Source organism: Coturnix japonica, chromosome 2 (assembly GCF_001577835.2).
Source record: "Coturnix japonica isolate 7356 chromosome 2, Coturnix japonica 2.1, whole genome shotgun sequence".
NCBI lineage: Eukaryota > Metazoa > Chordata > Aves > Galliformes > Phasianidae > Coturnix > Coturnix japonica.
Genome location: NC_029517.1, coordinates 1,532,846 through 1,677,024, shown reverse-complemented (window position 1 = coordinate 1,677,024; position 144,179 = coordinate 1,532,846). Strand labels below are relative to the sequence as shown.

At 42.8% G+C, this 144,179-nt stretch overlaps 2 protein-coding genes across 3 annotated transcripts in view; one reads left to right on the top strand and one right to left on the bottom strand.

The window, feature by feature from the left end:
* The window catches only part of SEC22C (SEC22 homolog C, vesicle trafficking protein), a 9,027-nt gene extending 8,242 nt beyond the window's left edge, over window positions 1–785 (top strand). The window contains exon 4 of the mRNA XM_015853027.2: window positions 1–785. This exon is cut by the window's left edge and continues 2,031 nt beyond it. The gene's annotated coding sequence lies outside the window, so the exon portion shown is untranslated.
* Window positions 786–41,304: 40,519 nt separating this feature from the next.
* On the bottom strand, window positions 41,305–139,857 carry VIPR1 (vasoactive intestinal peptide receptor 1). 2 transcript variants are annotated; one of them, XM_015853030.2, is made up of 13 exons: window positions 139,599–139,857; window positions 104,530–104,626; window positions 87,310–87,417; window positions 77,701–77,804; window positions 73,952–74,052; window positions 73,073–73,217; window positions 60,431–60,584; window positions 59,370–59,430; window positions 57,171–57,240; window positions 54,360–54,451; window positions 49,948–50,077; window positions 48,907–48,948; window positions 41,305–47,556 (listed from the first exon to the last, which is right to left on the bottom strand). In XM_015853030.2, the coding sequence occupies exons 1-13, from the start codon at window positions 139,653–139,655 to the stop codon at window positions 47,365–47,367; spliced, it is 1,353 nt and encodes a 450-aa protein (XP_015708516.1). In that variant the 5' UTR covers window positions 139,656–139,857; the 3' UTR covers window positions 41,305–47,364.
* Window positions 139,858–144,179: the final 4,322 nt, after the last annotated feature.

The window sequence follows — 144,179 nt, the reverse complement described above, 5'->3', positions numbered from 1 at the left end:
TGGAAATGCTTTTGAGGAATGGATAGAGGATGTGACTGGGTCTCCTCTGAACGGACAAAGCTCTGGTTTGCTGCAAGGCTTTAATCCCTTTCTGACCTTATTATTTTTCCTTATTAAGCCACGTTAAGGAATCTGCGTGCATTCAATTGAGCATCGTTTCTGTGCACTTCGTAGCTGTGGGTTTTGATTTGGATACAAGGAAGAGCAAACGTTTGACCCAGTTTTTGTTTCCTGTTGTTATTTGGAACAGCTTCTGTATCTGTGTGCCACTGACACAGTTAAACCTTTTCCTCCAGCGAAACAGCAGGAGGAATAGCAGAGCTTACATTGATTTCGGTGCTTTAAGATTTAATAAAAAAGAATGACTTGCAGTTTGAGTACATGAAATCTGACTCATAGCGTGGGATTATGGCTGTGTTGAATCAAATCCCCAAACCAGGAATCCATCCCTTTTAGTTCAAGCTGTTGAACGCGGGTTGACTCGTATCTCCTTAACTCTGTCAGTTTGTGAGTCCCTGGGAGGTTCTTCTCCTCGCCCAGCAGCACAGCGTGAGAAAATTGACACAGAGGAAACTTCATTAATTTAAAGATTAGCAGGGCGTGATTGCTTTATGAAACCCATTTTCTGTTCTTACCCATTAAGTTTATGGAAGGTGGGCTGGTACCTTTTTAAGACGTTTTTTTTTTGCACTGTATTAATAAATGAACCTGTGTACATGTGTATAAAATCACTCTGCGTGTGTATGTATATATGTACATATCTAATAAATGGCTTTTTTAATTTACTTCTTTGTAATGGCTGCCTCCTCTTTTAGTTCTGGCTGTTGAATGGCATGACTCAATGGGAATAACTTTTGGACCATCAGGAACCAAATAATCTCACTGAAATCACAGAGCTGGAAGAAGCCAGGCTTGCATCCTTGTGCTGATGTCTTCCTATTCCTTCACAGGCTCCATACCTAGATGGCAGACAAGGAGGCAGCTGTGAGAAAAGCAGGTTTCGGAGAGCTGCAGGTTCATTAGTGTTACTCATCTGCTACAAAGGTACATCTCCCTTCTTGCACTGACTTGAGCTTGCTTGGATGCTGATGTGTCAGCAGCACAATTGAGATGGTTGCACTGAGAAGAGACAGAGGAGCCCCTGTGTGTACCCCTGTAACAAGGGAAGAGGCAGCACAGTGCGCTGTGCAGATTGTAGGTGGTAAACAGCAAACGCTGAGGGTGCGGGAGGGAGGAAGGAGCCTTATTCTTCACAACTGCTCTGCCCTTTGAGAGCTGGGAGATGTTATTTTTGTTTTGTAAATAAGCAATTGCTCAAAGCGCCTTTTCTTCTCCGGATGCCAGGGGAGAACAGCAGCTTTACCCTTTTTTTTCCCCATCTTTTTCTTTCTAAGGTGAGGGGAGAAAGCAATTATAACTCCCTTTTTCTTTGAAGATGCTGATAAAAGGAGGCAGGCGGATCAGAGGGTCCCCGTGCCATAAAGAAACGGCTCCTGAGGTGATAGAGATGCCTGTTTTTGTTTTAAAACAAAGTAACTCAACTTCTGCTGTGTGCCGGCTTGCAAATGTGACCCAATTGCATCCCGAAACTTTGAGGAGAGAGGAAAGGAAAAAGTAGCTGCGAGAAAAAGATCAGCTCTGTCCTCACGTGTGCTGCCTCTGTGTGAAGGTGCACCACAGGGTCCTGCAATGGTTAGGTTGGAGGGGACATCACAGGTCATCCAGTCCCAACCAACTTGGGTTGGTTGCTCCCAGCAGGCTGGGCTGCCCAGAGCCCATCCAGCCTGTCCTGGGGCACCTCCTGGGGTGGGAATGGGTATCTCTGGGTTGTCTGCCAATACAAGTCTACTTGAGGTGTTAGGAGAATGGCTTGGAAGGAAGCAATACCACGTTGTTAGGAAGTGAAAGTGTGTTTGAGCTTTGCGGGGTTGTGAGTGCAAGTAATTAACCCACACGTTGTCTTTTCCAACTGGCTTAACAAAGAGATGACTGAAATCTGGTCAGTTCATTTGTTTGCAGTAGTGTTTCACTTCTTAAAGCATTGCTCTGGCAAAAAATAAAACACCGAGGACCTTGGAGTGAGAATGAATGATATCTACCTACGTTTGCCATGCTGTGAATGTAACATCATTCACTTGTATCCATCAGCCACTTTGGGGAGCGCTCTTTGAGCAGGGAGAAAAACAGGTCGTGTCCCTTCCCTTGGTCTGACCCAAACAGGTATGGCAGCAGCTCTTCTTTCAGTTCTTGGCAGCATGGCTTTGCATTGTGTGTCATTAACAATTAGCTTAAGCCAATCGATCAATCTAATAGGAGGGGTGATTCCCCATCCCCAAGGCTGCAGGTCTTACCCTTGAGTAATTTCTAGCTCCTTTTTCCAGCTAGAAATGCTAATTCGGGCTACTACAGAGCCATTTTTAAGGTTGTTAAACGGTAACAGGAAATGAGCTCTTTAAAGGCTTTTCTTTCTACTACCTAAGCTATAAGATTAGCAAAGCCCAGAAGCACGTTCAATTCCCTTTTGTGGAATAATTCTTGTTCATGTAAGAACGGTAAGGCCTGAAATAATGACCATTAAAAGGTAAAGCACCAGTTGGTGCAGGATGACGTACAGCCACGGAGGCCCGAGATTTATTCCTTCATTATGCAAGGAAAGGCATGAATTTAGAAAATCCCTCATTTCCTGGGCTCTTTAAGGGAAACACTGAAAAGCAATTATGTGGAAAGTTCAGCTCTGAAATAAGTTAGTGCTCATTGGTATGCACCATGCAAAACACAACAGAGGCCTTCCAGGAGGTGCTGCCTTCTGTGTGCTTTGGCTGAGGGCACAGTTCTGGTGTAATGAGCCTTAAACTATCTGTATTTGCCTTCTGGATGGCAACCTCAGCCTCGAGAGCGTGGTTCTGAGGGCAGGGGTTGCAGTGGCTCTGCCTCATGTTGGGTTTTGCTGTATCAGGTGTGATTCGAACTTAGGTACAACATCAGGCAGGTGTGGGTTGAAGAACATTGGGCTCTCCTTGCCATGAAGCTTCTTTCAGAGGCTGGTTTGCAGATGCTGAGCTCAGAGAGCTGAACTGAGAAAGAGAAGCTGTGCAGGCTCTGTTCCAGGACTCCCCATGCCCTGGCTGTGTTCCCCATGCTCACACAGGATCTCCTGGTCTCCCCATACATGCAGCAAGGAGGAATTGGATCAGAGAGGAAAAAAATAACACTAAATGGAACGACTTCATTGTGACTCCTTGAGCTCTCTGCTGCTCACTCTCGCAGGCACTGGGAGGCAGCAGAGCACAGGCTAAGACTGTATGCCCAAGCTGGGAGGGAGGCCGAGGAACCTGCCTGGTTTTCTACCTGCTCTTACGAACGCCATGGTTCTCCCGGTAGCTTTTGCAAAACAGAGATAAAACACCCTGGAGACAGTAAGGGATGCAAATCCACTTACCTAGCGAGGCTGGAACCAATTTGTCAAAAGCAAAGTCATCTTGTTTTCTTTTCTGCCTCGCTCGTTCTTAAGGAGCAAAGCGCGATGCTTTGTGCTAAGTATTGGCTCTGCTGTTCTGAGCTTCGGGGCTTTGTTCTCAGTCTGAAGGGTTTTGGAAGGAACCGGAGGCTTTAGGAGAGGAGAATCCAGTGGCTTAATTAGCAACAAGTCTGGAGGCATGCATGCATGCATACACTGCTAGTGCTTAATCCACCTGCAGTGGCTGCTCGGAAAGTTAAGTTGGGAAGAAAGGCATCTGAGGCCAAGCCTCGTTTCTGAAGCTTTGCTAATTAATGGAAAATTGTGATACTGCGCCCGCTTCTTCCTCTTGTCTTTTTGCTGGCAGCAGTGCTGATCGCACTGTTCCCACCACTGTGATTGCAGGGATGCTCGGAGGGCAGCATGGGGGCATAAAGGATAAATGGATGTCATTGCTCCTGCCTGGCTAAAGAGTGATGAAGGCATCTGAGTTTCCCATGGGAATGATCCCCTTTGGGAACGGCCCTCTGCGAGCCAAGGACTCCAGCTCACGACCCAGTGTCCACTGCAGTAGCTCAGATATGAGCCTGGAACTGAGCTCCTGGTCAGTGACCCAATGGGACCATTCCTTGCTGTGACAGCTCCCAACTGTCTGCTCACTGGGTTTAACCAGAGGCAATCCAACCTGGAAGTGCCAGCTGATGTGTGGGCAAGAGCTGAGCTCTGGAGGAAAGTTCTTTACAATCTGGAATGGAAGTTGTCCATGCTGCCTGCTCCTAAAGGCATTTCAGTGAGGGGTGCTTCTCAGGAGGAGTGAGTTGGCTGAGTTCATATGGGGCTCTCCAATCCAATATAGAAGTGGAGAAACTGGAGAGAATCCTCTGAAAGAACACGGAATCACAGAATATCCTGAGTTTGACAGTCCCTTCCAATGAGCGCCTCTGTGATGCTCTAGGGCAGACAGGTTTAGGATTCTGCTGCTTAGATACTTCACATTTAGCTTCTAAATTAATAGCAACCCCAATCAAATCGACCATCGTGAGGACTATCTCACTCTAAAGCAGCTTTTAATGTTATTTGGAAACAGCACGAAGGCTCCAGAGAGTGCTCTGAAGCCCCTTAGTGTTATCACACAATGTGCACATCGTATGGCTTTCCTGGCAGGGAGATGTTTGTCCTTACACGTGCAAACAACCATCCTGCAGCAAATTAACCTTGGCTGGGGACAGCACTGACGTTCAGCACAGCAGATTTATGGCTGATGATACAATCTGGGGGGATTGCTTTTGCTTGAGTGATCCCAATTCCTGCTTGGAAAGCTGACTGGAGGGCCTGGTGGTAATGAAGAAGCATCATTACACATAGTTGCTATTTAAAGTTGTCTTAGTTGTTTTCCAGAACACACCCTTTTTCATTTTCTTTGGGCCTTGTCCTTACATCATTTTTTCCAGTCATTAGGAGTATCATAGAATGGCTTGTGTTGGAAAAGGCCTTAAAGATCACAGAGCTCTATGTAGGCTGAGGGCCCCCACCAGGTCTGGTTGCCAGTGCCCCATGCATGGCAGTTCATGGTGAACTATGGGACCTGGGGCTGATTCAGACATCCCTGGGCATGTGGAATAAAAGCATTTTGAGAGTTTTTTAGATCCAGCTTCAAAAGCAGCACTTCCTCCTGGATCGTATCTATGTGCCCAGCTCTGCCTGGGGAAAAAAAAACATTCAGTACCAATGAGTGTATTCAGTAATGCAAATGATGACAGTATGCTTTAGTGTGGGCATGTGGGGTGGGCTGAGCTTGGACTTGGTGATCTTAGTGGTCTTTTCCAACCTTGGTGATTCTGTGATCCAAAGAGATAACCAAGGCCAAGGAGATGGGTGGCCATTGACACAGTTGGAAAGAAGCAGTCCACAGTTCTTCCTCCCTATGGATCCTGCATGACATGGGGCAGGTGACCCAGGGCTCAGGCTTGGTCAGGCGGGCATAGAAATCAGCCATCGTGGTTATCAGAGCAAAGAAAGTGATGAGAGCATCCGTTCTCCAAGCTCAGGTCCCCTTGAGATCAGAAGATCTGATGTCATTGCAAGAGTCTTTTGCACTGTGTACAGTATATAAGACCTCTTGCTGTCTCTGTTCTCGGTTTCCTCTTGCATAAAGCCGAAAAAGGAGTTCCTTCCGCAAACAAGAGGAACAAAATAACACCGTAGCTTTTTTGCTTCTGTTGCAGTGCCTTTTGGAGGCATGCTTAAAGAGGAGGAAATAACGGGGCTCCACGCAGCTATTCTTTTCTCTTACCCTTTGTTTCTCCTTTAGTTAAACACAGTATTTTCACGAGTGCCTTTGACCTGCACGAACGTAGGTCGGGAACGTTTTTATTGCATCCATCTTATTTGCTCTGAGGGAGGCCGCGTTTTATGGCCGCTGCCTGCGATCTGGGAGGCACCGCTTGGAGAAGAGCTGGGCATAGTTTCAGTGCCTGAATGCTTGAGGGCAAAATCCACAGCCGTTGTGCCAGCAGATGTGTGTACACAGCCGGACCCCTCTCCCAGCTGAGCTTGCAGCTGCCGCTGCATTAAATCACTGTTGTTTCCACCAGCGGGTTGTTCCCCTAAAAGCCAACAGAGTGGCTGTGGAGCGCAGAGATCCAATGGAAGACTTTTTACACATGGCTTAAAGTAATTTCCACCAGGTTAGAATCTGAACACCGATCTCCTTTGGCCCCTGAGAATGGAGTTAAGCCGGGGTTTCTTGAGATAAGCCTCCTTGTTTGATTTCTTCCCTCTCTTTTTATTGTTGAGTATAAAATGTTGCTGGGCTGCGTTCGCCACAAGCCTCCCCAGCAGAGGAGTAATCACATTTATTGGAAATGCTTTCTGATCACATATTCATTTAGCAGCTGCTAAAGTTAAATGAACTGGGCAAAGTGCCACCGGAGAGTTGGATGCATACGCTGGAGAAAGTAAATGAAAGAACTGCTCAGTGTGCAGTTGCTTTCCCTCTCCAGCATTCATTATCCTCCTGTTCAGCTGATTTAGGGACTTGAAAAGCAGTCAGGATGGCAGCGTGAGATGCTTCTAAGTGTCAGCATAGCCGTGGGTTTGCTAAATTTTCCTTACACTGCACTATAAGGGACACAAGAAATACCCGAATGTTATTTGTGTGTGTGTGAGATATAACAAATAATAACGGTAACAAAACCCCTTGTTCCTATTTCTTGGTTACTCTCTATCAACCTCATTAGTGCTGAGTTGTCGCTGACTGGTGGGTGGGCCCATCCAACCCAAACCAGTGTATTGTATGGGATTCATTGCACAGAGACCTCCGATGGGAACACTTCTCTAGTTGGCAAAGGAGCTCCACTCAACTGCTGTATTGGGAAAGAGCTCTGGCCTTCCAAATGGGCTGCCTGAATAGGCATATCCTAAACAAGGATTCAATTGAAAGATCTCCTGCAGGTCCCCAGGTGTTCCCCTCCATGCTGGCTCAGCTTACAGACTTCAGTGAAAGCTCTGGAGCCCAATGGAGATGAGGAACCAAAGGCAAAACTTACCCATACTTACCCATGAGCACTGTGAAAAATACACCAACAACTGCCCAAATCCACCAAACCCTTTAGCAGAATGGGATGTACTTCATCCAGAGCACCAACTACCCCCCGAGGCCCCATGTGTAGGAGTAAAAGCAGCAGGGCAAGTGAGTACAAGCAGGAGCACCGCAGTGCCTGCAGGAGAGTATTTTTAATCTCCAATCACTCAATCTCCATCCCCAAGGAAGACCCATAAAATCTGTTGAAACTTGGGCCCATCAAACCAAATATATAAATCTACTAGACATGAAAAATCAATAGAGACGTTGATTTTATGGTATGTTACATTTCCCCCCACTCTGTATCTCATTGCCCCAGCAGTGGCAGGCAATAAATAAGGAAATAAATAATTCTATCCCTGCTCTTTCCCTTGCCACCCCATCGTTCTGAGTCTCTTGTAGCCATAGCCAAGTGAGGCCTGCAGGTACTAACTATGCACTGCTTATGTAAATGTTAAATGTAATCATATTTGGAGCTTTCCCCCTTACCCAGTGTTTCATTTCTATACTTCTGGTTTGATTTCAGTCCAAGGAAGGGACTGTGCACTCAGACAATCCTATTTGTTTTTGGAGAGGACGGTTGGTCTAATGAAAGGTTTGAGCTCCTCCTCTTTGGCGCTGGTTAGCGCAAGAAGGGAAGGAACTGGATGGTGCATCTCTAAAACCTACGGGAGGCTTTTCTTCTTTCACACCGAAAAGCTGCTCGGTGTCTTCCCATCCCCTTTGCACCAAGGGTGCTTTTAGATAACGTGGGTGCATTGTGTTTTATCTCCAGATTTAGTCACTACCTGTCAGTATGGGGATTGCCCGTTAGGCTGATATGGCTCTGGTGGAGCACACGCCAGACAAGCAGGCACTGATGTTGGGCTGGCAGAGGCTGGAATTGCTTGCAGACAGCTTAGCATAATTGCTGGTTTTCTTCCTCAAGGTTTGTACAGCGCGTGTACAAGCAGCTCTTAAAAAGAAATGATTAGTGGTAAAAGTGGTGCCATAAACATCTGAATATTAATGCAGTTCTGATAATAAGACATGTAAATTCGTGTCTTTGAGTCTTTTTGTTCCCCAGACTCAGGCAGGCTGGGATTCAGTTGTCTGAATATCAGCATCTGATGCTTTTGGAGGAGCCCTTGTGTTTCCAAAGAGCAGGATGTTGTGTGGCACAAGGGCACACACATAGGCACATGTAGGTGTGCAAAGGTGCAGAGCTACGTGTCCATTTGTTTAGCTGTGTGGAAGATGAACTTGTGTGTATCCCTCTGTCACAAGCCCACCAGTGGGATTGAGAGCCAAGCTGAAGGAAGACTTGCAGGCCCTGTTCGCTTTGCTCTTGCCTACAGCTGCTGTTGTTTGGGTTGTGCATCTAAGTTCAAGATGAAAGGCTGTGTTCTCAGCTGGGGTAAAGGACCTTCAGGCAGGGACTCCCACCTGCGGCTCTGGTGAAACTCACCTCTCTGACACAAAACTTTGCTATTGACTCTACTGCCCACGTTTCCTCCTTCCTTGAGGACCACAGCCAAGCCCTGTGTGGATTTCCCAGAATAACTCCTGCTTTTAGTGCCATCATCTCCTGGAACATTTCCTCAAACCAAAGCCAAGCTCCCTGTCCCTGTGCCAAGCTGAGCTGCTGCAAGGCCAACTGTGAAAGGCTGCTGTGTATGAAGATGCTTTCTTTTCCCACAGCCAGTGCTCAGGTCAGGTGCTTATGGAAGGACAAACTGCTGTGCTGAGCCAGAAGTTTGCTGTATTGTCTCATTGTGATGATACTGATGTTACTAACCAGATAGGGCTGCTCTGTGCTGGTAGAAGTGCCCCCATTCTTCACAGGTAAATGATAGTGTCTTGCAGGGGTTTGGTTCCCTCCAGTTTCATAGAGTTATCTTAGAAGTGGTTCCCCACTCTGTTTGTTCAGGAGTGTGAGTGCCTTTGCTGCTCCTTGTATTCACTGTGGCTGTAATGCTGTGGAAAAACCACATAGTTCATGGCCTTTTGTTGGCTCATCCTCATATACTGTTTGTCTTCACGACTCTGGCACCGTGAGGTTTTTGCTGAGAAACTTAGAAAAGCAATTAGTTAATGCTGTGAGGACATGACTAATAAGAGAACTCATCAGTCAAAAGATAAAGGACCTCAAACAGCTATTATAAAAAGAAAATAAATTAAAATAAATCACTCTCTGTCTTGTGCAGATACATCAGCTATGGATGGTGTTGGGACTGGAAGTTTATGTGCCCTGTGGGATGATGAGGATGTTGGCATCAGGAGATCAGCCGGTGAATCACTCAATGCATCTCGCTCATGGCTTGTCCTCCATAAATGAAGCTGTTCTTCTGCTGTGTCCTATTGCTGCTGTTGGGCCTTGTTACTCTAATCATGGAATCATTAAGGCTGAAAAAATCTTCTAAGATCATCAAGTCCAAACATCGACCATCCTCATTGTGCCCACTGACCGTGTCACTCAGTGCCACATCTGCATTGTTCTTAAGCACCTCCAGGGACTGATATACAACCTGGACTTCCCCAGTGCAGCTTGAGGCCATCCCCTCTGATCCCAGGTACGGTTACCACTCCGTAAGACAAGTCACTTGAGGCAGTGGCAGCCTGTTAAGGATGGTAGAGCTGTGCAGCACTGGGACCCCTCCTGATGCCATCAGTTGTCCCAAACAGAAATCCCAGGATGGGGTGAAGCTTGGATGGCCACAGCCTGCTGGGTTGACTTACACTGACTTACATTCTCAACAAACTTTGAGTTCTGAAGCTTTAGAAAAAGTTATATTTATTATCATTTTCAGAGACAGTGAATTCGCTGTAGGAACCAAAGCAGGCAATTGTGTTGTAATGAAATATCTTATGCTGTGGAGAATTTGTGTTCAATCTGAGGTATTCTTCTTGTCTATGAAGTATTGATGTGAGAATATTTAATTGAATTGCCAAGTGGTTCCGATTCTCCCAGAGGAGGAGCCAGGAGTTGGACTCGATAATCCTTATGTGTCCCTTCCAATGTGGGATATCCTTTGATTCTATGACTGTGATTCTCACAGAATTAAGTAGATTCTGCTACTTAAAGGGTTAGAGCAGCCAAAGAGCAGATATTTAAGGGTTGGGGGAAACAAGGAAAGGTCCTGGGAAGGAGGCCAAACTGGGTGAAGGGCAGTTTTTGAGATCTAGTGGGAAAAAAAGTGTCATTAACAGCTTATTACCTATTGCCATGTGGGATAAATGCATTCAGTGTTGGGAAAGAGAGCAGAGGAGATGCTAATAGTCTTCAGAAGAGTAATACATAGCAACTGAAGGGAATAAACAGTTTTCTGTATCTGAAGGATAAGAACTGTAGGTTTATGTTACAATGGGGGAGTTTTAGTTAAACGTTATGAACAGGTTTTTAGTGGTAAGGGCAGTTCAAACCATGGAGGGATTTTGGGGAAGAGAGTGTGTTCCTGCAGAAAGCAGGCTGGAAGCACATCATCAAGGCAGATTAGGTAAAAACTAACAAAGCCTTGAAGCAGAAGGTAGACAAGTGTCTTCCTGATGTCCTTTCCCATCATGTTTCCCATCATTCCTGCAGTGCTCAGGGCAATGAGTACATCTGTGTCTGTGCACCACTGAGTCCTGCACCCGTCCTTCCCTCTAACATCAAAGACTGCTCCAAACAACTCAAGGGAAGGCGAGCCATTATGAAGGGGTAATTAAAGCAGTGACAGAGCCAGCACCACTGCCCTCGGGCTCCCTGAGTGGCCTTCTGATGGGGGTTCCCTGTTGGCTGGAGGCTCCATGTCTCTTCAAGGAGGAAGGTGTTCAAGTCAGACATCACCATCCACATCTCAGCCCTTTGCTCAGAGACGAAGAGCTCAGCAGACAGCAGGATGCTGCAGTTTGCTGATGCTTTCTGCCTGGGGTTAAGTTTTCCTCTTTGCTTTGTGCTAGAAATTTGGGACAGAGCTCTGATAGAACCTCCTATAATTAAAGTTATCCCATATATCTTCCAGTAGGGATGAAGTTAGGAGGGTGCCTTTGCCCCTCAGAACTGAATAAGAAGGAGCATCAAGGAGACTTGAGAGGAGCACCTTCTGCATGCCCACAGACGTTGTGTTTAGGAAAAGACAGCCTGAACAGGTTCAGGAGTTGCATGTGGAGTGCCTTGGGATAACCCTGCTGGTTACATCTATATGGCACGAGCATAAAAGGCAGCAGGGTGCTGGCACTTTCTCTTTGCTCTGTAGGGCCAGGCTGATTTTTATGTGACCAAGGTAAATGTGCTGCTTGTTTTCCTTCTGCGTTCTGACAAGCGAGGAGCAAACACCCATGTCAGACATGACCGAACAGGGAAAGTCTGCTCCTGCCCTGCCTGCAGAGTGCAACCACTTGTCATTCAAAGTCTGTGTGGAAAGGCAATAGAGCTGAGAATCATAGAATCATAGAAACTGGATGTTAGAAGAAAGCAAATTTATTTCACCAAGCATGATGCAAAGCAGCGTGCATGTCCATAATGAACGAACAAGAGAAGATTGCTGATGCTGAAGACAGACTTAAAAAGCATGTGCCTTTCCTTGGAGGAGCATTGAATGGTTCCAAATACCCCCAGACACTGCTGTTGTCTTCCCCCATTGTATCTTCATTCTCAGCCAAGAGACCCTGCCAAGAGCAGCATGGTGATGGAGGGGGTTGGCCCCCAGATGCTCAGGGGGTGCGTTGCCCTGTGTCACTTCCATCAGGAGCTTTCTGCAGCCATGACCAACACTGTGTTTCAAACAGGCAAAACTGAGGCACAGACAAGATGCACACTCAGAGGTTTGTGTGGTAGAGGAGAAGGAAAAAAGAGAGTCAGCACCTTCATTGGGCAGCCCTGTGAGCTACTTAGCAGCCTAAATGTCCCCAGGTTGCCTTTAGTCCCCTTGTACTGCTATGGCAGTGCCTGCGCAGAGCTCAGGCTCCTGCTGGTGCCATTGTCCTGGTGGTTCTGTGGAGCCGGGAAGGTGATGGAGCAGGGCTTTGGGCCCCCACTGCCCATGTGTAATGGAGCTGGGTTCTTGAGGATGGAAGATTTCTCTTTAGAGTCCTTGGATAAAGCTAAGCTGAAGCAAAGCAAGCTCTCCCTGTGCTTTGCCCTCCAAGAGACAAGACATCCTTGACACGCCACAGACACTGTCTTTTTCTCGGTACGTTGCCAGCAGCTTTCAGCTCTGGCAGACCTGTCAGAGTCTCTTTTTATTGTACCTGTCAGTGCCAAACGACACTTTTATTCCTAATCCAGAGGAATGCTTGAGCCTGGGTGATCTCCGGAGAGCAGATGCTCTAATTAACGGCTATTCCGGGTGGGGAGGAAGATGAGTGCTTTGTAATCTCTCAAAAGAGCAAAGCTGAGCTGCCCATCAGCCAGGCACAGCTCTCCTCGTGCTGCCAGAGGACAGCTTCTGCTTGGCAAGAAGGACAGGCCAGACTGATGGGGCCAATTGTCTGACGTTCAATGCCACCACGTGTCGGGCACAACAACCCCATTCATTTCTACAGGCTTGGGGCAGAGTGTCTGGAAAGATGCAAGGAGGGATCTGGGTCACACCTGCCTTTGGTTTAAGTTTCATTGTTAAAAGGATGATGAATTCTTTGGCTTTCTGGGGGAGCAGAAAGAGGCAAGGCTTTGTATTTCTCTGTGGCATCCATCCTCCCCGTTGGTAAAACCCCCAGCGTCACTTCTTGGTTAAGATTTCATTGCTAACCTAGGCACGTTCACATTCACTTATGTGTTCCATTAAAGAGCAGACTTAGAGCACTAAACACATCCTGGCACCAAAACTTCCTGCTGAAAATAGAATGTATTGATATGCTGCATGTTGATACAGCATCACACCTATCCACAGGAATGCATCAGGAGAGCTACAGTTTGAATGTTTCTTATGTGAAACATTTGGAGTGTGGCTGGAAGGAATACAAAAGGGAGGAATATCTGGGGACAAAAAAGGCCCAGCAGCTCAAGCTTCAATGACTTGCTATGAGGTCAATGAGGGGAGATCCTCGTCTGCCATGTGATCATCCCATCCTGTGTGATCCTCATCTACACGTGAGCATCCCCAGAGGTGTAAGTTGAAGACCTGCTTAAGAAGAGGTCTGTATGGCAGGTGGTTTGGTCGTGGTTGTAAGAGGAAGCCAGCAGGTCCCTGCCTGGTGCTATTAAACCTACACGTCCATCTGGAAGGGCATGACCATGGCCAGCAGCCCTGGGGCACTGTGTCCCATAGGAGCGTGCAACACCATTACACACAATTTATCCTTATTCAGCTGTTGTTTCCCTGCATGCCATTAGGTGGTGGTGGCGGAAACAGGACAGACACCGTATTTCCAGCAGGAAAAACATCAGAAAATTCCTTAAACTCGTGGAGGAAATATTCCTTACTCAGTTGTTCAAATAACTGAAAACTGATGGGGTGAGGGAGATGCCTGAGCACCCTTTTTGCCACTAATTGCAGCGCATCAATTAGTATTTGTCTTAGTTTTCATTATTGTTTTATATTTCTGTCTATCTGGATTACATTTCACTGTCTTGCTAAAAGGAATCAGTGAGAACCATGAAATGACTGTATTGTTTCCTTTAACTCTGTCTGCTCAGACAAATTGCAGCCCTCTTGTATCAAACCTGGATTTCCAGAGGCATATTTCCTCTTGGACCCTTGGGTCCTTCTTAGAGCTATAAAACACTGCCCTGGGCTGCTCTGTGGGGATGGGTGGCAGGAGGAAATGCAGGCACTGCAAGTTTAATGGTTGCCACTGGGTTACTTGGGATCAAGTCTAGGCTGCATTGGGGTTTGAGCAACCTGGTCTGGTGGGTGGTGTTCCTGCCTACAGCAGGGGGTGTGGAAATAGGTGATCTTAAAGGTGCCTTCCAACTCAAACCATTCTATGATTCTATGATGCTGTGATTTGTTTGCATTGGGAATGCCAGGACTGCTTTCTGTTGCTTCCCCCAAGGGAAAGTACACGAGGACATGGTGCACTCTGTGTAACCGCTGCCAGGTTTCTTCTTTTTTCTCTTGGTAGGCAATCTCTGCAGTGTGACATAAGACAAGATTGACCTGGTTTCTCTTGGAAGGAATGAAATAGGAATGCAGGCTACCTGGACATGTTAAAAAGATGGTTTGATGTTGTTATAGCATTGTTGATGCCACTCTGGCCCAATTGGCATCCTTCTGGAGGTGCTCTTCATGACCGGGAATGAAGCTGCTTCCCCTGAGTGTAGGCTGTTTAAAGAAGAATAAGTGCTCAGATACTCAAGTGATGACACCCAGATAAATATTTGGACACACAGAAGCCTCCTGTTGCAGGGGGACTATGCGAAGAATGCTGAAGACTCAGCAAAGGGTATAAATGGATGGCAGAGCAGCTCACCAGGTTATTCCTCATGTAAACACAGAAATGTGTTTGTAACACAGTGACTGTGAAAGGGTTTTCAGTGTTTCAGAGGGCTTTGATCTCAATGCATCCCAACCAAAACAGGTCCCAGTGTGACATCTGCACTCTATGGAGCAGTTGCATTTCACTTTGTTCCTGCTTTAGTTGTATTGAGCTCATCCCTGACCCAGCATGTTGTCTTAGAAGTCACTTCTCTGTACCTGCAGCCATCACTGATACTAATATTGCTCTGCCCAAACCTTGCAGTACGTTCCAATCAAATCTTTGCTTTTTTAGCTTTGTTTGAAAGAAAAGAGACTTTCACCTTTTCTTGTTAACAATTTCCACAAACCAAATGGAAGCAATTACTCCATTTGGTGCCTTCAGACCTCTTTCCCTCCTCTTCACATCCAGCAATGCAAAGAACTGCGAGAGGGGTGTAGTGGATAAGTGCTGAGAGTCCTGATTTTTGCCTTGTTTGAGTTGTTGATAACTGCTGGCTATGTTCCACTTACATAGTGTGCTTTATCCCAAGGTGCATTACAAATTCCGTCAGTAAATGCAATACTGTGCTAATGAGGTCTTAGATCTGTCAAGAATGCAGCCCGGGGCTGTGTAACTAACTGTAGGTATTTCTCATCAAAGCCACTTTGGGTCTTTCTCTGACCTTCATCCTGTAGCCACGTGCTCACAAGGCTGTGTGGGCTAAGATGGTCAACAGGAGGCATGGCCAAAGTGCCTTTGGGATGTGAACCTACTGACCCCCGAGATAGAGAACAGGACCTTTACATGAGCAACTGTAGACATACAATCATCTGGAATGTGGATATTTCTCTTTGTTACTGTGCTACCATAGGGATTAGTGCTCCGTGACCTCATCGCAATCCTCAGTGTTGAGACCACCTCTGTGTTGCCATAAAAAGATAATATGACAAAGGGAAAGAGAGAGGTTGTGGTCTATCTTTGAGAGTTTCTCATTTGAAATAATGGTGGATTTGAAACTGAAATATTATTACTGCCATAAAATCAAAGTCGATTATATGATTCCCTTGAGGTTTACTTTCTCCATTTAGAGATGCTTTCACTTGCATTCATAGAGGATGTAGCTGTATTAGCAGCTCCTTTCAGTTATTAGAAGATCTCAGAAGGATCCTTGTGTGCCAAGCAACCATGCTTCTTATTAACACTGATGGTGTCTGTCAGTGGTTGGCTTCTCTTTATGCTGGCATTAACAAGCACTGGGAGGAAGTTGCGTTGTCAAGAGCAAGTCAAGCAGGGATAATGTTACTTGAAACTGTTCTTTGCATCCATGAAGTGATGATGTCTCTGGTCTTTAGCATCTATTTTATCTATGTGTGACAGTGAAAATCTTTCCTTATGACTTTAATTTCATCTTCTGTAAAAATGTTTTGTTTCTGGGGTTAGGAGCTGGTTATGAGCAGACTTCACATTTTGGATGTGGTAATGTTTCCATTTGCCTTCCTGAAGGATTCATTGCACACAAGTGCTGGAAATTCACAGAGTCAGCTTCTTGCCTTAAGGAATAACCCAAGAAGCACATCATTTTAATTCTTTTAATTTATCTTGGTGCCTTAATTAACCTGAAAGACAAAGATGTATCTAAAGCTCTCTGTAGTTTGACCCTTTCCATTATTCTCTGCAGAGTGAATGCTGATATATTCCTCAGTTCAGTTCACTGAATCATAGAGTCAGGCTTATAGGAATGAGCTGTTTTGACATGCTCACACCTGCTCTGTGATGCCCATACTGGCCCTAAGGGTGTTAAATGCTGTTAATTGCAGTGATTTTGAAACACCACAACTGTTGTGCATGGACAAGTTACCCTAACACTAACGTTAACCCTAACCCTAAACCTAACCCTAACCCTAACCCTAAACCTAAACCTAACCCTAACCCATGGACAAGCTGAGAGCTATCACCTGAGAAAGGTCACAGGATGGTTTTCAGTGGGAAGCAAACATGGAGCAAGGAAAGGCAATAAGACAGTGTGCATTGGCAGAACCCAAGAATGCATTGATTAACTGGGGGGTTGAGAGATTGGTTCATTCTCTTATGGCACATCTGTGGCATTGGGTGGCATTCAGCTGTATGGTTTATGTCCTTCAGATAAAATGTAGAGGTCGGACTGTGCATGTCTCATAGGTCCCTGGCCAGGTTCTCTCCATGCCTTATCATTTAGATTGCTGCCTTCCAGACCAGCAATAACTGCCTGCCCCTCTTGTTCCTCACGTTGCTGGTTCGGTTCCTTCCTTCATCAGTCATGAGAATGTGTGTCACCCATACCCTGCTAGAATGCACTCTGATGTATGGCATGAGCTAATTCCTCTGACTTTGCCTCACAAACCCCTGTTTGTCTTGTTCATTAGCATAATTACTTCCCCGCATTAGCTGACGACTGTAATAAATGTCTCTGTTCCTCCTGTTGGAAGCAGGAGAGGTTGATAGCATGGTAATAAAAGCCAACGGCATGGGTGACTTAACAAATGACTTTCCCTTCAACTATTTGGCTGTTTGGCAGAGCTCCCTGCTCCCATGCCCTTGGAATAGGGGGACGCAGGAGTTCACATGATACCTGCTTTTCTCAGTGTAGGAGACGTGAGAAATTCCTATAGAAAGCTCACCTTGGCTGTTTACCCTGTGAGAGCTAAGAGCAGGTGTGGGGTGAGAGGAGACTACTTGCATTGTACAGAGCAGGATTCATTCCTGAGCGTGTGAATGGCATTCTGTGCTAGCAGTGCTGCTGTGAAGGAGCAGAAATTGGTTGTTAAAAAGTCTTTTTTGTACGTTTGCAATCCTGAGTCCCGTGAATGATGTGCATTGACTGGGAATTAATTCTTTTAAAGAGCCATTTTCCATTCAAAGACGATTTTTTGCCCTATGCCGCCTATTGCTGCTGCCCATGGAAATGATTTCAGAGCTGGGGAATAGATCTTACAGCAAGACCTCATAAACTCCATCTACCCCACTGCAGTCAATAGGGGGATTGATTGCGGTCTTTAGAAGTACATCACTGAGAGGAAAACGTTGGATGGTAATGGGCTCTTTAATCTCGACAAGTACACAACGCAGCAAAGAGAGATGTATTAATGGGGAGGGTGGTTCACTTACTGGAGCAGACTCCTAGGAGAGCACTGTTTTCTTCTTTTAAAGTTTGCAATCAGCTTTATTCAGTTGACGGAGTCTATGTGGTTAGTGCCTCTTTATGGGATCTGGGGTATCTGAGATGTCTGTGTGGGACTGGCAGCACCTACAAGGGATTCAGGTCTCTTGAAGTGGCAGCTAGATGTGAAGTGGGAGAGCCCCGTGGGTCCCAAATGACACTAGAAATCTGCATCTAGGCAGATAAATTATATCTATATAATTATAATATATATATAATCCTCTGATTAAGGACCTGATTAGGGGAGAAGCTGGTACTTTTAGAGAGTGAAGATGTTTGACATACTTATACATAGGGTGAAGTGAATTGCCCACTTGAGTGACTTCAGGTGGAATGAGGAACTCAGAGAGAGGCAGTTGTGCCTACTGAGATGAATGCTACTCAGAAAGTCTGGGGGAGGGAATGGAATTGAACCCTGATTTTCACCATAGAATCGTAGAATCACAGCATGGCCTGGGTTGCAAAGGCCCACAATGCTCATCCAGTTCCAACCCCTGCTGTGTGCAGGGTCACCAACCAGCAGCCCAGGCTGCCCAGAGCCACATCCAGCCTGGCCTTGAATGCCTGCAGGGATGGGGCATCCACAGCCTCCTTTCATGTCTCTTCCTCTCTGACACAACCAGCTTTTAAACTAAAAATGCACAGTTTCTGCCTTGGTTGGAATGCCATGGTGAGCCGTGTGCCTCAGCTATGGCACCTATGGGCTATGGTAAAAGGGCTGTTTGGTACCTTGTGCTCTGCGCAGGCAAATTGCCCTCCCCCTGTAATTAGAACAATTAGATTAAGCGATGTTTTGATCTACTGGCAACTAAGAATAAAACATTTCATTAGAATCAAAGTGCTCTGATCAAAGTTTGAGCTCTGAGATGACAATGGAGCAATTAAGGAAAATCTGAAAAATGAAAAGCTTGCGTGGGCGGAAATAGTTTCTTTCAAAAATGTCATCAAAACATCTGAACTTTTAAAGAATGCTCCTTTCCCTTTTGTTTTAGGATTGCTCATTTGGAAGAACAACATTGCAGCATGGATGTGTCAGAGGTTGGTGTCATCTGTTCTCCTATTTGTTGCCCCATTCCCCAGCATGGTTTGTGTGCTGATATGGACAGGTCTGTGTCCCATGTGTGGGTATGAAGCCAACAGCTGCTGAATTTTTCCACCAGCCTTCATAGATAAATAGTAGAAACCTTGGAGTTGGAAGGGATCTCTAAAGGCCATCAGGTTCCACTCCATGCTGTGCACAGGGATACCCACAGCTCCATCAGTGCTCACAGCCCATCCCCTGACCTCGGGTGTCTGCAGGGATGGGGCAGCACTGCCTCTCTGGGCAACCAGTGCCTCACTGCCCTGATCGTAAAGAACTTTATCCTTACACCACGTATAGGGGCAAGCTCGAACAAAAATTTGTCCAGCAAAGGTTATTCTGTTGGGTCCTTATTCCTTTCTAAAAAGAAAGGGCTGAAAATTACCTAATGGGCTCCAACAGTGTGTAAATTGTCCCAGTCTGCAGAGCTGGTTGTATGAAAGAAAACCTGAGGGTGGAAAACAAAGGAAATCACGCCTGGAAAAGAGCACAGATTGCACCTTGCTGCAGGCAGCGAGGTATTTACCCTGAGACATCCTGTCTGAGGCTGATCAAAAAGGCTCTGTCTTGCTGACAAGCAAAATGATTTCCTGGTACTGAGAAATGAGATGAACTTTTTGTGAATGCCTCTGAGCGTAAATGAATGCGGAGCGCAGGAGTTGCTTTGACTCCATAATGAGTCCAGCTCAGACTGAAAGCATTCCGGTGAGCTAAGAGGGATCCAGGCATGCTGAAACTGGAATCGTGCAATGCAGAACAGCACTCCCTCCATGGGGTGTGATTCAGCCAGGAGGATCTTCTTATGCAGTTGGGATATCTTATCAACCAAGGGATGGCGGAAAGAAAGACAGGCGACAAAACAAGCAACCTTTGTTAGGAAGAGCTGGATTTCATCGTATGTTCTTTGAGTTAGGGCTTGAGATGCAACTTAAACACATGTGGCCTGATCTGGTTCAGTCCCAGTTGCTTTACTTTACTGATCCAGTGGGATTACTGTGCTCAGATTTGCTGTTTTCTTCCCACTGACCTTTAGCTTGTGCTTCTCTTTCTGTGGCTGAACACTGACCCATCCTCAGCACCTTAATGTGGGTGATTTCCTCAACCCCAAATACAAAGAGTAGATAAGAGTCCTCATCTGAGGTTCTTGGACTCCTCCTAAGGTCCTCCTGTGACCAACAGCTGTATGTGAGGCCTCCAAATGGATCCTTTCCTGACTGACCTTGGGTGTTTCATTTAGGGTGAGCAAATTGCCCTCTGGATGTGCCCATTTCTTCCTAATGACTACAGAAGACTGGAGAATCAGATCTCTACAATTTAGGCTTGTCAGATGCAGAAGGAATCATGGAACCATTAAGGCTGGAAAAGACCTTTAAAAACAACTCACTCCCACCATACTCACTGACCATGTTCCTCAGTGCCACATCTCCATGGTGCTTGAACACCCCCAGGGATGGTGACCCCACCACCTCCCCATGCAGCCTGTGCCACTGCATCACCACTGATGGATATATCCTCACTCAAAATGCCCACTACTGAATAACAGAAACATAGAATGGCTTAGGTTGGAAGGGTCCTCAGAGATCATCCAGTTCCAACCCCTTGCCATGGGGTTATCCAACCTGACCTTGAACATGTCTAGGGATGGGGCACTCACACCTGTGTCAACTGAATCCCACTCACAACAGTCTGTGGACCCCTGTTTCTCCCAGCCAGGCTACACCTAGGAAATAAAGCAGATGGTCCCTGATGCTGATGTTGTGATGCTGTGCTTTGACATCAGAGGACAGGGATTGTCTGCTGTCCGCCTTCCTACCCTCATCTGTGAACTCTGGTTATTAATGATCAAATCTGTGATACACTGGGTTTTTTTCTCCTCCTTATTTCAAGCAAAGAATCTCTGTACCACCCTGCTAATATGGGCCATGGTTTTCTAGTAAAGAAAGGTACATTCTCTCTAGATCCAATTAGTAACTCTTCCAATAAACTTTATCTTTCACCTGTGTCATGACATAAATCAGTTCCTTTTGGGCCTTGCACTGGCTGTTGCAGAAGCTCAATACATTGAGCTTGCAAGACTGCAAAAATGTTATTGATATATATGAGGCATTCTGCAGCACAGTTTTGGACAAAGAAAGATGTTACTGTTATCGTGCCTACTCAAATGTGGCGCTGCTCAGGCTGGATGGTTATCAGGGCATGGGAGGAGGGCAGCATTTTGAACTTCCCTGTTCATCTTGATAAGAGCAAGATACAGCGTTCTGCGAATGTTGATAAGGGGTTCACATGAGCCTAGTCTTGCTCACACACTTTTTTCCACTCTGACTGTATATATACACATTTGACATCCACACAGCATAGAAATCAAGCAGTCAAATGCTAATGAATGCAACGAAGTGCATTGCCAGCACAACCTGTCCCTCTGGGGTGGAGGTTCTGGATTCATGCACCTTCTGCCCCTTCTTCCTTTTTCCCTTATCTTCACATTAATAAAACTGAAAAAGGAAAATGAGAACTCTGCAAGAGAGGAAACAAAACATCTGGAATGCTGAATAAACAGCAGCCAGTTCCCTCCTGAGACCTGCCATCAGAGCCAGGTTTAAATAGCCACCTCCCAGCCCTCTCCCAGCCAGCTGCTTGGCTCTGTTCAAATTGCATTCAGTTTCATGGTGGAAATTGTGACTTTATTGCTGGAGGCACATCCAGCAGTGATGTAGATCAATCCTAAACTGCCCTTCTCTGAAGCGAATGTGAAATGGGCTTATCCATCTTAATCAAAATAAATCTAGAGCCTCCATTTTCAGCTATAGGTCACCCAGTCGCCTTGAAGCTGCAATTTGGGAAGAAAAATGTGATTAAACTTCTGACAGTTTCATATGTGGGTGTATGTGAAGGAAGAGCGTGTATGCCCATGGAGTTATACATGGCGTCAATTGGCTACGAAGCCCCAGTGGAGGCACAGTAAAGCCAATTCTGTTTCCCCTCTGTTAATTGCACTAGAAGAATTCGGGCCTTGCTGAAACTGGTGTTATTAGCAGTGATCAGAGACTTTTTGACGCTGGCACCCAGGAGGCAGAAAAACATCCGGTGCTATTTCTTTGATTGCATCAAGTCACCATGGCAGGAAACTCAGGCGAATGCAGAGCAGAAGGGATGGCAGCCTGACACATGATTCAGACCTTAAGTTCTCAGAGCAATTCCAAGGCATCCTCTGGGAATGGCTTTCTGCCCTTTGCTCTCCTTTGTGGCTGGAGAGTGATGCTTAAAGCCTGATTTGAAACCAGATCTGATCAAATTCTAAGATTTTATGGCAATACTTTGACAGGTGGTGGCTGCCATCTTCCTTTCAGCTTATCCCTGGGCAACTGGACAAGGCTGAATTCTGCTTCTCAGTTTGTCTTCTCATAGTCTGACTTGGCTTGGTAAAGGCTGCCTTGAAGGTAGGTGCCATCCTTCACTCAAGCAAAGGAAGATTAATTGTTTCCTCATTAACAGCTGGAACTGACCAATATGCCCCATCTGCTAATGAAGAGGAGATGGAGTCCTGGATAGGGAAGACCCCATTCAGCCTATGCGAGGATACTGTAGGATCCTGTGGTTCTGGATTCACAAATTCATGTTACTGGGTTTCAAACTCATCCAGTTGCCCTGGTGTAGAATTGTTGTGGATTAGGAGAGCACCTGGTCATGAACACAAGGAGGGGTACATGCGGAATAATTTGGGATGGATGTGGATGGGAAGGGCAGAAAAGCCCCTGAAGAGCATCCTGTCATGGAGAAAGAAGCAATGACATCTATTAGCAGAACACCATTCTCCCCCCTGCTCATGTGTTTAGCACTCAGACTGATGGAGGCAGCTGATTTGCACCTTCTTGGATTAATACATTTGAATGCATTTCAATTTCAAGGCTGATTTTCTGTTTGAATAGTTGTCTTCTACCACCCTTGCTGTCTAGTGCTTTAGTTTCCCCTGAGCAGTGCTGGACTTGATGATGCCTGTGGGTCTCTTCCTCTTGGGTTATTGTGTGACTCCACAATCTGTTTCTCACAGAAAGGGCTGAGGGTGATACGTAGATAGCAGGCTGAGAAATGTACTGCAAACTCTATGGACAGTTACTATGATAAGTGCGTGGTTTCCTTGGATGAAAAGTGCAGCCTGCATAGATACTGTCATGATGATGGATGAGTACATTGGGCTTACTCTCTTTCTCACTGTTGTTAAGGGCAGGCCCAGAGAGGATTTCCCAGCACAGAGTATGCTTCTGATCTCATGTCTTTGGCTTTGCTTGTATTTCCCATATCAGCCACCACGAACTCTAGGTTAGTAACCAGGGGTTCCTTCCCTTTCCACCCAAACATCCAAGAGCCATTCAAATTAAAGAGCTCTGTCCCATTTCATCTGTGATTATAGCAGCCACTAAAAGTGGCTGAAAGATGCATTTATTAGGTGGCACCAAGAGGTGAATCTGGTGTTCAGTCCACCTCTTTGCTGCACCAGAGAGCAGTCACCAGTCAGCTGAGATGAAGGAGAACACCATTGGCAGCAGAGCTGAGGAATCACCTCCCTCTTCTGGGGCACTGTACATACACCCATTTTGCATGACATTGGTTTACTCTGCAGCACATTTTTTTCTTCATTCTACCTGTTTCCAGCATATTGGAGCTGCACGACTGCTCACAGCTATCACAGCTGACCACAATAATTACATTCCTCCGGAGTCCAAAACAAGATAGTCTAAGGTTGTGGCTTCTTGACTGCTCTCAATTGCTTCCATAAGCTGATTGCGGGCTGCACTATAACGTGTTTGAAGAGACAGTAATACTACAGCTCAAGTCCAACCGTTCTCAGCTCCATTGCTGCTGAGAGCACCAAGGAAGCAGTAGACACAGTGAATTTTTAAGGCTTCTGAATCATGACGTACCCACCTCCCAACACTGATACTTCAACACACAGAGTTCAAGGAACACCCCCAGGAAAACAATCTCTCAGATAAATAGGAAGGAAAGGAGCATTTGCTTAAGACGTTGAAAATAACCTAATTAGTAAATAAAGTGCAATTCAAATAAGGCATGGAGAATTCCTCCGTGGCAGTGCTCTGCCACTTGTGAATTTCTGTGTAGTAGAAGAGAAAAATAAAAATAAAACAGATGCCAAAGGAAATGAAGCTCTAAATTCAAATCAGAGCCATGGATTCACATTTTTTTCTTTGAAGATTACTTAAAATCAAAAGAGAAGAAATCTTCCTGAGCATACCCACATTCAAAGACTAAGTTTCCAAAGATCTGGGCCTTTGAAGGTAGGAACGTATGCACGGACACAATTGCTGTGCCACAGCAATGACAACTCAGAGTCCCTTTTTATTATCACAGAGATCAAATCTTCTCCATCTGCTAAAGACAATTGGATGTTATTGACCCTTATCAACCTTCACCTCTGCAAAGTACATTCATATAACTCTTTATAGCACCAAGCTATCTTACTTTGTGCAAGTCAAACTGTTAATCATTGAATTGAGTCTGACCTATGAGCAAGGAAAGTCCCTGGCGTGGCTTTTGTTCCTGAGCATTTTGTCCCTGGAAGATGATTTTCTACCACCACAATTAAGGACAAGGGGAAAGTTTATTATCTCCCGTGTTTATTCACGCCCTCTTAAGCCACTGTGTTTTTTTTTCTATCTGAATCCATGCTCTACTAGTAACTATACTAACAGTACTCATACTCTGCCTGCATGAGCTGGCAGTACACAGGAGTGAGGAGAGCAGCTACACCTGGGCTTGCACAAGGTGGTGCAGCTGGGCAAGGCCTGGAGGTGTGATTTAGGTCACACTCTCTTCCCAGCAGGTATCTGGTCATCCAGGTGATCTCAGCACTGTGCTTAATGCCTGTTGCAGGTAGTGGGTTGCAGTGCAGAGTAGAGAAGGGAAGCGTTGGATTCCACTTCTCTGGCTTAATTCAATATCAGTATCAGCTGAAGAGTGGCAGAATATGCTTTATTGATGTTCCTCTTTCAGATTAATCCCAGGCTAGTGGCACTTGAAACATTTTCATTATTTTCCCTTTTCACGCTTGGAAAAGCCCTCTTCATTGCAAAAACAAATGCTGTAAATTTCCAAAGGAGATCAGCCAAGAGATATAATTGTGATCATTGCATTATAAGAAAAAATAAATCCCTGGGAAATTAGCAGTCCCAGGAACTGCCTCTTGTATATCTCTTTGCAGACCAATGGCTGAATCATACACTCATACAGTAGCCTGGGTTGCAAAGGCCCACAGTGCCCATCCAGTTCTAACCCCCTGCTGTGTGCAGGGTCACCAACCAGCAGCCCAGGCTGCCCAGAGCCACATCCAGCCTGGCCTTGAATGCCTGCAGGGATGGGGCATCCACAGCCTCCTTGGGTGGAAGCATGGTGAGGAATCTGGAGGTCTTCCATGCTATTCACTACTGAGAAACTTGGCCTGTCCAATGTTTCTGATCATCTGACATGAAGGAAGGAAATAACCATCCCCTCCACTCTGTATTGTGTCCTGATGGTGAGCGCTGGATGTAGGTTGGGTGCTGCTATGTCCAAAGGGCATGGAGCTGTTATGGAGCATCCAAAGGAGGGCTGTGGAGATGGGGAAGGGTCTGCAGGGCAAGGGGTGTGAGGAGAGCTGAGGGCCCTGGGTTTGTTGGACCCAGAGCAGAGGAGGCTGAAGAAAAGGCTCGTGGCAGACTCAGCCTCTCATGGCCATACAGCTCCTCATGGGGAATAGAGGGAAAGGCTCTGCCCCAGAGGGTGGTGGGCATGGATTAGGGCTGAAATGTCTTTAGTGGGCATCTTCAAAAGCTGTGTTAGCTCTGATTGCAGTGCAGATAATGAGTTGCTCTTTGAAGCTGGGATCTGCATGCCTGGCATGTCAAGACTTAATAGCTCTGAGGATCCTTACTTTGGGATCAAGAGCTCTTCTGCATCTGTTAATTTGTATGCCAGGCAGGAAGCCGTATCCCTCTTAGACTGGAAATTAGGAAGACTACAACAAACCTGCTGAGGAACTTGGATGAGTCCAAGAATTTGAACAGGGACAGACTGTAGTCATACGTGTCTGGTCTTTGCAGACTTAAAAAGGGAACCTTGCAGGTATCTCTTTGCTCTCTCGTCACCCTAGGACCAGATGAATTTTCAGACATCCCTACTGAAACATATTAAGGCTCTGAAGAGCTACAACCAGGACTAGATTCCATCTGCTTCTCAGAATCTCCTTTGTAAAGGTTGTCCTGTCCTTTATAGCCCCTTTTAAACTCACTTTTTCTCCACAGATGGGACTGGAATGAGGCACTGGTGAGGCCACACTTTGAGGACTGTCTTCAGTTTTAGGTTCCTCCCTATAAGACATTGAAACCCTGAAATGTGTCCACGGAAGGTCAAACAAACTGATGAGGGGTCTGGAGCACATGAGGGGAGCAACTGAGGGAACTAAGGTTGTTTAGCCTGAAGAAGAAGAGGCTCAGGGAAGATGTTACAGCTCCCCACATCTCCCTTAAAGGAGGTCTGAGCAAGGTGAGAGTTGGCCTCTTCTTCTGCATAACTATCAATATGACCTGAGGGAATGGGCACAGGTTGCACCAGGGGGACTTCAGGTTGGATATGGTTAATAATATGTTTGTGATTCTTCATCCCGTTGTTTTTGGTTTTTTTTCCTGTAAAGGTGAAATGATTTTTCTCCAAGTCAAGATATTAGTAGCTTTTGAAAAAAAAAAAAATTCTCATAAATTTTTCATGCTAGTAAAGAGCTCAAGTCAAGCATCCTTAAAGAAGCTGAGCTGCAAGTAACAGTGTTGGGTTCTCCTTTAATGTGAAATTCTCCCTTCGTTCTCCAACTGAGCTGCAGGCAAAACCACAACGCTTTGGTTATTCTGAGCATCTGTGCATTTGACCCAATTACTGTACGGTATCTGTCAGTTGAGAGCAGCATATAATACAGAAATGTCTGATGCTGGAAGCTAATTGCTATTTCCTTTGTAACTGATTTTGGAGGGAGATGAAGAGGAGGTGGGAAGAGGGAGATGTGTTGAAAAAAGTAGTTCAGGAGCTTACAGTAGTTTCCATTCGAAGTGTGATTACGGTCATCTCTGCAGTTTAATGTTGAACTGAAAAAGAAGTGAATCTATTTATGTACCTCCTATACATTTATATAACCACGTACGGGCTTATAAAAAGAAAGAAATACATCTGGAGAATCTGTAAAGTTTGGATTGACAGCATATAATTAAAGAAACAATCAATCCATAGCATAATAAGCTAAGCTGCTCTTACTGCCAGTGAAGAGAGCTATTTCACTTATTCTAAACCAGAATAGCAGTGGTAGAAATCTGCACTATGCAGCTGATTTGTGCAGTAGTGCAGCAGGGAACTGCTTTTAAAGTTTGGCTTGAGAAAACAGTCCTGGGAAGAGCCAACATGCAGAAGTTCCTGTAATATCAGTGGCAGCGTCATGTAGAGCTGCTTTAGTATCCTAGAGGATAGGGGGCATGGTTCGTGTGCTATATATTTAAACCCATGCAAGCAAGGGCATGTGGTGATGAATCCAGGGGATTCATGAGCTATGTATTTAAACCCATGTGAGCAAGGGTGTGTGATGATGAATCCAGGGGATGCATTGTGAGGTGACATTTGCACACCTGCTGTGTGAGCGGCTCTGCAAATAAGAGGGGTAATGGATTGCATAGCAGCCCCCATGGCTCTATGCTGCAGGAATGATTTGCAGCATGCCCTGAAGGATCCAGATCTGATGGACCAAATGCTGCATGGTAATGAATCCAGCATGCCCAGGATCTGCTGGATTACCATTGCATACAATACAGACACAGCATATGTGTGTACTGTGTGACCTTTTATCCAAGGTTTCTGGAAGGCTCTCAGAAGGATGATGGCCATTTGGCTGAGTTCTGTCAGATAATCATCCTAAGCACCACTGGAGTCTTGGAGTGACTCTAGTGACGTGGATTCTTGGATGCTATTACATTTACTCTAGTTTTGAACTTCTCTATGCCAGGTAGAGGCTACATTGCAAACACAGTGTAAATGCCAAGATTTTACTGTTGTCACCACACATTGCTCTGAAGTATAGCCATGCTCCAGTTGCAGTTCTGGAGCAAACATCTTGTTCATTCAGGAAAGCTGTTCTGCAGTTCTTGATGCTGTATGGTTTGCAAATGGTGTCTTATCTGAAAACCCTGAGAGGATGTGGGTTGATGTTGACAGAGAGCTGCTACATGAGTAGAATTCTGTATTATTCTATACAGTTATGAAATCTGATTTCCCCTTTTTGATTTCTATTGGTATGGAGAGGTGAAACATTTTGCTCTAAGTGCTAGAAACTTTTGTTCTGTAGGTGTCAACATAAACCTACCTTTTCTCCACTGATGACATTAGGAGGAGAAACCTCTTTTTGAGGTTTTGAGCAACCTTTGTATTTCCTGTAGAATATCTGAAGGAACAGTAGACCTTAAGATGTAATTTTGCTGGCATTGTTGGCTGTGCTTATAGTAAAAACATCGAGGAATGTGTTTCTAGACATGAAAGCCGTGCTCATGCAGCTGAGCTTATTTATTCTCCCAATGGCTGCAGTGTGCGCATTAGCGAAACAGCCATTTGTGAACGGCCCCTCTGACCCATGGGGATCTTCTACATGTTTATCTTCTACAAGTCCTCTTAAACAGGCATCTGAAGGTGTCTGAAACAACCATGAGGGTGCAACAAGAGACTTGTGTGCTTCTGGGGCTATACCTGGAGCCTGATGAGACACCCTGAAACATCTCATTTGGTCATGGCCGTGACTATGTAGCCTGCAGGTGAGATTCATATACAAATTAAGATCTATCAAGGCTCTCCAGCTCCTGGTGGAAGGCTGGGCTGTCAAAACACCAAATGACTTTTAGAAAACACAACTGAATCCCTGAGTGCCTCTATACCCTTTTTTCTCTGACAAGAAAATCACTTTGCAGAATTCAGCTTAATTCCAGAGCATCCCAGGCTGTAAAATAGTCATAACAATGCATAATCATTGCTTTGAATGTATTTACGAATGCACAAAATATGAGAGTTTTTCTATGGAATAATAGAGGTCACAGTTATATTCAAAATGATTCTTCCACTTTTTGTTGAATGTGTACTTTTAAGAATCATTTTTATCCCAACTCCCTTAGGACTTTTTTTTTCTCCCCACAGGAGAATGAAGATTTTGCCCAGGTTGCTTCAATAAAGAGCTTTTTCTATCTCTCGCATATTGGTTCCTATAGCATTATAAATTTAATGTATGTACCTCGTTTATATGAATCATTCAAGAGTATAACTCTGTAGGGGAATATCTGAAGATTAGCCTCTATTTGGTCCAACTTCTAATGAGGCCAATGGAGAGACTTTTGTCAGGCATTCCTCCAAGACTATTTCTGCCTTACAGCTGGAGGGGAGATAAAGGTTATTGCCTCGTGACTGCTGTGTTTGAGCTAGGGTGCAGAAGGTACAGTAATGATTCCTATCTCTAACCAGTAGATAAGCTGAAAGCAGTTGGGTGGCTTCTTAATGACTCTGTGAAAAGGGCATCTTAGTGAACTCCTTGGAAAATGGTCTGGGGAGGATTCCCAACAGGTTGATTTACTTATCCTTAATTGAAGATCATCAAAGCTAATGGTCAGACAGTGCTTAACACCTGGCCGGTATGGTCAGATGTAGATATAACACAAAGTCAGTGTTAAAAATAGGTAGATTTTTGGTTGTTTTATTCTTGGTCTTTGTAAGCACTTTTAAGTGCCGCATCTTGCTGAGAACTCGCTAAGCCAGTAAAAACTGAGTGCCATTGCTTCAATGGATGGAACCATGAATAGAGAGGGAAATGTCAGTGCTAATTTTGGTACCTGCTTTGTCTTCTGAAATGTGGCTCTTTCTAATTGATCTTGCTATCTGAGGACACCTGCAGTGAATATTTGTTATCCGTTCAAGATGAGAAAGACTCAGAGCATGGCAAGACACAACACTACAAGAAGGAGTTAATGAAGAGATATTGGAACTAGTGGTGAGTTCAAGCCAGGAAGCTCACAGAGAACATGGAGGACTATGTAGGTTGGCTGAGTTATGTTGGCCAGAACAGTTCTCCATTAACACAGTGTGTTAGTAGAGAATGTTTCAAGAGGAGGAACTTGGACTGAGGTCTATGTCTCTTTAGGTGAGTTACACCAGATGCATCTATCTGCCTTGCGTGATCTATCTATTCAGCTAGATCTGTGGTTATTATTGCTCAATAAGGTTTCCTCTAGAGGCCATGAATGGATCAAAACAAAGCACGGGGTGTCTACTGAGAGCTGTTAAGCTTCCACTTGGCCAAAATACTCTTTTGAGGTGCCTGTGACATCACTGCAGAGTTCAGCCAGTGCTCCTATTAGTGCCATGCGTGCAGCCGACATCCATGAACTGTCTCTTTTGTTTAAAAATCATCAAAGAAAAGTTGTCTGGAAGGCATAAAATTGGGAAATTACCGGGAAAAAAAAGAGATTAAAAAAGGCACAGCATGTAACCATGTAGCTCTGTGATAAAGTATTGCCATTGCTACTAAAAGACCATGACCTTCCCAATGGTCTTTCAGAGGAAAGCTGTGCTTGTCTGAACTTATCTTGACCTGAATGCAGCTTTACTTGTTTGATCTGTGACAGCAATTGCTCTAGTTGCCTGTGCTGGTGTCTATGGCTAATTTGTTTTTCTTAACAATAGTTTTATATAGATAGCAGTAACAAGCAGAAAAAAGGGGAAAAAAATAAAAATTGATAGGTCAATTGAAGAGCCTTCTTGGGAATCTACACTTTGCTTTATGAAGTCTTGCTGCACAGCTCAGAAAACAGCTCAGCTCGAAAAACAACTCATAAATGAATCTTTGGTTTCCTGAACTGTGACCCATGAGGCTGAGTCCTCTGTCTGGGATGCAAATCAGAGAGTGCATTCCAGGGCTGGGTGGAGAAAGGTAAAAGATTGATTATTTTGGATAGGTTTCAGGTATATCTATGCTTATCAGATACCTTGCTGTCCAGACCAAAGTAAGTTTTTAGGGCTCTAAGCTCTTGCTAGAGTCAGTGGAGGGAGGCAGATGCCTCTAGTGAATCACTCAGCTGCTCCAGCTGAGGTCTGGTGGAGCTCATGGCAGGTTGGCAGCTCTGTCTGATCTAGAGGTGGCCTACAAAGTTTGTAGACTTCTACAGCACCACAGCTGGAGGAAATGAATACCACTTTTAAGCAATTCAGCCTCTGGAGCTGGACTTCTCGCTTGTTCTTTGCTTGTCTCTGAGGGTGTCGTGAGTTGAGAGTAAGCCAGCAAAATACAACAGGAAAGTGGGTCACTGCAGCAGCCTTTATAATGTGCCCAGCAGTGGTGGAGAAGAAATGAATGGCCCAATCTGAGCTTGTGGGGGTCCTTGTGCAAAGCAAGGTGTGTCAAAACTGGGATTGGAGCTGGGATTTCGGGATGCTGGTATTACTCTGTAATCCTCCCATGTGTGCAGCAGCATTGGAGAGATGTGCTCTACCCTAAAAGAAGTATCTGGCACTAAAGCAGATACATGCATCAGCTTCAGAGCATGCTGCAGTGACAAGGCTGAACTGAAGCATCTGTGCTCAGAAGGATTCACCAAGGTGTCTCCCAGCAGGTGCAGGGCAAGTCTCCCTTTGTGCATAGCAGAGATGAAAAGCACATTACTAGACACATCTCCTCACCACAGTCAACACCTCTGGAAGCTGTAAGGCATTAATATGCAGAGGATGCTGCTCTCTCCTTGCTGAAGAGATGCAGAGCCTTGGCTGAGAGCCCATACAAGGAGGAGGGATGGGCAGCTGTTAGAGGCACTTGAGAGCTGACAGTACTAGAAAAGAGATCAAAACGTATTTATCTCATTGTCCTTTTTCTTCATCCCTATTTCCACAGCGTCCCAGAATGAAGGAGAAATTCTTTCTTCCCCCGTGCTTTGTTAACTAGCAAGCATCTGTTCATTTTATGCTCAAGGAGGGAAGGTTTAGATTGGATATCAGGGGGAAGTTCTTTACTATGAGAGTGGTGAGGTGCTGGAACAGCTGCCCAGAGAGGCTGTGGATGCCCCGTCCATCCCTGGAAGTGTTGAAGGCCAGGTTGGATGGGGCCCTGGACAGCCTGGGCTGCTCTGAAATGGGGAGGTTGGTGGCCCTGCCTGTGGCAGGAGGATTAGAACTTGATGATCTTTGGGGTTCCTTTCAACTCAAGCCATTCTATGATTCTGGGATTCTATGATTACTGCAGGAGTTACTTCATGGTGAGAGCTTTCACCTGGTCCCTTGCTGAGCCACAATGCAGACACAGTGTGATGAATAGGTCAGATATGGGTTGGATGAGCTGTGGGGGCTCATACCTTACTTTTTCACTTATATGTTTATATGGTCCATGCCACGTCTCTGCACAAGCCTCAGTTTCCCTATATGTATATAAAGGAGTACACTTACTTTGAAACTGCTGGCTTGGAAGTGCTGCACTGCATCTCTATTCATACCAATGAGTCTGCTAGCATTGTAAAAGAAGCACAGAGTGAAATGGGATCTTGCACTTGGAGAGTTGGATGAGATGTCCTTAAAGGTCTCTTCCAAAACAAGCGATTCTATGATTCTACGACTCTAAGCCTTCTCCAAAGCATGTTCTGTTGCTGTAATCTTTTTATTTCCAGCCCCTTTTCTTTCTGGATGTCTGTCTCCATTTGTCAAGATAGATATACAGTGTGAAGATCACAATGGCACTGGTCCATTGTCATGCAACCCAGCTATAGGATGTAAGGAATAAGTCTTGGATGTAAGGAAAAGGTCTGTCACAATGACTTGCAAGGCCAGGATGGATCAGGTTCTGGTCAACTGGATCTAGCTGTAGATGTCTCTTCATTGCAGGGGAGTTGGACCAGATAGCCTTTAAAGGCCCCTTCCAACTCCATCTAGATGTTCACAGATGTAACTACAAAGCACTCAACTAGCATTAATCATAATGCTCACTACTAATGCTCACTAAAAAAATGATGGCTTTGCATGTCTGTATCGATGCAGGTGATTCCTGTGCCCAGGAATAAGAAGGTTTTATTACTAATGGTTGTAAAATGAATTAATAACGAGGCCTTCAAATGCACCTTTGCAAAAGCCCACAAGTATGAACTCTATATTTCTCAGAATTGCATGGGATTCAGGGAAATTAAAAACATACTGATAAACCAACCCATATAAAGCTATCTGATAATCCCTCATGTTTTCACATCAGGTCACAGTTGAACAAGCAGCCGTGACTTAGACAAATGCCTTTTCTTTTGTCCAGCTATTTGCACAGAAAGGAAGGCTGGTTTGGCCAGCCAACAGAGCTGCTCCTTTACATTTCTGACTGACGCAGGACAAATAAAAATAGACTTCAGCTGCAAACACTGACCCACCTTGCTTATCTCAGAGGTAAACAGTGCGATAGGCTGCTTACAGCTCCTGTTCTTCTGCCTTTTGGCTCAGCACGTGAACATCTCGTGTTCCCAGATGATGCTGTGGGAAGGTACCCTGGGGTACAGGGTGCGAGGGCTCAGAACATGGGGAGAAGAACTGAAAACAGAGGGGCAGAAAGCAGTGAGACATGGCTGACTTTTAAAAGTTTGGGTTGTGAGCTTGCTCTGTGCCTGTTGCCATTTCTTTTGTCTCCCCTTAGATTCTATCTTAGCCCTATTAGAGGCCATTATTCATCCACTGGTTGTTACCACCTGGTCCAGACCTTAACAGCGACACTCTTTGAACCTCTGTGTGATCTTGAAGTTGCTGTAAATGACACCAATCTTTTTTCCCTTGTAAACTCAGAAGCCTTAGTGTTACTCTTAGGCTATCCCGAGTTGTGCCTTTTCCCTATCAGTAAATTAAGATAAGGACTGATAAATTCTGCACCTAAAAGTCGATATGTACAGTTTGAGGTCACAGTAAATCAAGATATGCAACAGAGGATGAGTTGGCCTGGTGTAGACTTAGACACCTCCATTGTTGACATCTTGAGCTGAGATAGCCCCTAAAAGCCGTTGGTATTCAAGATAAATAGGAACTCCAGGTGAGGTCCAGCTGTCTAAACAAAGACTCTCAGAGCCCAGCGGCTCTAGTTGCTGTGGGTTTTCCTTCCAGGAATAATACTGCCCTTACAGTGTTGGGTATATACTGTAAATCCTGTGTTACATCTTTTGTTCTCATGTAGATGTCTGTAGCACCTTAGGTCTCTCATGTGGCATTAGACATGATGTGAGCCTACCATCAAATATGTAATTAATCTGATGAATTTTAGCCGTCCACTTGAGATGAAATGATTGCAGATTTGCTGCATCACTTAATCAAATTATTAATCAATTAACTATTCAGCAAATCTCCAGTGACTTTAAGTAGATCTTAGTTATAAATCCAGAAAATCAAAATGCCATGACTTCAGCTCCAGTAGATTCAGAGTTGAAATTTGGTCCATTCTTGCTTAGTTTCACAAACCCTGGGTTGAATTGCTTCAATTTTCAGTAGTCATGAAATTCAAATGTGAAGAAGTGCCCCAGTATGACTCTACATTTGAGTCCAGACTGAAGGAAGCAGAGAAACACATATCTCTTCTGCAGGAGGAAAACTGGAGCAAGCAAAGGTCTGATTTGTTGTTGCTCCTATCTAGAGGGTAAACCTGACATTTCTATCTGCCAATAGCAATTTATTGTGAAGCAGCCCCACAGGGAAGGTTTCTTCATGCTAAATCAACCAGCAAATGAAATGAACCTTGTGCTGCAACCAAATAAGACATTTATTCACAATGTACATGGCTGGATGCATAAATAATTTAAATATAAGCAGCTGCTATTTCAATACATTGAACTAAATCCTCCCCAACAGCCCCACAAAAGACAGCAATTAAAACTCTGTTAGTAATGAAGCTGAACATACCTGAGTGTGGTTTTGTTTTCATTCACTTTGTGGAGAGGAGGAATTTTTTATGACTTACAAGGAAAATGACCACTTTGATGGTCATCTGGTGAGCGTTTTGTCCCAGCCAACATCACCTTCCTGAGGCCATGGTCCAATTCACTCCCTGATGAACAAAAGTTGCCTAAAAATGGTTTTAAAGAGCACTAGCAATGAACCAAAGTTAGAAGTACTAAATATATACTGGAGGTGGAAAAACAACAAACAAACTGAAAAACTCAGTTAATGTTCTAATTGCAAAGTAAGTGCTGACATAGTAAGGATAATTACGTTCTTAACAAAAGTAAGATTCTTCCTGGACTACAGTGTATTTTTTGACATAATACTCAAGGTTCTCAAGTTTAGTGGTCATGCAAAGGTTCTTATTACAATGATTTGTATTTAACGTTAATAGAGAACAAAAGAAATAAAAAAATAATATATATTTTAAAAGAAAGAACATTGTATGTCCTGAAAAAGTTGCAGGTCTGTATTACAAGTAAAGCCATAATTGCTGCCTCTTTCCTCTGTGTTTGAATTGAAATGAATATCATAGCATCTTCATCATCATATCTTGATTGAAGTTTCTTCTTAGAACCCATATTCTTGTTTGCAAGTTCCTGTTATTGATTTTTTTGTGTGTGTGTTCACTGATCTGAGGGGAAGCAGAGAAGTTGTATTGTCAGGGGGAGATTTGGTGCCATTCATTGAATGTCCAGGTTTCCCTTGGCAATGCCTTTGTAGCCATCACCTTAGACCTTTGCAGGGCAGTTCACATTCACTGTGCATCTCTAAACCCAACTATTTACATGAAATGCAGACTGGGAGAAGAGGTCTTTGATGGACCTTCTACTCCTTTCAAACTGGGTAACTGGTCATTTCAATGTCTGCTCTGTATTTGGGCCTGGAGTTCTAATTCAGACAGCTGGGGTTATCTGAGTGTATTACATCTCTCAGTTGCCTCAATTCATTTGCTACACCTGGATAAAAGAATATCCCCCTGAAGAGAATTCACTGGATTGACAAGAGGTCGCTAGAAAGGAGTTCAGTTGAGTGGCTTTGACACTAACAACTGTATAGTAGGTACTGGGTGAGAGAAGTTCCACCCAAAAAGTCAATACTACAATAACAATTGCTTCTTGCTTTCTATTTACAAAGCTGACAATAGTTTTTCACACACTGGCCCCTTTCACAGAGAGAGAACTTTGATCCTCTATGTGCAATGCAATGTAGTTTTTCAACTTCTTGCCTTCCCTAGAGACAATGGCTTTACGGCACAGTTGGGTGGAAGGTTTTTCATTATTTGGTTGTGAAACTCAACTTGAGGTTGAATAGGGTCTGCCAAGTGCATCCCCCAGGCTGATGACAGGATTTTTTACCTGGTAAGGTTATATGAAGAAAGCAAATTTGTGTAGGTGAACTCTTTGTGCCTGAGAAGGTCAGAATAGGCTTAAGTGGAATAAATTGTAGTTCAGAATAGTGGAAATCTGCATCATCCCCCCACTGAGTAGCACTGTATCAACTTCTATTTGCTTTTCAAGAATAGAAAAAAAAACAAAAAACTTTGGTAATGAGTTTCTGCACCCAGTTTCTCTCTACAATAATAGGACTGTCATTTATCTTCACCGCTGAAATGCTTCATACATGTGTGTTGGTCCATATGCTGCACCAGCACTTCACAGCTCCTTTGTCTTTCAGGTCCTTTTTTTTTTTTTTGCTTCTGACCAGAGATATGATCTAGTTAAGTACGTATGATCCACTTGGAACCTGCTCCCCTTCACTGGACTAATTATTACCTTGCTCTTTGACTTAGTTATACCCCAAAAGCCCTTCTTAATTATTTATTCTATGGGGAAGAGGCCATAGCACTTCAGATGTTCTCAAATCTGCAATATTTGTTCACCCTTATCCAAGGCAATTCCAGAATTAGAATATTACTATGGATCCGAGCAGCTCTCAAAACAATGTTGTGTTCATTTATATTCTGCGGTATAATTAGACTGACATTTGAATAATGAGAGCTGCTAAATTATGTGTATCTATTTTTGACATTATAAAAGGTACCAACTGGCTGTTATCACTGCTTACCTCCATAGATGTGACCCTTATGCTTCTAATTTGTCTCAAGGATTGTGCATTATGAATTACACACCAGTTAATCATCATGTATGTAGAAGTAACGAGATGATGTGGCAGGATATTGCAGCAGCAAGGATTAATTTTGATCATCATTTTGGAAACAATGCCCATGTAGAAATATTACTGTAGATAAATGATCTTTGCTAAGCCTTCAAAAAAGTTTAATTTGCTTCACAAGTTGCCACCTTAGACAGAGTTACTGACCTGGCTCATGTCATACTCTGAGGTGGCAGCCCAAGCTCCAGGTCTTTGGATTGTGTCATTCTGCACACAGCTACTTTTAGCTTCAACACCTTCAGTCTTGCCCAACTCAGGTAAGTAATTTCAACAAACAGGTAATGTCCTACACAAGGAAAGAAGGCTGTACATAAAGAAAAGATGTACTACTGCCAAGCCGTACTGAAATGGATCATTACTCCCCAGGCTTGTTGTTAGAAATGAGCATACTGGAAAAGGGATGGGAGTACGCAAGAACACGAGCCCTGACTTCTTCCTATTACAGAAAGACTCATCAGTGCAACTGAAAGGAACTGAAGGCTTTCAAATTTTCAATATATTATTACTATTATTAATATTCAAGAATATAAACTAGTCTTACTCAACCATGCACACAGTAGAAGGACTTTTGAACTTGAAGTTCCAGGTTGGTGTGCTCACCCTACCTGGTTGCTCTGGCTGTGAGCTGAGTTAGCAGAATGGAGGCAATGCTGCCTTTTATTCTTTCTGAGAGATTATTTGAATTTATCTTGACATTTATTTTTTTTCTCCTTTTCCTTTTTTTGTAATTACAAAAGACAGAAGTGAAAATGTTCTCTTTCACATGACAAACTTTTTTGGTTTTTATTCAAATGGCATTTTAAGACTTCTCTTTTCCAGGGAGAATGAAGAAGAAGCCATAGCATGTATATTTTAATACTTTGTACCAAAAAGAAAACATGCTAAGTTTTTTTTTTTCCTCTTCCCTTTGGTCCTCAGCAGCCAAACAAGTGCAATCAGTTATTCACACAAGTCCTATTAACCATCACAAATGATGAGAGCCAAAGATTTCCTCTGACATGGGGAAGCTGGTGAGAACCCAGCATTCAGGAATCTCTACCATTTTGATTCCAAGCTTTATTGTTGTCCAGGCCTGGCCACAGTGACATTAATACCCTCCAGAACTGCTTGTCCCTGGCCAGTCATGTAAGTAGGAAAGGAGAAAATTGGTCAGTATCCTTTCCCGGAACAGAGAAGGCTGCAACTACAAATAATCTTTTCATTTACAAACAGATCCTTGGAAATGTGATAAGCACAAACCAAGGAAGGGGTGAGTTCAGGCTCAGCCAAGAGGACAAAACTAGACATGATTTGGCAGTGGAAGACCAGGCTGAGTAATGTGCACTCGTGATTACTGCTGTCTCAGGGACATCTCTGCGAGCTGTGAGATTTATGTGGACCTTCTCCCATCATAGACCAAAACAAATGGCATTTCATCAAAAATCTAAGAGTCTTACTGGAATAACTCCAAAACAGTCATCTGTTTAGATTCCTATTTGTGAATCAAGTGGGATACACAGAGAGTGGGGTTTAGCAGAGGACCAGATCACACAATACTGAATTAGTGGGTCATATATGATGAAATGAAAAGCTGCACGTAATCCAAACCAGCAATCACACTGCATACAGTGTTCTGTAAGAACTTCCTCCATCACAGCAGACAGAAGCTACCTTTCTATCAGATGCTCGTAATTATTATCTGGGAGCAGGCAAAATGTAAAGAGATATTATGGCTTCCAGCTATTTCATGCTAGAGCAGCTTAGAGTTAGGTAGCTGATAAGAAACAGCTACTGATTAGGCATCCCAGCAATGTAAATCTACAAGCATTGGAGCAGGCAGATTCTTGGCAGTAGTAGCCAACTCAGTAAGGGACTCATCTGCCATAACTTTCCTTCCTTTGTAAATTGAAATTCTCATGTGGATTCAGGTAAAAAGGTAATAATTGAGTGCCACCAGTTATCAGAAGTCAGGGAAGGATATACAGATGTGGGTGTTGATATGGCATTGCCCAGGTCCTGCCCACACTTCCCTGTTTCTGAGGCCTTTTATGTTGTCTGCTGGAAAAGTGCAAAATTCTCTATCACTGTTCTCACTTATGCAGCTTCTTGGTTAGAAAACCAGCCTAGAATCTCCTTTTGCCATATTTTTCAGCTGAAATAAGTAGCAGAAAATACACTTGTTACCCAGGACATCAAACTATTGAGGTACTGCAGCCCTAAGCTGAATTGTTCTGTTAGTTCTTGGACAACTAAGTGTACTGTAGTGTATAATTTTGATCTTGTTTGTCCAACAAGCTTTGTAACTCCCAGACTTAAAGTTAGGGGCTGTTTTTCTTTCTTTCCCTCCTCCTGTCTTGGTCAGTATGCAATAAGTGTGTCCTGTAGAGTTGTTTGGAAAATACAGAGCAGAACAGATGTCAGTTCCTATACTCTTGGGCTGTGTGTGATAACGGTCCAAGTCCTTGATCTCAAGTGGGCAGAGCAGAGATATCCTTGAGAGGAGAGGTTCCATTAATAGTAGGCAGGGATGGACTTTGGAAGAAGGGTTCATCACTAAGCACATTGATGAGAAGCTCTAATGTCATGTACACAAACTCTTTCCTATTCTGATCTTTGGCTGTAAGGCCAACTTGGTTCTTAGGATACTACTACATGGGAAATGCCTTTTCTAGGTGACCTTTCAACTTCTTTAGTTTGGTTCATATGATCCATCAGGAAGTTAAGTGCATAGGGAATGAATCCTCATTCATAGAATGAGTGGTGTTAGAGGAGGAGATATTAAGACTTTGAGTGTGAACAGTATAAAAGCAGTGACACATTGCCTAGGCACTCTGTGCTGCACTCTCCTGTGATTCTCAGACAGTCCAAAGCCTTTCTAAGCTTGTCTGAAATCAAATGGACTCTTTCTATGGATTGCACTGAGAGAATAAATGCAACTGTTTGAATGTGGAAGGAAGGTAATCTAACAGCTAAAATTGATTCACCACACAGGAAATTGCTGTACTGTTGTGGAGATCACAAATGTCCTCATTGTAGTATTTTGCCATGGAAACCACAGGGGATCAAGGGAAAAATGTCATTGCCAGTTTTTTTTTAATCACATCTCTTTTTTTTCTTTATTGAGAGTGATGTTTTTGCAGCCATGAAAAGCCACTTCACCGCTGAACTTACACGATGAAGCTCTCAAAGCCAAGCTCAAGAATCCCAGGTATTGGTGGTCACGTATTCTATCAAATTCTAAATAGTAGCGAGTGTCTGAGGAAAGCAATGCTACGCTCATTATAAACCAGGAGGGGTGGCCCTTGCATAGAGGGCGCACAGCAGACGTTTGGGGATGGGCTTTAGGACTTCTTAGCTGACTTTCATCAAAGCTCCTTACATTAATTAATTTCTGGGTAGTGGTTTGACATGCTCACATGGAAGATATTTTTTGACAGCATGTGATTACCATTGCTTCTATAGACACAGAATTAATGCAGTTGGCCAAGCTTCCATTTCCTTGGCCTTGGTATCATGCTTTTTCTGATTTCTGTTTTAATCCACAGAGGGATACAGTAAAAGTCTGTATGCAATATCTTTGCTTCTCAGGATGCCCTAAAGCATTAAACCTTTTGCTTTCAAAAGCAAATGGTTAAGCCACACAGAAAAGAGGGACAGATACAGCAAAGGCTTGTCATACCAAGCTGTAGATTTGGCCTTTATCAGCCATGTGAACAGAGTGTGTAAACCAGCTTAAGGAGGAGGTGAGCTGTGGAACTCACGCTATGGACAAGGAAAAGCTCACTGATTCCTCTCTGCAATACATTTTTCACTACCTAATATTCAAGTGCATTAAATAATATGCCTTTTATAAGAATATTACTGTTCACTTGCATTTGCCTGCCAGGCCACTCAGAGAAAGTCCAATGGTTTGTTGAGTAATAAAGACCTGAAAGACAGCACTACTTTAACCTTACTGCCTTCTCCAAGTGTCTGAAAGGAGGTTGTAGCGAGGTGGGAATCAGACTCCTTTCCATTAAGTTGTGCCAGAAGAGGTTCAGATTGGATATTAAGAAAAAGTTATTTTCAGAAAGAGAAGTAAGGCATTGGTGCAGGCTGCCCAGTAGGGTGGTGGAGTCACTGTCCTTGAAGTGTTAAGAAACACGTGGATGTAGCATTGAGGGAAATGGTTTAGAGGACATGGTGGGGATGGGTAGACGATTGGCTAGATGACCTTAGAGGTCTTTTCCAACCTTTCTGATTCTGTGACTTCAGGATCCTAGTTGGCTAACCTTGCGAAGCACAAGATCATTATGCATAACTCTAGGCTCATTGCCTCTTAGAATCAAACAGTCAGAACAATAGAAACACAGAATCATAGGATGGCTTCTTCTTCATATAATGTTTTTTTTTTTTCCTCCACCACTTTTGTCTGATTCTTCCTCAGAACTGAGAAAAACGAATTAAAGCATCAGTTGGAATATCTCAGACACGACTTCTTCACAATGGTTTTATTGCTTGTTTTCAGCAGTGTCAACCACAGAGAAGAACCTCCTCTGAAACAAGGAGATGAACCAAGTACAAAGGAAAAAAAAAATAGCCATTTCATTGCATTTGTACAGAGTCAGAACAAAATAAATAACGTCAGGCAAAAGGCCATGAAATAAGGTGGAGATTTCACCTGTGCCGAGCAAGCAAGCCTGTTCCAAATACATCATGAGCATCTAGGTACATGAAAATCCACATAAATGTGGCTTAACTGTGATTCCCTGTTCACAGCCAGTTTTCATCACTCTTTGCTGTCAAAGCATATTTACAGAAGGGCAGAAGAGTGGGGACTTACAGTCTGAATGAGTTGACAGTCACCAAAGAGTTGGTTGGCACCGACTTCTGAACAAGAACAGCCTGATCTGCGATTGAAAGAGTATGAAAAATGCAGTCTTGAATTCAAAGTTTTTTGTTTTTTTGTTGTTTTTTTTTTAAGCTTAATTTATTATCCACAGAGTATAAAAAATATGTGACTTTTTGCTTTATAAATGTGCTCTTCAGCTTTCCTCTACGTACAAGTTTACAACATCCACAAAACTGGGGTATAAACCACCAAGTACTCTACTGGTGCCAATTTGCGTGTCCTAAAGGCCTGGCCCTCAGAACACAACAGGCATTAATTTCCTTTAGAGACCTGGTACACAGTTTCCAGTCCCAATGACTGTCTTATCCCTGTGGTTCTGCAGTGTGCTAGAAAGAAGTAGGGTTTTGAATGCAGGGCTCTTCAACACAACGCAATAATGTGCTGAGGAGCAAAGACTGTGGACTTCCAGAGAAAAGGAGGTAGAAGAAGTGGTCTGTTGGCCCAGGAAAGCCGTGGTTAGTAACTTTATAGATATCTAGGGGAAATAACAAGTTCAGTTGTAACTGTATTTCATCACACCTGTGTATAAATATTGGGCTTGGGAACAGGGCAAAAGCTGGCTGACTGAAAGAAAACATATTGAATTCTATGCTGCTCTGTATTTTGAGATGTCTGACTCCAGGTACCAGACTGGGACTTAATTCTTTTCCCTGTAATGCCAGTTAGTTACAGCCCCACCAGAGCCACTCCACATTGACATGGGGTATACACGAGGCCAAGGGCTTGGTCTCCCACTCCTCTACAGTCATCTACAATTACGAAGCATTATGGTCCCAACCACCATAAATACTGCTATGAGAAAAGTGCAAAGCTGCATGGAGAGTCATGGAGCCCTGGACTGTGGTCTTTGTCACCAAGAATTTGGCACTTTCACCATTGGTGCAGAGATAGCTGTGTCCAGTCTGACACCTTCTTCAGCCCAATGCGCTACTTGAAGGCAGAGAGGCCAGGGCATGGCATAGGAAGGTGTTTTACACAGGCAGAGGGGTTAGACCCTTCACCTTGCAGGGAAGATGGGCTGATGTCAGGCTCCATGCTTCTCATACCACACGTGTTCCCAATTACCTTTAACCAAACCAAGTGTTACAATGAACTTGTGCAGACAGAATGAAATGTGCTTCATAATGACACGTGTTGGCACTCCCAGGTCTGAGAGACCTCCTTCTAGTCCAAAAGTATGTGATTCCTTCAAAAAACTTATGTGTTTTTTTTTTACCTTGTTTAAACACCATGCTGATGGAAGAAGGAATGGAGATGAAGATCACAATGAAACAATTCAGCCCCTGCAACAGAGCCAAGCAGTATCTACTCCCCAGCTTTCTTTGTAACTTCATTTTGCTCTTTATAAATCAATTGGCAGCTGCCCATTGGACAGCCAAAACAAAAACCCACCACAATCCAACACAACAAAATAAATAAACATCAGACGTTTCACCTTCTGAGTTTCTTTGGAATCCCTTTTTCATTCCAAAACTTCAGCAATGATGGTGCTGCATATAGTCCTGTATTTAAAAAACACCTTCAAATTAATGCCCTACAATTCTGAATTTCTTTACTGCTCTTTTTCAAGCCCTAAACATGATTATATTCTCATTTCACACTACTTATCAGAGGGCCACAGAGCCATTCAGGTCTCAGCTGCACAGAAATATCTACAGCCTAATGTTAGCATTGCACTTTGCACCTCTAGACCTTGAGAAAGATATTTAATTTTTATATTTTAATTAAAAGGTTTGTAAACAGTTCCTGGATGAAGGTAAAGGAATTCTTCTAAACTCAAATTCCAGTTTCAAGCTTGTGTAAATCAGGATTCACTGTTGTGAACTGTGGGATGCAAGAGGGGTGAGAATTTGATGTCATTTCTGTAAAGAGTTTTGGGATCCAAACTGATTATCCTCAGTCATGTCTAAAAAGGATGGAACATCCAGGAATGACTCTTAATCATCTTTTCCACTGAAACAACTCACTTGCATTCACCACAGTTGCTCTTGTCCCACTGGTCAGGCTTGTGCTTGGTGAGAAGCAGCAACAGCTCTGAGCACTGGGTCATTTATTCAGCATTGCTTTAGGACAATATGGTTTGGGTAGTCATTTGGGGCTGCAGTGAGGTCCTTGAACTCCATTTTATTGAAGAGTTGGATGAAAATCACATTCAGAGTAGAGGAGGCCAAGCTACCCAGCCAAATTCCTGCACTAAGTACCTAAACAAGGGCCTGATCCAAAAGCCAGAATGGGCAGAGGATCTTTCATTCACTTGATTGCTCAGATCCCCAGAGAGAAAAGCTCTGATTTCATCACTGACTCCTCTCTTCTCCCAAAATCTGAAGCCAACACAGCTGGGCTGGCAGCTCTGCTGTGCCCATCACAGCACATTCACTTCATCTCTTCATTGACCCTTGACAGCTTAATGGTGATGCAGTTGGATGCGTGGTGATAAACCAATTGTAACAGAGTTGAGTTCTGAAGGAGCTCCTCAGTTCAGCTTAGGGGCTGCAGAAGGCCTTGTTGCATGGGTAAATAAGCAGCCAAACTTTTCCCTGACACGTCTCTATTGGACAAAATGATTCCTGCTGGCTTCAGCATGTGGTTGGTGCTGGCCCAGGTTGGCCTAGCAAATGAAGAGGAGTAAATAAAAGGCAGAAGTCCCTCCTGCAGATGGAATCACAAGCAAAGGGAGGGGAAAAGAAAGGTAAAGAAACAAACACACACAGAACAAAAATGCACAAGGTGTCTCAGGCTTACAGGCACTGACCACCTCCTGCTGCCAGCAGTGGTACTCCACTTTATTCTCAATAGCTTTGAGCTTCAATTCCTCTGTTTCTGGTATGGAAGACTTGGCACTGCTTGTGGGAGTCCTCCAACACCTTCTGCAAGAGTCCTAACCCAGCTCTGGAAGCACTCAGAGCAGCAGAACCAGCACCAAGCACCAAACCCCTGCCTCAGATTGCCCCATGAGGATGTTTCTTTGCATTCTGGGAACTGGAAGGTTGATAAAAGAGGACTTTTAGAACATTTCATGGCACTTGGACTCTGTCTGCTAATTATATGGTTTCACTGTAGCACAGCCACTCGGAGATCAGCATTTTACACGGTAATAGGACAAGGGAGAACATTTTTAAACTAAAAGGGGGGAAATTTAGGTTAGATTTTGGGAAGACATTCTATACTCCTAAGCTGAGCAGATTGCTTAGAAAAGCTGTGGATTCTCTGTCTTTGAAAGTGCTCAAGGCCAGGCTGAATGGGGCTTTGGGCAGTCTGGTTTGGTGGGATGTGTCCCTGTCTATGGCAGGGGAGTTGTAACTAGATGATCCTTAAGGTCTCTTCTAACACAAACCATTCTATGATTGATTTTCTGATTCTAATGAGAACAAAGATCACCTGACTCTGGCTGGCTTGGAGTCTTGACAGCAGTTCAATACCAGGACCATAGGGAACAGCACAACCATCTTCACAAGTATCTATCTGCTCTAGGTTTTCTAGGATGGGTAGCCGTGGTTACACCATGACAGGCTGGAAACCCATGGGTACATACCTACCATTCACAGCAGTTTTAACAGAGTATCTCATATCAATTGACTTCAGTCCTCTGTGCTGTCCTCAGTCTTGAATGTGGGGAAGTATTTTGGCAGCATCCAGCTCAGATGGCAATGGTACAGCTCTGGGGAGAGGTATGCAATGCAAAAACCACCCCTCAGAACTCAGAAAGAAATGGGATGTCCTGATCTGCAATTCTCCTGGGCTCAGTGTGGTTTGTTGGCAGTGAATTTGGGATGCTTGAAGCAAGCAAGCAAGCAAGCAAAATAAAACCCCCAAACCCCAAAGACACTAAATTAAAGATGTTTCCCTTCAAGGAACTGCAATTTAATTTGGAAGAAAGAAGAGTCCAGTCGCTGTTAGTAGAAAAGTTGAGATCTCTGAGCTATGAAAGCATTCATACTTCCTTTCCATGTACACGTATTAATTGGGTGACCCAGACTCCTTCCCAAGGACAGTGATGTAACATGCTGTAGTAGGACAATGGCAGCCCAATTATTCAGGTTACACCTTTGCTTGGCAGAGATTTTCCACCCCCAGTGTAAAACTGATGTGAACTCATGCAGTGCAGTTGGATGAGAAACAGCCATGAACATCTGCATCCTTGGGCTATTTTCTAAGGTTGGGATGCACAGCTTGGAGATGTGAGCTCACATGGTACCCTGTGAACCACTGGGCTGGTGTGTCAGAGCAGGATTTGGTTTCGCTCCTTTCCTTCTCACCTCTGCTGAGGGAAGAAAAGCAAGAAAGAATAAAAATAACAGTTCCCTTGGTTCCAGCAAGCTCTGTGTACATCCTTCATACAGGGACTGCCCTAATGTGGAAACTAATAGGTCTTCAAAAACGACATAAAATGCACACGTGTCTCTTAAAGATCTAACAGTGCCTTCATCGTAGGATGAAAGCTCCCTGCACAAGCTGAAGAAGAAATCAATTTAATAGCTCCCTCACTCCTTTCCGACTCCTGGAGTGCCAGTTACGTGCTGAGCCAACCTTGTTTTGATGAAAGCAGTTTTGCTTGCTGCTCTGAAGCTAATTTTTTCATCTGAAGACCAGCTCCTTATGGCAGGCCTGATTCAATTAAGGATTACAAGGTTCTACATCTTCCCTTTCCTGGCAGTGCGTGTTACACAAGTGCAAACAGATTACAGACCAATTGCTCTCCCCCAATCCCTAACGATGCCACGTGCAGTAATGCACCAAGATCTACAGGTTCAATGAACAAATATGAAAAACACAGCCGTACTCCACTGTTGGCATCTGTACCTGTTTTTTCATACATGCAAATCGAGTTCCCTGTTCAGTGAAAACAACCAAACAAAGCATGTCGATGTCCTGAACGCAGCACAGAGAAGGGCATTTTGTGCTGGTTCTTCTCAGCAAGCTGCTCTTCCAGAGGGCACCCAAGGGTGCATGGAAAGCTTTGGCTAACGAGGATGGCGAGCAATTAGCAGAATACACTCCAACATCAGGGCATCCTCCCATGGCCTTGCTTGGTGCTGCAGCTTCTTTGCACAGGGCAGGGTGACACACTGGCCTCTCCTCTTCCTGCTTGTGTTCTTCCTGTCCCTTCTCCTTGCAGTTTCCAGCACCATATCATCACTTCTTAGCGACTGGGCTTTTGGCACATTTATAAGTTCGGAATATTTTTCCCCCACTTCTTGTCTCCCTCTCTCTCCTTTACTGGCTCATTTAAAACAAACAAACAAACAAACAAACAAAAAAAGTGCAATTTATCTGTTTCAGAGATGCCGGTTCTGGGAAAGCCATCAGTAACTCACGCTGTTCCCTCCCTTACACCCAAAATTCAGTATTTATAGCACATTAGGATCTCCCAGGCTCTCCTCAAATGACTGCGACCTTTACTCAGAGCTATCAGCCCCCAAGGGTGCCAACTTAGAGAGAAAGGTCTGGAAAGAGGGAGAGGAAAAGTATTTCTCTGCCTCTTAGCTTGTCTGATCCTGTTCTGGGTGCCAGTGGCTTTTCCAGTTTTTTGTCCTCTGTTGGCTCAAGTGGAGCATGCCATTTCACAAGGATTTGTCCACAGGTAACTGATTCCTGGGGATCCTTCTCTCTCTTGGATGCTCAGTGCTCAGAGAGCCTCTCTCCATCACACTAGAGAGAATTCTGCCTGGAAGCTGGAGCACCGACGTGTCTTTGGTGAGCACTTGGTCAGCATGGAGATCTGGGTACTGAAGTTGGTGCCGTTGCTGCCTAAGGAAGGGTGGTGGTACTTCATGTCTGAGCCCAGAAACCGCTCCAGGTGCCACCTCCGCCACTTTCGCTTGAGCTCGGCTTGGACCTACATGGTGGAAAGATAAGCAAGTCAGCAAAGGAGAGCACACATAGGGGTAATAACTATTTTATAGAGGTCAGTGAACCCGGGAAGAACTGCTAGTCACATAATGGAGAGATAAAACTGCAGCAAGTAAATTCCCTGAGCAGAAATCCTTGAGCTTAAGCAGAAAGATGAGCATGGGGAGTAGGATTCTTCCTACTGCCCTGCTTTTCATAGAGTTGTAGAATGACCAAAGTTGGAAAAGATCCCTAAGATCACTCAGTCCAACCATCTACCTACCACCAGTATTTGCCCACTAAACCATGCCCCTCAGTACAACATCTAAATGGTTATTGTCCCAGTAAAAATTGTTTAACTGCAGCTTGTTTGTAAAGCAGTCAAGCAAGCAGCGCTTTTTGATAGAGGTTACTTGTTCCTACTCAGGGGGTTTACACACATCATTTGGTTTACACCATTCCTGTTCAAACCCTGCACAAATCTGGCCATAGTCCCCATCCCCTTATGCAGACTTTGAGTGCAAAGTTTTGGATCATGGCATGATTCAAATAAAACATCTCTGTCTGAGGGTCTCTGGGATCAACAAGCACAAGAACAGGACATCAGTCCTGTTTGGGTTTTGGACCATCAGGAAGTCTGTGTGGCACTGCCCTGCTCATTAACCTGCTCACTAGCTAAGGTCCCTGCTGGAGCTGGGCTCTGTGTGCTGACCACACTGCACCAGCACAGCTGGAAGAAGGATCAGAGCAATAAGAGAGCAAATCGATTCTGGACACTCTTCCTCTCCTCAGGAAGCTGGAACACAAGCCCAGAGCACAGCTGTTTCCTTCTTGTCAGTTTATTGAGCTGAACGTGCTCCATCTGACAGCAGCTCCAAGTTCCCAGCTGCTCACGCCTTCCCAGTAGACTTCGCCATTTGGGTTTAATCAGTCTCTGCTGAGTTTTCTTATGGCAGATGAGCATGGTACGAAAATATCACTGTACTAACAAGACTCCATTTTGGCAGCGGGTCTGGTTCTGCTGAGGTTTCAGGAGATTATAAACCTGAGTAGGGCCTGCAAGATGGGCACATCCTTCCCTGTTTAAGGTGCTCCCTTATTTAAGTAAGGTTTTGCTGATACCATCTCATGAGCAAAGGAAGGACTCAGCAGCAGTTATTAAAGTCCAAATATGTTTATTAATTGTGCTGGGAACTGTCTGGCTAATGGTAGAGTTGTTTTTCTGAGGTGAGTGACTTGACTTGGAAGGTTTAACAGTGTGGTAACATCAGGAATGGGACATTCCTTAATCTGCTCTCCACAATGATTCAATTTGCCTTAGCAGCAAATATTAACCAAACAACATTGTTGATCTTACCTCCCCATTGAGAAAACAGTAGAGGACAGCCACCACAAATCCCTAGGGGAAAGGAGAGAACAGGCTTTTAGCAACTCCTAGTTTATATTCTCGTCGATCACAACCCAGGCTCACTGCAGCCCCAGAGAAAGTTTGTAGTGTCAGGGAACTGCTAAAGTGCCTCTTACATACCAACTGGTCACATTTTCCCTATAAAATTAGAAGAGGTAGGTTGGTTAAGTCACCTTGGGGCAGATGCAAGGCTTTTGACTTCAAGGCTTGCTCCAGACTGGTGCTTAAATCCATCAGGAGTCACTTCAGCTCTAAGTAGGACACCTCACCATTCAGTCTTAAGCACTGAAGGCAACTTAGGGGGATACTATAGGCAGCTTTCCCAGAGACTGTGAGAACACAAAGTGGCTACAGCTGCTTGATGGATGGATGCGATTGCACAAACAAGTGCTTCTGTTCACGCAACAGCAAGGCCAAGGTAAACAGCCCAGTGCTGGGTGTGAATGAGGTGAGGCTTGTGGGAAGGTCTACAAAGCAAACTCCATCAAGAGTTTCCTCCAGATTAATGCATCCTCATGGGAAACCTGCCTCCTACTCCAATAAACTGCAATCCTACTTGGGCAGGACGTAGAGGCAGAACTTTGTTGGCAGAAGAGAGAGTTCATGAAAGCAAACTGATCATAGACTAGGATGCCATTAAAGGCCAGAAAGACTCTTCCTGAAGGCTATTCATCACATCTTACTGTGTTAATGATATCTAAACTGGATGAGCGTGCTTGATTTTATCTTCTAAGTCCAAAAAGCCCTGGGGGAGACTAGCATATAGAGGTGTGCTTCCTTTCCAGGTGCCTAAAACAAGGAGAGATAAACTCCTAGTAAAGTATATAAAAATATATATGTAAAATATAAAATTATCTTCCACTCTCGCCTATCTGGAGTGAGTAGCTTCTTCTCCAAAGGCACAGGACCAACACTGGGCATGTCTGGGAAATCCCAGGTCACAGGTTTGGTTATTCCTTGGACAGAGTGGTGGTCCACACGGTGACTTACCTGGAATGACCCAACCACGAGCTCAAAGACCAGCTTAACTTCTGCTTTGAAATTGTCAGGGAAGAAAGCAAACATGATGTAGTGAATGCCAAAGAGAGGGATCAGCAGCAAGGTGGACTTGGCCAGTCTCCTGTTGGAAAGACAAACATAAGAGTCATAAGGGGAGAGGGAAGAAGAGCTAAAGGGTAAACTCATGAGAAATCCTGCAGCTGAACCTTATGCAACCCTGAAACTTTAATTTGCTGCATACAGTACCTATTTGTTGATTACTACAACCATGATGGGGTGGCCATGGACAGTAAATGCTTTTTTTGTTAGGATATGTGATGTGGGCCACCTACCTTGAGGTCTTGGGAACACCGAGGCTTTCAGTAGTAGCCTCAAGTGAGGCAATGTCAGCAGGCTGCCCTCACCCACTAAGCAGAAATGTCTGTGCTATACCAAAAAGGGGAGCTGTTCCCCATTGTGTACTCTCCCCAAGATTTTTCTAACAACCTGGGCTGGGATATGATGAAACACAGAGGCAGACCTTCTGCTGGGCATGGTCAGTTACTAGATAAAGCAGTTCACAGAACAAAGGACTGTGCTGAGATCACTTCCACGTGTTCACTTTCCTCCTCATGAGCAGCTCTCAAAGAAATACACATCTTCAGCTGAGGGAGAACAATCAGCCCTAGTTTGTTTCCCCTGCAGACTGCAGATGGCTGGTGAATTCAGATGCGGTGACAATGTAAAGTGCGTTATCTTTGTTCCCCGTAACTTCAATGGAGGTATTTCTTTCTCCCCTCCTGCTGGAGATCTTTTTTCATTTCTAAAAGCTAAACCATTATCTAGTGTCTTCTTTGTTTGCTTAGGATTTCTGAAAATTACAGCTTCTGGGAGAGAAATGGTATGTTTAGCTCAGAATAATGATAGGCTATTGCACAATGAATGTCTCCAAAGGAGGGGGGATGAACAGACTTAGCGCTTAATGGCATCAAGCTGGGTAATGAGTGGTCTAATTAGGAAGAGATGATAATTTATTAAATCTAATCATTATTAGAATCTAGCTGACAAAAAATAATAATAACAATAAAATAAAATAAAAAGGAAATCAAGAACTTCAGGACGCTTAAGGGCTCTCTTGGTCACCCACATCCTTCTGCATCCCCCTCTCCAAGAGGCTTATGGAGAAACTGAAGCTTAGGCAAATGTGTTGGAAATACTTGTTTTTCCATCTACGAACCCTTCAGGTCCCATCTGGCTCAGTCTCCCCAGACTGTCTTCATTTATTTGCCATCTGTATAGACCCACAGTGAAGGCTGATGTGCCAGCATTATGCAGAGGATGCTCATCAGCTCATCATTGTATCTCCCAGCAGACCTTTCCAGCTTTCCTTGGGCCAGGCCCAAAGACAGTTTGATGTTAAAACTCTGCTTGGAGGCTGTGGCTCCCCATGGAATACCTACTGGCTGCAACTCGTTCCAGGCAAATGGAATGCCTGTAGGAAGCAAGGGCTGTCACTGTCATGAACTAGCCTATGAGCAGGACCCTTAGGAGCTCCATCCTCCAGTTTGCACAACACCTTAAACCAGTTTCTTGTTTCCAGCTCTAAGCTTCCCAGAAGACTGAGTGATATTTTGGATTTTATGTCATCTTTAAGGCAAGGTCTGGCTCCATAATATTGGAAAAATCCCCCTACAAATTGCAACAAGGAAAAGAAAATTGTCTTCTGTATGTCATGGTGTGTTTCTGCCAGGTGCAGTAGACACAAATGCGTGGGAGGCTGTCTAAGGCTGGTTAATATTACCTGAAGGAAGCCATGCTTCTCAAAAAAATTAATTACCTTCTCCTCCTGTCACACAGAGTGCACTTCTTATACCTATCCCGTCTGACACAGTGACAGATGATTTAGGAAAAGCACATCTCCACTGTTCAGTGCTGCACTCATTCCTCTCCTTAGGAATGCTAAGAGTTAAACAACATTTTGCTCCTGAACACATAATAGAAAGTTGCCCAGAAAACTTTGATGATAATATTGAACTACGAACATGCACAGAATGGAATAAGATGAATTTTGCTCAACGATTCTTCTGCAGAAAATAAGGTGTTTTCTTCTATTTGCCCAAAACGTCGCTGTCCTGCTCTTGCACAAATCTCTGTCATTTGCAGAAAACAGTTTTGGAAGACTTGTTTTCACAGTTTCTGACATATTAAAGCCCAGCTCACTACCTGTAGCATTAATGAGCGAGTGAATCAGCAATGTACCTGAACAAGAAGAAGAGGAAGAAATGGAAATGAGAGATTCCTGGTGTTGTCAGTTTAAAGCCTATTTATCCCAGATATGGCAGGAGGAACCAGCACGTATCATTACCAACAGGTTTTGGTAAGCTCTCTTGGGTCCTGCAGGCCAAAGCCCTGATGCAGCATTTCAGTTTAACAGGGGTATGACTTATAAAAGGATCCAGACTGCAGATTACATACCTAATCATAGAATCACAGAATCACCAATGTTGGAAAAGACCTCAAGGATCATCTAGTCCATCCATCCACCTACCAGTTAATGTCATTTATAAAAGGATCTGGATGACCCCAGATGTCTCTACAGCTAGCTGTCTAAACACTGAATATTGAGGACCCTTGGTCGGATCCAAACTTCAAGTTGAGACTCTTAATATTAATTTCTACAGGAGACTACGGTGCCTCATGTCTCATTGCAGTCAATAGTCAGCAGAGAATTTCAGACATATCAGTGGAGTCTGGTTGTATATGTACATAAGTTATACACAAGTCTCCCACAGGTGCAATGCCAGATCCAGACAAGCATATTAAACATGTTAAGGCATCTGGTATGGCTCAGACACCTATATGTGACTTATTCATGCCTGAATGGAGCTGAGATGCTTTTCCAGATGGACGAGGAAGGTGAAGAACTGAAGATGTGAAGATCATTCATCCTTCTGCAATTGGTTCCTATATGACAGGACAACATGGGGAAGCCTTTGTTACTTACTGCCCTGTCATGCAAGGCTTGTTTACCAGGCAAAGAAGATTTACTGGTAATTCGCACTTCACTGGAAAATAAGTAGAAAAAAAGCTGTGAGCTCAAAGCTCAGCATGACCTGCTAGGTAATCTGGCCATAACCCTTCTGATGAGTGGTTGGCAGTACTTCTAGGGAGATGAACGGGAGCCAACTGCCCCAGGCTGCTGCATAGTAAGTACTAGAACATATTTCAATATGATGATTTAATCTATCCACCTGGCTAAAGCTGCTGCAGTCCTGGTTTTGGGAAGATACATTGCCCAACTTGAAATACATAGAGATGCGATATAAAACACTGGTCTGGTAATGTTGGTGTATTATGATGATGGAAAAAGAAATCATCAGCTTTGTATGCTGCAAGGAGAAGTTGAGGTGAAATACTGAAATTTTCCTATATAAATTTGAGAATCTCTAGGAGATGAAATACATAATTTACCATCACTAGAGAAAAAGACACAGAGCTGTGGTTGGTCGGTATTTAAGGGCTATATTGATTATAAGCCTTCCAGCTTGCTGAAGGATGAACTGAGTTCACATTCTTCAAAGTACACATCTCCCTCAAAAAGTAAAGAATATTTTATGAACAGTGAGCAAGTAGACATTGCTCTTTTTCCTTTTTAGTTATATTCTAGCAATACTTTGATAAATATCCAGGTTATTTGAAAGGCTAAGCCAGGACAGCCACAGGAGGTAAAAATGAGAGGATGTTGTCTGAACTTTCAGTTTATTTGCATTGAAGATGTAAGAAATCCATACGGGGAAATGGATTTCTTGTAGTTTTAAAATGCTGCACCAAGGACCAGACTTACACACAGACAAATTCTGACTTCACTTGCACGTTGTTCATTATAAAGAGCCCCAGTAAGGTCAACATTATATCCTCAGGACAAAGGCATGATAAGCAAAACTTCTCAGACAAATTTATTTCTCAAGAGCAAAGAGAAATGAGTACATTAGGGATGGATTAATGCAGTCTTGTTCAGGAGACTTCTTTAGGGCATGGGAAAACATGGCCATGGATTCTACCAAATTTTCTCAACTTATACTTTGAAAAAGTGAGTTGATGTCAACTGCTTCAGATAAAAATGCCCCTATAACTGTAGATGGAGATTTTTTGTTCTTCATTAGGGTCCCCTGGCCTTCAGGATCCAAAAAATACTGATTAAATATTGAATATACAATAGAAAAGCTCTTTCTGTTTCACAATCACTACTCTTTCTCTCATGCCCATCAGCAAAAAAGCCTATTTCCTGATTTCTGATCATCTTTAGCAAATTCACAAATACATGATTCTGATGAGGAAAAATGCAGACAGATGCAGAACTTTGACTAAATGCTGAATGGGTTTTGCAAAACCATATACTGTAAAAAAAAAAGCCCAGGACTTACGAATACTGGCTGGTTTCATTGTGTCCAACATCTGGGGAATGCAACTTCTGGACTAAGATACGGATGATACAAATGAAAAGAATGAAGTTCACCTGTTGGGATGGAGAGAAACAGGAAAAAGAAAGATATAAATCACGCTCCTGCAGAGATGTTCTGCCGTGAAAAGAAGAAATGGTTAAAGGGAGGGGGGGGTGCCTTTCACTGCAATATTTTTGCCGCGGAGCAAGCTGTTGTTAAAAAGCCAAGAGCAGAGAACCCCACTCTAGGAGCACACAGTAAACCGACACAGGATGGCAGCCATCTTGGGCCTGACATCAGCCTGCTTGGGACTTTGTGTCATACATCCCAAGTATGATGATGTCAAACCCATAGAGCACAGCTATGCACGACGTCCTGCTGCGCGGGGCAGCGCCGATGACAGGGTGGGAAAAAGAGCCTTGGGAGTTAGCGGAGCGACGGAAAGTTCTTTCTCCTACAAGGTTAGACGAGAAGGATCTACCTACTAAGCTAGGACTGCTTCAGTAAAATACTCAAGCAAAGCTAGCCTTATTTTCTAGCAAAGGTGTAGAGCTATGAATGGCAATTCCTACAAAGTACATGGCATGAGTTGGACAAAAACTTACTGGCTTCTAAAATCCTACCCACTGAACCACGCTGTTATTCATGCAACACATCCAACAGAAAAGTGAAGATGGATCTTTGTGGCCTTAGTCTAGTTTAGTTTCCTTGTAGTCTAGTTTAGTTTCTTTCTCCTTTCATGTTTAGTGAATGCACAAAGGATTCTGATTTTTAAGATATGTAAAGGCTGGAAGGAATTGTGTCACAGCAGCCAATCTGATTTCCTGCCAAAACAAATTATAACATTTCCTCCAGCAATTCTCAGGTTTATATCAACAACAGGTGAATGCAGCAGACTAAAGCCTATTTCTCATTTAGACAACAGCTCTTTTTCCAAGGCTAAGAATGACTGGAAATTAATTATATTTCTTGGTTATGATGCATTGCCTAATCATTCTTTATCTGCCCCGTGACATTTATCATAGCTTCTGTTCATATTTATTTGCTTATAAAATGTTTAGCATCTGACTTGACGGCAAGTAAAATTTATCAGTCCAAAATAGAATTAGCTAGATCTATTACTCTAATGAGCATTGATAGCACACAATCTGCACCACTGCAGGTAGGATCAGAGCTGCTTCCCAGTCCCCTGCCATTAATTAAATACTGTGTTGGCTCATCATGGTTAATAGCAAACATGGGCACAAAAACAGGTGGAATGTGACTTAAGGGCTTAGTATGGCCTTAGCATTACATGGTAGAAGATACAGTTTTCAAACAACTAAAAGGGTTTAGGTTACTTTTCAACTGAAAATAGAATTAAAGGCACTTGATCTATTCTCAGTGTTTAATTCTTCAAGTTGGAAAGATTTTTCTAACATTTAACATTATATTTCTTCCTTCAGCTGAGGTTTATGCTTTATTCCAGGGGACATGCAGAAATTGCAGGATTCCTCCCTGCAGAAATCTGTTATTCATCATATAGTCGTTATCACGGCCCTCCTTTGTGACAGATTTATATGATACCTGCAAAAGTAAAATCAGATAATTGCCAGGTAGATTTTGTTCAGTAATGAGGAAATGATTTACTGACCAAAAGAAAACATGGCATCACTGATGCTGGGAGAGTATGGTGTATTTCTGCACCAAAAGGTGATCTCAGGAAAGGGAAAATACAATTCATGTCTTTTGATGATGACATAAATATTTTGAGCTGTGTCATCTAAGTGTTTTATTTCCTTGCAGTACAGTGAATCAAATAATAAGTAATTATTCAAACTGTTTTAGTTTGGAATTCCTGTATGCTACAGAAAAAGCCTCCTTGCAAAAGGCATAATGTATGTAGAATAAGAAGAATGTATGTCTAAGAAAAGGCTTCGCTTTAAAAGAATCATATTTGCTTGATTTCTGCTGCATTCTTTTCCTTCCCTTCCAATGTGTGTTTCTTGATTTGAGAAAACTCAAAGCTAAGTTTAACTGAAGTTCATTTTACAAGTTTTGGCTGTGCATTTGACAGAGGAAACTTATAATATTCACCAAGGATGGAAGTACTCAGTTTCTCAGAGGAGTCATGATTTCTGCATTCAGAACTGATGTGATCTAGTTAAGCAATGAGTTAAGCACCTTTGCTGATTTACATGGAAATTAGCCAAGCTCCTTGAGAACTTACTGCAAAAAAATGTATCTGGGATCCAGCTTTGTGCTGGATGCTACAACTAGAGGCAAATGCTTGTGGGAACTCATCTAGCTAGGTAGAAGTCTATGGTAGGACTCATCGCATATTACTTCACACTGTCTACATCTGAAATGGAACAAGTCACCCTGGGCTCTGACCTCAGCAAAAGAAAAACTCATGGCAAAACTCAGCAGTTCTAATTTAGACATACATCAATTCATTAGACAAAATGGCTTTTTCCTGGGTATCCAAGCATATTCCTTGATCTCCTCTGGCTATGTGCTCCCATGGCTACCAGAGCAAATGGATGAGATGGAGTTGATCTGGCTTACACGGGCTCCATCTTGGGTGCCCTATCACTCAAGCTCTTACCACAACGTTTAAGTCATTGTTTAAAGATAAAGATGCTTATCCAGAGGCTGAGCTTCTTATCCCAAGACAGACATTCAGTACACAATGCAATGTTATCTGTCAGTGCATTTTACATGGATTTTACAGAATACTTATTAAGGCACCTCTACACCCTCCCCCCCAGTTTTATATTAAAGATGGCTTTGAAGAATATTTTGATACTTTACCAAAATGGAGACCAAAATAGGAGTTTTAATGATCCACCAGATTGGGGATTCTATTATTTCCTCCCAGCACCTAAAAAGTAAGTAAATAAATAAATAAATCAGTCTTAAAACATCAATTAAAAATCAAAAACAAAAACAAGCAGCTCTGTTACCTTTCAGGTACTTTGCCTAAATCATAAAATCATAGAATTGCTTAGGCTGGAAGAGAACCTATAGGTAATCTAGTTCCAATCCCCTGCCATAAGCAGGGTTGTCCCCTACCAGAGCAGGCTGCCCAGAGCCCCATCCAACCCGGCCTTGAACATCCCCATTCCCTTTGGACAGCAGTGCCAGGGCCTCACCACCCTCTGAGTAAAGAATTTCTTCCTAACATCTGAGCTTAATCTCTTCCCTTTCAGTTTAAAGCCATTACTCAGTGTCCTATCCCTATTAGTCTGTGTTAAAATGATAAAACTGAGTACATGCAATTATGTGAAAAGGACTAAAACTGGTGTGCATGAATTGGGAAGAGCTGATGACTTTTGCTGCAGTGGCTTTTAGCACTGGTAAGTAACATCTGCCCCAGATACAAGGCTGTGGATGCTTTTCTCCTTGGTAATGGAATGGGCTGGAGAATGTCCCTGTTCGCTGCAGGGGAGTTGGAACAAACAACCTTTAAAGGTCTCTTCCAAATCAAATGTATCTATGAATCTATGTTGTGTCAGGGTGAATGTGAGCAAGGATGGAGATATGCTCAATTTTCCATACAGTGAGGTCTCTTCCAAAGAAATGTTATCAGAATCTCATATTAGTGAGGCCTCTAATGCTGCCCATCATCACGGATAGGGATTTCTTTGAGCACAGAGTAATTGGCACTGCTGGAAAAACAAACATCCTCTTCTGAAAGAGATGACAGAAGGTGTGGTGGGATTAGCCCCAGTAAATCCATCTAGATGCATCCAAGCTATACCCAGGCTATGACTGGCTTCATCCTGAAGTCAGAATGGTTAGCAAACCACACCACTCATCTACTTAATCCAGAAGTGCACCATAAAGCCAACAAGGAAATGACAGAATAGAAATAAACTGGAAACAATCCTGCTGAAAATTGATACTGCTAGGAACAACACTTCTGTGAAGCCCTCACAGCAGTCAGGTGATGAAGAGCACATTTTCAAGAGTGCATTCATGACAAATGGTTGGCATTCATGTTTGAAACAGGTTATTTGAGCCCCTCACTGGTTTGGCTGCAACTTTTATCTGTCAGTAATTTTAATATGCAAAAATAAGTAATCTATGTTAGGTATTAACATATCCTGTAAATTCATGCTGTTTTACTTGGCACAAACATGGAGAGCTTTAAAGTCTCCACTGAAAAGCAGTCTGCATTTTTATTAAGAATTACTGGAGCAGAGTGGGAATGTGTAGCAAGATGAATCAGTAGTCAGAATGGTTAAATCATTTTGTCTCTATCTCCTTTTATATCACAGGGCTATCTATCTCATTTTATACCACAGACTAGTTTATTAACAAAGTAAATAAGGTCAGTTTTTATGCAGATAGAGCGAGACCATAGAAGAAGTCAGCAGTCCTAAGGAAATGTGTTAGGATGACTATACATCAAAAACACAAGGAAAAAATCTGAGCTGCTTCCCTTACTGAAATAAGGACAAATCAGGGCACGTTTGGAGAGAGTCTGCAGGGGAGAAAATGGAATTAACCATGTGCTGTAAATGCATGATGCAAGGGCATGCACAGCGAGTGAATAATGAGCACCTGAATCTGTGATTCTCTGCAGTGTTTTATCATAAAAGCATTTCAAACCACTCCAGTTTGACTACTTGAGTCAAAGCATGACGGATCAGATCCTGTTTACTTGCATATATCCTTGCGTAGCTCAAATATGTGCCTCATTTGCTTACCTGCATTCTATCTGCTTCTTACATAAAGTGTAAAAGGCAACTATTAAGTTAAAGAGGATAGAGAACAGATCCAAAGATCTGCCTGAGAAAAAAGATCAAGAGTTTTCAGAGCGTTTCTGAGGGAGTTAATGGATGTGTTTACGAGGTTTCTGCTGTGCTTGAGTATGTAGGGTCAGTGCTGTAGGAGGCCAAGCTCAGAGCACGAAGCTCAGGGGAAGAAAAGGGGACAGTGGGGGGTCTGCTCACAAACCTGCACATATGTTCACAGCAGGAAAGAAAAGTGAGTCCACAGGCTTACCCAACATTGAAAAAGTAAATCCTGACGACCGTCCAAGCAGTGATGAACACAGAGGGGGCACCTGGTGACAGGAGAGATGGTGTTACTGTCACAAATCATTATGCATGTTTTCACCACTGCTCCTCACTCCATGATGGTCTGCCTGAGCAGAACAGCCCTGTTCCATCTGTCTGGTCCCTTTTTCCTCTTTCTCTGTTTGATGTCTTTGATTAGATTTAGATTGCAAACATCCCAGGAAGGAAAGGTCTCTTTGTTCTGTGTTAATCACAGTATTCTTTATTAACAGAGTTCCAAATGCAATGGTAGTGCAAACAGAACAAGTATGTCCAAACTATTAATTTTTGCACAATCCATTTCAGATCCACCACTGACGTTCTTGCAAATGATGGATGTTTAAAAGGCCAAAAATCCTTCCAGTACCCATCATTGCTCTTCTTCACCCGAAGAACCTCAGAACACATTACCAATGCAAAATATTTCCTCTGATTTAAAATCATGCATTTCTCTTTAAGACCTTTCAGATGCAATGTGCTGACAGGACCTCTGCACAAGGCAGGTTTAAAGAAAGTCTGACCTGATGCAGTTGAAACCAGGCCTGCTAACATCACCTCTCGCTACACTTATAGCACAGAGAATCGCCTCTCTTCTGCAGTGTGAACCCAAGCGTAACTCCTGTCACTTTCAATGGAAGTTACTGTACATCTAACCGACCAAACCCTCAGTCCAGCCATACCCTTGCAAATGACACAAATGCTTTTTTCTCTTCCTTTTTGAGACTATTCCCTGCTCTAATTATTTCCCAGTTTCAGCTACTGAGAGCACAGAACAGAAAGCCTTTTTAGCTTGCTTATACATACATCTCAAATCAAATAGGGGTTTCAGTCCAAAAGTCCTTTGAGACACTGAGGTGCTCAACTATCTACGAATCAAGCACAAACAGAGCTCTTAAATACTCTCAAAGGTTAATGCTGTTAAGCTCCTCTGACCATTGGGGATTAAATTGCTGTTAAAAATGTCTGCCAGGGTCACCTCCTGGTATTCAGGCCTGAGAAGATGCATACCCCAGCCAATTAAGATGTACCACCAGAAGTACTTCCTCTCTGAAAAGAATGAGATGACCAACAGGGTGTGAAGATATAACCCTTCCACCAGCAGCCAGAAGAAGTTGGCCATGACACAGTACTGGAAGAAAACCATCATGGCTTTGCAGCCTACCTGGAAGAGAAGAAAGGAAGAAACAGTGGTGATCTGTAACGCGTTTCCATTGTGAACACCCCAAATTCCCAGCAAACATTGCTCTTTGTTTAACTCTGAGGTTGCTTTCTTGCAGCCTTTGAAGGCCATATGGGATAAGCTCCATGTGAAGAGCCAAAAGACCTGTAAAACCTGCCTGGGGACATGCTCTGGCTGTTTGGCAGGCGTTAACCAACACACAAGAGTGAAATTCTGAACTAAAATCAACCCAGTGGCTCATTTATGGCACAACCCACCCACCCCTGATTCAGCATGATGGAGGTGATCTGCACTGGAGAGGAAACAAGAAGAGGTGATTGATTTTTATGCTACTTTTGCCATCAAAGCCATTATCTTGATGGACGTTATCTTGAGTGACGAGCATCATGGTCCCCCCCATCATTCACAGTGTCCCTGAACCCATAGAAATGAAGTTGCTGGTGAATAAACTGATTACCCAGGTTAAATAAAAACAATAATAATGATTAAAAAAAAGTAGCTCTTGGAAATAAAATCCAATTATAATCACCCCATGGCCTGGCAGCTATTGCAAAAATTGAAGGGGTCTGACAAAGGGCTTTGAAGAAAGTCGAGTCTACAAAGAATTGCGAATGCTCAGTTAAGGGAAGAAGAAAGGGCAGTACATCTTTTTAAAATAAAAAGAAGGGAAAAGAGGGTAAATAAGAAGGGAAAAGAGGGTAAATGCTAATGAGCATGGACAGATTAGATTGCAATGGAAGGAGAGAGCTGAATCAAGAAGGAAGACTGATCTTCCTTGGAAAATGAATAGTTAAACACAGCAACTTGCTGTGAAGTCCTCACTGCAGCTCAGAACTAACACATGCAGATAGTGGGAAGAGTCACCTAAGAAAAGAAAAATAATGAGGAAAAAAAAAAGTGAAAAGGAAATTTCTCTCCAGCACTCAATGGCCAAAACCACCACAAAACACCTGAAGGTTGAAATCAGCTGCACAAAGAGCCCTGTTAGCACAGGCCATTGCCACAGCACTATTTTCCAGACTCATTTAGAGGGATGCATCAGTTGCATTGTTACTTATAACCACATTGCCTAAGCATCCCTGAGATGCTTCAGTGGGTCTGCTTGGGTTATACCCTGCTCTTTCTGGGCCAAGGCATGAAGATCTGGTTAGCAGCTCTTCCTCGGTGCTCTGCATTTGCACCATGGTGAATTTAGAGCAATAATTTATTTGCACGAGTGACAAGTTCACACATCACCCCGCTCCTCTCCTGCTGAAAACAGTTGCTATGAAACATGATAGTTTAAAAAAAATAAAAAGAATAAGGCATAAAAAGTGTTTTCTCGATGCCATATGTTTGGAGAGAGACTTGTCCCCACTGATTGCTCAGAATTAACTCACCCCTCCCCTATCACCCATTGGTATGTCACACTGGGGTCCTTTTGGCCTCCTGCTTATCAATTTATATGCACATCAGCTGCCTGCTGCAAGGCAGATGGCACAAGCAGAGACTTGCTGCAGGGTGGTGATGGGGGAAAGTGGAGGCAGAGCAGTCACTTCACTTTCAGGCAGAGAGGGTAATACTGAGCTGAGCTGACAAGGGCTTGGGATGTGTCATCCTCCTCCCTAGGTCATCCCTCTGCTCTGTTTCTTTCCTGACTATGTGTGCATATGAGTGACGCTCATTCCTTTCATCCAAAGCCTGGGCCATCTGCAGACAGTGGGGATTTGCTGGTAGGAGTGCATTCAGCAGCATTTAGGCCATTGGAGATCCAGACAACACCGTCAAGAACATCCATGGTATGATCTGCCTTATCCACAGATAAAGCAGGGCAGATGTATTGTAAAAATACTTCTTTCCCCACCAACTATAGAGGTAATGTGGAGAAATTGATTTGTCTTGCAAATTAAGTGCCTGGGACTCTTGCTGTCTTTACTTATGCTGGGTAGGTTTGTATCAGAGCAGAGCAAATATCCCTCAGAGAGATGCACTTCTACTGCTGACTGCTGTGCTTGAACCCTCTCAGCCAGCCAGCTCAGTGATGCATTCAGAAATCACCCCTTCCTGGCTTTAGAGACACCTCATCCTTATTACATGCGGCACTTTGTAGCAGGTCTCTTCCCTTGTGATCAGTCGTGTTCACTCAGAATGGCTGTTATGTTTCTGGGAAGCAAAATCCATGTTTATCCAATCTGCTTTACCCTTTAGGTGACAGGCACTAGGCAGAGATGAGCTATACCACCTCACAGAAGAATTCTTTCACGAAGATCAGACCCCATGACACACTGGTGTGGAAAGACCAGTAGGAATGATGTTTAGAACAGACATTTTCAGCAGGAAAAGCAGCATTACAACACTGCTTGCTCCATTTTCCCCCATCCTCTACCTCATCTGCAACCCCATATTTCTCTAGGTGGCTTGCATTGCTTGTGTCCACGTGAGATGTTGCAGTGAGATGGTCTGCCCAGCCTTTATTTATGTCTTATTGTCTCAGTTGGCTCCTGTTTGCTTCCCATCTTCAGGACTACATTAGCCACAAGCTATTTGCTTTTTTCCATTAAAGTCTTCTCCATTTCCTCATATGCTGCTAGCCACCCACTACAGAAACCAATTCCTCCTTCAGCTAAGGAGGGACAGAAACCTTTATGACCCAAACAAGCACTTCTGTGCTTCTCATTGAGCCCATCATAATCAGTAAGATAATTTCATCTTAATTATTTCAGAAGTTTACGTTAGGGTGAGATAAGGCATATCTTATGGCTGCTGTGTGGGTCAACCCTCCCTTGCCTTACTGTGGCCAACCATCAGTGTTGCAGGGCTCTGAGGGCTATATGATAAGAAGACAGTACAAAATTCATCTGCTTAAAAGGAGGCTGATTATGATCTTGTGGGCACTGTCAGGTATTGTGTTGGGCCTCTGGTTACTGCTCCACAAGGAATGAGATCTTCTCCAGGCTCTATCATTTTCCTAAGTGATGATGTGCGATGGGGATATTCACAGGCATTTCCACGTTCACTGCAGGGAAGCTGGACTTAGATGACCTTTAAGAGTCCCTCCCAGCTCAAATGATTCTAAGTCTGCCAACCACAAAGAATCCTTAGAGGTGCTGAGCTAGCAAGCAATTGAAATATGATAGAATCATTGAATCATAGAATGGCCTGGATTGAAAAGGACCATAATGATCATCTAGTTTCAACCCCACTGCTATGTGCAGGGTCACCAACCACCAGATCAGGCTGCCCAGAGCCACATGGATGGACATATCTTACTTGTTGCTCTGTATGACCATCCTGAAGGACTCAAGGAAGGAAGTATTTTCAAGTGCAGACACATCTTTGAAAGCAGTTTCTACTACTTTTCATTGTGGATGTGCAAAACACATGTATCAGGCTGCTTTCTGGTCACAGAGTACTTAGCATTCCCATTTAGCATGTACAAAAGGGTAAATGTCTGCCTTCTGGAGAGGAACCAGGCCTATGACTTTCAAAGCAAGGATTCATGTCATGTGGGGCATATTTTGCCCTGCTAGACAAATCTGCTGTGAGATCACATCGATTTAGATGCTGAGAAGCATAATCTGAAAGCTAACAAAGAAATAGAGAAGATAGAAGTGAGCGCATTTGCTTTGTAAGAGAACACCTTGCAGTCATGTTAGGGCAAATATTTAATAAGCCCTTGATGCTTAGGAATGCAGCCAGTCCTTCCAAAAAGGAGAATGTGAGTAGGGTGGTTGGACTGCTGGTATGATGCAAAGAAATATGCTTAGCTGACAAGATGGGCAGAGATTTTAGATGTCAGCAGAGGGTCAAACTCAGAGTTTACTGTAACGATGGGAAAAAACAACAGGGCTACTCAAAGCCAGCATGTAGCACAGAGCTCATGCCCTACAGTAGCTGCAAAAAACACAGCCCACTTTGTCAACTGGTAGGAAAAATGCACTCAAGACACAAGCAGGTTTTCTGAGACAGATGCAGAGGAGCATAAGGGTGGAAAAAACAGGACTGAACAATGACCACAGGCTACCAGGTTCTGCATTTTATACATTTTTTCTCATACAACTGATGTAGCAACTAGCTGAGTCACCTGGAGTAATGTAGTCCAGATGCTGGAGGCAGTGATTAATACAGAGTTGAAAATGTTGCATTAAATACACATATATCCTACCTGGTGGTATTAACTATGTGCCAGATATCTCTGTTCATTAATAATTGCTAAGGAATAGAAGTCTCAACCAGCTCCTGAATTTCTCATTATAAGCAGCTCAGTTGGAAAGGAATTGGTCTAAGGAGGTTTTGATGGAACTACACATACAATGCACGTGTACATGCACCAGTCTATGGGGAATGCAACAAAACAACAACATCATGAGGTCAGTTAACAAACACTGCTGTGCACCAGAGATCACCACTGCACTAACACATGTCTCCCTCTCCTTCCTTACTGGTATGGTGTGCTATGGTTTAAGATTTGGGTTAAAAAAGTATCTACATTTGGACAAAGAAGTACAAAGGGGCATTCTCCCACTTCACACACTATGTAGCTGGCTTGGGAACATGACCTGATGTAAAAATTCTGCCTGACTCCCATTGCCCCAAGCATGGGTCTCTCCATCAGGTGACCTGACCTGTCCCTCACCATGTACAACCACTCTTGTTCAGGGATGTTACCCCCTTTGCAGTCCCTGTAATTCCCCCATTGCACCCTCAACTGCTGCATCCTCCTACAGCGTGGAACAGAACTTGAGATGTCTGTGACAGGACATCAAGACATATAGTCAGCTTAAAGATAGATTCATGTTGTCACATGCAATCCTGCATAACAACAAAGCTCCTGAGATGATTTGTGAAGGTGGAACACTGCCCTCAGCCCAGCCCCTACTGCCTCTGGCAAAAGCATGGACTCAGATTCACCTCAATCCATCATGAAATGTTGAGGCCTCTGAATCTCCTTTAAAGTGCTTGGGTCCATTCACCTGGGCCACCACCGCTGAAGAACAAGGAACAGATTTATGCAGACAGTTCTGTGATTCTCTTTGACAGGAGACAGATGAAAACTCATTTTCTCAGTGATAGATTTATCCGGCACTTTTATTTTATGTTGCCCAGAGGACAAGACCTATCCAAAAGGTTGCGTGTTGAGTGCCTTGTGTGGAATTTGCCCACAGTAAAAGCTGTCCTCCCCAGCCTGGTCAAGGAGGCTTCCCTGATCTTATTTAAAAGCTTTTTTTTTTGGATCCTGTTTCCAAGACCTGGTTGGAAGACAGAGTAGCAAGGAATCAGAATCACAGAGTCATAGAATGAAAAGCAAATCATTTTAAATACTAAATTGCTACAATAATGATTGGATCTGCTTGCTTTCTTAGGAGATGCACAGACATTTTGGGTGCTGAGTCCTACCTGGCACTATGTTTACCTAAAGAAATTTGAGCAGAGAAATCCTTAAGAAGCCATCTTGATAGAAACAATGTGGCTCCTGATTGGAACACACAACCTTCAGTTTGTGAGGGCCTAAATCATCAAGTTCAAAGCAATTTCTCATCTATCAAGAATTAAAACAAAGAAAAACAATGTCTTTCATAACCTTCAGAGGAATAATAATTTCACATCTTGATGATGGACCCTTCAGCTCCTGCTGCCCAGTGGCTTCAATACTACATTAACTCTATAAAACATATGGCATATGGATGGTCATGACTGAATTCAGAGCGGGCTCATGGTCACCATCTATCTCAGGCACAGGAATAAGATGCCTCAAAGAATAAGACTCCTCAAACACAGATTTTCCCTGTTAACATGCTGCTTTGCACCATAATGCCCAAGAAACATGTGAGAGTGCTCTCAAGCTGTAGCAAAAGCAAATTAATCCAATTTATCTTCACCTTCTTTCCTCTAGGTCACAGTGTATTACATTTTCATATGCCCATCATTGCCTAATAGCACACACTGGACTACTTACCCCATGCCATCTGTCAGAAGTCAATTTATTAAGCCATTATAACCTGGATTTGTGTCTAAGCTTGTTGATTTGTCACCACTTTCATACAGTAGAAATGCTATTTCTAGACTGATGAGCTGAGCTGTAGCATACAGCACAACAATATGCATGCACATACACGCTATTTCATCAAGCTATGTTTTGCCTGCTTCCAGTGTGACTGTGGAAAGATGGATGCATCAGAAACGTGCTACTTTTAGCTCAGTCTCTGCATCTCTTTCCTCTTCTTCCATATCCTCTTGCACTGATGGTAGGCCACAATTCACCCTGTATCATTTCTCTGGATAGAGTATCATTGGTCTAACAGTAGCCAAACTAGTATGGTCCCCAAAGTCTCACAAGGTAACCATGGTTTCCCTTTGTGCTTTCACATCATTAATGCCAGCTGAAAGCCAGCTGAAGACAACAAGACGTTTAAAAGTTCATCTCTGCTAATACAAAAGTTACATAGCACAAACTCTAATTTCTGTTCTTCCAACCCAGCAAAGAATGGCAAGGTCAGATCCTCAGCTAGCAGAAACCTTGTGGATTTCACTAAAATAAATGGAACCATACCAGTTTACTCCAACAGAAATGTGGTCCACATGACTGCACTTTATGCTTAGCCCACGCAGGCCTCCCCAAATACAACATGGTTGAAATCTGCAGGAAGCTCTTATGTCTGCTTTAGCTCACACAAGAAGCAAGTTTAAGCCCCGTGACTGTGATCCTCAAGGCTATTTAAGCATTTTTCTTCTGCTGAGTTTAACAGGGGTTATGTAACTGACAGCTTTGAGGCCCTGGACCTTTCTATTTTGTCTCTTGGAAATATAAGTTTGATTTTTTGGTGTGTGGGGGGGTATCTTGTGCATACTTGTAAGATGGTGATTAGCTCTAGCTGGTCTAGCCTCTGCGTCAGATGACTCACAGTTGAGTTCAGATGTAAAAATAGCATTATCTTGGTAAATGGGGTAACTGTCCCTATTTCATGCTCATCAACTTCAGAATGATAACAGCACTTCTGAACATGTCTTCAGTGATAAGGAAAGTCGAGCACAAGTTAGCAGCTAAAGGGAGAAGGTAATCAGAGTTTTAATAAAACCCTTATTGGCAATAGTGCATTGCTCTAAGATGCTAGCAATTGACTGGGGTACAGCTGATAAGGTCACTTTTTCAAAGGCAGTTCCTGATTCAGAGCTCTTCTATAACTTTTCTGTTACTTCCAAGAGAATAAGAGAAATCTAGGGGATGAATAATCTGAGCAAAACCACATAAAACCATGTTGGAGCCTGGTCTCCAAGGTATGGACCTTCTCAAGGGTTGCAAGATAGCAGCAGTCCAAGGAGAAGAAGGGGCATGACCCAGAGTCTGGTACATTCAACCTCAAGGAATGGATCCCTGAATCCATGAAGCTTCCTCTCCTACAAGCCTCTCCAACCTGGCAAACTTTAGCACCACACATCAAGCATTCAGCTCTACCCATTGTCTCCCCTTCCCAAAATGATGACACTTGACCTTCAGTTTCTCTGGCAGTCAAGCTTTCCTTCATTCTTCATCACCTTGCATCTCCTTTTTCCCAAACTCAGACCTCAAGCTCATGCTCCCTTCTTACACATCCCTTGGCAGAGGATCAGCAATGAAAGCTGCAAGAATGCCAGGCTCAAGCTGCTGTCTCACCAACCCAGAAGGAAGTTACTGTTTGCCAGCAGCTCCACAGTAATTACCTGTGTGTTATCCCTCTCCCTTTGTGATGGATTAGATGGCTTATGCCTCCTTCATAGCCATCAGTAGTGACTTGTACAGGTACAGAGCTCTGCTGTTCTAGAAGAGACGATGAAACTACATTTCTGGGTGGGGTGTTTTTGTCTAACTTCAAAATCCAAACAAGAATGTGAATAAGTATAGGTAGATAGGTGGCCATCTCCCATGCTCATAGCTCCTGCTGGCCACAGGCAGTAAGCACCCCAAACTTCCTTTTAGCCACTCACTGCTTTACAAACTCTCCATTTCTTGCATTTGCCAGTAAATCCTCAACTCTAGCACTGATTTTCTAAAAGTACTTGGAGACATTATGTTTTATTTTTAGTTCTACTTACTTTGAGCAACCTGGTCTAGTGGGAGGTGTCCCTGCTTAGAGCGGGGGTGGTTGGTACTATGTGATCTTAAAGGTCCCTTCCAACCCACACCAGTCTATGATACTACTTTTGGCTAATATATTTACTGTTAGGTGTTGGTTAATTAAGGAGTGTAGCTTTAACGTCTTTGTCTCTTTTTCACCCCCAATCTCCTTTCCATTTTCTGGTCCTTTTTAGGAGTGCCTCAATACCTTTGGTGAACATTAAATTGCTGGTGTGAGATCTGCAAGAGAATTGGCAAACACACAATGACCCCATTTCTTCTCTCTGCTTTCTGCTTGGTTTTGTTTGTTTTTCAATTCTTCATATTATTTACAGGAGCATTCTCTGTTTATTTTTCTTCCCCTGTCATTTTCTTTGCAGTGAAGGTCATCCTTGTGCTTGGCTGGTCTGAGAAATCAATAGACGGTGTAGGGTTGTGCAGGAATGGGCTGAGATTTTGAAGCAGTGCCAGTTGATGCTTTCACACATTTTGGGGCCTGACCCAACTCCAATTAAAGTCATTGTCTACAGGCAGGATTGTGCCAGGCTCTTCGTCCAAGCCAGTCAGCCAAAGTTCATTGAATGCCAGTCCATGGTGCTGGAGAGAGGGAGTAGACATCCTTTCATCAACTTGGCCTGAGGGAGCTCATGCTGACAAATGAATTTCCCACTCTGAAAGTATGAGACATGTACAAACGCCCACTACTGATAACAGTCCTACCCTCCTTTGCAAATGATTTCTCTTTGGATTTGATTGTCTTACTGGTATGCAGAAGGACAAAGAGAAATGATTCGTCCTTTGGCTAGATCCTCAGGAAAGGCAAATTTGCAGAGCTCGAGAACAGTCAGTCTGAACTCAATCTACAGAACTGGATCTTTCTTTATATCAAACTGTTGGCTTGTTTGTCTTTGGATAGGCTACAAACACAGGTTTTACAATCCAGTTATTACAATCATGAAACTAAACAAAATCTTAGCTATAAAAGCACTGGCACAAATCAAATGAAAAGATGAGCAAAGTACTCAAGTCAGTCCTTCTGCCATGTTTGCTACTTTGGCTACTGAGCTCCATATGGAATTTTCCAGAGAGAAGTAAAGGGGAAGACAAATGCTAAGATGGAAGGTCAGAAGGTCTAGAGAAAACTCACATGAAAAACTAGTTTATTAGGATGTCTTTTTAGTCTGGCAGTGAAAAAAAGAACACACAATGCAAGGAAATACAGACTAGAAAGTGAGGCAATTTTTCATGTAGTCTGAGAAACCACTGGATGCAATGAAGCTGCATGTGTTGAGTTTTCCATCGGAAATGACTGACTACTGAGACAGCATTCTGAAAGAACTGGAACAAACAGTAATTGGAGAAGTCAGGATGGGTGACACCACAGAATCTCCTAAGCTGATCACATCTACATCTGGATGCTTAAAGCCTGTATCCACTAATATGGTTGAGCATATACCTATCTGTATGAAATTCAAGTCATCGTGATGTTTCAGTTTCACATAATCACAGACATACCTTCTAACTCAAGGGGAATGACAGAGAAACTACTGACTGCTGGTTCCTTGGGCAAGTAGCTGCACATGTATATAGACATGAGATTTTGCTACTGCTTCTATCCCTCTAAAATACTTGGGGATCCCCAATAGTGCTTTGTTTCCCTCCAGAAAACCCCACAGTGCTTTAACAAGGCTGCCCTTCTCTAGAGATCAGTCTAGGTGCTGCCATATGAGACAAAGGATCCCCTTTGTGCCTAAGAGTGAGCCAATTGATTTGGGCAGCTGGGCCTTTCCTTGTAGCAGCACAAAGGTCTTGGGCAACTTTGCAGTGGTTGTGACCAGTTGTGGAATCATTAAATCATAGAATCATCAAGGCTGGAAAAGACCTCCATGATCATCCAGTTCAGTCATCCATCCACCACCACACACCTCAACAACCAGCATCCAGTGCAGACTGCCACATTCTCAGGCTTTGTGGTCTGTAGACAGGCCCAATAAACATAATTTGGGACATTTACACTGTACTCAATGGTAATAGTTGGATATAATGATCTCGAAGGTCTTTTCCAACTCAAATGATGCCATGCAGATCGCTGAGAAAGTAAAGCCTCCTATTTATTTCCATGGAAACTACCTGCATGATTCTATGAATCTGTGATTGTATAATCCCAAAGTATTTGACTGTAAAACACCTCAGAGTTCACACTGTAACTGAAATTTCCCACACTAGACAAAATTAAGTAGATCTGAAATGCTACTGCACAAAGCCAATGAAGGTAAGTGCTTTTGTCCTTTTTTCCATAAAGGATCTAAGTGCTGCACTTTCTTCTCTAATAAAAAATGGTTATTGCTTTGATTCTCCCTTCTAAAACAGTATAGTGGTGACAGCATGCAGCAAAGTGAACTGCTTGTTCAAAGCTCACTTCAGATTGAATAAGCTCAAGGCCAATATCTTGTATTATCAGTAGAAACATGAAATCTTCCATAGATCCCTTATCAGGCCCTAGGTATATGAACTATTTAGTTCCCATGCCCCCCAGGGCAAAACTTTATCTTGCAAGTTCAAAGCACAATTATTTCCCCTAAATCAAGCCAACCTAACAGAGCCAAACCCAACACAAACACGATGGATTCTATGTCTTCAAGCAAATGAATGTTAGGAGAGGTGTTGCAACTGCATTTAATATAGGTATGTTTTCCCTACGACCCAAAATGTTGTCCAGATTGTTGGGTCCAGTTGTTTGCAGATTCTGCAAGGGATAAATTCATCCCTGTGTAGTGGAGACTGATTTGTCCCACATAATTTGTAGCCCTTCTGGAAGACGCAGCCATTCACCCTGAACTGGCATTTATCACAAAAAATCCTCTGCTTGCGGAGAAACACACACAATGCTGGTAGCCACGATCTGCTTGAAAGCACCCTGGCTTCCAGGAACTGCATATTCCGCAGGACAGCATCCAGTGTTTATACACAGAAGTGTTTCAGTAGACACTTCTCACACCATTTTCTGCAGTCATGCCTGAGTCATGACCCAGTGCAAAGTGCCGCAGGGGTGAGAGGTTACATCAAACTCCATGGCTCATTGGGTTCTTGGCTCCTCTGCCAATTAGCACTGGCAGTTATCTGTGGCAGCAGACACCGGCCAATTGTTCATCCCGATTTCTATGTCACTGCAACCATTCACAAGCCTTCACAATGAAGCCTCATTGCTGAAGGATACAGATTCCAGTGAACCACAAAGGGAAAATTAAAGCAGAGGTTGGTATGTGGTCACAGCGATGGGAATGTGTCGTGCTGTGGATGGGTCTCAGGGAAATACTGGGAGTGGGCCACTCTTTGATATGGACTGGGAGGTGCTCAAGCATAAATGCTATTAAACCAGCAGGGATGGCACTTGTGGTACTGATACAGAGAGGTCAGAAGGCAAGGAAGAAACTGGGTGGATAGCAAAGACAGTATTTTCTGTTGCTTTATGATGCAAAGTCCAGAAGAGATCCTGCTGGGCTGCTGTGCCCAGCCACCTGCTAGTACCAGCAAGTAGATCATATAATTATTATGAATTTATTATGGAGTATTTAATTTAATTTAATTTTTGGATGACTACTGATCAACCTGGGGGTTGGAACTCAATGACCTTTAAAGATGCCTTTCAGCCCCAGCCATTCTATGATGCTGTGATCACATCTCCCTATGAATTCATTACTAGCATCCTCCTGCATTAACACAGCCCTTAGATAAACAGCTCTTCTCCCACCTTAATTTTAACTCCATCTGACTGCACTCAGTTTAAAAGCAGGGAAAACATACTGTCTCCTTTATTCCCCTCCTTTATCATCCCAGTGGGGAGATCTCACTGTTATACAGTTAGCATGGAATAGAGATCCAGATGAAAAACACAGTTATGTATATAGATTTCCTGCCTAAACTCCTGCAGGGACCTGGTCAGTGCAATCAGAGGAACTCAGAGAGCCCTCCAGCTCACAGAGGGGCCTCCTTCAAAGTGAGGTGGACAGCTCACAGCTTCAGCAAATCTATTAATTAGATCTCAGTTGACTATGATTGCATTTAACGAATGTGGATCGTGTATAGGTACTGCCCTGCAGATATCTCAGAGGAGTTATCTGTCTCTGGGTTTCTTACCATCACTAAGGGAGAAGGCTTTATTAAATCCTTAAGCAGAAGACTGCAAATCTTCTTTGATTGGAATGTCCAACAAATTCATCCAAAAACCTGGTCACTTACTTCATGCCCTTTAAATTAAACTTCATCAATCAGGTTTTTGTTTCTCTTCAAATGAGAAAAAAACAATCTTTCCAAGATAATGTTTCCCATCCATTTGCAAGGCAATTTTTGGTGTACTGTTTAAAAAGTGCAACAGAACAATGTGGAAAATTCAACATACCCGGCTACTTACTGAGCTCACAAAGCAATGTTCGGGTTCTCCACTTTCAAACAGGATGACATCTTTTATGAAGACTGCGATGGCTCTCATTATAAAGGACATGAAGAGGTGCATATGAATATAATTTCGAGTACAATGTAGTTTTCTGTTGGGAAGAGACAAAACAACATTTCTGAATAGCAAGACTTCTCAAAAACGTTATTTATTTATGAATTTCTTCTGCTGAGATACGGACTTACAATCAAACATCAGAAACCCTGAGACAGACAGTGTTTTGATATAAATCACAGCAAACCCACTTAAGCCCCATACAAGCCACAAAAGACGTGGTATTCCATATATCTGCAGCAGCAGTGCTGCTTTTCCAGTTCTGAGAAAAAAGGTCAAAATACAGAATGATAGAAAAAAGGTTCATTGTACCTCTTTCCGTTGGAAAAATGAGGTTTTTTGACTCTGCAAAGTACATTCACGAGAAAGGTCTATTTTCTACAGAATGCTTGTACCATAATAATTCTTTTCAAAGCAAAATGTTTCTTCAGGAGGAGAGAGAAATTCTTAACAGCTGCTGCCCGAATTATCTCATATTGCAGGCATTATGTAGCAATGAGGATAATATTTTCACTTAAAAATTACTAGTTATTCATTATTTTGCTGGTTTTGCCATATATTTAAACATCGCTATGACAGGAGATTGCCTCATGTGTAGACTTGCTTTGCGGAGGAACCCAAATACAGATGTCTGAATCCAGGATCAACAATGGGGTCTGAGGATTAATTCAGTTGCCAACACTTAGCCACCCAATGCCATTTAATTTGCTGTACTGTATCTGTCTGTCAATCTATAAGGCCCAGGTCTCCTGAAGGAGCTTGTGCTCTTACCTGAAGAGACATAAAATGATCATAGCAGCTGTGAGAGCAATGAGCGATAATGTATGTCCAATGGTGTAGCCGGTCTTAACTGTGCCATAGAACGCCGTTTGCTAAGGGGAAGGAAAGAAATAAAAACAGACTTTCAAAGAGCTGCCACAATCCACTTAAATACACCATTGCTGAGCTTGTTCTGACCTCCTTGCTGAAGTTAGGAAACTGTCCCAGTCCATTCTCTTAAAAATTAAAACACTCTTTAAAATCATATCCAGTAGAGGACAGAATCATAGAATGGCCTGGGTTGGAAAGGACCACAATGCTCACCCAGTTTCAACCCCCTTCCATGTGCAGGGTCACCAACCACCAGACCAAGCTGCCCAGAGCAGAACACAATTCAAATGCAGGATAAGAAGAATGTGCCTAGCTGCCTCAAAGCCTGGATCACACCAAACCAGTTCACAGCTACATGAGGGAAAATTGCGTAGAGGATGGAATATGAATTTGACACTTGCAGAGACAGCTACATGGTTGTAACCTTGTGAAACAAGAACAGCTAATGTTCACTTAAACAGTGCACTGACATGTCAGCCCCGAGTACGGTGAGCTTTGTTACATGAAGGGAATTTTATGGACAGAACTGGTCTGGTTTTGCTTTTGTGGAAGTGAAACACTGTGTTTTACTAAGAAAAAAACCAAACCAGCTTAGGATGTTCTCACTGGATGCAGAGATACATTCACTCAGAAATACATTTTAATTTGCAAATTAGTCCATAGCTTTTCTCTTTGCACACAGAGGGATTCTCTGAGCATGGAGCACCATGGGATTTAAATCTAACAGGGATTCCTGGTCTGAATAAAATGAGGAAATACAGCAGCAAGATTCCAGCTCTCCAAAGGCTCTCCAGCAAGTCTAAATGAGTATATTTTGATTTTCAGCTTAAAAAGAAATGTTTGTTTTCAAACATTTGTTTTATCAGGAATTTTTATTTTTATTATTATTATTATTTTTTACTAATGTGAGATTTTTTAACAAGAATCTAACTCAGTAAAGAGTGTTTTCCCAAATAAAATCTGATTTTCCTAGCCCTTGATTGACCCTTCTCTACCTTCATTGCCACCACTTTCTGTTAAAAAACAAACAAACACAGCCACAAAAAACCATAATGATGGATAATCTAATCCCAGCCTCATTTGGGAAAATACTCTTGACTAACAAACAGTAAGGGCTGGCATTTCTATAGGTTATTTTCATAGGCACTGACAAGCACTAGGTGCTTGTCAGTGAAGCTGAGAGGCAAGGTAATCCTCTAGCATTTACACAGTTATCACTGAAATTGCAGAGTGCAGGGATTAGACTGGTTGTGTCTACATTGCTCCTTGGACCATGAGTCTCAGAGAAGGATAAAAGCAGAGTGTCTTTATAGCCTTGTTAATTGAGTCTACATCACTAAGAAATGTGGGTTGTAATTTATAGTAAGGGCTTTAGGACAGTAGATGTACGTGATACGGTCTGCCACATGTACCCATGCCTCACCCACCTGCAGAGTACAGAGGGACTTGCATTGCATTAAGGAACAATGGTTCCACTTTGCTGTGCTTGCTAATGGCAACCAATTCCTGTTTTACAGATATAAAACCAGAGAATTTTACCCAAGATCATAAATTGAATGGGAATTTCATTGCTGCTTCTCCAGTTATTAAAGAAGTAGACTAAATAAGAAGAAACAAAGGGATTTAGAGAAATTAAGGTCTATGTGCTGACTCAACCTAGACTGACTTACTGAATAAAATCAGATAGTTTTATCATTCTCCCACTGCCCATCCATAATTTTACACAAACAATTTAAGAACAATTTGTTAACGATGATGCTAAACTAAGCTTAAATGAGAATTAGCTTCCTTCTCTTTTGTTTGACACTTGATAAGTGGAATTAGGATGTGAAATATTCACCTTCATAAGTGCAAAACAACAGAAACACTGATATTAAGTCTTCAAGTAGCCCTGCACATAGGCTTAATTTGGGATAACATCACATGTGCTAAAGTCATCTGGGTTCTTCCTCATAAGTGCAGATTCTCTCTCTTTGGAGACAAATGTGGGGTTAGTATTTTTTCTATTGCCTTCACATAGAGCCTACAGGGACATCTGTATGGTTCATCTCTGACCAGATGATGGGGAAGTTGTGTATCACATCTGATAATGGGACAGGAAAATAATCCCCCATTTCCTAATACAGGGTTTTCCAGAGTTTGTCTGGAGAAGGAATCATTACCACTGCAGAGATCATCATCACATTATTTTGGTGCCTATGTCTGCTTCCTAAGGACTGCCAGAATTCACAAATAAATTTTCACACACACTCTTTATTTGTTTCTCATATTTTCTTGCCGTTTCTGTTATAAGTGGTATACGGTTTAAGTTCATGAAGTGCTTTCGGCATGGATGACGATCAGTCTGTTCTGCACCTCGTGTCCCATTCAGCCTGCTGTTCTTTTTTTTTCTGTTCCTTTTACTTCCTCCTCCCTAGACTGACAGCCAATTCAACAACAATCCTTTCTTCTTCACAGACTTGTACTGCATGTTCACCCCCCTCTGCCACCTTTCACACAAATTAGTCTTAAACAGCATGACAAAACCATGGAAATCAAGAGAAAATAATTAAGAAAGAATTAGAAGAACACAATATATGTTCTCTTGGTAACGCAGTGTTCTGGCAGCGCTGCAATCCATTGGGTCACCAAACCACGTCCCAGTAATTCCCAAATCCCTTTGCAGATGGAAAATAAGCTAGAGCTCTTGTGGGAGGGCCTTTCCAAGCAGACTTGTCATGATTGCTCTTAAAATGTGCAACCAGCGGTACTCAACTTAATGTTAGGAACAGGATACTCGAGGAAGTGAAGTGGTGGCTGACCTTGAAGGCTCTCTCTTTGGTATATCTCTCTTTCTCTTGTTGTGTGTATAACCTTCCCTCTGGTATTTTCTGTGTCATATTACTATTAAGGCTGGTTACGTTCAGCTCAGATTTTCTGTTAACACTTTGTGTGCCTTTGTAATGGGTGGCTGTACACAAAGACCTCATTACAGGCATTTACTCATTACTACAGTGCAACTTTCACAACACTGATTTCTGTCATACAGCAGGCAAAAAAAAAGCAACCAAAAAAGAAAAAAAAACAACAACCGATCAAAAAGCCTCATCATGGGCATGGGTTTAACATCAACATATGGTAGCAGTAAAGGAGCATGACTTCTTTTTTACTAGCACAAACATTTTCTTGTTAAGTGTAGGAAAGCTACCATACAATCCTTTCAGTTGGAAGGGACCATTCAAGGCCATCTGGTCCCAATCCTTGTGATACACAGGGACACCCATAGCTCCATCAGTGCTCAGAGCCCTGTTCCCTGACCTTGAGTGTCTCCAGGGATGGGGAACCACCATCTCTCTGGACAACCTGTGCCACTGCCTTACCTCCCTTTCATAAACAACATTTTCCTTATATCCAGTGGAAATCTCCTCTCTTTTACTTTGAAATCATTTCCCCTTAATAGAGACATGGGTCTGATCTTCCCAGGTGCTGAGATCCTCTCACTATGCAGGAATTCAAAGGGAAGATTGTCTCTTTGGTGAGGCACTTCCCAAGAAGACTCCTCCTTTTTGAGGAATTAAAGCGGGAATGAAAAAATGGAGGATCAGAAGGTTGTGTGACTCTGCTATCTATCCCAGGTAAATCATGACGTCCACCCATCCAGGTTTACAGACCTCTTCCCCTGGTGTGCTATTGGAATCGTATCCACAGGCAACAGCATACGGGGCAGGGTACACATCAGTCCAGCCCTGACTTGTGCAATTCCTGCTCACATTTCCTGGAAGAAAGAGAAACAGAAGATTAAAACAAGACACACTGGGCATGCTCTTAAACAAACGTTTGCCTCTTGTTAATTCAAATACCAGAGCGCATTTCTTGTCACACTTGCAGTAAGTCTCATAATTTTCTTTTCTGCTAAGAAAAATCTTACGCAATGCAAACAAGAAGGACCAACTGGGTCATAAATTCAGTCTTCATAAAATAAGCAGATTTTAAACTGAGATGCCCACAAAACACCCCTACAATAGTAACATAATTCAGTTCGGTCTTGGGTCCTTGGTTGTGGGCAGTGCAAGGACATCATTGTTTGAAAACATTATTGTCTCCATTTCTAGAATATATATTTTTTTCACCCAACCAGAGCAGCAAAGTGTTTTCATCTTTCACTTTGCTTGTGAGAAGCCAAGTGCTTGCTTCATTGCTGTGCAAAGAAGGTGGGAGGGCTGGGAACTAAACACACCCCTCAAAGCACAGAGCTTGCCCACAAGACAAGCCCTGAGCTTTATTCAAATGTGCTTCCCATGAAATCTACTGTACTCTCGTTTGAGAATGAAATACTTCAAAATTTGGCTACGAGCAACAGTGACAAACTGTGTTGCCTGTTTTAACACGTACACAAGGCAGGTGTTCCTCAACAAAGAAGCGATTCGCCAAGAAATAAGCTGCACATTTCCCCAGCACCTTCTCAGACCACCAAACCATTCTTAGTCCATCTCATGTGAATCACACCACTGTGTTGTCAACTTCCAAAACTGCACTCGTTGGCTGGTTGGCATTCCTTGGGTGTCATTTGTCACATAAAACTGCCTGCCATCCCTGACTGGAAAGCTGGTACAATAAACCAGAAGGAGCAAATGGTAAACAGTCCAAACTTACTTATGACTTCTTAGATGAAGAGTTACATCAATGCAACTCAAGAGCTTTGCAGACATTTCCAGAAATGGGGATCTTTGCACACAGGAATGATAAAACTACTGCAAACAGGAGAAAATCAATTCTGCTGCTATGAGTCACGAAAATATCTAAGCAGCACCTCCAGAAATTTCTGCCTATTGAATCATCTGAACATCTTCCTTACGATAGACCTCTCTCACACTGACATCAGCAGCAGCCTATCCCCTGACTTAATTCAGTTCTTGAATCCTTCATAGGCGGGTTTTGACCCTAAAACCTGTCTATGTAATTCATCTTTACGATCATCCTGAACACCATGAAGGCTTTGGTAGCTTTGTTTTTGTTTTCAAAAGGATAAAGTAGTTAAATACTGCTCCAGAAGCAGCTACCTGCAGCATAGTTTAGGGGGTTGCTGTTCTCCAGGTTTTTATGCATGGTCACTGTTTGCATTCATTTTTTATTTACCTGGGTTCACAACAAGATCATGAGAGATCATGTGCAAACAAATCAAGGACATGACTGTTCAGTTTTTGTTGTTTATTTTCTAAGGTGTTATGTAATTTATGTTATTTCTTCTTCTTTACAATGGATCTCATTATTTGAACTTTTTCTGCTTCTTATTTCCTGCTCGTGACACCTCCCTTCTGTTTGGGGATTCCTTTGGCTTTCACGGTGGTTTTTATTCTTAGCTTCTCATTGTCAGCAAGCTAAGGGGGCCAGTTTCAGCTTAATTCATTTCCTCATATTTCTTGCATTTCTACTTTTAAAGTGTACTTCCCCTTAGCTGTTTGACTCTTCCACAGTTCTTCTTACTGCTCACAACAGTTGTCAAAGCTGTCTTAATGCTTCAACTGATGGTAGAGGGAAAGCAAACAGTATAGGAAAAACCAACCAACCAACCAACCAATTAACCAACCAACTCCCTGACTTTAGGGTATTTCACTGATAAGTCTTCTACTATTTACTGCTTCTGTCACTATTTGCTGCAAGACCGGAATGCAACAAATCTGATAAAACAAATGCTCATAGTTTTCAGATTCTGTGTGAGATGCCTGGGAGATGCAAAAATGCCAGGTTAGAAGATCCAGATTTTTCCATACTAAAATCTTGGCTCAAATGATGGAGTAACATTTCTAATCACTATGTGAAATGAGGATGATCAGTTTCTGTACTGAAGATGAACATAAATGTTGGATATTAGGAATAATTTCTTCTCTGAATGAGTAGTCAGTCACTGGAATGGCTGCCCATGGAGTGGGCCAGACATTGTCCCTGTAGTTGTTCAAGAAGTGTGGATATATTGCATTGAGGGACATGGTTATTGGGGAAATATGGACTAGATGATCCTGGAGGTCTTTTCCAACCTTGGTGATTCTATGATTCTATGACAAAACTTGTAAAAAGCTTAGCTCTTATGCTGAGATTTACCTAATGAACCAACAGCAAGCTAATTTATGCATTAAACTGAGGTTTCTATGCTGCAAGCCCAAAGCTCAGCTCTGTCACAGACCCCCAGTGAAACTGCAGCAGTTCCTGTGTTCTCCCTAGGTCGCAGTTTTTCCACCAACAATGTGGTTTAGTAATAACATCTGCCTTTCTGCCAATGGGAAGGCAAGTGTTCAAAGCACCAAGAGATTTTTAGGTTATTTTCCAGAACAGTTTCCTATTTACTATATGTAATTTTCCCTGGAACAATGCACTTTACTTTAGAATATCACTTATGCATGAGAGCTTTGACTATAAGCCCTACCATTTCTTTATGTTGTGTAACAACATAACCTGTTTTCTTACTTTAAATCTGATGATGCAGTTTCATTTTGTACCTCTTCTCCTGTACACCATGAAATGACTGTTCCCCACCTTTCTCCACATCATCATGACCTACACCTCCTGAACCCACATTTCTCTAGTCTGAAGTGCTTAAATCCAGCTAGTTTCCACCCACACCTTTATTCAAGCATTACTCCAATGATGGTATTCTCGTTCAGATCTGAGTGAGTCCACCCAGGATCACCGGCTTCACCTTCCATGAAATCTTCTGGCCTTTCTGTTTCTCCCTCTGATGCCCATAAAAGCAGAACAGTGGCACAACTGCAAGGCCTCCTTCTATCTCCAGGATCCTCAAAGCCCTATACAAGGTGTCTAACTCAAGCTCTGCAGTGGATGTTCATTTTCACTGCCATTCCTCAGGAAAAGGTATCATCTTCTATAGCAAAACACTGAACATAATTCATTAATTGGGACAGACTTTCTTGTAGAAGAACACAGGCAAGTAAAACTTTGATTCAATTTCCTGATGTAGAAATGTATTTGTGAGTGACATGAAGAGACATGAATCTAAACAACTTCTCACATTGAGCGATACCCAGCAGTAAAGACATGGTAGAGGAGCTACACAATATGTTTATGGCATAGTGAAGGAGAAATCAGTGAAATTGAGATGGAAAGAATATTTTCTTCATAAAAGAAGGCTGTTTTATCTGCGTAAGAGTTACATACTGAATAGGTGAACCAAGTAAATACAGAGAGATAATTGTATTCCAAGCAATTTGTCGCACAGATCCAAATCCCATAAGGTTTTTCTCTTAATTATTTTTATCTCACATTTGTTTCAAATACACTCTTCAATCTCAGTAATACATCTGAATGTTTGTGGCATAGGTGAGATTTTAACTTTTTTGCCTTAATAGCAGAGCACATCTTATTGGCTTTGAATGGAAGCGTAAATCCATACAAAGAGATCTGAGTCTTCCATTGCTAAAGGATACTCTCTCTCTTGTTTCTCTTGCCCATGCCTGTATTAGCTTCAAAAAGAGAGGGGATTGTCTGCTCCACGCATCAATCTGTCCTGTTTCTGTGCCATTGTATTCCGTGGCCAGAAATTGATTTTTTTCAAGCAAGAGCTATTAAAGTAATAGCAGTTCTTATTTACTATTCTTGAGATGCCACTGAGCTCCCCCAAACAAGCACAGTTCCATTTTTATTATTGATCTGTCCTACCATTACTGGGAAACATCTGAGACATTCATACAGAGCTACAGCTTGTTCTTAATTGGATACAGAGGTGGCTGGATCTGGGAGAAGCTTAAGCGGTAAGGCACAGTAAAGGTATTTTCCAAACTTGCTTTATCTGCCCCAGTCCTGACCTTGTAAAATCATTCATTCAGTTCAATTTCTGCCAGCACAGTATACAAACAAATTGTGGCGTGGTATCAACACATCATATGACAGTCGCTGACATCAGTTTTCTTCTCTCTCTCTTTTTTTGCTCTTATTCATGTCTCTTGGTCTGTGGTTCTGACTTACACACTGTTCTCGCCTACATCCTTGATTCTGGGAAATCTCCCATTTTCCTTTCTCTTCTTTGCCTTTCCTGCACATTACATTTCTCACTGCAAAGATTCTGATCTTTAATAAGTACAGGTAATTCGTCCCTTCTTAACACCACATATTCCCCTTTATTATGCACTTTTTGCAAACCCTGTTTTCTCACAATGAAAGCAGAGCTGTCAATCTCTAGGACAGATTTCTCATTGGATCTTTAGACATCGCAACCATTAGTAGAGCAGGAAGTATTTACAAGAATGAAATGCACAGTTCAGCATAAGCGGCGGTATTAACCCCACGAGGCATCGGCTGACAGCAGGCTTTCAATGTGAGGATCTCACAGCACAACATCGCTGGGTGTACATGACCTTCTCAGCGCAAGACCTTCAGAGAAGCAGTGCAAATGTGTCATGACATCCCAGCTGCAAACAAATCTCAAAGGGCTGGAGCAAGACTAAGCCATAAATAAGCCGTACATCCAGATAGCCACCTGTTTCTTCAGTCAGTTACACCAGCACACATTGCTGGAGCTTGCTAACACAGAGGGGTGCATTCTTGTCCAGTTCCCTGAAAATGAGAAGGTTTCCTGGCAATGTTGTCTTTGTAATAGGAAGACATGCTGAAACAGGCTACCCAGAGGGATGGTGGAGTCACTGCTCCTGGACGTGGTCAAGAAACATGGGGCACTGTGGGACCCTAATGATTCTATGATTCTAAGACACGTTTGAACTGAGGATGCTAGGTACCTGAAAAGGTTGAGGGATCCCAGTGAAACAAACCTGCATAACAGATCCACTCAATGGCTCATTTCTTTGTCAGTGAACACTGCAGTAAATTAACAGTGGATCAGAATTCACTTTTGGATTCTCAATAACAGTGGCAATATCTTCCACACAGCTACCATCTATCTGTTCATCCCTCTCTCCATTTTGTTCTGTTTCAAAAGTGAGGTAGAGAAAAGGAGGAAAGAAACTGAGGAAAAGAATGTTGGTTCAAGAGAAGGAAATCAAAATGCTTTTCAAGTAAATGAAAACCATTTTTAGAGGCTGGGGAAATGAGCACAGTTCTAAATTTTCCTTTGTTTTTGCCTACTCGTTATAGAGCTACTTTGCATGAACAAAATTTTGGTGTTCATCTTGCTTAGCTTTTGACATGGAAGTGTAGGGACTCTATTCTATAGCAGACACTTGAGTTCCCCACAGAGGCCATACCACACCTTCAAAGGTCATCTCATCCCTTCCTAAGGCATGTTACACAACAGCCCACTCCCTACAGTGACTCCCTTTCTCATTGGCTTGAGGGAGAAATTAGAAAGGAATTTAGCTTGGATGCTTAACTATGAAGTGCCTTCAGTTTTGTGGAAGGACTCAACTGTATATTTATAACAGATCCCTTAGTGTGTATTCATGTCCTACCTACAGATTTCCATTGACTATTCCAAGACATTGCTATACTCGCCCCAAGACTCACTCTAAGCCAACAGGGATTCAGGTGCTTTGAAGCATTCCTTGCAGGGCATGTGAGGACTTTGCAAGCTTGCAGATGACATCAGTGGAGCTACCTGCAGTAGTGTGTTTGACCAGTTCCTTCAATGCCTGCAGGAGGCTCATTCTTTTGTTATTTCATGGGGAGCCCTTCTCTTCTGTGCAGTTGTATAGGATTGTGTGAGTCCCAGAACTGTCCTCTGATAGCTGGATTCTGCACCATTAGGACCTGCATCCTAACAGTAAATGACAGACATCCAATGGATTTGACTTGATTGCTTCTGCCCTAATGAAGTGAAATAATGCTACAAGGGATTGGTCAATGTCTTTCAAAGCAGAGGTATGGAGAAAGGGTGCTGATTCCAAAGCTAGTGAATCAAGAAGACAAATGGGATGACAGAGTTAAATCTCTGCTGCCTATCATACTAAATTTATAAATGGGCCATCAGTCAGAGGCCAGGAATGATATGAACTGTGTCTTGTTTAATGCTTGCAAGAGGTAACTAGGATCAAACAGTAGTTAAAACAACTTTGGGCACAATATAAAAAAAACAGAATGACAAAAGATAACACAAAAGCTCTTGACTGATATTTGCTGAATTGAAATATGCCACCAAGAGAAAGATGTCTTTTAAATTTGAAAGAAAAAATGATCTGACAGAAGACGATGAATGTGTAGATTTAAAATGATAGAGTGAAAATCTAAAACCAAATGAAGACTTAGTCTTCATGATGGATGTTACATCCACTGTAACATAATAAGATCCATAATTCTTCAGGCAAGTCTTGGGGCTCTAGTTGATGAAAAGGGTCAGATTCTGATTTATAATGCTGTTATAAACTTAAGTTAATCCAAGATTAAAAGATTTTATATTTTATATTTTATAAAATAGAATAATAGAATTACAGAATCGTTACGGTTGGAAAAAACCTCTAAGATCATCCAGTCCAACTGTCCTCCTAACACCGATGTTGTCCACTAAACCATGTTCCTTAGTGTCACATCTTTATGTTCCTTGAACACCTCCAGGGATGGTGACTCCACCATCTCCCTGGGCAGCCCACTTCAGTATCTGACCACTCTTTTGGTGAAAAAGTTGTTCCTATTATCCAACCTGAACCTCTTCTGGTGCAACTTGAGGCCACTCCTTCTTGTCCTATTGCTGTTATGCAGGAGCAGAGGCAGACCCTCGCTTCACCACAACCTCCTCTCAGGCAGTTGTAGAGAATGAAGTGGTCTCCCCTGAGCCTCCTCTTCTCTAGACTGAACAATTCCAGTCATACAGTTCTTTAAATATAAGTTAATACTGGCATAAATCTTGCAATGTTATTAAATATAGAAATCATTCATATAAATCTGAGAACTTAACCTAATGTCTGTGAATGAGCAGATTTGGACCACCTATAGCTGACATCCTATGTATCAACTCTCAATTACTTCATAGAGCAATGGAAAAATTAAAGGTTGACTCAAACCACTGAGACCTCCAGGATAGATGTGCTGTGTCTCTGTTGGATTCAGAAGAAAATCCACTCACTGTACGTGATTAAATGACTAAATGTTGACCTTTCATACAGCTGACAAGAGGTGAGATGATACTGCCTGTTCCACATAGACAGTGAGAAGCAAGGCTGAGTAGGCAGAAAACCCATCTCCATTAACACACGTACTTTCTTAAATTCAGGGCAACTGCTGTGACTTGGTGGCTCCAGAAGCAGATTCTACCCACCTGCATGCCTCTTCTAGATGGCTTGAAAATACAAGAATGTACTAGAATTAATAATGAACTGCAGTCCTTGCAATCAGTAAGCTTTTCCAGCATGAGTATGGGAAGTGAAGCAAGGAACAGAAGTAAAATGCATTTAGGAAGGAAAGAAGAGCAAAAGGAAATTTAGAGCATGGGAGGAGAAGAGGTTCTCACTCTCACTGAGTGGGTCTTGGTTATTCCCACAACATCTCATGGCTGAAGGCTAAAAAAACATCAGTGCTAGTTTTTTTTACTGCTGGCTGCAGCGTGGACAGTTTGCTTTTGCAGGACACAAATCCCTCGTACAAATGTCACCTTCTATGTATTGAAAAGAAGCTAAAATATGCTGGTAAAGAGACATCAAACTGTGCACTTTCATTATTAAAGGTGCCAAAAATATTTACATCCATCTCCTTCACATGGTACTGATGAATGTCATAAAATAATGAAAATCTTCTGGATTTGTGAATAGCATAAAAATTTAATGTCAAATGACATCAGAAGTACAATAGGCATTTTAAGGTTTCTAAATGCTGTCAGGTATTTTATCCTTTATTTACCATGAGATATATTAGTCATTTGAAGAGGACATTTTCCACTAAGCGGGAAAATCACTTTAACTCTTTCTTTCCCAATCTCTCTCTCTTTTATTGCTCTAAATTTAGAGATCTAAAATTGCTCACACCTTTGGTCTAAGCTTTCATATTACTATAGAGGGATTGAAGAGTAAGGCATAAACATTTACTAAGTGATTTATTTCCTTGAAAGTTATTCATTGATAAAAAAATACTGCAAAGGAAGAATGGCATATATATATATGGCATACGTATGCATATGTACTTCATGCCTTCCTCATTGATGTGGTCTGGTGGAGTGAAGTATGAGATAAACTTCTCAGAGAGGTCACAGCACTAGAATAAGAATCCAGGACTTCTAGTTTTCCCCTCTGGATCTGCCCAGGATTTAGGTGTGGTCTTGGGCAAGTCATGTAATCAGTGTGTGCTGGTTAATCGTCATGTCCTGTTCTGCTAAACAGAGACAATATTGTGTCCTTACTCTTATTCATAGCCTGTCATGTGTGTTTGCAGTGTAAGCCTGTGGAAGTGGAGGTTTACCAGCTTGGCGCATAATGTCCAGTGCCAAAATGCTTCTTTCTCAGTGGAGGATTGCAGAACTACTATAATAAAAATAGTAAATAATGACTATGAAGAGACAGAGTCCTGCTGCTGCACTGCCCCTGAGATCTGAGTTTTAAATTAAAGCTTCCCAGAATATGCTAACCTGTGCATTAAGTTGTTTTCTCCATTAACCTCTCCTGCCCATTATTTGTCAGGTTAATTTCTTGGCTACTGGACAAATTAGTCATTTCAGTGGAAAAATACTTGATTACATACAGTTTCAGCTTGCTTATTTTATGTCAGAGACTTAATTAATTACAGCGCTAAGCTGTCCATTTTGAACAACAAACATACTGTTACGAGGCTGATTAAGTTTTTGTTGCACAATCTCTCAATGAGTGGATTTCACAGGGGCTGCTTTTGCACCCCTATGACACAGAGAAGTGCACTGTGTAGGAAGAAGATGGGGAGGATGATCTAATGGTTTGGGCATCCATATATGGCTTGGAAAACTTATTTTCCCTGTGTAAATCCTTAGCCCTATCGGGTCTGTTCTTCTCAAGAAGTACCTCTTCTCCCACATAACCAGTGACAGGTCAAGGGGGAATGGCCTTTAGTTGCACCAGGGGAAGTTCAAGTTGGATATAAGGAAGAATTTGTTCTCTGAAAGAGTGGTAATGCATTGGCACAGACTGAGGTGGTAGAGTCACCATCCCGGGCGGTGCTGCAGAATCATGGAGATGTGGCACTGAGGGATGTGGTTGGTGGGCATGGAAGCGGTGGGCTGGGGTTGGACTTGGTGACCTTGGTCTTTTCCAAGCTTAACAACCTATGATTCTTAATGGTAAAATGTGATTAAATAATGTGATACGATGTGAAATCCTAGAGGCAGCAAAGCCATTAGAGCACTTGAGCAAGATGAGCTGTCTTACCGAGAAAAGTGGTGAGGAACCTGAAGTACTTTGGGCATGGCTTCACCACAACCGCTCCCACCTGCGCTTCAGGCCAGCACGTGATGTTGTCCCACTGCCTTCTGCAACCTGGGGGAAAGAGAAAAGCTGGTGGTAGAACAAGCACGAGTGACTCCCTAGTATCTGCTATATGGAACATAGGAGAGCAACTCTGCAGGGGTGCACTGATTCTCAGTGGAAGCATCTTTTGGTAGGGGAGAGCAAGATGGTATGAAGCCCTATCTAAGATAGGAATGCAGGTGTAGCAAACAGAGTTAACTTCAGGGAAGAACCTGGTAATTTTATTACAATTAAACACTTTTTCATTCGTTTTTGAACAGAATAAATACTTTTTGGGTTAAATACAGCTAGGCATGCTCTTTTTGCACAGCTGTAGTACACAGTTCTGATTTTGTCCTTTCATTTCTGCTTTCTCAAAATACATTAATGATATCACACATGTACCATAGGATTGAGTAATGCAATACTAATGATGAAGACAACACAAGTTTGCAGATAGGAATTAACAATGTCAGATGAGTTTTTGCCTCAGTATGTTACGTATTTTAAAGTTCATGCCAGAATCTCGAAAACCTTATTTTTATTCCCCTTTGATTTTCCACTGGCTGGCTTAGATAGATGGGTTGTCAACAGGCCACCCTGAAAGTCACTTCTCTCTAGCACCTCTACTCAATGGTTATTTGTCACATCCCATTACATTTCAACTCTTCCCCAAATGTGACTGAAGTGTTGCTGTTAAGGTCAACAGCCTAACAAGAGAAACTGGAATGTGATGAAGAAAGCCTTAAGAAAGTACTTTCCACTTGCAAGCAAAGGGAACTACGAAAACCACTGCCAAGATACACTTCTTAGTAATTATAGCCTGATCTGCAATTCCTTCTTTAAGTCATCTTTTAGCCTTTCTGCTGAGAAAAAGGCTGGTGTCATCATCAAGTCTGCTCAGAGCCAGGCAGCTTGCTGTCTCAGATCAATAAAGGGAGCACATAAAAATGCTTTGAAGCTGAAAAAAGAACTCTCAGCTCTCTTTCAAAGTTATTTCACAAGCTCTTCCTTCATTCTTTCATGAGCAAACAGAACTTTTCAGACCAAGTCCTAGGGTGAGTTTATCAGAGCCTAAAATACAGAATAACCGGCGGTATCTTCTACGTGCACGCTCTTCTGTAGCATTCATTAAAAGTCAATTTTCTGTTTTCTACTATCAGTTGCAAAGCTCAGTTTTCCCATCATCGTAGTTATCTGCTACCAAACAGACAGCAGCTCCAATAATATTAAGATATTAAGTATTCTGCCCTTGGAAAATAAATGATTTCTTGACTGGACCTTTCATGTTCTACAATCTTCACCTCCATCACCATCAATAAATTAACATGCACCCATTACCCCAGGACAGGTTATAATGCAAAATAATAACGAAACACAAGGTGTTAGTATCAGATGGCTTTCTAAATGTTCTGAATTATGCGCTTTAAGAATTTTTCTGACCCTTGTCTTTTTTCTGTGATAGCATTCATCACCACCACTTGTAATGCATAAAGAAATCTCATAGATGCTTTCATAACAGGAGGTCCCTTTGATTAAAAAAAAGGTGAAGCCACACAGAAAGGACCTTTAATAATTATTGTCTTTGAAGATCTCTCTTACCCACCAATTAGCTCTTCTAGCATCATGATTCTTATTGTCTGATGCTATTAGTGTGGTTGCATGGAAGGGTTCAGGTTTCAAAGGTGAGGTTCATATCCCTACTTTTATGCACATAATAAAGTGCCCTCTTCTCTCCAATGACTAGAAGAGGGCTTGAGTATCTAACTTGAGTTTAAATATCTCATTTTGAGGCACCTGAAGATCAGTGAGTTACAATTCACTCATCATAGATCTAAGGCATGATTATTTGAATAATTTATAATAATTTTATTTAAAATGTGCACCAGAAAGAATAGACATTCACCTTTTAAATGAATTGGAACAATCTAAAGATCTGAGATTTGCAAGACATTTAGCATTCAGTAACACAAGCAATTACTGTGTGCCCTGCAGTCAGCCCATTAGAATATCAAGGAAAAGTTTGTGCCTGTCCAGGACACAGAAACCTTAAGGAAATTGCATTAGAGAAAACTGCCTTCTTTCTCTAAAACCTGTAGACCATACCCTGGCAAATTACTGGGGTCAAGATTCAGTATCTAAATTGCAGCTGTAAGAAAGAAAGGGACACTCTTAAGCATGGTCTGTTGTGACAGGACAAGGGAAAACGGTTTCAGAGCAAAAGGGGGGAGATTAAGACTGCACATAGGGCAGAAGTATTTTACGTTTAGGGTAAGCACTTGCATAGGTTTTCCAGAGGGGAGATGGATTCCTGTCCCTGGACACAGTCAAGACCAGGGTACAGGACTCTGAGCACCTGATTGAGCTGTGCGTGTCCCTGTTTATTGCAAGGGAAGTTGGACCTGATGGTCATTAAGGGTCCCTTCCAGCTCAGACTGATTCTATGATACAGTCATATCACTGACAGATCAGTATCTGAGAAAACTACTTCTGGGTGGAAACAGACCTGGAGAAGGGAAATCCCTGTCTTCCCTGTAGCATCACTTGACTTTAATAGACGGAAGGAAGATAACAGTTTGTTTTGCAGGATCAAATCATGTTTGGTGATTGCTAAATGCTTTTCTGTTAATTAATTATAAATATTGTTCTCTCAGTTGCACTGGATATCTACAGGAAGGTTGAAAACTTAATTATCAGTCCTCTTCCATGGTAGCAATGACCTATGGGACCCATGCATTGTGAGAAGCTGCAGACCATCATGAGGAGCAATGAGGAGCTGTAGGGCTGCCATGAGGCTTCTCCTCAGCCTCCTTTGCTCTGGGCCCAGCAAACCCAGGGCCTTCAGCTGCTTCACGCTGTTTTGAACACAGTCCTATTGCCCGGGACAGAGATTTTGTCACAGTTCATCACTAAAGCAGCAGTTTGGTTAATATCTACATGGGAGACCTCTACAAGAGCCTTTTCATTTGCAGGAAAAGCACATATATTTGTGCCTTAGCACTTACTGCTGCTTTGGCAAATAGTGCTCTTCTCCTGAGCTATGACTGAGTCCAAATTGGAAGTATTTGAAGTATTTTCCAGAAAAAAAAAAAAAAAAAGGGAAAAGAAAGATCTAGGTTCAGCCCAGATACTACAAAATCATACTCCAGCTTGAATAGGAGATGGCACTCTTCTTCCAAGGTCTCAGTCATCTGTATCCATGGGACGGAAAAGGCATTAAGTGCTTTAAAAACTCATGAAGTGCTCTTTGGAGCCAAGGATCTTTTTCTGGAGTGCTCCTTTACAACGCTAATGAAGCTGCCTTTTAAGCCTCCTTCAGATAAGCAGCTCTAACTGCTCATCCTCCTATATAAGCCATGCAATTAGCGTAATTGCTAGCAACCAACTCTCTCCCATCTTGAAGCAGGCTCCTGAAGCATTACTCAAGGAGTATGGTCAAGGAACAAGCTGGAGGCTTTCAGCAGTGTGCTGGAGCTTGGATTTTCACATCCAACACTTCAAATTCCCCTCTTTGCAAGCCAAGTGTCTAGGCTGTACCAACCACAGCCCTCTGGGCTTTGTGGAGTCCTACTATATAATAGAGGCTGATGTTGGGGTGGTGTCCACCATATATTTCTTCTTGCTCTTGGCAGGCCAGGCCTGACTGCCACAACAGTGGCCAGAGATGCTGATAGAGTCCATGCTGCACAACCCAGCACAGCTACAGGAGGTAATAACCTTTCCCACTGTCAGTGCTAAATGTGATTCAGTGCTCAGGCCCTCATTTTCTCTCCCTTTAAAAGGTTAATAAACACAAAACATGACAACTCATATGAGGCACAGTTATTTGGCAGCTTGCAGATCTGGCAGATTAGAGCTCAAAGAACATTTATTTGAGCTATATCTACTCTTACAGAAATTATACTATCAAAGTTTATCTAGGAAGCAGCAGAGTATAACTTCCCCTTGTGAATAAAGGCAAATCTCCATAGCTCTGTCTTGGCTCTGAGAAATGACTGGGTTTGGCTGAGGAAAGAAACAAATGGCAGTAGGCTGCTTTCAAGGCATGGTCTTCACTCAGGTGAATTCACAAGTACGAGAAAAAGCCTTTTAGCACATCTGTCATTCACACTGAACACCTCCTAACAAATGCAATCAGTACTGCCCCAGCCTCCAGTGAGCCCAGGATTACTGAATCAGGGATGACTTTTAATTTAAATTTTAGAAGTGGTACGTAACAATAATAATCTAGAAAGATTCTTTTTCTTCCATAATCTTTTAATTTAATTGCAATTTGATTTTGCTTTTAAGCTTATGGAAATTTTTCACGTTCCCAACCTCCTGTACTAAGGAGCTACACAGCTGAAGTGTCTGCTGAAAGAAAATCCTTTTCTGAATTTGCTTTGAACCTGCTCATTGCTGGTTTCATAAGGAGTTGCCTAGTTCCTTTATGAATACAGAAATACTTCTAACCTAGTCACAATCTCCCTTTCCCTCGGGAGGAAAACCATAAAATCCTCTTTTATATTCCTCCTCAAGCATCTCCTTTTCAAGATGAAGTGTCCTAGCCTATTTAATGACTTCTTGCATGGAAGTAGTTTCCTATCATATCTCCACTGTACCTTTTTTTGTTTAGAACCACAGAATCACCAAGGTTGGAAAAGACCTCCAATGTCATCCAGTCCAAGTGTTCACCCACCACCAGTATTTCCACACTAAAAGACATCCCTTAGTACAACATCTAAATGTTTCTTGAACACCTCCAGAGACAATGATGCAACTGGGCATCCTGTTCCAGTGCCTGACCACTTTTTCAGAGAAGAAATTGCCCTAATTGGTTTTGTAGTGAGAAGCCCAACACTGCATGCAATACTCAAGGTGCAGCCTCACCAGAGGGGGGTACAGAGGGATGATCCTTCTCCTGGCAGTTCTACTTCTGATACAAGCCGGGATGCCAATGGCTTTCGTGGCTACCTGGACACACTGCTGGCTCACATTCAGTCCACACAGTTTTCCAGCCACTCTGCCCCATGCCTGCAGTGCTGCCTGGGGTTGTTGTGGCCGAAGTGCAAGACCTAAACCTTGGTCTTATTGAACTTCATCCCATTGGCCTCTGCCCAGTAAGCAGCATGTTCAAATCCCTCTGTAGGGCCTGCCTACCCTCAGGCTGATATAAACTTCATTCCAACTTGGTGTCATCTGCAAACTTACTGAGGATGCTCTCAGTCCCCTTGTCAAAGTCATCAATAATGGTATTGAACAGGACAGGCCCAGTACAAACCCCTTCAAAACACCACTCAAGACCAGTTGCTGTGTATCTCTCTGAAGATGATCTGTTCCATAACCTTCCTTGGCACGAAAGTCAGGTTGACAGGCCTGCAGCTTCCCAGATCCTTGTTATGACCCTTCTTGTAGATGGATTTCTAGCTCTACTTCAATTTACTCTTCCTTGGCATTGCAGAATAGTTGTACTTTATTTTTCTGCAGTAGGTTGGTTTTGACCTGGGCTAGCCTGGCTTCTAAGTTTCACCGTGATCCCTCCCACATCTCCCTGCAAAATTCAACCTCTTGCATCTTACATATTATCAGCGTATCCTTTGGGCATCTCTCCTCCTCCACCTCATTGTGCTTTTATTTTTATCAACACTAACAGTCTGTTCTGCAAACCTGGCCCTTTAGAGTTTCCCTTCCAGCTTTCCATGACTTTGCATTCAATTTGGATATACATATCTTTTTGCCTGCTGCCCGCTGTCACTCCAGAGCTGTGGGCAGGATGTGACAGAGAAACCACAAAACTGAAGGAAAACCACAGACTTGACAGAACATGCAAAACCCCAGCACTGTAGCATTTCCTTCCCACCACTCCTTTGCTCTCTGCAGCGCACTCATGGGATAATTATGTAATATATATATAAAATAATGTAGCTCACTGTGCACTTCAACCTTCTCTCAGCAAGGGATTGGTACTCCCAGTCCAGAAGAAAATTGATTTGGTCAACTGCAGAAGACAGAAAGGATCCTCGGACTAAGAATTAAGTGAAAAAATTTATCTTGAACTTTAATTCCATGCGTGTCGAAAGACAGAAAGATCAATTTGATTTTCCCTACTTGGTGTACAAGCTGGAGACAGTGAGAACACTGTTACTTGCTTTAAGAATTGATTTGCACTTCTGTAGTGGCTTTCAATAGAAACTGTCCAGGAACTCAACAGGAAATGTTAAAAGGTGTCTTTCCTCCTACATGTTTGCAGAAATTTAACTCAAAGACATGTGAAGGAAACCTCACCTTAAGCCCCCAGACTGAGTCATTCTTAGCAGCATGAAAGAAATAACTATAGAGCATTTCTGAAGGATTATTTTTAAGCAAGAAAATCCAGAGTTTTTCCATCAACAACATCCACTAGAAAACAAGAAAAGAAAATATCCAATCAGCCTTTCTTTAACCAAGAAACTAAACAAACACTTGACTCCATCTCTTCACTCCTTTCATTAAGGATATTTGTACGCTGAGTCCTTCTGCCTAATAGCAGAACGTGTGAAACAAAAGATGCCAAGACACAAAACAAGGATTTATAAAGCCTAAAATGCTCCTCTTCAGCTTCTAAACAAGACATAGTTCTTTAGTGCTTGGACATAGGGGATTTTTAAATGATTATTCCAGCATTTCCTCATTCCTTGCCCAAATCCCTTTGTGCTTGCAGAAATTAAGCTACATTTAATCCCTGTGAATTGACATCCCTATGCTTTCTATATGATTTTTTCCTTGTTGTTGTCTCCAGACAGCAATTCACAGTAAAGGTGACTTTATTATAAGGGTGGTGAAGCACTGGCAAAGGTTTCCCAGAGAGGTGATGGTGTCCCACCATTGGAGACACTCAAGGTCAGTCTGAATGGGGCTCTGAGCACCTGATGGAGCTGTGGACATCCCTGTTCATTGCAAGTGATCTGGACTAGATGAACTTTTAGGGTCCCTTCCAACTCAAACAATTCTATGATGATTCCATGACTTAGTGACTCAAGTTAAGTGCCAGTCTTCTGAATGACCAGCTCTGCTTGACTCGGTCACTGAAGAAAAGCAAGAACAACTAAAAGCGTGACTAAGTGGAATTTTAAATATAATATCCTGTTGATGTTTTATAGATTTATTCTTTTCCTTCAACACCAAAGGATGTGCTTTGCAATGAAGATTTTCAGCCAAGTCTTGCTCTTGAAGTAAATACTGCTAAAATACTGTACATACAGTTAAATACTGCTAAATATGACAACCCACAGAAAAAGGAAGCATAAAAGGGAACTTTCCTCAACAAATCATAAGCCATAGATTCCCTGACGTACTATTAGGAAGATACTGAAGTCAGCACGCAAAGCTGGAGAGTGTTTCATCATGTAAAACCTTCATTTTTCAGCTCCTTCCCATTGAATGGACTGGAGTTTATGCTGGAAGTGTGCTTCTTGCCCACAACACTGACAGTTGGAAGGCCAGAAAAAAGAAAACTCTGTGAGTAATTTAAAAGGCTTTCTTAATGGAAGCTCTACTTATACCCAGTGTGGCGCCTCAGACCTCAGCTTCTCCTTTTCTCCACAACTTCACTTTCCTATGTTAAATGTTTTGGCTACCAGGAAGTACAGACATCTAGGTTACAGCAAGTCCAGTGTACAGTAAAATCCCCACTGTTTGCAGCAGATGTTGGATGTTAGACATAAACGGTAACAGAAGCTCCACCTAACTTATTCCATATGCAACATTTTCCCGATGTAGTTGTTGTACATGAGATGGATGGATAATGAAAATGCTTTTCAGAAAGAAAATAATAAAAATAAGAACATCAGGAGAGATTTCTTAACCAGAAACCTGATGGGATGTGTAGTAGACAATTACAAAGTGCTGTCAAATAAAATAAAATAAAATAAAATAAAATAAAATAATTAAAAGCCCTCCATAAATAGATTCCATCTGAGCAATTACCCAGAGCTCTGAGAACATTCTGGATTTGCTTTCCATCGGTCTATGGCAATGGCATTTATTTCTCTAACCTAATGCTGTGTGCATTTCTATTTTATAGCATACAAAAATAAAAATAACCAATGTCTGATGACATTTCCAAATGTAACATATTCTCCAAAAATAAAATGCCTTTTCCAGTACAAGACTTACATCCAATAAATGGCTGTTAATTCCCAAAAGCTATAGGACAGCTGTTCCTGAGTCAAATAAACACTGCTGTTTGTTCAAAAGCTTGCAGCCAGGACATGTCAGCAACAGGCAAAACAAGAGCAAACCCTCCACCCCTACAACGTATTAAGGGAGAAAACAGATGTAGTAACATCTTATCTCATGGCTGTGTTTGTAGAAAGATGAGGTTGAGGCAAAAGGCTCTTAGCTCTACAGGGTGATTAGATTTGTAGGGAGAACCCCTTCAGTGGAAGAACACATTCATTCCTGAATACTGTTCAGGAACAGTGAGGACCAGTGTTCTATCCAGAAGCGTGGAACATCAGTGCTGCCGGTCATAGCAAGACTGAAATCAAGAAACCCTCTGTATTGCCTGGACCAGGGTTAGAATCACAGAATCATAGAATCACAAGGTTGGCAAGGACCTACAAGTCCAACTGTCCTAAAGAGAGTATAGTAACTCAGAAGATAAGGTAAGAAGAACAGATAAAGATGTCTTTTAGGTCCTTTTGTCATTAAAGTGATCGTTAAGAACCAATTCAAGTGATTATTCAGTATTCAAAGGGGGCTATAAGAAATGAGGCAGTCTCTTTAGCAGTCTGTTGCGATAACACCTGAAGAAATGGTTTCAGACTAAAAGAGGGGAGACTGAGACTGAAAAGATAAACGTTCTTTACAATAAGGGTAGTGAAACACTGGCACAGGTTGCCCAGAGTGGATGCCCTGTCCCTAGAGACATTCAATGTCATGCTAGACAGGGCTCTAAGCACCTGATGAAGCTGCACATGCCCTTATTCACTGCAGGGGAGTTGGACCAGATGGTCTTTAATGGTCCCTTCCAACTCAAATGATTCTACAGTTCTATGACTACTTTAGACTGAATTGATATATACCTTTGAGCGTTCACTGAATATATTAACTAGATCCTCGGGTTTTGATTTAGCTTCTTAGAAAAAAAGACTCTTAATGCCATTCCTGATGCCCTAGGATATGTGAGAATGTTGGAGGGACTAGTAGATATGACATAGCAACTGTAAGAGCCCTACTGGCCTCTGAAACAGTAACTGGTGGCCCTACTGATTACCCAAAAGCACCTATATGAGTGGATAGTAACAGGACAAGGGAGAATGGTTTTAAACTGAGACTCTTCCAATGATAGAGCACCTGGAGACCTTCTGACAACTGGGCTGCCATACAAATCCAACCTACATATCATCTGTCCCAGGAGGTCTTATGCAACTGGGAAGGTGAGAATTCACTTGAACTTTTGCTAGCAAGGAACTATTAATTATTTCTTATCTTACTGCATTATAAACAGATGGTGATGAATAAACAGACTCCTCATTTAAACTTCATTAATGTTTTTCCAGCTTGACTTTTAATTTCCATATGTTCATTGCTTCTTCTCTCATCAAACACGCCTTGACGTCTTCAAGGGAGACTGTCAAAGAACCCCAAGATCCAAATCTGGCTTTTCAAGCCAACCTCCACTGCAGAACTGTGGAATGGGGAAGACATTGTATGGAGGATAAACAACATGGGCTATTCTCCATCTGGATTTACTTGTACGTGACAGTGTTGGTGATGATATTACAGGAGTCAGCTCTGTTGCTCACAACAAGTTGAGGCATATAGAACTTAATAAGTGAAGAGCAGGGAGGGTGATGGGGATTATTTTCATTTACATTTTCCACTTTTTGATGTTTTGATTGGGTTTTAAATCCTGCTAGAATGACAGACATTGCGAATACTAAATGCAGTGCTGAAGTACTCAGGGTAACAGAAGCGGCTCAACTGCAGCAACTCCTCAACGGCTACTGGCAATTCTCAATGACACTTAGAAAATTACCTCAGCTACCTCCTCAGTACTGAGCAAACAGACAGAATGTTGATCTGTAAGATGCTGACAGCCTCTAGCTGTGAAGTGCTGAGCTTGTTTCACTGCCATTTAACTTCTGTAGGAAATCAGAATCCAAATAGAACAGAAGGTCTTCCTTTCTGGATGAAACCATCTAAAAAGTGAAGCTCAACAAGGGGAATGCAAAATCCTTTACCTGGGGAACAGTAAAGCCATGCACTTTACAGGCTTTGCAGAGAAGGACCTGAGGTTGCAGGTGAACATGAGCCAGCAATGCACCTTTGCCACTAAGAAGGCTAAAAGTATTGTTGGTTGCATTCGGCAAAGTTTCAGCAGATCAAGGGAGGTGATTCTTCCCCTCTGCTCAGCACCTGAGGGGCTGTGTCCAGTTCTGGGCTCCCCAGTACAAGAGAAATGTGAACATACTGGAGAGAGTCCAACAAAGGGCCACAAAGATGAAGTGCCTGGAGCAGCTGGGATTTGGGGGGAAGAAACAGAGCCAGCATTTTCTCAGTGGTGCCCAATACCCAACTGGCTAAGTTCAAATTAAAACACAAGGAAATCCATTTAAACCTAAGTTGTTCTGTTTTTTATTATCATTTCTGTTTGTATTTGCAGTTAACAAGCAGAAACACTGGAGCAGGTTGTCTAGACGGGTTGCCTCCATCCCTGGAGATATTCAAACCCCAAGTGGACATGGCTCTGAACACCTTGTGCTGATTGACTGCTTTAGTCTGAGGTTTGAACTAGGTGATCTCCAGAGGTTATTGCCAGCCTCAGTAATTTCTGTTACCAAGCCAAAGAACATATGAACACAGAAATTCCCCTCCCATCTATCTAGAGCATCAGTCTCAGAAGTATTCTGTGGTTTAAATGTCAACTCTATATTCTCAAGCATTTTCTCTTATGAGAAAACTTGCTAACCTAAACCTAAACTTGCAGGCAATTAATCTACAAATCTGGGCTAGACTTCCCATGCTTGTGATCTGCCTAATGCTGTCACTGTTCTCCATAAAGGCCATTAAACATGGGACATCACATTTTCCTGCGTAGAAGCACGGTCTCCAGAGCTGCTCACCCCATCCAAAAATGAGTCACACAGTACTTCATTCAACTGTCATCCCTAATTGACTCTGTCATTTCTGAAAGAATTTCTGATTGCAGAGAGAATCAATTAGCAATAATGAAATAAGGAGATAATGAGCACAGTCAACTCACCTAGATGTGATTGCTCTTGTTGACAAGGCCAAAAAGAAGAATAAATAAAGTGGGATTTATTTTATTTTATTTGGATGCTTCTGATTAAGCTGAACTATCTTTAAACTGCAGCTATGGCAAGGGGATCTTTCTTATAAAACAAAACAAAACAAAACAAAACAAAACAAAGGCAAGCAACAATGAAAAAGCAATAATCATTGCTCAGAAATAAATAAAAAAGCATGTGGAAGTCATCAAAAAGCCATGCAGCAATGAAACCTGCCCCGCAGCAAGCCTTAGGGGCTCTAATACACTTCACTTGGAGAGAGATTTGCCACCATCTGTGGGCCTGGAAAGAAGAACTGCCTCCAGCTACCTTATCGTAGCCCTACTACTGCTATCTGTATTATCATCTGAGTGAGCAGTTACTGCATTGCATACAGATGCCCTGGTTGAAAAAGAAGCTGGAACAAAAGCTTAGTTTTCAGTGGGGCTGGGATTGCATTCCTTGCTTCTGAAATATGCTTATATGCATTTTCAAAGTAACATATAGGTCTGAGGAACTCTGTTATAACTCCAACAAATAAATACCTCAGAGAACACCAGGCTATAGGATTACCTTATTGATTTATATTGTAAGGTGGGAGATGGTACTAGAGGGGCAGCCCCATGAGCTGGAGAGCAAAGAGAAGAGGAAAGACAACAGACCAAACAAGTACTGCATATCATCCTACTGCAGCAGCTACTGGCTATATGTGGTAACCCCTGTCCGCAGAGCAAACTTCTCCCCAAACTTCTCATCATGCTCATCCACTGGGGAAACTTTGTTGAAGGCACTCAAATCCTGGGCCTGATTTGGTCTTGATGGATAGTCTAGATGATCCTAGAGGTCTTCTCCAACCTTATTGATTCAATGAACAGATTCTCCATCTGCCCAGGCAGGACTCCCCCAGGAACTGGCTGAACCTGGGCTCCCACCAGTACTGAATGCAGGAGCACTGTCAAGGCTTGAGCTGTTCCTCCACTCGTCCATTCCTGCATTACATTGCTTGGCACTAGTGTACAGAGGAATGTAGTTTTGTGCATGTTGGATATAATGTGAGGTTCCCCAAGGAATTCCCTTGGCAGCTTGTAGGAAAATATCACCCACAAAACCTGCACCCACAGCCAATTCAGAGTGATGCATGATACTACATATAGATTCACTGGGAGAAGATAGAAAACCTGACTTATCTAACCTGAATTCCATGGGATTTCTGTTTCGAAGTGTTAGTTCTCCTCAGATACATAATATTTTCCTGTGAATTTAAACTGTAGGTGCTGCCAAAAAACTGCTTTTCGTATTCTATCTATGCACAATTCTGTTAGAATTCTAAACCATAAAAAAAACTGCAACTGGACACATTTCAATGTACTTGTCCTTAACTTACCTCTTCTAGCTACAAAAATAGCATTACTTTTAGTTTAAAGGAGGAAAACTGAAGCCAAGAAAACCAAGTAACTACCTCCACTTCAGCAATAGTACTGGTATGGAATCATAATGGTTGGAAAAGACCACTAAGATCATCTAGTCCTACTGTCAACCCATCCCCAGCATGCCCACTAAACCATGATGCTGGAATTGCAATAGTCTATGGATATCAAATGAGGCAAAATTTGCAGGGTGAACAACTATGAGACCAGCATGGATAGAGATTAGAATACATTTAGGGTGGGAAATTAAAGAATATGGAGTATAAAGAAACCCAACTCTCTTTGGCAGCGGAGTTTGAACTAGACGATCTTTGAAGTCTCTTCCAACCCAAGCCATTCTATGACTCACACAAATGAGTCACACGCGTGTGACATCTACATGCAGCTACGATCTGTGTTATTCCCAGTACCTGAACTACTGCAACCCAGCCATGCCTGCCATGAGATCAGCATGTGGCCTGCAAAGTAAGCCAGCCATTTCACATTTGACAAAACTAAAAAGCATCACCAGATCAACACCCAGGCACATCTGAGATGCAGCTCAGCAGTACCTTCTCTTGGCTTTGTGATAAGGGAAGGAACAACCAATGCCCATTTTCCATCACGTCAAACCCAGCAAAGGTCCTCTATGTCATACTGTAGAAAAAGTACAGGCAACATTATTGGTTTTTAGGTCACTTAGGAACATGCTCTGCACTGAGAATGAGATGATGCATTGTGTGCATCACCTCCTACACTGGGCAGGGAATAGTCCTGCCATTTGTACAGTAATAAGTTCTACAGAAAACTTTTTCTTAATAGTGCTACAAATTATACTGTAAACCCTCTTCGGGGAATAAAAAAGGCTGGAAAGTTCACATAACAAATGCCTTAGTGAAGGTCCAAATGCAATTTTGTATGTGAACACACAGATTCATCTCTCCTAATGATCGAAGTTTGACTTCATCTCACTTAGCCCAAACCCTTCCAAGACAGTGAACAACAGGATGAGACCCACCTGGGAGCTGGGGTTATTTCCAGCACAGCTGAGCTAAGCCTCCACAATACAGCAATCATCTGAGCACAATTCACTGCATACTAAAAGAGATACCTACATTCAGCTTTGATACCTCAGAGCAACCTAAAATCAGAGATCCCTCAGCAAAAGTAATTGCCAACCAGTGGCTGTTTGCCCATGTGAAGCCAACAGACCTCGGTCTACCTGGTCTTAGTTTCAATGATAAAGAATCCACCTCTGTACTGCATCACAATCACCACTTTACAAGAGGTACAAGATCACGTTATCTGATCATTGAGGTGAAAGGATAACAGGGCAGAGGGCTGCCAGCGCAGTCCTGCTCGTGAAACTCAATCCCATACTGCAAAGCACATCTGCATCTTACACACCTTTTCATAAACTGGGCCTGCTCCATCACAGAGCCAATAAAGTGCTCCTTCCTGCAGCTCTGAGCCCTCTGATGGTTAGAAATTTCCTTAAAACCCAAACGTCAATCTCACAGCCATTTCATTCTCTGCACGTGCTGCCAGCTTAAACCAATCTTCACTGCTGTTGCATCCTGGTTGCACCTTCTGCACTCAAAAAGACAACAGCATCTTATCAGACACAGTCACCTCAAAGGTGGGCAACTTCGCAGGTACAAGATCACACACCTAATAGGGAACAGAGAGACTCCAGTCTTGCCAATGATGGCTATCTGTGGTCCAGGACTGATTCTAGGAACAGCAATTGGCACCCACTACCTGCACTGAAAACAGACATTTAATTTGCAAAGAAAGCACTGTTTTAACTCACGCACATACACCCACTATAATTAATGACTGCTCAAACACAAAACAGTGTTAAGACAGATGTTATTGTTTATCAGTGGAAATCTACCTGCTTACCCTGAGCTAGTGATTAATCTCAGTATTACCATCAGGTGTTCTTTACAAATGACTAATCTATTTGACACAACAAATTACAGCTGTGATTAAGCCCCTCCGATCGATACAACTGATAATGGCTTCTAAACAAAGCTTTATTTCTAGACTGCATTGGAACTGCGCATTTCCTTAATCCCACTCATTCAATTAGAAAGGATAATAAATTGGTTGTTAAATCTCAAGTGATTTTCTTCTTGCTAACAGGATGTTGGATGCACAGAAGGCAATACACCTACCTGAACATAAATCACAGTACTACGTTACAACTGGCAGAGAGCCCCAGTTGCTTTCCATTCTCCTCCTTTGTGAGACTGAGCCACGTTAAAGTTAATGCTTTTTTAGGGAATTTAGCTAGGAGGTTTTATGCAACATTTATTTTTAAATCATTCAGTCTTAGCATTGCTGGAAATAATCTTCAGCTCCGTGTGATCTCCTGTCATCACTTCCATGTCACCTCTGCCAACAGAACTGCCCTCTCCTCCACCTCTCCAAAGTTCAGAGCTGTATTTTGTAGCTGTGCTCAGCTACATTTACTGACTTATATAGCGCTACTACAGAAAAAGAGCTTTTTCTACCTACTTGAGCTCACACATCAAGCGTTGGACACTCCAACAGGAAAACACATGCTGTTTAGACATTTAGAAGCTGCCGGTCCACGTCACTTCCAAAACAGACATCTCCAAAAGTTGATGCACTTATCTATCAGTCACCCACTTAAGTGCCAGTGCAATCACACATCAGAAGTTGTGGCTTCTTTCCATTGATTGCAAGGGCAGAGGTGAGCTCTTTGCTGGAAGACATTTACTGAGGTCTTAAATACCTACTGATGTAGGTTGTGTTGTAAAATTTGGCTCTAGGTGCCCATGCACACACATGTTCCACATTGACATCATTAGTGACCATCTCAACAAACTGATATATGCAGATTGACTCAGGAGTAGTAATCACTGTCTCCATGGAGGAGAACATCTTACAGAGCTTGTATCTTGTTTACTCTGGTAGCAGTGAGTGGAAATGCAGAATTCCTACAACCCAATATTTCAGCATTCCCTAATGAAAAACAAACTTCAGAAGGCATTTAGACACTTGGTATGCTTTAGGCATGGATGGCATGCAGTAAGGCTGAGCGTGTTCTCACATCATAATCAACAAAAATATGTTCGTTTAATTTGGTGGAAAGAAAAAGAAAACAAAACACATTTGGGAGTAAAATTTTTAATGAGGAAAAATATTTTGAAAAGGGGAGAAAAAAGATTAGCAATTGAATATTTATTCTTCCATTTTGAATGTGCTGCATTTAATTGAATTTCTCCATGTACGCATGAAAGTAAAATGAAGCATTTAGTTGGCTTTCAGAAGATTTATTTAAGTACAATGACTTTTCCCTTTTCTACTGTATTCCAGAAGAACATTTCTTCATATAGTTCTATTTAACGGCACAGGGATGCTTGAAATCAAAGGAAAACAAATCTTAATAGATAAAAGCAGGGGCCAAAAGTCTTTTTTGTATTCACTAAAGCTCCCTTAGGGACCTGCTTGGCCCAAGGATACTATTCTATCATTAATAAGCATCATGCAAAACAGCCCTTTGGTCTGTAGCCTATTTTGAGCAGTGCCAAGTGAAAGAGGATGAGAAGACATCTTTCACTTTTTCCTCTTTCAGGAGGTGGGATGCAAATGTAGAGCAGTATATGCATCCTCCTACCCCTACCCCAATTGATGTGATCTCTTCTTTTTGGAACCCACCAGTCTCCCACTAGTCCCTACACCTCCGTTATGCACAAACTGACCCTGCCTTGAGAAAGGCACTTGGAGGGGACAGGTCCACCCCAACATCTCATTCCTGGGGCTTTCACTTAACTGCTGTGAGATACAACAGGACAGGACCAGAACAAAACCTTTACTTCTCTGACACACAGATCTCTGCAATTAAGGGTTGAGAACGAGTGCCCATGCCAATATACCCCAAGCTCCCTACAGGCTGCCAACCAAGGAACTTCAACAGCACAGACGCATTCAACATCCCCCATTCTCACAGTCATGTCCTGCAGCATCTCTCCTCTTTTGAAACACCACCTGCCCAATGCATGCTGTGTCGTGCCTTCTCCTCAAAGGAGGCACAGCTCCACAGCTGATGGGATGGAGAAACCTTGGGAGAATGGAGAGCAAAGCTGGCACTGTCAACTTGACATTCTTCTCCTGATCACTGAAGGAGGGAGCTGAGTAAAGGTACCAGAGCTGGTTAGGACACTTCCAGTTCAGAAAGAGACATGACTGCCTGTGATTAAACAGCCTGAGATGGTTGAGTTTCACCCCCGTGTGGGTGATCGTCATCAAGCTATTCAAACATTTGGCTGGTGGAACTCTGCTTTGGAAGGATCAGTATCTTTCTGACCTAACATACAAGCTCAACATCAGCCAAAGCAAACCCAGCCAGAACCTTGCTGCTTCAAGAGGGGTGAGAAATGGCACAGATGAGGCAGATGTGAGGCCAGGGATGTGAGACTGAGGGTCAGAGATAGAAGAAGTTGATCCCATACCTGAGGTCTGATTATCCTCAGCGATCTCTGCCAGGCACTGGCTGCGTTCCTCTTCAATCTCCAGCATGATGCTGCACTCTGGGCGCGTGCTGGATGCCTGCAAGAAGGGCAAGAGGAAAGGAGAGAGTGAGCAAAACCCATCTGTACTCAGGGATGTGTTCCTGGGGATGCACAGCTAGCTAATCTCTGCTGGGTCACTGCACCATGGGGATATGCATCCAGCGTCAGTGTACATTTGATTGAAAGAGGGGAGAATAATCCAGAACCTACTGGAAAAATAAATAAATAAATAAATAAAAGACTTTTTTTGCTGATGATCAGGAGCAATTCTGCTTCTTTATCCTCTGGGAACCCTGCCTGACTAGCCTAACACTGACAGCTATCTAGGGCAGGAAGATGGCAGCTTTAAAATTCATGCCAAGAGCAGTGGGATCTGTGCTTACATAGTTTATTCCCTTCCTTCTCACATGGACTGCCTCCTGGCTCATGCTAATTCAAAGCAAAACAAAACCCAAATCAAATAACAACAAAAACTCAGATGCAGATTAGGAGATCAAGGAGCTAAAAAGCAGGACATTCCCAATAAGAAAGTTTTTTTCCCTCCGAAGTGTTTTCTCTCCACTTGGATCTAATCATATTTGGCTTTTTTTTTAATACATCAGTGTCTAAAATATGCAGGTAATTAATTGTGGACTCTTTACATCATGCATTCTCAGTCATAAAGTATACATCATAACAACTGGCATCCAAAAAAGGAACCACGAGCCAGATGGGGTCATGTTAATGCCACCCAGCATGGTCATGTTAATATCACCAACCTGCTCCTATCTAGAGGGAATGTCCCATCTGGCACAGGCTGCCAAGGGGGGAACTGGAGTCACAACCTCAGGAAGAGGATAGATGTGCCACAGCGGGACATGGTCAGTGGGCAAGGTGGGGATGGGTTGGGGTTGGACATCGGGATCTCAGAGGGCTTTTCCAACCTTCATTATTGTATGACTTCATTGCCCATATCTTCATAAGCTTCCCATTATGGCAGGAGATGCACAAGATCAAACACAGAACCCAACGTCTTTCAAAGAGATTAGTTGGGAGATATCTGCTCAGAAACCCAACTGCAAAAAGGTATTAAGAAGGAAACAATGTGGAGATAGCAGCAGTCTTGGCTTGAGTCTGCTCAATCACTATGAAATGCAATGCAGGAGTGACCCTGAGTAGGGTGAGCTTCAGGGACAGATGTGAGAGGCAGAGTTACAGCCTTTCTCCATTAAAATTCATTGATTCTGCATTCACAGTTGGTCAATTTGGGGGAGAGGGAAGGAAAGCATTTTGGTCTGAAATAAGCAGAGAAAGGAAAAAAAAACAAAACTCTTCGTGTCTCTTTTCAAAACCAGAGCAACTTTTCTACTCATTCGAATGCCAATACCTTGAAACAGAAGGCTCAGAAGCCCTCCAAAGTAACAAAGCTTTGATGCAATTTACCCTTTGGATTAAAATTATAACATAATTTAGCATATTAATTTTTATTGCGTCTCTTACTAATACAACCTACCCTCTTCCTTCTTCTAATCCGCGTCTTGCTCAGACTGTAATTTCCCTTAGGCTGAGAATGAGCTTCGATTAGCAATAAACAGACAGTTATTATTACAATGTGACTTTCCAGTCAAATTAAAAGAAAAACCAAAACAACACAATATTGAAGGAAACTGAGTTGCTGCTGTCCTGGTACTCAAACATTTCTTTTTTTTCCAAAGGTAAATTTATCTTAACTGTATATTTATATATGTGTGTGTGTATATATATATATTTAAAATAACGTGGAACTTGCTTTAAAAATAAAGATTGAAATGTTCTGCTTTCAAGACATTATTTTTTTCAAAGGAAAGTTAAAACTCTCAGGACTGAGCCTATTGCCTGATTCCTCTGACATTTATAAACAGTTTGAATTTTCACTTTATAAATTAATTCATACAACTCTAACTTGGATCAGAGTTGGCAAAGTGCTACAACGCATTGCTATGTTGGTTTTTTAGGCTGAAGATGTTCTGCTAAGCCCATTAGCAAGTATTTCACCGTATCTTCCAGTCACAAAGCCAAAATGCAAGCCTAATTGGTTGACTGTGTATTTGCCTAGGTCACTCCAAAAGTAATGCCTCCTATTTATTTTCGTAGAAACAATAATCAGTACAAAGAACACAATGACACTGTGCATTAGAGTAAATTCCAAGCTGCAAGATGCTCTTTTTCATCATAGTCACACCATTTGCCTTGCATTTTTGCCAGCAAAGATGCTGCGCTTGCACAGACCTGCATCAGCAAATGTGACCCACTGACACTACTGCTGAAACACACCACCCACTCCTCACTGTGCTCACGTCATGTGTGGTCTCCTATAAACCTTCAGCAGGCATCAATGAATGTCAGTGGGTGCCACTTTTAGTTCATGGAGGAATTCAGTAACACCCCTTTGCTCCATACACACGTCCATATCAGACACCATTCTGTTAGATTGCCCTTCAGCTGTCATCTGTCTCACAGAAAGAAAATGCAATGGGATATTGGTGGGAAGATTCAACTCCTACTGCCATCCTACCACTATCTACCTTTGATGTCATGGGCCAACATCATAAGGCAGGAGGCTACATCAATACACCAAGTTATCTAAAACAGAATGAGATAACTTTTTTTTATTTTTTTTATTTTTATTTTTTATTTTTTTTTAAATTTTTTTAAAGACTATTTTACCATTACTCTCAGTGGGACTTATCTTCCCTCATTTTAGTTGGGTAAAAGCTGTGCATTCAGTATCAATTGATTTTTGCCATTCCTTCCAGTCCACAGAGAGCTTGTGAGCATCAGTCATGAAGGCTTTTTCATGCCCATTGGCTGACTGAAGTTCAGACTAAAACATCCAATATTAAGGTATGGAAGGTCGATGATGTGTGAATTTAGTGTTTAAAAGACCTTAAACTGAATCATCATGGTCAAATAGACTCACATCTGAAGACTTCTGGCTTATGGCTTATTTCCCACACTCACTAAATAAGGAAATAAAGAACCCAAACGAATAGAATCATAGAATTATAAAGGTTGGAAAAGATCTCTAAGATCCCAAAGTCCAACCTCAATCCACCCCATCATGTCCACTAACCATGTACCTCAGTGCCACATCTCCATGGTTCTTCAGCACATCCAGGGATGGTGAGCCCCTCACTCCCCTGGCAGCCTATGACGATATCTGTCTTCTCTTTCTGAGAAGAAATTTTCCTAATGCCTCCAGGGATGGGGCATTAACAAGGACAAGATAACAGGAAAGCATGACCACAGCACCCGGTACATCACACTAACACCAGCTAGTGAACAACAATGTATTTTCCTGGGCGTATCCATCATGGATGTGCAGCTAGCTCAAACTCATTAAACCTCCACTCACTAAAAGCCCTTCTGGAATGCATGGGTTACCATGTAAATGTTGTAGTGGATTTGTCAGGGGCCATTTTTCCACACAATCAAAGCAGAATGATGAAGTTTTTTACTGGACACGATTTCCCGCAGCTCTGATTTCCGCAGCAACTCTCCTGTGGAGTTATCCCCCAAAGTCTCTATTAATGAGAGTTTTCCTTCCCACAGGATCCCAGCAATTGTTAGAGGATTACGGAACAGTTCACTAATGCTAAAAAAGCCATCGTGTACACTTTTTAATTAAATGCAAGTTGAAGGTTTGTCATAGACTGAAGGAGATACAGAAATGTTTGGTTTCAATCATGCTGTCATTGGCAGAGACAGATTAACCAGGGGGAAATTCCTCAAAGGTGGATAGGATTCACAGCAAACAAAACCCCACAACAAGAATACAGGCCCACAAGAAGTGACAAAAGGCATCAGTACCTCCCTTTCTCCTGATTCCAGAGTATTCCTGTGCCCATTTGGAGGACCCAGTAGAGATGGAAAATTTCACGTCCAGTAAGGTAGGAGTGGAACTGAGAAACCTACAGAAACTGAAACTATTCCCCTTGACCATATCTGTGCAGCTCTCAGAAGCTACACAACAGTGACAAATGGGCACATTTCTCTTAGTTGTCCAAACGATGCTATGGGGAGGCAGTAACTGTATTAGACAAGAACATCAGCTGCTCTGGTTTCTATAACACAAAATCACTGCTGTAGGCAGTGTTGGGGATTCTCAACCATTATTTTTTTCATGCAGGCAGCATAAAAGGTAACAAAAGATTTCGGCAGGTAGGTCTTATTCTAAGCCTTCATAGCATAGCCCTGGAGGGGCTGTTCTAGCTATGCCCAAAGAAGAGCTCACCACTAGCATTATCAGATGCTTTCATTTATTCTTATTACTTATAACGACATAGGATTGAAGAATTTTGTTATGCAATAGTCTCTGCTTTGGTTTCTTCCTTAACTTCATTCAGCTCTGCCTTAAAACTAGGTTTTCAGTTTCTTCCTTTTGAAAATAGAGCACTGTTTGAATAACAAGCCTTTGAGTGAGTCAAAAATATACTCTGGTTCAAGTGCAAGAATGGGGAAAGAGAGTGGACCCATAGAAATACTGAGTATTTCTGTCTGTGGAGATGGATAACACAGTTATGAACACTGTCAAACCTAAGAGCTTCATAAGATCTGGTTATCGGTAGAGAAAAAAACGGTTGTAAATTATTTACAGAGTATTATAATTGTTTGCTCTTTCAAAGGATCTTTGCCTACAAATCAGAAAGCACATTACAGACGTCATGAAAACATGGAGAAATACATGGTGGATAACAGCAATATAGACCAACTGAGAGATAAGAACAAGATCAAAACATACAAAACGTTCCTTGTGACCTTCATCGGGTTAATAAGGAAAGTGTAGTTTCAGAGGAACTTGCAAGAACAATTGAGTGTTTGCAAGAAGAGCTAAGCTACACCTTGCCATGTTCTCAGCTCTTGTGAATACACTGCTCTGCAATCAGCCACTGGTAAGGGACTCAGAGCAGGGGTAGTGGCACATGTCCCTAGGAGACTTCCCCAAACAAAAGAGGTCCAGGCAAATACCCAAGAATCCTCACTCTCAGTTTGCTGTTCAAACCATTTCATTTCATACTCCTGCCAGACACAATGATCCCAATGACAGAACTATCATTTGACAAGGAAAGCAAATGTGGTTTGTTTTTTCTTTTTTCCAGCTAAACTAAACAGGCCCCATAGAACAAAGGCAGCTTGGCCAAACCAATCAGCAGCTTGGAGACATGGAGACCTCATTTAGTCTTATTGTCTCCTCTCTGTGTGAGGAGTTGGAAGATCAAAGAAATATGTGCAGTGTTATGCAAAGAGCTGGAGAACCAGAGGGGAAGAAGCTGAGCAGCTCTATTAACTCTTTAGTGACTTGTACGTTTCTCTCTTGGAAAGCAGAGCTGAATTGGAAAAGTGATCATAACTCTGGTGAGTAATGACACAGCAATTAAATGAGAGGCAGCACTTGAGTAAGTTCCCACTGCTGAGTAGGAGACAGCTCTGGGGATTGGGTGAAGATATTTAGCTCCTTACTTAACATCTGGAGTATCTAAGCATGCATTTCCATTCCAGCTAGCTCAAATGAAGGATTTCAGTTCAGGCCGTTGCAGAAATAGAAGCTTCAATACTGAGATCAGTGGTGTATGGATCTACCAGTTGGGTACAACATAGAGCAGAGTTGTAACATCTCTGCTATGGTTGTGAAAAAGAAAGAAAAAGAAGAAGGGATGGTGATTGATTATACTTCCCTGCCTGCAGAGAGAAAGCAGTTTTAGAGCATGAGTCACTTCAAAATAAAGGAACTGTCTAAAATACTTTAGAGGAAACTTAACCAACGCTGCTTCATTCAGGGAGCTCAAGGCAACTGTTCCAGGGGTGGATGTCTGTACTCCAAATAACTAAAGATAAATGAGAAAACTCACAGACTCACCCCTAACACTATCCAGACAGCCCCGTCTTTTCCCACTGCAGTCTAAGAGTAGAAGAGAGATGATACCCATCAGGAGAATTTGAGTGAAAGGTTAGTTAAGTGTTCTAATATGTTTGTGGCTTGTGTTATTTTCAAGATATGTTGAATTTGAAATGCTGTTGTTCAAAATTAAGTACTTGTCTTCACAAGAATGTGCAGGTACCTATTAATCCTCTCCCAAATTGCCACCCACCCAGCACTGAGTCATCTCCCCAGTAGCCACCTCTTGGCTGCTGTGCATAGTAGAAATGGTCCTCAACTCAACTGCAAGTTCAGCAGAGACCAGAAGACCCTGAGGGGTTGCCTCACCAAACATGCCAAATTGCTTGTGCCTGGTCCTGTGCTCCCCAACCTGTTCCAGCTCCTCAGTCCTCCATCTGTCTGGACCCAATTGCTGCCCTTGCCAACCACAGAGATCCCCTCACCCTGTCCTGCCTGTTCCTCACCACATCTCTTGCTGTTTCACTTCACTCCAGCTGTGACACTGGAATTTTGTTTCCTTCCCAGATCTGACCCATATGTTAACTCCCACCAGGTGCACCTGCCACAATATCAAAGAAGAGTTTGATTGTTCTCACATCTGTTTAGATGGCCCTAAGGCAACACCTTATGAATTTGGGTGGGAGCAAAGAGCAGAAGGGATTCCCAAATCCAGAGCAATTAAGACTGGTAGTCTGAGAAACACTTTGGGGAGTTCACGGGCAGGTAAGCAGGCAGCTTACTGTGAAGGCTGTGACAAAAGAGCTTGAACAAAAGAACGAAAGCACAGTAAAGCTCCTGTGGTTTCCACCATGCATTTTAAGCTTTTTATCAGGCCCTGCACTGCTCGCACTGTCCAGGACTTGTGTACAACTGTTGGCAAACAGGACCCCTGCAAGGTTGGCTATGGGATGTTATTTATAACCAAGGAGCTGGATGAAGAAATGTGGATGTTCTCTAGTTCTCAGGAGTACAGTGATGTTTTGGTTTGAGGAACCACAGTTCAGTTAGAAATGGTGTAATGCCTTTTAACTTTAAGGAGAACAGAAAGCTTTAAGAATGTCTAGAAATAGGGCATTAATTCAGGGCTACAGCACCACCAGTAAAGCAGAGGATGGTGTGATTAACATTATGCGTGCCCACAGTTGGTGCTGGAAACCCTCATCACTTCAATAAGCAGCTGCATCAACTGGAGATCTAGGGCTGTATGGGGAGGGCATAATTCCCATGTACAGCTTTCCTGTACAAGTTCATCTCCAGAAGTAGCCTCACTCTGAAGCTCAGTGGCATCCAGCAGGGTGGGTGAAAGAGTCTTTATGGCACTTATTGGGGTGTACATAGCCTCAGCATCTCCAGCTGAACAGCTGAAACAGGACACATACAGCATTTGGGGCACTCCGTTGCAATTTTCCAGAGCTCACTTAACAGTCCGGACATGGAGCTTCCAAACTTTTGATCCAGCAACCACAAGAAACAGTCTGTTTTTCTGACTGAGCACAGGTTTGTCAAGGTCAGTATCACTTTCTAAAGAGCAGCCAGGTGGAAATGATGAAAGAAGAAACACAGAATGCATAAGAAATGAGACATGAGTATAATAATCTGTCTTACAGTACACGTCATCCATTCAGAAGCCATCAGTGTCTTTCTACAGTATGGTTGGTAATAAAGGTTTACCCTTCTTGGTTGTCAATATCTTCAACATCTTTTATTAAACCAACACTGGAACCAAATCCAATGGAGTTTACTACTCATATATCACCTTCCATACTGAAAAAGCACCTCTAAGGGGGTTTGTTTGAGCTATCACTCAAAACTTTGTACCAAACTCCAGCTACATATGGAATAATATATAGATGAGAGTACATATCAAATTTAATTTCAAAAGTCTGGTTACCTACAAGAGTAAAAAAAAAAAACAACAACAAAACAACCCAAAATAATGAAATGTTGGCAAAAAATGTACTTGGCTCATTCGGAGATGAAGATAGAAGGAATTTTCCTCCTTTCAAATCAAGCAAAAAGGATTTAATTATCAAGACTGTGGGTGAGGACGTTACTTCTAGATTCATAAGATATTCTTTATAAAGCATCAGAGCTCTCTATAAAAAGATTCTTAACAGACAGCCCAAAGCAACCAAGAACATCTTCAAAGGATATGAGTATACCAGGACAAGTATCCAACTGAGGATGTGTTTCAGAACAAAGCATTGAGTTGCTGCTCCTAATAACAGAGAACTAAAGAGCACCCCAGTATTTGGATCTACTTCTGGAGCTAGAGACACTCCTCTACTCTTTAGCTGAAGACAGAATAACACAAATCACCTTGATGGAGTGCGAGGGTAGAATGAGTGAAGAACAGAATGGAGAAATGCCCACTCAGATGGCAACTGAAGAGAGCCTTACCTGAGTGAGTACACGACAGATGCTCTGAGATGAGCTTAACTTAATCGCTGTCTGTTTCCCAGAGCTGTCCTAAAGGAAAGCTACTGTGATTATGTTCACATTTAACGGTTGGACTAGATGATCTTGTAGGTCCTGTCCAACCTCGTGATTCTGTGATTTAAGAGCTTTGGATTCAGATATTTTTATACCCTTCTCTATAAATAAATAAATAAATAAATAAATAAAAAGCAGTTTTGCTCTTCTGAAAAAAAAACTGAAGTCAAAACTACAGGTTAAACAGGTTGTAACATGAGTCTAAGAGCCTTAGACACACAGGAAAATTTAACAAATATAAGATGACATACACACACACATGCTGTCTAAGTGAGGCATACACTCAACATTTCCACTTGAAGAGAGCACGGATATCTTCCCATATGCCTGAGGGCCACACCTAATATCTCTGCCAGGCCTAACTACCTTCCAGTTAATCACTCTCAGAAAAGACTTGAGATCCCAAGGTAAAAGGCTGCTATCTCAATTACTTCACTTCTGCTGAGGATGCAGCCGAGTGTCAAGTGAAACAGAAGAGCAAAGTGAAGTGTCAGGTGCTAGAAATATCTGCATCACAAATTAAAGCAAACCACACTGTCATCTGTCACAATTTAGAATCATAGCATCAACAAGGTTGGAGAAGACCTCCAAGGTCATCCAGTCCAACTGTCCACCTACCATGAATATTTGCAAATATCTAGGCTTGATCATAAGGCTTATCAAAGGAAACGAGGATCTCAGCCTCCTTCTTCCGTGACTCACTCTACCAACATGGTCATTAGCTATAGATTCTCATTGGTTCCTGATGTAAAATCAACATGAAGTTATTTTCCACCATGCAACGATATCATTATCAGCTGGCTATTCAGGTAGATAACAAACTCTACTTTACTGCACGGGATGTTTCCTTTTATCACTCCTTACTAGATAACAACACAGCTGGGGGAAAGTGCTCAAACAGAAGATGCTACTGCTTTGTTTACATAAGAGCAAAAGCATATGAGGGCACAGAAAGAGATGTAAGTGCTCAGATAGCAGAGCTGAATCTTAGCAAGACATTATCACCAGACCTCTGACAGGAGATGACAGCACGTGTAGATCTACAAATGCTTTTACAAAACTAGTAGCTTCTTTTGACAGATGGGGAAACTGAGGCAGAAAGCCTAGGGTTATCCAGCAATCAACAGCTAAAGCAAACAAAAAGATCCACTGACAAACATTAGATGACTCAAGTATCAGATGATTCAATTTAGACCAGGTTTGTCATACACCAGTGTATGCTGTTTCCACCTCAGTCTGAGAAGAGGTCCTACTTTGTGTGATATACTTTAAATGTTCTCCTCAGCCTACCCTGGTCAGCCAGCAAAGAGCTAACAAAGAAAAAGGGAACTTGGGCAGAAAAATAAGAGATTGGGAAAGGGGTCAGCCCTTGTTCCATGACCAAGAGTAAGACTTCAAATATAATGCTAGGAATGTTGGGTTTGTGGAAAATAACAGATTAGATAATTAGGAAGATAAAAGTTGAGATAGATATAAGGTGTGGTAAGGAGAGAAGGAGAGGGGCTGGTGGCTCTGGAAAGAAAACTCTGCTTAGAGAAATACAGAAAAAAAAGGAAAAAAAAACCATCTGAACACTTTCAGTTCTTGTCAGGACCAACTCAGTTAAGCAGAAAATGTCTTTCAGTTATACGAAAACAACAGCAAGGGGTGGGGGGTGGGAAGGAGATTACTATGGAAAGAGTCGAAATTAAAGACGAAACTAAATATAGTGCTCAAAAGAGAAGTCACATGCAGTTCATCCTCTTCCCTCTGGGCCTTCTGTTTGCTGGCTTCCTCCAATGATTCTGAAATAAAAAATACCATCTTGCTAATAGAAGGCAGAATGGTTGCATGTGGGGAAAATAGATTAACATTAATAACTGAAGAAGAACAGGGGTGACTGTGAAGGCAAATAAGGATAGAAAAGTATTATACATGAGCTGAAAGCTCTCACAACAATGTGCTCAGATTGGGTTGTGAGAGTGGTACCATCTGGATGAAAGTCAGCAAAAGTAATAGTCTTTTTATGTAAGAAGGAGAGGAAAAAAGGATCCAGACACCTATCAGCAAGTTAATCTGAGCATAAGTGTACACAAAATGCTTGAACACCTCTTGAAGGAAATAGCAATTGTAAGTGCAGTAGTGAACAGAGATTTGGATGAAATACAGCATGTGGTTTATCAAAAGTAAATCAAGGCAATATAACTGACAGCTTTTTTTGATAAGGTCCCTGGGTGTATTTGGACGCAGGAAAATTGGTGGGCCTAATCTTTTCTGACTTCAGTAGATAGTCTAATGGCATGCCAAAGGAAAATGGCCTTAACTATAGATTAAAGACATAATACAACAATTGTAAGGCATTTTCTGAGCATCCTCCTTGGTTGCCTCAGTGAGAGAATGGAGGTTCAGCATAATACATTCCACACATGCACACGTTTGCAAATGGCCAAAACAGATTTGGCTACAACCGGAGATGGAGGCAAGGACTCTGAGAAAGGCACGGGGAAGGATGATTTAAAGGTTGACTTTGGTGACTACTCAGCCAAACTGGGAACTCTTCCCCACACAATCAATACCATCAACTCAGTTACAATAACGTGGTTTAAAAACAAGGTTGAGCATGAACACAATAAAGGAAATCATAAAGACACCTTTGTAACACCGACTCAAGACAGCGATGGTGAGAGAGACAGGATTAATTAACTCATTCACAGCTGGAAAGCCAATAAGCCTGGATTTTCTTTCCTTCTCCATGCACTGGCATCACTTGTCTGCTCCGCAACTTCTTATTCAGAACTTGATAATTCCTGGCTCCTTTCCACCATCCCTTGATTCTGAGAGATTATATATATATATATATATATATATATATAGGTATGTGCTGTTATCCAACAACAAAATCAAGTACTGAAAGTGAATTAGATGAGAGAGAAGCCAGAAAGGCACTGACTCTACTCTTGGTCAGCCACAGATTTCTCCAGCAAAGTACTGAAAACCAGTCTTTCTAGGTGACCCATTTCACTGCTACAGTGCCCTAAAAGTGTCGAAATCCATCCTCTTTGTAAAAGTTCTTTGGGTGTCTTTTGGGTACCACCCTGAGGACAACTTGAATACACAGAGGAGCTGTACCATCAAATCTTATGTAGCAAAACATCATCTGTAAAAACAATAACCAGGAATCTGCCTTGGGATTGTGTATTTTAAGACACAGACTTCAGCCAAAGAGATTTCTATTGGCTTACAAACAGTCAGAATTTCACCTCCAGTTTCCAGGTCACTGGCATAGCAAAGACAGTGGCTAACTGACCCAGCAAACATTGAGGACATTATTATAAGAATGATCCAAAATCTGGAAAAACCATCTGCCGTGGCAAAAACAAAACATCCCAGCTAGAAACTTGTCTAGGGAGAAAAAAGCAAAAGGAACTCTAGTCAGTCACAACCAGAAAGTGCCTAAAATGTAAGACGATTTCCTCCATAAGAAAGTAATTTAATGTGAAGAAAAGGCTTAACAAATTCCATCGACTGAACTCACTAATGAGACAAATGTGGATTAGAAGTAAAGAGCTGCTTGGGAATGGCCTGACACTGACTGGCTGAACTTACTGGAAGCATCTTCCTAGAGTGCCTTTTCAAACCGTTTGGGTTTGTGCAAAAGCAGAAAGCAACAGTCAAAACTGGATTTCACACAGCCTACTGAGTATACTTTAATTCAGATATTATCTTCATGTTATGCAGGTGCCCGAGTTTAAATGAAAGGATAAATAAATGGATAATTTAGGGAAACCTCTAGCTGCATTCATCTACACAAAACTCTCACACCTTTGTCTCAGGTTTGTATCCTGCATGCAGGTAGTTCCATTCCTTGCTCCACAAGCAACATTTCTAAGTCAAATCCCTCTCCCAAACTGAAGATCTGTGAATTTTAATTTGGAAGCTGTCATTACAAAATGATCCCAAGCTGGTGAAGAGGAAACAGAATAAGTGCAATTCTTGGGGTTCTTCTGTTAACAGTTTAACCATCATATTCACAGATTTAGGGCAGAAAATAAAAACATTCTCTTGAAGAGAATGAGACAAAATTAAGGTCTGGTGAACCCCACCAGTGGTGTCACCTCATTTATTGTAAGCCTTGGTGACCAATCTTTTGGCCAGTTCCTCACCCATCATATTATGTATTTGTCTAGATGTATCCTGGACATTTTGCCCAGACTGGAAGGATATTGTAAGGAACAGTATCAAAAGCTTTGTTGAAATCCAAAAAGATTACATTAACTGACTTCTCTCGGTCAACTCAGCTGAGTAGCCTTGCCATAAATGGAAATAAAGTTATTAAACAGTATTAAACAGGACTTTCCTCTTGCGATTTTATACATAAGGATAAGTTGTGATTTTTTCCCCCCTTTTCTATGCTTCTCATGACTTTTTTTTTTTTTTTTTTTTTTTGTTTTACAGAACAAACAACCCTTATTCTTTCACCATTTTCCCCCTCAAGTGTTTTTTTGACCTTACATCATTCTTCTGGCCCCGTCTGGATTCTCTCCAGAGTGGTCCTGGGCTTTTACCCAAAAATGAATGCATCTGTTTCAGTTAAAAGACTATGAGGGATGACTTGCCTCTTCTTTTAACCATAACAAAAGCTTGTTTCCAGCTTGTTATTATTTTTGTTATTTAAAGACTACTATAATCAGGAGCCAAATAAAAGAGGGGCTACCTACATGTTCAGCACCCACTCCAAATGTCATCTGTTGAAAATAGAGGAACACATGCTACAAAGATGGAGAATTTAGGACTTTGCATGTGTATATGAGAACCTCACAAAGCTGAGAGACAAGATGCTTCAATGGGAGAAGAAATAAAATGCAATTGCTTCAGAGCCCTTATCAAAGTTTTTGATGCTGGTACCTTCATTGTGACAGATGAATGCAACATACCAATGAACTTTAAATTGCACAGGGTCATTTGCATCTGAATAGGAAAAACAAACTGCCGGCATTAACACCATCTTAGAGGAGCAGCAGAAAAGCTAACAGGGCAAACCCTTTGGCACTGTCACACTCCCTAAGTTCAATGACATGTTACAGTATTTCCTGGACAGTATGTTCACTTAGAAAGTGAAGAGTAAAAATACAGATTTACTCTGCAAAAGCAACAGCTGTTGATGGAAACTACCTCCTATTTAGAAAGTCAACATTTCCACGTGTTAGTTTATCTCTATTACAAAGCACAGTAGCTCACATGCGCATGTATTAACCTCACTCAGGTAGACAGGTTTAATGGCATACCTGAGAATTGGAGCAGCCAAAGTGCACCTACAACCCCAAGGTACTGCACTCATTGCTCAAACACACTTGCTTACTGGGTTGGAGATAGCTCCTGCTGACACTCATGGAGATGCAAACCTTTTTCCTCTTCCCAGCTTGCTGACAGCTCCTCCAAGCATCTGAACCCACCTGAGACAGTCATACCTCCTCGCTCAGCAGTCCTGATAAAACACAACCATTTGCTGAGGCCCTCTTAGATCATTTGTGACCCATGATATTCCTTCACCTTTTTGCCCATGGCAACTTCACGTTAGCAAAGTCTGGCCAAGTAGCTTCACAGCAATTAAGGAAAGACCTACGCTTGCATGCCCCAGCCAACACCAATATCTTGTTAATTCAAGATGCTGCTGTAAAGATGTCATCCGCTAAGCCATCCGTATCCACTTTCCGTTTCTCTAACAAGTTCAGCCAAGTGTATCCATAAATCTTACAGCTTCAGGAAGCTCTGGATGTAGGCAAAGATGAAACTGTATAAGCAGGCTCAAAAGAGTCCCATTAGAAATATCCCTCTGCAATAGCTTGAGCTGCTGTCAACGTTTCTAAATACAAAATACCTTATGGGAAATAAGCACAAAAGCCAAGCCATCCTAAAACAATTAAGGTATAGCAGTAAAAAATAAAAATGAAAACAAATCCAGTCCCATCTTGGCCATAATATAAACTCCTGGAAGTCACAGGCTTCCCACAGAAGGCATTCACCACAGAAACAATTCAAGCATGGACACACAATGAATGTATTCCAAGAATTCTCTGAAAACATTAACTCACAAAACCCAGCCAAGTGTTTAAGCTTGCCATCCAAGTCATAGGAACAGGAATATGCTCTATAAACACAGATGTATCTCCAGAAACAATGACACATAGCAGAAGATCCAAGTTTGTATGTTTGGGTTGGTTTTTTTTTTTTTTTTTTTTTTTTTTGGTTTTTTTGGGGTGGTTTTTTTTTTTTTTTTAACCTACTGAAAGCTGATTTTAAAATACAGCACGTTTCTTTTTTCTTCTCTAGTATTATTTAATTGCACTAGGCACAAAATTGTTAATGAAACAGCACTTAAATTGTTCATAACAATGTCAAAAGTATCTCCTCGCAGAATGAATAAAGTTCCTCTCTCTCAGATTCTCTCTATGAACTCTGGGAAATTTCACAACACAGTCTACAATCACAGAATCGCAGTGGTTGGATGGGACCTCAAGAGATCATTGAGCCCAACCCTCTGATAAAGCATGTTCCCTACAATAGGTCATACAGGCTGATGTCCAGATGGGTCTTGAGCATCTCTGATAGAAGATAGAGATAGAGATAGATAGATAGATAGATAGAAGATAGAAGGAGACACCACCACCTCTCTGGGCAACGTGTTCCAGTGCTCCATCACCCTTACCATAAAGCAATTCTTCTGCATATTAGTATGCAACGTCCTATGCACAAGTTCTAGGTCATTACTCCTTATTCTGTTGCTACACATCACCAAGAAGAGCCTAGCCTCATCCATTTACCTCCCACCTCTGTTTAGATATTTATAAACATTTATCAGACCCCGAAAATACCCAGCAGATCCCCAATGCTGTTTATCTGAAGCTGAGTTTTGAGTGAACAGTTGTTGCAGCAAATGGATCACTGTATTTATACACTTTTCCCTGACGCTTCGTTGGACCATCTCTGGAGAACTGTGTCACATTTTCAGCAGGATCCCATTAAGATGCTGTTATCTTTTTCCCACCTCCAACTGCAGATCTGTATTTACCAGAAAGCATCTTGAGCATGTTGTGATATCCCATTAAAACATCCCCATCTTCTCCTAGATTATGCTTCTGTAATCACTACCATCACTCCTTCTGTGACCTGTGTCCCCCAGCTGCCACATAGCCTTTTCCTTCTAGTGTCCTAGCCCCATCTTGTTCATGGGGTACCTCCTTCACCATGTGCCCGCTGCCTGCCCCACTGGCACACTGTGCTGCAAGGCAGGCCACAGTTCTTCTGGAGAGATGGACTGGGCAGCCAGAGGGTAAGGAGCCGAGCCAAGCATAATTTCCCAGCTTAAATTGGTAACTTTGAGTAAAATCTTCTCTTTTAGTTGAACTGAGATTAAAAGGACAATCAGAAGAGAAAAAGTAAGTAATTAACAAACAGCTCAAATCCATCAACATTTACTAAATGGAAAGAAAATAAAGGTGAATAAATATAAATGACCTTCTATGAAGCTCAGAAGGACTTTGAGACTTCGGGAGAAATCTACTGCTGGTAGCAGTAAGAATTTAACAAGAAGTTATAATTTTCAGGCTTTCCCCTCCCACTAAGTGCATTACAACAAACAACATCTTACAGATGGCACAGTCCAGTAGAGGAAAGTTCAATGTGTGATTTTGATCTGTATTTGGAAAGCAGCAGGGTAACGTGCGTGTATCTGATTATGATGAAGAAGCTTTTTCCAGTCCATTAGTAACAAAGGTGGATATTAAACAACATCTACATGGCATAAACATTTTAAATCAGTGGGCCTGGATCACTCGCATGTAAGAGCACTTTGGACTCTCGAATAAAGCCAAAGGTCTGTTTGAACACAGCCAAATGCAAAAGCTGCGCTCAAGAAAAAGCAAATTCAGCACAGACATCCTCTATGGCTGTCTGAATTCTAAAGTAGTAATGTGGCAGAGGATTTGGGAATTAGAAAGCATAAATAATTCAGTGTGATCTCAGGATATGTGCAGCCAGGAAGAGGCTAACAACTGCTCACTGCATAAACTGAAGAGCAAGGAAGAATAGGATGATAATACTCCTTTTCCACACAGTGTTGGAAGATCTGTACTGTGATGCCAACTTCAGGCATTGTGGAAGGGAAATGAAGACCAAGGCAAGGTTGTAAAAAGGGGCCTTAAAAGCAATTCTAGGAGTTTCAACCCCTTCTGGAGCAACACATGGGTGTTTTCACTATAAGGTAATCTCAGGGACTTTGGGCTTCTATGTTAGGGTAACTGGATACCTTCGGACTTGCACTTTGCCACAAGGGGATTCAATCCAGCAGGGAAAGACACAATGAAATGCAAAGTGGAAACTTATGCAAATTGAGAACTCTCTCCAAGGTGTCTAGATTAATAGCTAGGGCAAGGGGCAGTGATTTGTTCATCTCAGCTCCTGAGTGCAAAGTGCGAGTTACGCTTTTATCAGAAACAGGTGATTAGACTCAATTTACTCATGGTAAACTATAAAAACTGGCTGCTTTTAATAACTAGCCAAATAAAATAATCTATCCTCTCCATCAGGAATTACTCTAATCTTAATACAGTTGCAATTACGCAGACTTCTTGGATGTCTGACATCTGATCTTCGCCTGTGCACTGAGACATTATATTCTAGTTGCATTTCCCCAAATAGCTGCTGGCCTTTAATCATGAGAGTCCACTTGCTCTTGCTGCTGAATGGCCGGGAACAAATACATTCAAATAATGCAGCTTCTGTCTCAATGAAATTCTGAACTTCAAGAAGATGAAACATTGCACAGAAGTCCTTAACTTTATGGCCACTCTGTTTTGATTAGTTGTTAGAAAAGGGACTGTAGCTTAAATATGCAGAAAACGAAACAAGAAGAGACAAAGCAAAGCCACGTTGATGCTACTGTAGTCATAGAATCATTAAGGCTGAAAATATTGTAAGATCACATAGTCCAGCCCCAGTTGTCCCTATCATGCCCACTGACCATACAATCACACAGTCACCAAGGTTGGAAAAGACATCCAAGTATCTGGGAGTCCAGCTGGCTAAAGACCCTACGAGGAGGATTTACATGAAGACCCAAAGTTCCAGTGAGTATTATGACGTAACTGGACATTTTAATCTGCAAAACAACCCAACCTTAAGGACATGTTTAAAGATGTGCATCCGGGTCTTACTAAAAGATGAAGGATGTTGGGTGTTGTGCTGACATTGCTTCTCAAACAACCTTTTCCTCTTTCCTGTTTAGAAAAGAAGTAAATCCATCCCAAAAGGAAAGAAGAGGTGCTGTTTTTACTTTTCTTTACTGTTTGTCTTCCAATTAGTGACATCCATGTCACCATTTGTGGGTTTGCAGATCCCTGCAGCCCAGGCCTGGAGCATTTGGCTGAGGACACAATGAACTCTGACTGCATCTGCCAATTACAAAGTACTTGGATGTACTTCACCTAATGAAAACAAATGGATTATGCAATTACTGGGACTGCAGATATGCCGTGGGACAGTGTTCCAACCCACTTGCTATCACAGATTCCCAGTCCATGTAGAGGAAGGCTGCAACGTACATTGCTTATCATACTCCACTGGCTGCTGATCTGAGAACATGGACCCAGAAAACAACAGCAGTGCTGGGATTTCACAACCCAACTGCTTTTTACTTCCTGTGAAGAATGTAACCTTTTCTCCAGGGCTTAGCTGTTGTCAGAGCCAAAAACACGTCTTGGTGGCACAAAGTCATTGCAGCCATGGCAGAAGTTGATCCACTGAGGGAAGCGCTTACAGACAACCTAGCAAAAGTTGCTGGCAGCAGGTACCATGCCTGAGAAGGACAGAAGACCTTTAGAATCCCTTCCCAGCCAATGCACTTACCAGCTATTTACAAAGAAAGATATTCTGCTCAGCAGCCCTGCCTGCATACGACAATGAGAAATTGTATTAACCATCACCCAGTTCTCACCATTAACTTCACTTAACTGGGTTTTTCCTGCTCGAGAGGATTGTTTCCTGCCAAGAACACCTCAGCCCTGCAGACATTACCAAGGACTGCTCTTTGTAGATGAGAATTTGTGGCATTTTGACATAGCTAGAGTGTTTCTAAATCACTGCAAAACTGGCACTGTGATATGGCTGAGCCTTGTTTACCAAACTATGAGCATTTCTAAGAAGAATTGGCTTCTTTAAGAATGGAAATGCAGCTTTGTGTCTCCATTTGATTCCTACATTACTAGGCTGAGAATCAAGGGATTTGCACTGAAGGCACAGCAGTGGGATGGGGCAAGGAAAGATGAGAAAATACAACAAAAACTAAAATCAACCATTAGTTCCTTATTGCCAGGCATATATTTTAACATAGAGCCTTCTATTCCAGTATCAAAGCCATATTTACTGTCACTTGTAACTAATGTGCTTTACAGACTCATTAAGACTGCATATGAAGAGGGAATTCTCTTCTTCCACAGATTCACAACCTGGGCAAGGAGCCATCCATTGCTGCATGCTCCCAGTAGACCCAGCCAGCTGAACATACAAAACTGAAGCTTGCAAAGAGTTTAGGAAAATGAAACTAAGCAATCCTGGCCCATTTATTTACAGCGACTGTAATTGTGATTATATGAACTGAAAATAGAGTTGTCACAGATGAATAAATGAAATAAAAATCTTGAAGAAAAAAAAAAAACAAACAACAAAAATCAGTGAGATCCCTGAGGGGAGTTCTGGATTGTGCTTCTAGCCAATATGTTGTTGCATTTCTGATCCAGCTCCTTTTTTTCCCCTTGGTAGATATGAAGGTACATCAGCTTTTGATAAAAATGTCATGCATATCCTCATAATACAATTTGCTATCAGACAGCTGATTGTTAGAGTTATTTGACAGCAGCATCTCATGCAGCAGCTTAACAACATAACCAAGGAAGACTGAATGGTGCAATGGAATAGAATAATATCTTTGTTCTCTCATAAGGGTACAGTCATTTTCTATAAAACATAGTTAAAGGGCAACAAGAAAAGCTTTTATAGATACAACAGTGATGAAAGGAATACCAGGGAAAATGTGGGCCCTCTCCAGTAGGAAATGGCAGAGGTAGTTACCCGGGATATGGAGAAGGCTGAGGTCTCGATGACTTTTTTGCCTCAGAATTCACTAGCAAGTGCTCCAGCCACACCATTCAAGTAACAGAAGGCAAAGGCAGGGACTAGGAACACAAGGACCTGTCCTTTGCAGAAGATCATGTTCAAGACCATCTAAAGAACCTAAAGGTGTACAAGTTCATGGAATCTGATGGGATGTAACCACAGCTGTAGCAGTTCAGTGAAGTTCTCATAGACTGGAAAAGAGTAAATTTGACTCCCATTTTTAAAAGGGGAAAAAAGAAAGATTCAGGGAACTACAGTCCAGACAGTCTCAGTTTTGTGCCCAGCAAGATCGCAGAACAGACTGTCCTGGAAACTATGCTAAGGAACGTGGAAATCAAAGAGATGTCTAAGGACAGCCAACATGGCTTCACAAAAGGTAAATGGTGCTAGACAAATTTGGTGGCCTTGCACAACAAGCAATGTTTTAGCATCAGTGGATAATGGGAGAGCAACTGACATCATCTACTTGGACTTGTGCAGAGCATTTGATCCCGTCCTGCATGACATCCCTGTCTGTAAATTTGGGAGACATGAATCTGATGGAAGGACCACTTGGTGAGTAAGGAACTGGTTGGATGGCCACATTTCATAGAACCGCCAAGGTTCGAAAAGACCTCCAAGACCATCCAGTCCAACCCTCCACCTATCACCAGTATTTCCCCACTAAACCATGTCCATTAGCGAAACATCTAAACATTTCTTAAACACTGCCAGGGACAGTGACTGAACCACCTCCTGGGGCAGCAAAAATGTTTCCTGAAGTCCAACCTGAATCTCCCTGGGCATAACTTGAGGCCATTCCCTCTAGTTCTACCACCAGTTATGCAGGAGAAGAGGCTGAGCCCAACTACAGTTGAGGTGAATAGCTCAATGTCCAAGTGAATACCAATGAAGAGTGGTGTTCCTTAGGGGTCGGTACTGGGAACAACACTATTTAACATCTTTGTTGTGACGTAGACATTGAGTGCTCAGCAGGTGTGTGGGTGATGCCAAGCTGAGTGGTGTGGTCATCATGGTGAAGGGAACCAATGCCTTCCAGATGGACTTGTCTGAGAGGTGGGCTCATATGAACCTCATGAAGGTCAACAAGGCGAAGAGCAAGGTGCTGCATCTGTCAAGGCAATTCCAAGTACAGATACAGGCTTGGTGATGAGTGGATTGAGAACAGCACAGGGGAAGAGGACTTGGGATTGTTGCTTGATATACTTATGAGCCAGCTGTGTGTGCTTGCAGCCCAGAATGCCAACTGTGCCCTGGACCACATCACAGGAAGCATGGCCAGCAGGGTAAGGGAAGTGATTCTCCCTTTCTGCTCTGAAGCCACTGTGGATTAAAACTCTTTGCAATCAGACGACAGTAATTTTTTTTTTTCTCTTTATATCCACAGTAATTTGCCTCCTCAATGGCATACAAATTAAATCCAACTGGAATGGCTTTTTAATTAAAATCACACTTTGCTTATCAGAGTGAGAACATTGAACATTACAGAGGAAACATGTGAACCTCTGCCATCCCATTCTCCAGCTCCAGCCAGCCTGTGCAGCAAACTCACTCTGCTAAGCCATATGTACCAAATGAGCTCTTCTTACTCTATTTGAGGATCAGAAAAAGTCATATAGGACATAGAGTCCATACAAGAAGTCATACACAGAAAAGCTCCCTGTCTCTGTCCAAACCTAGCAGAGTTCACATTTGTTTTGATTTGCTGAGTCCTGGGAACGCTCTATGGAAGCATGGAATCTCTAAACATTTCATTTCAACTCCTTGGCTGCACTGCTATTCAACTCTGTAGGCAACAGAAAGGTTTCCCACTCCAAAGCACCCTCAGGCCAAAGTTTGAAGTGATACATCTGACCCGGTCCGAGTAGATACGCCACAGCATCCCATTCCATTGATTAAAGACCCATTTCTTTCTTCCCCTCAAGGGCAGTCAGCCAGGCTCATGGCCAGAGTCAGATTGTTTTGCCAGAGGCCACTCCACATGGTGACAATAAAATACTTGAGTTACCATATGGCCAAGGAAGTGCCATACAAGCGATGCCATCCACCCACCCTGGGGTGTTCTCTAGAGGAACATCTCAGGTGTCAGAGCCTCTGGGGAAAACAGAGCACTGCTGTTGCTTTCCTTATGCTTTGACATCCACGTCAGACTCTCATAACAACTTCCATGAGCGTTAAACTTGTGGTCAGATGCTGAAACAAGGCATGGAACACTAAAGTTAACATCAGCAAAGCTAAGTTGATCTGTTCTGGCTGAGGATGGTAACTGCAGGGCAGGATTTTCTCGAGCACGACCATTACTTAAACTCCTAGGGCTGACCAAATAAATTACTGAGTGCCCGCATGCTGCTGTCTTTCTGTTCTTAGTGCAAGCTCCTGCTAGGAAAAGGGACGTGGAGGCAGGATGTTAAAACTAAGGTCTTGAACCCACTCTGTTTACATCGATCTACAGGACTTTCTATCAGCGAAGCACTGTCAGAGGCACTCAGCAGCATTTCCCTGACTGACAGAAGGCTGCGTGTACTTCATTTGGGGAAGTTCTTTCATTTCTTTGTTCCAGTCAGACCACAGCAACCACCAGAACTTGAAATAACATTCCCCCGAACAAACCTGAGAATAGACACCTTGATCTCCACACATCTCCCGTATAAATAGTGCGGAATACACAGCTTGGCTCCTGTAACTCCTCCTGCTCTTGTCCCTTAGATGTGCCACTTCCAGTCACATCAGTTTAACGCTATCATTTTGCATGGAAAACATAATGCGGGTACCCAATAACATATTCCACAAGAGACACTAAAAGCCTGTTCTCATGGGTCAGGACTTTGTTATGTGCTTAAACTCTTTCAGAACCAACACAGTCCAATATTTCAAAGTTTGGACATTTTATTTATTTATTTATTTTACCCAATTAATTCTGCTTCTGTTGAAGTGAGGTAGAAATCCTCAGATGAACAATGAATAGCTTCCAACTAAGAGTTGCAATTGAATGACTTCCAAGACTGAAACTCTTCCACTAACAGCATCTCGTCTATGATCTAAAACACAGGTCAGTACCCCTTCCCTGCATGTGTCAGGCTTCCAGCCTGCAAATGATTAGTGACATTTCCCTCCTTCCCATTGCAGTACAGTCAGTAAAAGTGCGACTGAATTTAGCACAGGTTGGTCACTTTTCTGGCCTGAAAAAAGCAGTTTAAAAACCAATCTGGAAAAAGAAACTTTTCTCTCTATTTGCTCTTCTACCAAGAAAAATACCTCAGAAATCATGAAGTTTTGCTGTTTTGCAGCACGAATAAAAAAGGTGAAAAGCATGACATTTTCCTCAACAAACCAAAACTGTAATTGCCCAATGTTAGACATCCCCCTCACCCCAAAACCTTTACAAGCAAAAAATACATATTTCTGAAAACATGCTTTGAGAAAAGGTTTTCTGATTTTTTGTAGGGTTTTTGTTTGTTTGTTTTAAGATAAACACATTTGGAAGATAAACGCCCAGTGAGGACTAATATGAAACAATCAGTCGAGTTTCTTTAGATCTTGGACTTAAGATTCATTAAGTCTCATTCCACAGTCTCACGCCCCACACTCACAAGTCTGCTACAGCCATCCATTGGGTGAGCTGTGGTTTCCCCACTGACAGACCTCAGTATCTGAGCACAATATGAATTTTAAGCTTCTCTCCCTCTCACCCAAACACCCACCCCTCAGGAGCAGCTCATTATCCCTCTGCATGTGCAGATGGAGATGGGAGATCATATCATTTCTAAAGAAAAGGATCATTTCTAAACTTGCTATTTTGGTACAGCATGAAGGATCTGGGAAAGAATTCCTTTGGCTCATATAAAAGCAATAAAAAATACTATTTCCCCTCTTTCATGCAAAGGATTGTTTACAAATATTGATACTGATAGGATGAGGGGGAATGGTTTTAAATTAAGACAGGGGAGGTTTAGGTTTTGGATATAAGGAAGTTTTTCACCCAGAGGGTGGTGATGCACTGGAACAGGTTGCCCAAGGAGGCTGTGGATGCCCCATCCCTGCAGGCTGGATGTGACTCTGGGCAGCCTGGTGTGCTGTTTGGCGACCCTGCACATAGCAGTGGGGTTGAAACTAAATGAACATTGTGGTCCTTTTCAACCCAGGACATTCTAATATTGTATGATTCCTCTGCCATGAAACAAAAGATTGATGAATAACAGACCTCATCTGCACTGTGAGACAGTGCTGGGACTGTCACCCCCTGGCTGAACGCTAAGCACATGGCCGGGGTCATTGTTCTGATGAAATAAATCTTCCCTGCCTCTGTTCCCTATCAAAACACTTTTCCCTTCATGGCAATGACTCCCGTGACAGCCCGAATGATGACACTGTTGGCTGGCACAGGGAGGTCTGAGTCAATACCGGATGGATTCCTCCAAACAAAGGGGAACAGGGGCAGAGAGCAACGACCCCAGTCACATGCAGAGCAAAGCCTTCTAATTTGAGTTTATTGCAACAGGGATGTGTCCTGCAGCAGAAACCAATGAGAGACACCTCATCAATGGGAGTTTCCCATTGGAGAACTGGCAAAATTGCAACACTGGGAAGGACTATAGAAAAGATCCTGAAGATCTCTCAACAAACCAGTAGTCTTTCAAGACCACATCTGTATCTCCAGCTCTCAGCTGTGTCAAATCCAAACCCAGATGCACCTCCAAGACCAGTCATCCTCCCATCCCTGCACTGATACGTTCCTCAGCAGTACACCCCTATTGCAGCCATATCTTGTTCGTGGCTTTGCTTTGCAGAGCTTTCGCTAGAGCAGGAGGACTGGTCCTGAATCACAAATGTTATCACACTGAATACTTTCCCTATGCAGAAGCTGAATAACATGCACCTCATAAAGAAATGCTGCAAGGCAGACCCTGGGATAGATCTCACATCTTTTCCAGAGACAGACCCACCTCCTCCACAAGAAATTGGCTGCCTGGCTTTCAGTGCTGTGCTTGGCAAGTTGCTCTCACATCATGCTCCTCTCATGGCTAGAAAATTTCCTGTACCCAGCCAAACTCAATCCCACCAAGTGTGCAGACACTCCTGTGCCAGCACTAGCCCCAGATTTCAGGAGATGCTTTCACTCCCCGATGTTATCATGAGTTCACATGTAAAGCATAATAACATCATCCCCATGATCAATATGGTTTGCTAGGCTAATCTAACCAAATACAAAGTGTTTTGTCTTTATGATCTACGCAGGCACAATAAAGAAATAAGCAAATACTATGTAAAGAAAGCATATTTTTCTCATTTGCAGGTTGAGTTTCAGGCACACCCTTAGTAGAAAGTCCATTGAGTGAGCCTGAAGCTGAATTAAGGAATTTTCAGTCTCACCCTGTGCCTGAACCATTGCTCATCGCCAGCAGCAGCTCAATTTATCAGTTCATCTCCTTCTGCTTAGAGACACCCCAATGGATGCTGCTGCTCTTCTCCCCAGGCTACTCTGCAAGGGGAGAAAGCATTTATTTTTAGGTGCATTGTACTCTGACCAGCTAGGCTCTCTTCCCGGGGCTGCAGTATGTAATTAATATTTGTTTCCTGAGCTGACAGCCTGGGAAGCTTGAGTGGTGAACTGGCAGGGAAGAAATAATTACAAAGTAGAGGGGTACCAACCTGCCAAGCATTGTAACACCCCTCCTGGAGAAGAGACGTGACTTTTCAGCAGTCACATACTAGGGAAGAAAGCCAGTCCAAATTAAAGGCACAGCTGCCATTTTATTGGGATGATGAATTCAGTTGCGGAGTAACAAATCCTGTCAGATCTCCGGGACAGAGGAACAGCAGGAGAAAAACATTCGAGCAATATGTAGATGGAAAAAACACAACCCAACAGGCAAGAAAAAATCAGAATGAGAAAGACAAGAGCACCCAGGCTGCTTTATGACCATAGAATCATAGAATGGCTTGGGTTGGAAGGGTCCACAAGGATCATCAAGCTCCAACCCCCCTGCCATAGGAACAGCCACCAACCTCCACATTTAATTCTAGACCAGGCTGCCCAGGGCCCCATCCAACCTGGCCCTGAACACCTCCAGGTGTTCCAGCACCTCACTGCTCTCATAGTAAAGAACTTCCCCAATATCCAACCTGAATCTTCCCTCCTTCAACTTAAAACCATTTCCCCTTGTCCTGCTGTTATCTGCCCTTTAAAAGAATTTACTCGCCTCCTGTTTATAGGCTCCCTTTAGGTACTATAAAGGCTGCAATGAGGTCACCCTTCAGCCTTCTCTTCTCCAGGCTGGACAAGCCCAGCTCTCTCAGCCTGTCCTTGTAGGGGAGGTGCTCCAGCCTTCTGATCATCTCTGTGGCTCTCCTCTAGACCCTCTCCAATAGATCTCTATCTTTCTTGTACTTGGGACCCCAGACCTGGACACAGTACTCCAGATGGGGCCTCACGAGAGCATGATAGTGATGCCAGCTTGGGCTGTCCCAAGAATACTACAGCTCTGGATGGTTCCAAACAGCACTGACCCAAGAGGGATCAGAGATGCTCCGATCAACCTACACAAGAGGTACATCCCTTCCCTTCCACACTGCTTTTCCTAAAGAGTAAATGAAGTTCTGTCACACACATAATGTGTCGTTCCTCTAGCAAAAAGCCACAGTCTATTAGCCCATTTCTTTGCTATTCTTCCACAAGTTAGTTTAGACTTTCTGGAAGGTATCCCTTCAATAAATCCTAGTTTTATCTGCCTGTAACAAGAGTGTAGTAGTAAAATAGCTGAACAAGGCTTCAACTTTATAACTAGGTTTAAAAATATTTCCAGATGCTTAAGACATTTCTGGGGCTCAGGTCAAGTAGACCCAAGGCAGCAAGCTCTGATTTTTCATTTCCTTTCCTTCTACAGAACGATCAGGTCTTGGCTGAAGCACTTAAACCACCAGTGCTGTCTGGCTCTGGGAAGAGCTTCCCAGTCAAAGGAACTTCAGTAAGTTACATAGCCATACAGATCCAATAGGAGACCTGTGTTGGTAGAGACCTCAAGAAGACTAAAAAATGCTTTCTATTTTATGCCCTCAAATTTGTAAGATACAATGAAGAATGAAGAGGAAGATGAAAATACACATGCCAGCATTATGAGCCTGTTATTCTCATACCCACAGCTCTGAGCAGCAGTGCCAGGGCCTCACTGCCCACTGAGTAAAGAATTTCCACTGAACATCTATCCTAAATCTCCTGTCTTTTAGTTTAAAGCCATTCCCTCTTGTCCTATCAACATCACATTGCCCATTGCAGTTGGCTTTCTGGGCTGCAAGAGAACACTCCTGGCCGTTGCCCAGCTCTTTTTAAAGGCTAGTCTTCAGGCTAAACCTGGCTACATTTCTCTTTCAGAACTCAGGGTGCAATGCTATATATGCAAGTATGCCTAGATTTTTATTTATTTATTTTTAATATAATCTAATGTAAGCTCTCACTTCTCTTGACAAATCTTGCCGCATCCACATTGCATACAAACAGCCTGAAGATAAACCCTTACACACTGTTTGTTGAAACATGTTTAACACCCCAGAGGAGGGAAAACAGAATAAGAAAGGAAGAACCAGGTTAATTTCCATGGGATCTCAGAACGGCTTGGGTTGGAAGAGACTTTAAAGATCATCCAGTTCCAACTCCAATTATTTTCTGGTTCCAATTATTAGTTTTGCTGAAAAAAAAGTGCTTCAAAAGAAAGGGATGAGCCAGCAGGAATTCCCACATCCACAAAACACAGCTTATGCCTCAACTGCAAATCTACAAAAGGCAAAGAGGGAAAATATGCAAATGCACAATACCAATAAGCAGAGAAAAACAGAAGAGGGAGAATTCTTTGTCTGGAATTGTTACAGGATAGAAACTAAGTGCATGGCATAGGCGAGATCCATACAGCTTTTGCAGCCGTGCTTAATGTCAGTCTCCCAAAAAATGCAAGCAACGAGCAGTTGACGTTCAAGCACGTCGGCAATTCTTCACGCACTAGTTGGCCTAATTTTGGGGCCCATTTGTCTTCCTTTGAGCATGCTGAGCAGAAAGAAAACTTATTACACAGTGAAAAGAAAAAAAAGCAGTGGTGGGAAGAAGCCTGATTATGATTAAAAGGAAAGGTGTGAATAGGAGAGAACCAAATGGATGGGCACAGGCATTGCAGCAAAACAGAAACACCAGGCGAACACCAGGCACAGCTCTGGATGGAGCCCTGCTGCTGATGGTGAGGACTAAGTGGCTTTAGCCACTGCTGCAGTTCTGTGGATGAGCACTTCTCTCCCCAGCCAGAGCTGAATGCTTGCAGGGAGGATTTTATTCACTCCCTCCCTCAGTACGGAAACGCATCCTGAGGGCTGAGAAGGTGACTTAAAGAACAAGCCAGGACTTATGTCCCATATGGCCACAAATAGGACAAATTCCTGCCCTAGTAGATAGCACGGGGCCTGTAATGGAAAAGACTGCATAATAAATCACAGCACTCACTTAAGTTAAAAGCTAAATTTGACTGCAGCTAAATAAAGGTGGGAGAGGGAGAACCTCCAGCAAGGTTTGGATTCTGGCAGCTTCCAAGCATAAGGATGCTCGGGCTCAGGTTTGAAGCAGCTTCATAACTGCACAGAGTGATTAAGGATTTTATTAAGTATATTTTCTTTTCCTTTTTGCCTTGAACATGTTTCTTAAGGTTTGAACTGCAGCCACCTGGCCACTTAGGGAATATGAGATAAAAGCTTCTTCTGAACTGTGAATAAAGAAGACTGTGGGGATACAACACGTGGATAACCTGGGGAGGGATCCAGCTGGCGGCTTCAGGCTTCTAAATGGAGGAGGCTGCAGGTGTTAGAGCAAACTGCTGCTATAGTCCTGGAAAGGTGCACTGTTATCTTCTGCGTTCACGGCACATGCATGGGACTAGCAAATAACACAGGATTCGTGGGGGTTTGGCTATTGGGAAAGGGAGAGGGCAGATATTTTCAGGCATTTCCGCTGACCCAGAGTGAACCTGACCCAGTGGGATCTCCGTTGCTCTGGGTCACACCTGTGCAGCAATGTCACAACTCAGGTGTCCTGCTCTGCAAAGTGATTCCCCCCCCGAGGTCACCCACAGGGGCTGCTTAGCTGCAAGAGACAGTGACATTGATAAGGGCCCTGGGGATAACTGCTGCTCAGGTGCCCTGATGCTGCAGGTCACCAGGTATTAATTGAAACATCTGTTCAATGCAAAAAATCAAGGTTGGAGCCACAAATAAACATCCTTCCATCCTTTTAAAAGACACCCTATAGATTTCAGATTTACAAAGCAGACGTTTAGTATTCATTATTTTCCCTCCTGAAGAAGAACCGGATTTAAATAGATTATTATTTTTTTTTCCCTTTCCCTCTTGATAGGGTGCAATTTCACAGGGATGAAGATTAAAGTAGACCAATAGGGAGCTCACACTCAGCATCGTGAGTTCAGTAGGAGCATCCCTGAGCCTGCTGTGAAAGCAAAAGGGGGATCAGGGGGACAGCAGCTCAGCAAACAGTTGACTGGAAAAGGGACTTCACTTACAAAAAACACACCAGGGTCTCCAAAACTCACATACAGCTCAGAAGCTGAAGTCTTTAAGTTCTGGAAGTACAATGTAAACATATAAAAACTGGGGCTGCGGATAAAACCTGGCACATTGAGATGCCAGTAAAGCAGCATTAGTGTGTGCTTTCCAGCCGCAAGCAATCCACAACACACATCCTGGTGCACAACACATCCCTCACTTTATAACCCAACCTACAAAGTGCTGGGCTGATCACTGATGTCATCAACACTAACTCAGTACCAGGGCTGTAGCAACTCCAGGGCACCACATTTGCACAGCCAACCAACAAGCATGGGATGAATGCTGGAGCCAATGACCATAACTAAAGAAATGTCACACCTGCTTCCGCCTCTTAACCTACCTGCCGGGTCAGGCTGTGCTCACGCAGGTTATTTTTACTTGTGCAGATTGGCAATTATTAAACATAATTGCTCTTGCTATTGTACCTGCTCCCTCATTAGGGTTTGTGCGTGAGCCTAAGCAGTTTTAAAGTGATTTATAGCAAAGCTAATAACCAGCAGATGCTTCCAGTCAAGCTGAAGTTTGAGGACAAACTCTTGGCACTGCTAACACCATCCTTATCAGAAGGAAGCTTTGCATTTCCACCTGTCTCTCCAGAAGCCTTTAGGTACTCTAAAAATCCAGTGCTGAAGAAGCCCCGTATTGCCCCATTCAACAAGTAAAAGGGCTGAATAAGAACTTAAGGAGCACCCAGCTGGCTTCTGGGAGCCCATCTGCATCCCATCCCTTCCCCAGGGCATTTTCTGAATGCTAATGAATGAGCTCTCCCTGCATTATGGGTCTTGCAATGTGAAAGGTAAAGCTGGTGCCCGGAGAGATGAATCATCCCAGAGGGATTCCTGGTGGGCAGGCAGGAGGCCAAGCGAGCCACGGGGTGCTCTGAAAGGGAGCTGTGATGAAAAGGCCGCTCGTGTCCGACCTCCCTGACATGTCGTTAGCTGTGTTAGCTCTGGATGGAGGCCAATCTGATAGCTGGCATCACTTCCCTTCCTCTCTCATAGAGAAAAACGAAGGGTTTGATCTTCATTCCACCGCAGTCCTCTGGGATCTCATTTCCAGACATCCCCATGTTGGCTTCATTCCCACCCAAACGTAGCTCGTGACTTCTGGAGAACATCTGTGAGCAGTGAAGCATCAAATGCTCAGCACTCAGCAAGGGAAACTCAGAGAAATCACTGCCAGGGTACAGACAGGCTCAGTAAGTCTCATGGAAGGAGCTGGAGCTTCTGTCCGTCTGTCTGTCCATCCAACCCACTTGCTGGCCCCTTCTCCTGCCCTGAGGCATCACAGCATCTCTGACTCGGATTGACTACATATTTGGACCATAAATAGTTTTTTGTTTGTTTGTTTTCTCCTGGGTGCATTTCTTAGATTTTGATCTTTACAAAGAACTTTCCTTGTCTTTCTAACACAAAATAAAGTTGATGAGACCAGAGAACAGGGTTGTAATAACCACCCCCCTTTTCCAGGCATTGGAACATCCCTCTTTCCATAAGCCAACACAGTGCTGCCGAGACCCCATTCTCAGCACAGAAATTACACTGCCACTGTGCTGGCTTGGCCCAAGAGCACAATGTGACCCACCATGTTCATAAAACCAAGCCAAGTTCTTCTCCTCATCAAAACCTGAGTAACAATTTTCCCTTCATACAGATCAACAGACTCCTCTGCTGAATGTGAGCCACTGATCCCACACAGAATGCTACAAAGCACCAAGTGCACTCAGATCTAATTAAAATATAATCGTTTTTGTCTTGGATCTCCTGGATCTATATACTGTCTGGAGTCCATTCTCCTCTAGTAGTCTCCATCTACAACAAGAGTCTGTGTCTACGAAGTATTCCAAGCACTGGTGACTTCCCAGTCCTACAGAATCAGTCACCATAGGATATGGCAAGGCTGATTTTCATGAGATCACAGTCCTTCCAGTTGCTTCTGCTGGAGACCATCTACTAAAGAGAAAACACTATTTATGTCTTTCATCTCCTGAAAACTACACAGACTATCACTTAAGAAGACAAGGTACAGTACAGCCCACACAGAGACACAGCAAGGACATGACTGAGTCATGGGCTGAGCACACGAAGGGCTTTCAGGCAGCTACAGCACAGTGCAACATTGCCTTGCTCAGCATCCCAGACTGTTTCCAATCCTGTTTTCTTTTTCTTTTTATCTTTTCAGTTCCCATCTTCTTTCTAAGTCTTACAGTCAGTGCCTTCATGACCAGATCCATAATGTGCTCATAGAATCATGAAACCATCAACTATCCCATGTCAGAAGGGACCCACAAGGATCAACCTTACTCCACACTGCACCCCTAAAACTCAAACCCTACATCTGAGAGCCATGTCCAAACACTTCTTCAACTCACATCTCAGTTGTCCAGCTGCAAAAGGGCTTTGCATCCAACAATGACCTCAACCTCCATTCTTGGACAGATGGGTGATCAGAGCCAGACCAGTCATCCAACTGCGGAAGTGGCTTTGCATCCCAGCAGTGACCTCGACTTCCATTGGGTGAGTAGAGCACCCAGAAAAGCTGCCCTTCTATGTAATGTTGAGAACAAGAACAAAAAGTAGCAGCCCCATCCCAAGTCCGCACTGGTCAGACTTCACCTGGGACTGAGTACAGCTCACTTGGCATTGGTATTCAGCCCAGCCCTCTGGCTGTCACCACTGCTGATACTACAACACCAAAGGAGCTCGAACCAGATAATTTTAGAGCACTGTAAAAAGGGAAAAAGGAAGCACCGTATACATCCATACCCAAACTAACAAGCCAGGCAGCTTTCTCTGTCCACGGTCCCATCTGCTTTCTGATGCTGAATATTTGGCAACCATCCCTTCTCTTTAAAAACCCCAAGTAGGATTCAGCCCTTTTCATCACACATCATGATCCCAATCCTGCCTGGTTCTCCTGAGCTTTTCTGCAGGTCTCTCAGCTCAGGAAGGAGCGATGTTTATGGTGTGAATCCCCCTGCTGACATGTTGGAGGAAACTGTTTTCAATATTGCACACACTATAATTTTGCCTATTTTGCTCTTTTCTCTTGTCATACCCACAATGAGATGTTCTTAGAAATACACATTGCTGAAAATACATGCTCTAAGAACTTATTTCAGTGTTGTACAGAAACAATGAGAGTTTTGGAGTTACTGAGGGGTAACTGGTGCTCTTAGATAGCCCTATAATGAATGAATGAATAAAACCTGCCATGCATTTACACTTGGATTAATGATAATCAATCACGAACCCAGCAATAGGTTTAGGTTTTGTAACAAGGCCTTCTTTAAACATGAAATGGATTATTTTGGTTTAATATATGTTTCTCAATGCTCAGATTCACAGTCGATGGTCAGATGAAAGAGACGGAGTTACGGACAAAGTGACTGTCCAACAAGACTAAATTTAACTGTATTTCTTTCAGAATTATCCATCTCCAGCATTTACTTTTAGGGTGCTAAAGGATCAGATCTGAGTGATTTTACTCCCTTCCTCCATGGCAGAAACAGAACGAATCTCTGAAGAAAAGCACAGATTACACCAATGCAACAGATCTGGCCTCCATGAGCTCTGAAGGCACATAGAGACCACCAGGGGCTCTGAATTAACCACGTCCCATTTACTGGACACACACTGTGCCATTTGTAGCTCTATGGGCTAGATCAACTCAATCACAGCCCTGAAATGGAAAATCAACCCAACAGAACCCAACAGGAATCACTGTGGATTTGCACAGCGTTGCACATCCTCCCTCCCAAAATTGACTCTTTGAATCAGTGTTAAGTTTGACCACCACTGGAGGCAGCTTTGCTGAACCACAGCAAGTAACATATATCCAATTTCCTTTTTCCCACATCAGTAGATCACGAGAGGGCAAGGTGAAACTTTACAGGGGCAATTAGAAGCCACAGGGCCACAACAGCTTTATAGCACTGAACTTCTCAATCAGCCAATTGTTCTCGTTCAAAGTTTTTTTCCAATGGCAGACCAATAAAAGTTATCACAACAAACTATGCAACAAAACCTTTGCTGAGCAATCTCAGGTTCCAGAGCCAGGTTGTCACCACCACACAGCTATCTTTTGCTTTAAAAGTAAACCCTCATTCCTGGGCTCAAACAGAGAAATACAAAACAACAGGGATTTGCTCTGGCACTGAGATGCTTTGGTATTAGTCACCTTGTAGATCAGCAGAGATAAGGAGACTGTAAATCTCTCTAACCCACCGGCACAAACCAGGTGCAGGAAAATCAATGCAACAAAAGAACAGCAAAACAACCAATGGCTCCATTAAGCCAAGGCAAGGAAGCAAGATAAAGCACAGAACAAGAAAATATTACAAGGGTTGAAAAGGGACTGAGTTTGACCCTTGGAACACACCGAGGTTGCGGGTTGTCATTGCAGAGCTTCAGGGTGTGCACTCATCAACAGGACCAAGTGACATGAATGCACGCCAAACTACAACATGCTGTGCAACAAACTCTGCAGGATCCTGACCCAGAGGACCCCTTCGTGCCAACAGCATTTAATGAACTGGGATTTTTTTTGCCACAAGCTTCAGTGGGAGCAAAGGCTGGAGCAGCTCCAGCATCTGAGGAGCACTGCTACCTTCTTAACCCCCACAACTCCAGCCCTGTCTGTTCTTCCTCAAAGAAAGTTTTGGTGATAAAGTTTCTTATGTGGCTCATGCCAACAGCAGAAGAAAAAAACCACACACACACACAAAACCCCAAACAACCAAAAAACCAATGCTGAAATAAGTCGTTGCTTCATAAGCAGGGGAGAAATAAGGAGACACAAGTGATGCAGTGCCAAATCTGGTTACTTGGCACACTTTGAGGCTCAGCCTGGTAGGCTCTGCCCAATGGCGAGTGGAGTGGCTTGGGTTGTCACTCGCTAAGCAGAGCCAAGGCGGCTGGCGCTGGGTTGTCTTTAAGGTTCCTTGCAACCCAACCCACACTATGATCCTACAGAGAGACCTGCGGCCATGCACTGATGGGCAACCACTTCCCATTCTCATGGCCAACCTCACCCAACTCTACAGGAAGGAAACCCAGATCTGCGGGAAGGAAACTCAGCCACAGCCAGCTTCCCACACAGCTCACTGGATTAAAAAAGAAGTGTGGAACGAGCTAAGAATTGCACACTGCAAGGAAGCAAGAGCTTCAGTAAAATGTTCGGTATTCAACCCCACTCCTCCACTATTTGCACAGAAAATCAGCTATTGCATGCACCAGCAGAATCAGTCCCATTTGCTAACCTTACAGCATGCTACCAGCTGTCAGCAGTGGGAAGGAAGCAGCACTGCCAGTGGTCAGGGACTGGCTAGCATGGAAATTCTAAGCAGAAGGGACAGAGGGGGCAGAAAACACATCCTTTGCTTCCAAAGGATCAGAGGATGAACGATGAGGCTGAAGTGTTGGAGAATGGCACTTTGCTGAACTTCGTGTGGATGGGGATGGTACCATCTGGAGCCTCTGTCCTAGGGCACTGCATCCCGTTATTCCTAGTTTGGGGGGGTACTATACAAAACCATTGTGCTCCTGAGCTGGATCGGCAGACGGCAAAACTGAATGACAGCTGGAGTCGGAGAGAAAGCACTAAAAGCACAATGAATTCCTCGAGCTCCTGCGATACTGTTACTCTTGAAGAGGGAGAGCTCAAAGAACGAAAATAAAGAAACCAGTAACTAAGATACTGCAGCTTATCCAGCGAAAGGGAAACCCAGCAAACACACACACCTGCCTTACACCGACCGCACTTCTAAAGTTGCCCAAACTTTGCCCGAGGCGGAAACTCTCCTCCGAACCCCACCGGCAAAAACAGCTCCCACCGAGTGGGGCAGAACCCGGCGCAGCCCCGCACCGACCGCACTCACCGCGGAGAGGAGGCAGCCGAGCAGCGGCAGCAGGACGCGTAGTCTGGCTGATTTCATGCCGAGGACACCGCGCTCCGCCGAGCTCCGAGCGCTCCGTTCCGCTCCTCAGCGCTGCGCTGCGCTCCAGGACGTGCGCTCCCTTTGCGCGCATCCACGGAGAGAGAAAGAGACTGAAACAGAGAGAGAGAGGGACGGAAGCGGCTCCGCGTTGCTCCGCACCGCACCGCACCGCACCGCACCGCCGCCCCCGGCCGCCTCCTGCGCGGGGCGGGGCCGCTCCGCCTCCCTCCCGCCCCAGGTGCCGGCGCTGCTCGGGGGGGAGAAGGGGGGTCCCCTCCTCCCCTTATCCATTTATTTATTTTTTTTTATCTCTCTCTTTTTTTCTCTTCCTGTCTTCCCCTCTTTCCCCATCCTTTCCCCGTCTCCTTTCCCCTTCTTTTTTCCTCCCTTACTTTTGCCATTCTTTCTTTCACCTCTCTTCTTTCATTTTTCCTCGTTTTCCTTCTTCTCTCTTTCTTCCACATTCCATTCCTTTCCCCCATCTCCCGCTTTTCACTGCTTCCTTCTTTTCCTCCCTTTCCCCCTTTTTCTCCGTTCTCCGTTTCCTCCTCCCCCCCTCTCCCCCCCCCTTTTTTCTCCCCTTTCCCTTCATATCTTTATTTTCCCTCAATTCCCATATTTCATTTTCTCTTTTCCATCTTATCTTTTTTCCTCCTTCCCCCTTTTTTTGCCTCCTCCCTCCCTTTCCTCTGTTTTCCCTTCCCCCTTTTCTCCTTCCCCCTTTTCTCCTTCCCCCTTTTCTCCTTCCCCCTTTCTTTCCTTCTCCCTTTCTTTCCTTCTCCTTTCTTTCCTTCCCCCTTTCCTTCTCCTTTTCCTTCCCCCTTTCCTTCTCCTTTTCCTTTTTCCTTTTCCTTTTTCCTTTTCCTTTTTCCTTTTCCTTTTTCCTTTTCCTTTTTCCTTTTCCTTTTTCCTTTTCCTTTTTCCTTTTCCTTTTCCTTTTCCTTTTCCTTTTCCTTTTCCTTTTCCTTTTCCTTTTCCTTTTCCTCTTCCTTTTCCTCTTCCTTTCCTTTTCCTTTTCCCTTTCCTTTTCCCTTTTCCCTTTTCCCTTTTCCCTTTTCCCTTTTCCCTTTTCCCTTTTCCCTTTTCCCTTTTCCCTTTTCCTTTTCTTAAAAATTTGCAAGTTAAAGTGAATGGGATGGAGGGAAACCAAGAGGAGATCAGCAAAGCTTGATTTTCAGTTCTCACCCTCCACCCCAGATGGTACATTCACTATGGCATTCCTCCAGTCCCAGTGGAAGAAGCTTTCAGAACTGTTCCCCACTGTGCAGAAACATCAACTCCCTTCTTTCCAGAGCCAAAGGACAGTTCAGATGATTAATAAAAAATTCTTCTCAGAAGGACTGGTAATACATTGGCACAGCTGCCCAGGGAGGTGGTGGATGCACCATCCCTGGGGGTGTTCAGGAAATATAGAGATGTGACACTGAAGGACGTGGTTCAGTGGGCATAATGGGGTGGGACTGGACTTAGTGATCTTAGATCTCATTCCAACCTGAATGATTCTGTGATTCTAACGTCAAATTTGCCCATATTTGGGATGTAAAAGTGGAAATCCCTCCTTTCCCACACACAGTGTGGAAGGTTTCATTTCATAATCTCTATGGAGTGGTCTGTGCCTTTATGGATGCTTGAAGGACAATTTTTAACCTTGTTTGATATGAGAAATCCCAGTCCCATGGTTTGTTTTTGTAGGCCTGATAGTTCCTTATGATTACCAGTGTAAAAAGAGGGATGGGATGCTAATTGCATCCATTAGTTATACAGTGACTTGAACACACAACAAAGCTATATAAAAGTTCGTTCAGATCGTAAAATGGCAGCGGAATGGCTGATTATCTGGTCACTGCCTCTCATAACTAATTATAGCTTTATTATGAAAGCATTTCATGTGTGCTTCCTTCACTTATTCACGTGGCCTGAATGTGTCCAAGGAGCCCATTGGATCCATGTTTCTTTCTGGGAAGACATTTAAAATCATTCATTTCCAGCTTCTTTCCAGATAGAGAATCCACACACTTTGTGTCTCGTGACAATGAATGTATAAGATAAATCTCAGTTAATTATGGAAATCCCATTTGAACACCACCCAGAGAAGTGGTGGAGTCACCATCCCTGGAGGTGCTCAGGAACCAGAAAGATGTGGCACTGAGGGATGTAGTCATTGGGCATGGTGGGATAGGTTGGGGCTGGACCTGATGATCTTAGAGATCTTTTCCAGTCTTAATGATTCTATGATTCCATAACTTTGCAGCTTTGCCACATCTCCTCTTTGGCCTCTTCTGTACCATTCTTATCACCACATCTCCACACAGAATGATCCAAAACTGTGGTTTTATGCAGCGTCACAGGGATGGTCAAGGTTTAAAGCTTTATCTTTTCTCCTGGGTGGGTACAGGAGTATTTCTAAGTGTTAAAATGATGTTTTTACCAACAGCACCAAGCTGTATTCCCCCACAAGATCATTTTGTTCTGAGCACATCTCTGTGTAAATTGGATTAGATATAGTGTAGGAGATTTTGCCCATTTGCTTCACTTTCTATTAAACTATGCTGAAGTCCAGCTCCCACTTTGCTGCAGCTTGTGGGAGGTTGGTATTTGTTCCCTGTGTTTCTTTTTGACATAATTCTGCAAAAAGTTCTATGAGGCTTCAGGGCTGTGATGTGAGGGTAGGAAGGATGTAGCAGCTTGGTATTGAATGGGGCTTTGCAAATAGGTTGGTTGCTCAGAGAAGCTGTGGCTGCCTCATCCCTGGAGGTGTTCAAGGCCAGGCTGGACACCAGCCTGAGCTGGTGCCTGATATAATATTGAACAACTTTTTAACCAAGGGGGTTGGAATCTTGGAGGTCCCTTCCAACCCAAGCCGTTCTATGATTATGTGATTGTCTACCATTTTGTCTAGAAAACTCTTTTTTTCTCATTTCAGTTACAAACAACTTAGGGAGGTCTTGATTCTTCCTCACACCAGTAATGACAGAGTGGTTCAGTGGTCATTAGTTTGGGCTAGTAGAGCTTATGTCTGTTATTTAGCTCTCTTCCAAAATGAAATTAACATCTGAGCTGAGCATCCCTCATAAAACACCTTATCTTTCTGTATCTTTGGGAAGATGTCATACAAATGTGTGATGGACTAGATGATCTTGGAGGACTTTTCCAACCTTGGTGATTCTATGATACAAAGTGTTGTTGGAGGCTGTAGCAGAGAGAAATAAATGCACCTGGGGGTTTCCTGTGCTTTTTCTCCTCTCTGCCCCGGGCAATCAGCAATACAAAGACTGTTAATAAAGTGTCTGAAAAGACATTACTTGAGAGCTGATTCATGCAATAGTTTGCTGAAGGCTGGATTTGCTGCTCTGTGCCCTTGGGGTTATGTTCCCTATGCAGCCTTCTCTTCAAACCCAGTGCAGTGCATCTGTTCTGCCTTCCACTTTGTAAGTTTTGTTTAAATAAAATAATGGCATCACATTCCATAAATAAATTGTGAAGTCTATTCCTATGCATTATTTGCACTGGGATTAGAAACAGGAAAACAATCACTGTGTTGTTATTCAAACACAGCGATATCCACCTACAGGATGTCACTATTTGCAAAATGAACCATTAATTACTGGTGGCTTCCTGTGTTTTGAGTCTCCTCATTTGTCAATCAATAGCAGAAAGTTTGGTGGTTCTGAAGTGGTATTTTTAATCAGGTTTGTTACTGTTGTTTCCATCTGTAGGTGTTCCCTGATTTGTTATCAGTGCTTTGGACCAGGCCTCCAGCTGGATTAACCGGCATCACTCTATTGCTGTGCAGGGAGAAAGGGTTGACTGAATCGATGATTGAAAACAACAGAATTGGAAAAACGAATGAGACCTATCAGCCATACCCCAAAGCAACAGAAGTGATCAATGGCTGCAGTAAACTCTGCTCTTGGATTCTGTTTCTGTACCATGATTGGATGCCTTTGGGGAAGATGGCCTTGAGACTGGGCAGCTGAAGGAAGTGTGACCTGAGAGGTACAGGAGGATGGGTGTTATCAGACCCTTCTGAGCAAAGCTGAGGGATTCAGTTAATGTAACTGTGGACTTTTAGAACAGAAATATTGCCACCTGAGCACATTTTAGTTGATCTGTTCTTTGTAGATTGGGATGATATATATTGAGCTCTGGGCTCTGTGGTCTACGCTGACTATTTCTTTACCAACTCTAAAGGGAATTCATGCAATAAGTACGAAGTGAAAGTGTTTATAAGTAAACATCTACTCACTGTCTGAAGCCAGCCTGTATCCCTAAAACCTCTTCGTTGAATGTTTTGGAAGGTGTCAACAGGTGTTGAGGTGTATTTCAGTGTGGCTGGGACTTCCAAAATCTACTCTAACTTTCATTCTTGTCAATCCCATTCACAAGTCAGACTTCTCTGTACCGAAACCAGAGAGAAGGATTCAGAATTAAGTTCATGGCAGTTCAGTAGGAAATAGTCCATGTGTGTATGGGGAGTTACTATGTTATAGTGAAAAAGCTTTCAAAAGTGAAGAAAGATAA

Coding starts and splice junctions, on each gene's coding strand:
- VIPR1 (XM_015853030.2), bottom strand. CDS start 139,655: ATGAAATCAGCCAGACTACGCGTCCTGCTGCCGCTGCTCGGCTGCCTC. Junction 104,627..139,598: donor TCGGCTGCCTCCTCTCCGCG/GTGAGTGCGGTC, acceptor CCCTTCTTGCAG/GCATCCAGCACGCGCCCAGA. Junction 60,585..73,072: donor TGAGCTCAGTAAGTAGCCGG/GTATGTTGAATT, acceptor CTTCTCTTCCAG/GTAGGCTGCAAAGCCATGAT.